Source organism: Oncorhynchus tshawytscha, linkage group LG13 (assembly GCF_018296145.1).
Source record: "Oncorhynchus tshawytscha isolate Ot180627B linkage group LG13, Otsh_v2.0, whole genome shotgun sequence".
NCBI lineage: Eukaryota > Metazoa > Chordata > Actinopteri > Salmoniformes > Salmonidae > Oncorhynchus > Oncorhynchus tshawytscha.
The window spans coordinates 71,870,596-72,013,075 of record NC_056441.1 but is presented as its reverse complement, the minus strand read 5'-3'; the positions used below and the strand labels follow the sequence as shown (position 1 = coordinate 72,013,075).

Below are 142,480 nucleotides of genomic sequence, written 5' to 3'. Positions count from 1 at the left end.
CTCACCTCCTGGCTACACTAGTGACCATATCCCCCTTGCATCCCGCAAAGGCGGAGGTGTTGCTAACATTTACGATAGCAAATGTCAATTTACCCCCAAAAAAAATGACGTTTTCGTCTTTTGAGCTTCTAGTCATGAAATCTATGCAGCCTACTCAATCACTTTTTATAGCTACTGTTTACAGGCCTCCTGGGCCATATACAGCGTTCCTCATTGAGTTCCCTGAATTCCTATCGGACCTTGTAGTCATAGCTGATAATATTCTAATCTTTGGTGACTTTAATATTCACATGGAAAAGTCCACAGACCCACTCCAAAAGGCGTTCGGAGCCATCATCGACTCAGTGGGTTTTGTCCAACATGTCTCTGGACCCACTCACTGTCACAGTCATACTCTGGACCTAGTTTTGTCCCATGGAATAAATGTTGTGGATCTTAATGTTTTTCCTCATAATCCTGGACTATCGGACCACCATTTTATTACGTTTGCAATTGCAACAAATAATCTGCTCAGACCCCAACCAAGGAACATCCAAAGTCGTGCTATAAATTCACAGACAACACAAAGATTCCTTGATGTCCTTCCAGATTCCCTCTGTCTACCCAAGGACGCCAGAGGACAAAAATCAGTTAATCACCTAACTGAGGAACTCAATTTAACCTTGTGCAATACCCTAGATGCAGTTGCACCCCTAAAAACTAAAAACATTTCTCATAAGAAACTAGCTCCCTGGTACACAGAAAATACCCGAGCTCTGAAGCAAGCTTCCAGAAAATTGGAACGGAAATGGCGCCACACCAAACTGGAAGTCTTCGGACTAGCTTGGAAAGACAGTACCGTGCAGTACCGAAGAGCCCTTACTGCTGCTCGATCATCCTATTTTTCTAACTTAATTGAGGAAAATAAGAACAATCCGAAATTCCTTTTTGATACTGTCGCAAAGCTAACTAAAAAGCAGCATTCCCCAAGAGAGGATGGCTTTCACTTTAGCAGTGATAAATTCATGAACTTCTTTGAGGAAAAGATTATTAGAAAGCAAATTACGGACTCCTCTTTAAATCTGCCTATTCCTTCAAAGCTCAGTTGTCCTGAGTCTGCACAACTCTGCCAGGACCTAGGATCAAGAGAGACTCTCAAGTGTTTTAGTACTATATCTCTTGACACAATGATGAAAATAATCATGGCCTCTAAACCTTCAAGCTGCATACTGGACCCTATTCCAACTAAACTACTGAAAGAGCTGCTTCCTGTGCTTGGCCCTCCTATGTTGAACATAATAAATGGCTCTCTATCCGCCGGATGTGTACCAAACTCACTAAAAGTGGCAGTAATAAAGCCTCTCTTGAAAAAGCCAAACCTTGACCCAGAAAATATAAAAAACTATCGGCCTATATCGAATCTTCCATTCCTCTCAAAATTTTTAGAAAAGGCTGTGCATCTGTCCTCGTGCTCCTAGACCTTAGTGCTGCTTTTGATACCATCGATCACCACATTCTTTTGGAGAGATTGGAAACCCAAATTGGTCTACACGGACAAGTTCTGGCCTGGTTTAGATCTTATCTGTCGGAAAGATATCAGTTTGTGAATGGTTTGTCCTCTGACAAATCAACTGTACATTTCGGTGTTCCATTTTAGGACCACTATTGTTTTCACTATATATTTTACCTCTTGGGGATGTCATTCGAAAACATAATGTTAACTTTCACTGCTATGCGGATGACACACAGCTGTACATTTCAATGAAACATGGTGAAGCCCCAAAATTGCCCTTGCTAGAAGCATGTGTTTCAGACATAAGGAAGTGGATGGCTGCAAACTTTCTACTTTTAAATTCGGACAAAACAGAGATGCTTGTTCTAGGTCCCAAGAAACAAAGAGATCTTCTGTTGAATCTGACAATTAATCTTAATGGTTGTAAAGTTGTCTTCAAATAAAACTGTGAAGGACCTTGGCGTTACTCTGGACCCTGATCTCTCTTTTGAAGAACATATCAAGACCATTTCAAGGACAGCTTTTTTCCATCTACGTAACATTGCAAAAATCAGAAACTTTCTGTCCAAAAATGATGCAGAAAAATTAATCCATGCTTTTGTCACTTCTAGGTTAGACTACTGCAATGCTCTACTTTCCGGCTACCCGGATAAAGCACTAAATAAACTTCAGTTAGTGCTAAATACGGCTGCTAGAATCCTGACTAGAACCAAAAAATGTGATCATATTACTCCAGTGCTAGCCTCCCTACACTGGCTTCCTGTCAAAGCAAGGGCTGATTTCAAGGTTTTACTGCTAACCTACAAAGCATTACATGGGCTTGCTCCTACCTATCTCTCTGATTTGGTCCTGCCGTACATACCTACACGTACGCTACGGTCACAAGACGCAGGCCTCCTAATTGTCCCTAGAATTTCTAAGCAAACAGCTGGATGCAGGGCTTTCTCCTATAGAGCTCCATTTTTATGGAATGGTCTGCCTACCCATGTCAGAGACGCAAACTCGGTCACAACCTTTAAGTCTTTACTGAAGACTTATCTCTTCAGCGGGTCATATGATTGAGTGTAGTCTGGCCCAGGAGTGTGAAGGTGAACGGAAAGGCTCTGGAGCAACGAACCGCCCTTGCTGTCTCTGCCTGGCCGGTTCCCCTCTTTCCACCGGGATTCTCTGCCTCTAACCCTATTACAGGGGCTGAGTCACTGGCTTACTGGGGCTCTCTCATGCTGTCCCTGGAAGGGGTGCGTCACCTGAGTGCGTTGATTCACTGATGTGGTCATCCTGTCTGGGTTGGCGCCCCCCCTTGGGTTGTGCCATGGCGGAGATCTTTGTGAGCTATACTCAGCCTTGTCTCAGGATGGTAAGTTGGTGGTTGAAGATATCCCTCTAGTGGTGTGGGGGCTGTGCTTTGGCAAAGTGGGTGGGGTTACATCCTTCCTGTTTGGCCCTGTCCGGGGGTGTCCTCGGATGGGGCCACAGTGTCTCCTGACCCCTCCTGTCTCAGCCTCCAGTATTTATGCTGCAGTAGTTTATGGGTCGGGGGGCTAGGGTCAGTTTTTTATATCTGGAGTACCTCTCCTGTCCTATTCGGTGTCCTGTGTGAATTTAAGTGTGCTTTCTCTAATTCTCTCTCTTTCTTTCTCTCTCTCGGAGGACCTGAGCCCTAGGACCATGCCCCAGGACTACCTGACATGATGACTCCTTGCTGTCCCCAGTCCACCTGGCCGTGCTGCTGCTCCAGTTTCAACTGTTCTGCCTTATTATTATTCGACCGTGCTGGTCATTTATGAACATTTGAACATGTTCTGTTATAATCTCCACCCGGCACAGCCAGAAGAGGACTGGCCACCCCACATAGCCTGGTTCCTCTCTAGGTTTCTTCCTAGGTTTTGGCCTTTCTAGGGAGTTTTTCCTAGCCACCGTGCTTCTACACCTGCATTGCTTGCTGTTTGGGGTTTTAGGCTGGGTTTCTGTACAGCACTTTGAGATATCAGCTGATGTACGAAGGGCTATATAAATAAATTTGATTTGATTTAGTCTACAACGCTGACAGGCAACACCGTGTCATTTCATTAACTCACTAGAATTACCTTGTCTTCTTCATTCATTTCGATTGCACTTCCTTTCGTGGTGAAATTAGTTTTGATTACTATTAACTTTAATCCACAGAGTTTAAGTGTTTATGTTGCCCACGTCATCATGTGATGCTGTGAGCAAACAATTTATGCCCAGCCTTCCTAGATAGGCCTGGGCTGCATAACACTATGAATCTGGGAAAACATAACACTTAAAAAAAAGTTTTACAGTGCAAAAATAGCGTAGGCCTACTTGTGTACTATTCAAATCCACACTAAAGCCACACCTCTTCACACAGACTTACCCAGATTCTTTTGTTTTAGCTTTAACCTCTGTTAAATTCACTTCCCTGGTTAATCTGTCATCATGTTTAGTGTTCTCCATGGTTAGTCTGTCTCTATGTTTAGTGCACTTTAATATAGCCTGTTTACTTATTTGAATGTTTGATTATATTGCTTTTTATCCTGCAGATTTTGTTGTGGATTTAAATTGACTTTGGGTGTCTTGAAAATCACTTAAAATAGCACTGTTGTTCTAATCGTCAGATCGCAGGTATTCTGATCTTCACTGTCCATGGTGCTGAATCTGGCTGGGTAGATTAGTTTGAATGCTGAAAACTTGTTTGCCTACATTTAAAGGCCCTGTGAAGTCAAAATAATTGTATTTCATATTGTACAACAGCTGATGAAACTAACACTGTAAATGTGTTTTACAAAAATGTGATCGGGGTTGCTTCGAGATAGTTCTGGTTGAAAATACCGAGCATGTTCCTCTGCCCAGGCCTTGCTGACACTTGCCAGATCTTACACTGCCCGGATAGGTATTTTGTGTGTCAGCTAACCACATCATATGTTATAGCAATCTGTCAGTCGATGACACAATGGATGACTTGGCACACAACCATTGGTTGATGCATGCTACTCCTGAGCTGGGACACATTCTTTTCACAGCACTTCAATGCAAAGTAATTTTCGTAGAAGGTTTGGAGAGCATTTTCACTAACCCTAACCCTTTTCCTAACCTTAACCTCAGTTTCCTAACCTGCTACGAAAAATTCACTCCTATATTGAAGTGCCATGAAAAGAGAGTTTCCCACATCTATACAGCACCTTCTAATCAGCAGGTTTGCATGGGAGAGAGTTTTGGCTTTCCATGGTGACATCACCATGTGTAAATTGGTTTATAGACCAACGACAAAGAGAGTGCCAATAACAGCTAGTTTTAATTTCCCCTACACACTGACCACTCCCAGACAGTCCGAGCAAAATTCTTGCTTGAGAAAGTTTTTTTTGCAAAAATACATTTTTGACCATTTTCATTGTAATCTATTACAGTAAGGTACTTAATTGTTACCCAGAAATGATTTGATATTGATATAAAAACGTCTGCTTTGGGCCTTAAAAAGATATGTGCACTACATACTCAGAAATCACATATATTTACATTTTACAATGTATTTTATCAAGGAAGTAAGTTATAAACATGTCTTTTTTAATCTTACTCTTAGTTGCAAATAATTAATTTGGCTGTGGTTCATTTGATTTTCAGCACAACCCTGTTTGATAACGTATAGTATTATAGTGACTTCTTGTGGTAAAATGTCAAACTCACAACTAAACTCATTAAAATGGAGGTTTTCTTTACCCTGTCTTATCAAACAGTGCAACATTTGACTGATGAAATAGCATTCTTCTAAAATTCTTACACTTCTAGATGTAGATGTTACACTTCTAGCTCAAGTACTCTGTCGAGCTCAAGTTACCAGCTATGTATGGTTTCAACACTTACATTTATTGAGTTATTGAAAAGTATCCTACAAACATTGTTCGAATGTGAAAGTGATCAGGTTTTCTGAAACAGGTGTGTTTGTATTGAAGAACCCTGAGATTGTGGACAGTAGGACTTGTGTGAACAGGTGTGAACAGCCTGAAGATAAGGATGTTTTCCTTTCTCTGTCTTTCGAAACTCAGGAACAGTTTGAATGTTTTTTTTATTGTAATTTAAACAATGGTATGGATGATTAAGCTGGATCTTTCTCTCTGAATCAGGAGTGCACTTTCATTCTCCCAATTTTTCCAAAAGCCCAATCTGAGCAACCTTTGCTATAAACCCTGTCTTTCCCATTGTTGTTTCAAAAGTGGAAAATTATAAATTTGATAATCACACATAATGGGCATTTCACAGCCAAGACTTTTTGATCCTTCCCATCAAGGCCATGTTGGCCAGTTTAACCTTCACCCGGTCCCTCTCTTCCGGAGTCCTCTTGGAGGTGCACTCCACAGTAGAGTCGGTCTCAAAGGAGATGGCTGGGACGTGAGTGAGCAGGTGGCCCCCAGCCTTCTCCTGGGCTATGGGCGTGGGAGTCTGCAGGACCAGCCCGTGCGTCGCTTGTTGATGTCGAAGGTAAAAGCTAAGAGGATACACACAAACATTGACCATATAATATAATGTTGTTACATGTAACTAACTAGCTTGACTTGCCACCGTGTGAAACATGTATGCTACCATATGTTACTAAAAAGAGCTAACAATATTATAAAATGTAATCCTGGAGTTTATGTTTGAATTCTGGTTCTCTCACAACACAAGTCACTCAGAAAAGCATATGTAGGCAGAAGCATGCTACATGTACATTTGGCATTTGAAAAAACTACAGCTGTGCTATGCTACCGAATGCAAAATGTATCTGTATCATAAAAGTGTAGTGCAATATTCCCTTTTTTTGCCACACACACACACACTCTCTCACTAGGGACAAATGTTTCGGCCACTTGTCCAGAGAGGTTTGAGCTTTAGAAGTGGATCTGCAGCAAAAGTAGACCTTTACTGCCATCTACAGGTCAAAGGTCAGACTAGCATTCAGTAAAATGTAAACATGGGCGATCCACAGAAAATGGAAATGTGTGTGTTTCTGTTTGAGAAGTTAAACCAGTTAATTCCCTTATAACTGAGTGTCCTGCATCATGTATTATTTTATTGGTTGTAAATTAAATACGGTTTATTTTACAGTACATGTATTTTACACTGAATCATTGATATCTGGTTGAATGTTGGTTGTGGGACATATCTGAAGTACTATGTGTGTGTGGTGGGGGGGGGTGCATGTTCTATACATTATTCAGGACAACATTACTTTGTTTAGCCTACACCGTGACTATGACTGCATAATAAACTAAACTAAATATACCATGTATTTTCTAATCAAATGTGTTAACAGGGCAACACAAAAGAAGACAAAGGCCATCAATTCAATGCAAATATTACTGTATTAAAGGAAATTGTTGTATTAAGCTTGCTTTGAAAACCGTTTGAATGGCTTGGATAGGCCTATGGAGATGGTGGAAAACATCCTGATTAGAAGGGGACGTTTGCGAGGCTTCTCCTGTTGAGAGGTGGAGGGAAGACCCTCTGGGAGTCCAGGATGTGCCACTATGTTGGGCGACAGAAGAGAGAGAGTTGACATGCACTTTCATTTAGAAATGATGTTATATTGTATTCTTAGTTTCAACTCATTATTACTTTCACAAATAAATGAGAACCAGAATCTTGAGATTTGGAAACTATAAATAATTTTACATAAGAGATTACTATACGATAATATATATATAATGTATGTATATAGGGTTTAATATTTTTGCAATAGCAGCTTTGTACACCAATATCTCAAACAGTAAATGTCCTGCTGTATGGACTTACACATGATATCTTCAGCAGTAGTCTGGTCTTTGGATTCAGAATGGCGCAAATTCTTCTTGGAATCCTTCTTGTTTCCCATCATGAATGGCTAAAACAAAAACATGTCAAAACAACTGTCACAGCAGAACAATCTCACGGTAATAACGATCACATCTTACACACCAGCACAACAAGATTTATAAATGGTTTTGGAATTAATGGATGGTTTTACATTTTCTCTAAATAACATTGTTTACTCACATTGACACAATTGTTAACTTAAATAAGTGTGATGTACCTTTAAGTTGAATTTCAGTCTGGCAAGCCTTTGTAGGAAAGACAGCTTCCCTCTGGTAGCCTTCACATCTTTAGCCATGAGAAGAGCTTCTGGCCTGGTGGCTTCGAAAGATGTTCTTGAGGCTGCTCTTGATGCCTCGTACAACTGTGGAGAAGCTCCTTTCTCAATGACTTCACAAGAATCCTATTGAATGTGGAGTCCTGAGTCGACACGGCCAGTTGGAGTATTTTCTCTGAGCCAAACTCCTTCAACAGATGGTTGTAGACGGTGCTGTATACTTTGTGACTCTTCAGGTTCTTGGGATAAGCTTGGGTCTCAGAGCAGCCTGACCATGCACAGAAGGCAGCTATAACTTTTGGAATCAGGTCTTGTGACGTGCGTGTGACGTCAGTTGGGTACAGATCAGTTTGGGTTTGGATTTTTGACAGAAGTCTCACCACTAACATGCTGATGAGGCCGGTGAAGTCATCATCACCGACTAAGTTGTCAGTGGATGGGGTTGAAAGCCAGGCAACATCCGGGCTGGTTGAATTCTGATCACAAACAATGCTCTGAGGTACACCGAAACAACTGATGGTATCCCTTTCCTCAGCATCTATGTTGGCCTCAAAGCCTCGTGCAGCATTGGAGGTCCCACTTGTTGTCATGCTGATGGCGGAGAAAGATGGCAGAGGGTAGGACTTACCACTCAGTAGACTGCCTATATCAGTTACAGTTCCGGTTGGAGATGACCCTCTGCTTTGTGCATCAGAAACCACAGAGTCCATGACCTGGCTTACCATTACTTTGGTAAACAGGCTGACTGTGTCACTAAATGCTGATGTAGAAAAAGAACATGAAATCCTATCTTCAGATACGCTAGCCGGCACACTAACTCCCTGAGCCAAACTCATTGAAGCTGTAGAGGGCACAAGGCTAGGAAGCAAGAGGCGCTTCACAGACTCCTCTGCAAAAAGCTGAACCAGCTTGTAAGCTGTGGGCTTCCCCACCGTCTTGTCATTCCTCTTCAGCTCAGTAAGGACTGTATCGGATGCACTCTTTCCAGCCGCCACTGTCAGAACCAGAGGGGTCAAGTTGCTCTCAGAAATGATGCGGTTGACTTGGTGAGTAAGATCACGTGAGAGAGCACCAATCCTACCCTGAGATATGAGCTCCTCCAGTCTTGCTATTGCAGCTGTTAGATCAGGGTGGAATGCAACCTCCCCTTCTTCCTCTGGATGTACCTCCTTTATGATGGTATCCACTATTGCAGACATGCTTTCCCTGGCATCACACACCAATGTTTTTGGCTTAGTAGATTTGCCCATGTCGATGACTGAGCACCTCACAATGGGCTGAGTAATACTCTCTGGTAAATCAGAAGAGATGGGAGTGCCAGGGAGTGAAAATTCCCACTCTGACTTCTTTGATCTGGCAGATGAGGATGACAACGAGGAGGAAGAACGCTGTGGCGCTTGATAGATCAGTTCCTCACCACATTCACTGCTTACCCGTTCAACATCCTTCAGCATCATTCCAACCACATTCTCTATTTGTGAAAGCGCAGTCACCGTTTGGTCAGATTTTGACAGCTCTTTCTGAATTGAAACCAGAATATGGCTGAGGGTCTTTTTGGCTTGAGCCGTTGTTGCTTTGACTTGATTTTGCAATGTAAAATAATTCCTCATCTTTGTCTTCACATTGTGGTAAATAGTCTTTGCAGTTGTCCAGATCTTCTTCTCAGATACTTCCAAACCAGACTGTGAGCCTTTGGGTGTGGCCTCAGTGTACTCTGAGGTTTTCTCATCACTCTGTTGAAGCATAGAGTCTGCCTGCCATAGAGTAGTAGAAGATTCTGTGGGTGGGAAAAGGCTCTTCATGTCATTTGTAATTGATCCAACGATTTCAAAAGCAGTTATATCTGTATGCCTTAAGGAAATTGTTGATTTTGCTGGCAACATCTGAGAATCTGTCTGGCTGGAACTGACTTTGCTCGGAAAGCTACTGACTGATTTGATCAGTATTTTTCGCACTTCGTTGGTAGCGTTCATCTGGAACTCCTCACTGGAGAGTTTCTCAATGACTGAGGCTGGAGTATCTCTTAATCCTTCCAACCATGAAGAACCAGACACAGGCATGTCTTCTAGATAAGACATGACACTGTCCAAAAAGCCACAGACTTCAAGGGAGTTGGAAGAGGAACCCTCTGCAACAGATGATGTGCATTCCAAATCTGCCACCTCTGACCTATACATGGTCACAATCTGGGACAAGACCTCTTTGGTGCAGGGCACCATGTTGGAATCACAGAGAGACAGTAATGGTTGAGAGTTCTCACTTTGGCATTTACGGAGAGAACCAAGTCCTGTTGAGTTGACCACTTGCAGTATTGCCTCACTCTTACTGGTTTCAGGTTGCTCTGGTGTTTTCTCTCCTACAGAGTCAGTTGAATCACATCCATGAGATAAAGAAGATGAACTACGTTCTGATATAGGGGATTCACTCCTACATGGGGAAGGCAATCTCAGGTTTGAAACAGGCAGATCACTGGAGTCAGTATGCTCCAGAAGCACAGCACTGGAGTCAGCTTTTTCCATAAGTTCTTCCCCTTGGACTGGAGCTCCACCCATTCTGAGGAACAATGTCTCCAGCTTTGCCTGAAGTCTCTCGCAGAGTCTACGAGCTGCATGGAAGGGTTTCCGCTTTGTCGTACAGTGTCCCACTTGGGTATCTCTCTGGGTGCTTGTTGGCTGATCTAATTCAGCATACTGCACAATGTCCTTGACATCTTCAACAAAGTTATCAATTATTTTTGATGCCTCAGATTCTACTTTGGTCTGCATGAGCTCAGTGGCCGCAGAATCAAGGATCCTGTCAGATGGGCTAGATGCATTCATCAAGCTTGGAGTGGTACTAAACGAATGAGAAGGTTGAACCATACCAGAGATATCGCTCATTAACCTTCTCACAAGAATTTCACTCACAGCCTTTGAGGCTTTGGTCTTGAACTTCACACTAAACAGAGTGCCAAGATGTTGCATCATTGCTTTGCAAGATGTACATATTATGTTCAGCTCCTCTGGAACAGGAGAGTCTTCAACATCCAGGTGCTCCACTACAAGGTCACTGCCAGATGCCAACATTTTAACTTTCACAGCCACTTCTCGAAAAACCTTAGCCAATTCCGGATCTTCTTTTTCCAATTCACCCACCATCTCTGCAATAACAGTCATCACCTCTTCTGTTGCAGGTGGAATGCATGACTCTAATACAGAGGTAGAGCTCTGGTCCTCTGGGGTGGTGTGATCATCAAAACATTTCTGGACCATGTTGACCATTTGTTCAGCGGCCTGGGTACCAGAAGAAATAGGGGAGGACCGCCCTGAAATGGCTCTGCTGATGGTCGCAGAGAGGGCAGAGTTAAGCTGTTCGACCACCACCTTGATAAGACCAACAGTCAGCTCAGGTGGGCAAGAGGACAGGATATTATGATCAGACAGTTGCTCCTGGACACTTTTGATGATTCTGTCCTCTGTCGTTCCCAGGTGGACTTTCACTGAGGTCTGGGAACTTTAAAACGAACAAGCAAAGCATGATAATTCCTGATTTAACTTGGCAAATCGGTCAAGCGTTGTAATTTTAGTATTCTAAATATCTACATGTCCTTTTGATCGCTTTACATGCTCATTAATTTGAATATGCTCAAATGCTGATACATTACATTTTGTACTACATCAGATAGAGTAAATTGCATTGGCTAACACTGGGATAGATGATCTTGGTGAAATCCATACATGACAACCTTGAGGGGAACATACCTCTTAGAAGAGGGTGTTAGGGACCTGAGATGTTGAGCCCCTGTGCCGCCCTTATACATTTTCTTCGCCAGATATCTAACTTCCTGGATGAGCTCCAGTCTTTCCTGATCAAAGGCAGCAAAGGATCTTGCACTGCCACCCCTCTTGGGTGAGTCAGTGTCGTCGTCAGCAAAGTCCTTTACCCCAAGTACGCGGGCCAGGGCTGGCAGCAGGATCTGCAGGGTGGTCTGTGCGATGAAGGTTACAATTGTCTTGCACAATTTGGCAAGCTGTTCCTTCGTCATCTGTTTTGAACAAACAGAACAAAAACAGTCTTTTCAATGGAACTGTGATGTAAAGTATTCTAGATCAAACAGAATGCATTTGATCAACATTGTTATTCTTGTCTGTGACTGAATTCAACGTTTGATGAAGTCTGACAGAGAAATGAACATGAATAACAGAATATGACTTGATGGCTAATCTCTGAATTCAACAGATCATTGACACATCAAAGGTCAAAGGCAGGTAGGGAAACTTACAGGGTTTTTTAGTCCTTTGTAGATCACTTGCCACTGCCTAGAAAATGTAAAATAAGTGTTTTAGTTAGTGTTTAGTTCCCACTGCACAATATTTCATAAATGTTGAACATTACAGAAAAACCTTTAACATACTCATCAGTAAGATTGCGCAGGAATGAGATGAGGATTGGGTAGGAGTATTCCATCTCATCCTTGTTGCCTGGGCCGAATGCAGCCTTAACAGCTTTCTTCTCCAGGAGCTCAATTACAGATCCTCTATCCAGGTGTTTATTCCTGGAGACTAAAGATGTGATTGCCGTAGAGGAAGTAGAAACAAAATTAAAGAGAAATCAGACGTTTTATCTCTTAATACTCTGATTTCATTGTTTTAGGGTTTTAGAATAGGCCTATTTGAATAAAGCTATCTATGTGACCTTTCTTACTGATTACAGTAGACTACAGTTTCATTGAACATGGATAGCACAACCTGCACATCACAGACAGAATAGAGAAACAATGTAGTACTACAGAGGTAAATCTCTGACCTGCATCGTTGTCAGTGCCCAGCTTCCTTGACTTCTTGCCACTCCTCTTCCTTTTTGCCTAGGATAGAACAGAACAGATTCCAGATCTCAAATGATGGCAGACATGTAACACCAGGGCCCGTATACATAAAGTACATCAGATAAGGTGTGGGCTCAACCTTGCCCAAATAATCGTATTCATTATGATCTCAAATGCAAAACTGATCCTAGATAAGCACTCCTACTCTGAGACAATTTCTGAATAGGCTATGGGCCAGGTCAAAGCAGCTCTTAAAACACGTTTTGAAAACAGCTACTACGTATGTTGTTATCAAAGATATATAGATATCTATGGTATGGCTGCTATCAGGTACAGAGTGTAACCCAGTAGGCCTATTATGTGCTCTGTCACTCCTGCTATCTTACCTTCCTTCCCTTCTTGGCCTCCTCTTTGGGCGTGGCCACCGGTTCTTCCTCAACAACTTCCTTTCCTTCCCTCTGAGGATCACCATCCTCCCTCTGTGCTACCTGAAGGACAGACATTCCAATAAGTAATAATATGTCAATGTCAGAGTAGATCTGTGCAGAGGACATCATAAATAGAGCTACAGCCCTATCAGAGCTAAGCTGGTGACTTTATAAAGAATGGTCCATTTGCTTTACAATATGTTATAGCTTTTTACAAGAAATATCCGCTTAGATTGCTTGACCCTTTTTTACTTTCCCCCAATATTGTATGAAGTCATTTAACTTACCTTTTCTTCATCCATTCAAGCTATTTTATATCTCAAAAGCATGTCCTTGTCTGTGTTGGTTACATTCAAGTTGAGTTCAGGTCGAGAGTGAGGACAATATTGCAGGCAGGGACTGTAATTTAGGGCTACATGCTACGTCATGGAACGTTAGACCTTTATGACATCACAAATAGTATTTTTAGGAAGAGCGCGGGAAAGGTTACTTGCCCACTCAGTAGGACTAGCTAATATTGACAGAAATTTCCCCGTCAAACGTTTTCGATTGGCTACCCCTACGCCTTCCATCGAACATGGTCCTGCCTTTGCAATATTGTCTCTCTTGTGGGTTTACTTAAGTATGACATGTAGGCTTACTGTGTCGGATCAAGTTGATTGATCTGTCCTAGTCAGCCTTAGGTTGAACCCAAAATCTTCTGGGAAATATTTGTTAATAATATTCATTTCAATATCGTTTTATTCTTTGATTTAGTCCCAATCCAATCCTATTGTTGGCTGCCAATCCCCACCAAATATGTCATTGTAGGACATACTGTAGCGGGAGAAAGTGAGAGCTGCAACGCGGACGCGTTCGGTGGCCCCTTCAGTGCAGAGGCAAGCGCGTATGCCAGTGCCACTAAAGCCCGGGCTTGTGAGGCAGTAGTCTACAACGCTGACAGGCAACACCTTGTCATTTTATTAACTCACTAGAATTACCGTGTCTTCTTCATTCATTTCGATTGCACTTCCTTTCGTGGTGAAATTAGTTTTGATTACTATTAACTTTAATCCACAGAGATTAAGTGTTTATGTTGCCCACGTCATCATGTGATGCTGTGAGCAAACAATTTATGCCCAGCCTTCCTAGATAGGCCTGGGCTGCATAACACTATGAATCTGGGAAAACATAACACTTTAAAAAAAGTTTTACAGTGCAAAAATAGCGTAGGCCTACTTGTGTACTATTCAAATCCACACTAAAGCCACACCTCTTCACACAGACGTACCCAGATTCTGTTGTTTTAGCTTTAAACTCTGTTAAATTCACTTCCCTGGTTAATCTGTCATCATGTTTAGTGTTCTCCATGGTGAATCTGTCTCTATGTATAGTGCACTTTAATATAGCCTGTTTACTTATTTGAATGTTTGATTATATTGCTTTTTATCCTGCAGATTTTGTTGTGGATTTAAATTGACTTTGGGTGTCTTGAAAATCACTTAAAATAGCACTGTTGTTCTAATCGTCAGATCGCAGGTATTCTGATCTTCACTGTCCATGGTGCTGAATCTGGCTGGGTAGATTAGTTTGAATGCTGAAAACTTGTTTGCCTACATTTAAAGGCCCTGTGAAGTCAAAATAATTGGATTTCATATTCTACAACAGCTGATGAAACTAACACTGTAAATGTGTTTTACAAAAATGTGATCGGGGTTGCTTCCTGATAGTTCTGGTTGAAAATACGGAGCATGTTCCTCTGCCCAGGCCTTGCTGACACTTGCCAGATCTTACACTGCCCGGATAGGTATTTTGTGTGTCAGCTAACCACATATGTTATAGCAATCTGTCAGTCGATGACACAATGGATGACTTGGCACACAACCATTGGTTGATGCATGCAACACCTGAGCAGGGACACATTCTTTTCACAGCACTTCAATGCAAAGTAATTTTCGTAGAAGGTTTGGAGAGCATTTTCACTAACCCTAACCCTTTTCCTAACCTTAACCTCAGTTTCCTAACCTGCTACGAAAAATTCACTTCTATATTGAAGTGCCATGAAAAGAGAGTTTCCCACATCTATACAGCACCTTCTAATCAGCAGGTTTGCATGGGAGAGAGTTTTGGCTTTCCATGGTGACATCACCATGTGTAAATTGGTTTATAGACCAACGACAAAGAGAGTGCCAATAACAGCTAGTTTTAATTTCCCCTACACACTGACCACTCCCAGACAGTCCGAGCAAAATTCTTGCTTGAGAAAGTTTTTTTTGCAAAAATACATTTTTGACCATTTTCATTGTAATCTATTACAGTAAGGTACTTAATTGTTACCCAGAAATGATTTGATATTGATATAAAAACGTCTGCTTTGGGCCTTAAAAAGATATGTGCACTACATACTCAGAAATCACATATATTTACATTTTACAATGTATTTTATCAAGGAAGTAAGTTATAAACATGTCTTTTTTAATCTTACTCTTAGTTGCAAATAATTAATTTGGCTGTGGTTCATTTGATTTTCAGCACAACCCTGTTTGATAACGTATAGTATTATAGTGACTTCTGTGGTAAAATGTCAAACTCACAACTAAACTCATTAAAATGGAGGTTTTCTTTACCCTGTCTTATCAAACAGTGCAACATTTGACTGATGAAATAGCATTCTTCTAAAATTTTACACTTCTAGATGCAAAATGTCTTATCAAACTGTTTGAGTGCAATACTTTTACAAATGATGAAATAAATGTCTGAATCAACATTTCAGTTAAAAACATAGCATTGCTATCTAAAATGACTACCTACCATTCAATTAAATTAGATTTACACTTCTAGATGTAGATGTTACACTCTGCCGAGCTCAAGTACTCTGTCGAGCTCAAGTTACCAGCTATGTATGGTTTCAACACTTACATTTATTGAGTTATTGAAAAGTATCCTACAAACATTGTTCGAATGTGAAAGTGATCAGGTTTTCTGAAACAGGTGTGTTTGTATTGAAGAACCCTGAGATTGTGGACAGTAGGACTTGTGTGAACAGGTGTGAACAGCCTGAAGATAAGGATGTTTTCCTTTCTCTGTCTTTCGAAACTCAGGAACAGTTTGAATGTTTTTTTTTATTGTAATTTAAACAATGGTATGGATGATTAAGCTGGATCTTTCTCTCTGAATCAGGAGTGCACTTTCATTCTCCCAATTTTTCCAAAAGCCCAATCTGAGCAACCTTTGCTATAAACCCTGTCTTTCCCATTGTTGTTTCAAAAGTGGAAAATTATAAATTCGATAATCACACATAATGGGCATTTCACAGCCAAGACTTTTTGATCCTTCCCATCAAGGCCATGTTGGCCAGTTTAACCTTCACCCGGTCCCTCTCTTCCGGAGTCCTCTTGGAGGTGCACTCCACAGTAGAGTCGGTCTCAAAGGAGATGGCTGGGACGTGAGTGAGCAGGTGGCCCCCAGCCTTCTCCTGGGCTATGGGCGTGGGAGTCTGCAGGACCAGCGAGCACAAAGCAGCCCACGCTAATGCTGAACATGAAGTTGAGAAAGATAGTCTTCTCGGTGGCTCGTGACACAAAGCAGTCTGTGCGGGTGGGGCAGGGGTAGGTCTCACAGTGGTACAGTTGGGGCACCTCGAAGCCAAACAGGTAGTACTGCCCCACCAGGAAGGTGATCTCCATGACGGAGCGCAGCAGCACTTGCAGGATGTATATTAGCAGCACCTGGCTGGACAGCTGAGTTGGGTCCTCCCCTACATCTCCACAGTCCTCCTCTAGCAGGCTCTGCTCCACCCCCTCCCCTTCCTGACCACCCCACTCCTCTCTGTATCCAGGGCAGTAGGTGGACATACCAGTCTCCGTGTTCTCCAGCCCTTTCCTCACCAGCTGCCCAAACACCTTCTTGGAGGTCCGCTCAGCCATCACCTGCCCCCTCTGGACCTCCGGCTTCTTATCCTTGGCGATCTTGTGCAGGACGTAAACGATGTAGAAGATGGACGGCGTGGAGACCAAGACGATCTGGAAGACCCAGAAGCGCAGGTGTGAGATGGGGGCGAAGGTGTCGTAGCAGACGGTGTTGCAGCCGGGCTGCAGGGTGTTGCAGGTGAACTTGGACTGCTCATCGCTGTACACCGTGTCCCCCACCAGGGTCACCAGCAGGATGCGGAAGATCAGCAGCATGGTCAGCCAGATCTTGCCGATCACTGTGGAGTGGTTCTGCACCTCAGACAGGAAGCGTCCGAGAATGGACCAGTCTCCCATGGTTTAACCTGGGGGGATCACAACCTCTCAGTCCACTACTACCTAAAACAGTACAGTAGGAATCATTTAGACACCAATGTTAATTCTATGTAAAGGAACATTTTCTAATGTTTTGCAAACAGTGAGAGCAAATGGCTTCTCATCTGATCTAAGATGGTTGTATTGCAACTCACAATACAGAAAACCTTTTTATTCTGTTGAATAAATAAATGTTCCAAAAATGTCACTCATTATCTCATAACTTCTCAGACAGCTGTTGATACACGAGACGTATAGAGTATGCACATATCAATGAGGGGAATACATTGCAAATTGTAATAGCAGAAAATACTGTTTCCCATTTTTTTCCTTTATCATAACAATTGAAAATGCAAACAGAGAAGAACAATCCTAACAAAACAGTTAGAAATCCACTCACCCCTGGATAGTTAGTGTCTTTCCAATGCAAATCTAAAAAAAATGCTTTGCCATGCAGTCCGCATTGGCTATAATTAATATGAGTGCTGTTTAATGGACGATTTGAACGGTGTTGAGCCTCGTATGGGAGAATAGGCATATTCAGACATATTCAGCCACTCTATCTGAAACTCTCATTGTACTTTGGGGATACAAAGGCAGCCAATGTACAGTTTAACAAAGATTTAAAATACAATGGGAGGCACCTTTTCTGAACAGCCGGGAATAGTCAAACAATAACAGCAGGGAAAAAACTGGAAAAGGAAAACAATGCCAATTTATGCAAAGCTTCTGCTCTAAGCCTGTTTCAAAAATACAATTTAGAGAAATGGAAGATTTAATATTTCTCACTTTTCCAGACTATGCTCAATCTTTGAATGAAATGTGATGACAAAGTAGAGGAATCATCCAGCAGTTTTAGGCTTATAGTCACCAGTTATGACGACAGCATTTGTCCACTAGCCTTAGTGCTGTGCCCCATCCACTTATAGGCCTGACCTAAAACAGAGATACAAATCTCACAATACATACAGTTCACTAAAATTGTCTTCCAGGAACTGTCTGGACTAAACAGGACTGTGGTATCCCTTCAAATTGTATACTGAAGTCCCTTTAAGCAGCTAACTTCAATAACAATCCAATCTAAGTCCACAGCTGAAACACACAGAACAGGTTGTATCTCCATTAAAATAAGTATGTTTAGAGTCTATCCATCCACTTGAATGTCTATCATGGGATCAAATGTAAAGACCAAGCCTCAGTATCCTCCGCAGCATCCGTGTCTCTGCTTCATCATGGTGTGGTCCATACACTGGGGCTCTGGGACAGAGGACATCAGGACCATTACCCTGCAGTTTGTGAGGGCTGGAATTCAATTGTTACTTTGTGTTGTTGGGCTGAAAGGCTGGATTTGGTGTGGTCCGTGTGTGTCATATGTAAACTACAGGGCAGCCAGTGCCAGTGGGCCAAATATGATCATTAACTGAATTATTGATCGAGTTCATCTAAATTCAAATATTGAGGAAGCATCTGGCTTTCTGAAAACATCAATCTGTCAAAGACAGAAATTGCTAACGAAGTACTAAGGATTGTCATGCCTAGAGCTGTAGACCCATTGATAATTTTTATAATTTAACCTTCATTTAACTAGGCAAGTCAGTTAAGAACAAATTCTTATTTACAATGACAATCTACCCAGGACGACGCTGGGCCAATTGTGTGCAGCCCTATGGGACGCCCAATCACAGCTGTTTGTGATACAGCCCAGGATCGAACCAGGGTCTGTAGTGACACCTCTAGCACTGAGGTGCAGTGCCTTAGACCGCTGTGCCCCCATCAGATAATGGACAAATGGTAGGTCCTGAGCACATTTTTTTTAAATCTGTAAAATCATATAAATGCATGTTATGCATATGTTGTATCCTAATTGTGTTATGCAATTGTGTGTTGATGTAAATATTTTCCAATCCCAGCAAATCTTGAAAGGATTTCTTAAAATGTTATTTGAAGAGGTTGACAAATAGTAGCTAAACTGTATAGAAACAACATATTGCTTTTTACCTAGTGTTTGTGTTGAAGCATAATGTAATGATATATATGGGCACAATCAGTAACCATCTTTGACGATTTCATACTGAAAATTATTTAATTTTATGTTATCTCTTGAAGGCGCTCTAATGGACTAGTTAAGCTCGACAAATGGGGGGCCACGTTCCATATAGTACATATTTTACTGTTTGACACGCCATATCATATGCCATTCAGTAATTTTGTAATACATATATATATAGTAATACATATATATTAGAAACATGTTTTATATTAATACTATGTTAATACAAGGCAATTTACAATATCTTGATTTCTGAAAAATCTCTAACGTCCCATAAAAGTAAACTGGAAATGGTTCAGCCCGGAGCGTTACAGGAAGTTGTAGGAGCTGCCATGTTTAGCTGCTTTGTTATAGATTCCTTCTAGGTTTCCTGCAGATTTTAAGTGTTGCAATGGAACCGAGCTGGAGTACATTTTTATTCCAGGTAAGTGTCACGTATGAGTGGTAAATTTGATTCACTACATCTAAATGTTACTACATACCTAATGCATCGTTGCCCCTAGGGAATTTAAACGTTGATTTCTAATAGTTATTCAAGCAAAACAACGGTAGCTAGCTAGCTAATATTGGCTAGCCCAATCCGCTAAACGAGCTAACGTTAGCGAGCTAGCTCGCGACATCAAGCCTAGACTTCCAGCTGTGAAGTATGGATGACGCTCGAGAGGGGGGAAATCTGGTCGGTCTCCCCCATTTTTTTTTGGTGGAAAATTTGTGTTTCGACAGATGTTTGTTCAAGTCCGCCAGTGCATGTTTATAAATCGGATTGGCCCCCAATTAGCTAAATATAAAAAGCAAGCAAAGTGACCATGGCCGCGCGTTGGTTAGTTAGAAAGCTAGCCCGCTGTAAGCTAGCCTCGTAAAGAACGAGAACAATCCCCACCTTCACTCAAGCGGCGAGCCATGCTAACCAACGAATACATTTTCGCAATCAGTGGTTTTTTGTTTACTAGTTTTGATGCAATTTGAATAAATGTCTACCGTTAGCAAATCGCATTCCTTTACATTCTGGGCACGAGGATGGAGAGGAGGGACCCCTCACTTCTGATTCTTAACTTTCCCCCGTTTTCCTCGTCCCAAAATATGTAACCGCGGGTTGGAGAAAGAATTCAGACTATGCAGTAAGCTGCTAGCTAATTCTTGCACTACTGATCATTTGAAACCCCGCTGCCGTATGTCTGAGATTTCTATTTGGCAGCTTGCAGAGGATATTCACGTCTTGGGTTGTTTGACTTTAGTGCGATGTAAATTGCAAATCTAGGGATGGTCATCAATTGCCATTGTATTTGGAAATATTGAAATCCAAACTTCTTCTTTTTACCCTTTTTAATAAGTAAGCACATGATCACGGTTATTCAGGAGTTTTTAGTATTTACTGATGTGTGCTTGTAACGATGTAAAACGTCCAATAACTTAATTGGTCACTTGCACATATTTAGCAGATGTTATCCCAGGTGCAGTGAAATGCTTGTTTCTATCTCCAACAGTGCAGTAATGCCTAACAATAAACACAAAAATAAAGCAATTAAGGAATATCAGGAAGAGATGTCAGAGTCTGGAATATAATATATGATGGTCTGTGTATGGACAGTATATGAATAGAAAAGGTGTACAGCAGTAGTTGTATAGGATGAGCCTTGACTAGAATACACTATATGCATATGAAGTGGGTAAAACAGTATGTAAACATTTATTCATGTGCCCAGTGTTTCCCAAACTCTGTCCTCATCTTGGTTTTTGCTCTAATTCTACACAGATGATTCAAATGATCAAAGCTTGATGATTATTTGAATCAACTGTGTTTTGCTAGAGCAAAAACCAAAACGTATACCCCTTGGGGTCCTGAGGACCGAGTTTGGGAAACCCTGAACTAGGTAAATAAGGCAGCAGTCAAAAATATATACATTTTTTAAAAATACTTAAGGTAGTAAACGCGAAAGCCGTCAACTTGGCAGGTACACTACATTCATAGATTGTAGACATTATGTAACCATTGAGAATTCATCCACCAGCAGTCACGTGTCTGCTAGAGCTTAAAAATAGATGTCTTTCCATCACACCTGAGGGATTGCATTTGAGAATCCAGAGTATCTACACCCTCTGTCTGGGTATGGGAAAGCACATCAGTCATAATTTAAGACCCTTTTCTGTTTTCCTTGAATGTGTTATTAGCATAGGGGGAACCGGCTATTTCTCCTAGTGGACATGTACCTTTTTTACTGTCCTATGTGACAACCTAAGATGCATAACAAAATGCAGTGTCGGTTAAATTATTAAATGAATTGGACACTTGACCCTTAAGCTTCACACATCCTCTCAAATGGCTTACTATGTAGTGTTCTACTCCCCATCCCAGGTCAAATGTGAACACCAGTGTTGATAATGAATGTTTTCAAACCAAGTTTCCACCCCCCCCTCCCCTCCCCCCACCTACTCCACATAATCATATTGCAGCCATAGTGGTAGGCCTATTTAGTTCTGTTCCCTCAGCTCTTGAGAGTTGCAGCTGTTGCCAGTTAATTGCCGCGAGCCAGGGACCCATGATAATGGTTTTATTTTGTGTCTAAGGCACAAATACCTGAAGCTGGTGTGATGGAGCAGTGGAGGAAAATGGAAACTAAGTAGTTGTTATTTGGAGGCTCCGTTTGATTTGATGAAGCGTCTAATGAGGCTGTGCGTCACTTGTTATTGTTCTGTAGGCATCAGAGGTTATGCGTGCAAGTGTGTGGGGGGGTCAAGCTATGCAGCTCTCAATAGTATTCTCGTAATCCTGAATCAGATGAAAATGAGTCATTTCTTTTCTCCCAATTTTTAGGACAAACCTACCTTTTTATGATTCCTTTAAGATGATACGTAACAGGGTTTTGTTTTACTGTTAATGTTAACATTTTATTAACAAGCCCAGTATTTTCCTTTTCTTTTGTATTAGTCTTCTGTAGGTCCCATGGTTCCAGGGAATCCACGTAGGGACTACTACACAGGGATCAGAGTAAGTTCATGTTCTCCACAGTAAAATGTCCCTGTAAATTCCCCAACTTCCTTTTTCACAGGTTTTCTGCACATGACATGACCCCCCACCCAGCCCTCGAAACATAGATAGAGCATAGTGTGAAGTCAGGATCTTAGTCCTGGTTTCAGGGTTAACACTCGGATCTTGTTGCTTCCCTCATGCAGGTTGGTGCCAGACATTGAGTGTGTTTATCAAGTTTTGTGAGAACAAAAGCAATACCAATATATTTGAACTATTACTGTTGTTTTTGGGAACATAAAATAATTTGGGCACTTATCTGAGCAAATGGCAAGCTGCTGCCTTGGGGCCTCGTTGTCTGATATCTGAACAGATTAACATTGTGGTGAATGAGATTCTGCTCCATTGTAAAGCCCTGCCTCCACATCCCTGACTGACTGAACAACAGAACAGGCTGATTTTTATTTGTTGTAGTTTTGTTATTTTCCACGCCCCACTCCGTTTCAACACTATTTATCTGGGAATGACCTCAGCCTTCAGAGTGAATTTGTATCAAAATCATCAGAGCAGCGTGAAGGCACAGCGGGCTGCAGCTCCCTATGCGTCTGTGTGTCTTGGTCTGAGCACTTTGCTGTCTCTCTCACTCACACACACACAGCTAGAAGAAATGCTAATGGTGGTAAGAATTCCAGTCTGGATCCAACTAAAGTGTGGACAGAGGACAAAAAGGGACATAACACCCTGTGACTGAACCATGTTTTTCTCCCATTCCCCAAAGCACTGCTTCCTATGGTAACTCACTAAGCAGTCTGCAGCGTCCGCCAGCTGAACAGAATCCCCAAATCAGGCAGGACTGGTGTTACAAAGGCCCCCCTGAGGGCCGTAAGTGCATCACTGCTCGGATTTGTGTCTTCTACGGCTCCACAAAAGAGCATAAAGAAAAAGGAACACAATTTGGGATTTTTTTCAGACTCCCCCAGCCCAGACCCCATCCCCTGCCTGCCTGGCTGACCGTATTGGGATGCTTGGCTGAACCTGAAAGCCCAGGGGTCAGCTCTTTAACCCTGCCCTATGGTGATTACGGAAAATAACAAGATCGTCTCAATCGGGGTGTCTTTGGTCGGCCCGTTGTAAGGTTGCTGGTTACAATGTGAAACTCTATTCACACACCAACCAAAAATATTCATAAACCCCCTGCCCCCCCACCCATTCTTTGGGGCCTGCCGTGACCAATTGGACAATGCCAGCAGCTGCAGCTGTCCTCTGTACACTGCTCTATTAGCTACCAGTGTTGGGTCATTTTTTTGCTACCTTATCAGTTTTTGTTACACTGCTACACATTTTTTTCAACCACTGCAAAACAATAGACAATCAGCAGCATTTTGTATGATTATTAGGAGGTCATAATGGAATAATTGACTAATTTAGTGTGTTTAAAGGAAATATTTAAAATGTTAGGTTTTAATGACTGGTTGTAGTAGGTTATATGAGCCTGTGTGATGAATGTGATTCGGGGGGGGTGTAGTTTGAGAGTATGACGCCTCAACCAGCCTGCGCCCACAGAGCCACTTGAAAGTGGTGTGAAATTGCTCCAAAAGGGATATTTATAGCAGATGTGTAAGCAGCTATTACAACTTGTACTGAGACACGACAGAAGTTGCATTTCAAACAATTAGCATTGATACGTTCTGTTACCACCATTCAAAACGACACTGAATAGTGAAGGGACCAGTTGCTCATCGTTGCAGATGGATACCGTGTTCAGGAGGCAGACATGGGAGGAAATGTAGATGAGAAACTACCTGAACTTTGACCAATTGGTCAAAGCAACCATTCTGGACAATATTTGTTTACCGAGGGCACCATTTTTGTCTATATAATGTAGTTTTGTGAGTATCCAAAGGTTCCTTGTGGTGCCAAGTCCGGCTCCTCAGTCTTGCATCATATTCAGTTGTGTTGGGGTTAGGTATTGTTGACTAACATACAGGTTGTCCCATGCTAGATGTTCTGCCAGTAGAGAGAACTAATCGGCTCAATCACCACAGGAGATCACCTTACATGCAACAGATTTAGATTGAGTGGCAGGGAGCTCTGTGTGTTCATCTCTGAAGGACTCATTTGAGCAGATCTCGAGTTGCGGCACTTGAATACTTTGGGTGTACAATGCCATATTTAGTCATCATAGTTCAAGAAACTGAAGAGTTTGTGGAAAAGGTCAAGAGACTTAAGTCTACAAAGTGAAATTAACATGTTGATTCATTGTATGTGTACTGTATATTGTTATATTGTTCATGTTCTGGCATGACACAACTGACTTCACCCTCAGTGCTCAAATCGCAGTTTCCGTTTCTTTATTATACTGAACAAAAATATAAACACAACATGTAAAGTGTTGGTCCCATGTTTCATGAGCTGAAATGAAAGATCCCAGAAATGTTCCATATGCACAAAAAAAACAAATTTCTTTTAAATTTTGTGCACAATTGTTTTCATCGCTGTTAGTATTTTTTCTTTGCCAAGATAATCGAAACTCCTGAAAGGTTTGACATATCAAGAAGCTGATTAAACGGCATGATCATTACACACGTGCACCTTGTGCTGGGGACAATAAAAGGCCACAGTAAAATGTGCAGTTTTATCACATTAATGCAACAGATGTCTCAAGTTGAGGGAGTGTGCAATTGGCATGCTGACTGCAGGACTGTACACCAGAGCTGTAGCCAGATACTTGAATGTTAATTTCTCCAACATAAACCGCCTCCATTGTTTTAGAAAATTTGGCAGTATGTCCAAACGGCCTCACAACCGCAGACCACATGTTACCACGCCAGCCCAGCACCTCCACATCCGGCTTCTTCACCTGCGGGATCGTCTGAAACGATTACAACTCATCCAGGCCCACCTATGGCAGCGCCCCTGGCCAGTCGTGAAATCCATAGATTAGGGCCTAATGAATTTTATTTCAATTGACTGATTCCCTTTATATGAACTGTAACTCAGTAAAATCGTTGAAATTGTTGCTTTTTTATCTTTTTGTTCTTTATAGTTTATATGGAACCTGCAACAGCTGCCTCTTAACCCTTCTCTCCCGTAATCCTTGTCTCCTGACCCTCGTCCCCTTGTCTCTTGCCACATTCATCAAGGCTGCGCTCTTGTTTTTTCTGAGGTGCTCAGATGCCTGGGCTGGAAATGACTCCCTTTCTATTTCTGAGAAATTAATGGTTGTTACTCTGTTTTAATCAATCAAATGTATTTATAAAGCCCTTTTTTTACATCCGCAGATGTCACAAAGTGCTGTACAGAAACCCAGTCTAAAACCCCAAACGGCAAGCAATGCAGATGTAGAAGCACGGTGACTAGAAAGAAAACCTAGATAGGAACCAGGCTCTGAGGGGTGGCCAGTCCTTGTGTGGCGGGTGGAGTTTATAAGCGTACATGGCCATATAAGGCCAGATTGTTCTTCAATATGTTCAAACATTCATAGATGACCAGCAAGGTCTAATAATCATCATCATCATCATCAGTGGTTGTAGAGGGTGCAACAAGTCAGCACCTCGGGAGTTAATGTCAGTTTGCTTTTCATAGCCCAGCATTCAGTTAGACAGCAGGTCCGGGACAAGGTAGCAGGTAGCCGCAGGCAGAACAGTTGAAACTGGCGCAGCAGCATGACCAGGTGGACTGGGGACAGCAAGGAAGACCGGGTACTCCTGAGGCAAGGTCCTAGAGCTCAGAGAGCGAATTAGAGGGCGCATACTTAAAATCACACAGGACACAGGATAAGACAGGAGAAATACTCCACATATAACAGACAGACCCTAGCCCCCCCCCGAAACAGACTTGCATCATAAATACTGGAGGCTGGGCCTGCCGAGTGGCACAGTGGCCTAAGGCACTGCATCGCAGTGAGTAGCTGTGCCACTAGAGATCCAGGTTCGATTCCAGGCTCTGTCGCAGCCGGCCGTGACCGGGAGACCCATGGGGCGGCACACAATTAGCCCAGCGTCGTCCGGGTTAAGGGAGGGTTTGGCCTGCAGGGATGTTCTTGTCCCATCGCGCTCTAGCACATGCACGCTGACACGGTCGCCAGGTGTACGGTGTTTCCTCCGACACATTGGTGTGGCTGGCTTCTGGTTTAAGCGGGCATTGTGTCAAGAAGCAGTGCGGCTTGGTTGGGCTGTGTTTCGGAGGACGCACAGCTCTCGACCTTCACCTCTCCTCTCCTGAGTCCATACGGGAGTTGCTACCAATTGGATACCACAAATTGAAGAGAAAAGGCGGTAAAATAAAGGAGGCTGAGACGGAAGGGGTCTGGGTACACTGTGGCCCTGTTAGACGATACCCCCGGACAGGGCCAATCAGGCAGGATGTAACCCCACCCACTTTCTGTTAAAGCCTGTCCTTCCTTTTTGAATGCTGCATTCATGCTGACAGGGTTGGGGTTGTAGTAACTGGGCTGGCTGAATGGCACTGGGGAAGACTTACAATAATGGTATAAATTGAACATCTTTTTGAGCTTCAATGTCACCCACAAGGCTACCCTTAGATAGTATAGCTTAGTTCATGGAATTCGGCAACTGAATCTGGAAATAGAAACTGACATTCAAATGGACTCTTCAAAGAAGAAAAGGGGATGAAGTTGTCATACTCTGCTCAGTCCTTTTGGAGAAATGGGAAGTCCTGTTGCTTTCTGTTTTTACTTTCATCCCCATCACTAATTACAATTGTAATCACATCTTGGAAACAGTGGTAGTTCTGCTGACAAGGCAGTCCGTTTCAGCTCTCGAGCAGTCAAACAGGTGTCTCTCCTTCTCTTCCCCCCTGCTGTAGTAGCTTTGAGGGTGTGGGACTGTATAGACTGTGTACTGATGTGCTTCTGCATGGCTGTCTTTGTGTTGTCCTTCCAGCAGGCCAATGAAGCCCTGCATCACCAGCACCAGGTGGCCCAGAACAGCTTGCTGCCTCTCCTCCAGTCAGGAGGACCAGAGCCTGTGGACCAGAAGCCTGTGATGCCCATCCTCCTGGATCAGAAGCCCCCGGTCAGTGTCGCTGAGCTCCTCAAGGACAATGTAGCCAGCGGGACGGGGGGAGGAGGTGGCGGTGGTCCCATTGCAGTGGTGAAGAAAGAGCCCAAGTCCAAAACACCGTTCATCTGCGGCTACTGCAACAAAGCCTTCCGGGACAGTTACCATCTCCGACGGCACGAGTCCTGCCACACTGGCGTCAAGATGGTGTCCCGTCCCAAGAAGACACAGACTGCACCCACCATGGTGCCCATGATCTCCACAGTGCCGCAGCGCGAGAACAGCGGCGGCCAGCCCTCTTACATATCCACCATCGCTGGCATCCTCACCACAGCAACCACCTCGGCCTCCACGGGCTCCAGCATCATGTCTCCCACCATGGTGCCCCAGCAGCATCAACATCAGCAGCAGCAGCAGCATCAGCAGCAGAGCCAGCCCAAGAAGCCTGCCAAGCCAGTGAAGAAGAACCACGGCTGTGAGATGTGTGGCAAGGCCTTCCGTGACGTCTACCACCTGAATCGTCACAAGCTGTCCCACTCAGACGAGAAGCCCTTCGAGTGCCCCATTTGCCAGCAGCGCTTCAAGAGGAAGGACCGGATGACCTACCACGTGCGCTCACACGACGGGGGTGTTCACAAACCTTACATCTGCTCTGTCTGTGGGAAGGGCTTCTCCAGGTGCGTGGCACAGTTCAACTTACTCAAGTTTCCCTTTTCTTGTCCACTTACAAAATGCTGAGTATAAACTCCATAATGTTATTGTCCAGAGCACATGATGTTGTAATTGTCAATGCATTCTGAGAGTGAATTTATTATGTGTGAGGTTAGTTGGAATTTCACACACTTCTTACCATTACCACTGCACTGTGAAGGTGATTCCCCTCTCCACCTCTAATATATTTCCTTATTGTGGGGTTGAAAAGCAAGAGGGCAATATTACAATTTCCAAAAGTCATCTTTATTCAGAATCTGATACATTTATGTATAGGATACGACTATGTAAAGAAATAAAGGCATAACGGGCTACAATTGGGCAGATTGTTTTGTGGGTCTGCACCTGCTGAAGTCTAACTATGTTAGATGCAGCCCTAGACGAATATGATATGGATGATGGCATACAAGTACATGGTGGGCTTGGTTGGGTAAAAACATTCCACTTAATTGATATTCAGTTGTCAGTAGCCAAATCATTTTAAGGTGTGATGACTTGTAATGTTGGAAATCCCCACGCGTTGGAATGTAATTGAGTTGAATTGGGCTGGTTAATCACTCTCAATTGATAGGCTGTTAGGACCAGTGCTTTGCATACTGATGTTTCCGCTATGATGCTTTAATACACCTTCTGGCTATGTGCATTATGTACAATTTCCACTTTGAATGAAATTCCCCACGCAAAGAACAATAAATGTAGTATAATTTCAATGCCTAAAATCACATACCGGAAGGCCTATTTATATGGTATCTCTGAGACCTTGTCCTTTAATTGTTGTTCTGGACCACTTCTTGTTTGTGTGTAGCTTTAGGAAGCTTGGCCATTATTACTGATGCCCCACGCAGCTTCCGTTTAGACCCTAGTACTGGCTCATGACATACATGGTGGGGCACTGCGTGCATTTAAACAGTATCTGGAGCTTTACGAGCGTCACAGCAGTCCCTCGTGTCCCCCCTCTCAGGGATGTCAGCACGGGACAGGGAGACTACTGCAGGGGCCAGACGGCACCAGAAGAGATGGTCCTGGGTCTCCAGTGTCACTCCTGCAGCTCCCAAGGCCAATGGTAGTGTTCTGACTCATTGACGGGTCTGATTTCTAATCACCAATTTAGCACCTCTCCTTTTTGCTATTTCCAATATTGGAGAGCACATGTCTCTTCACCCCAACCCCTTCAGACATCCATTAAGTTGTCTGTCAACATGGTGGTGTGTTTCTGAGCTAAATTATTAGCAACTAGGGAAGTGAAGGATATTGTATCATATCTAATGACTTGCGAAGTAACATCTTACTCTTGTGCGGCGAGAGGTGCATGTTCATTTTCACATTTGGCAGTCCTGAAAAAGGCTATTCCCCTCTTAAACGAAGGAGCGTTGTGTTGGAGGGGAGATATGAGCTTTTCAGCTCCACTGCACTCCTGAGGAGATGGGATTGGACTCCTGCTAGCCATCACAAAAAGCCTGCTAGTGAGAAACCGCCTCCTTCGAGACTTTTTCAAGCCACACTCTCCTCTTTTGTTAGAGGGGAATTCTCTGGCTGCGTTTGTCCAGTAGCAACATTTCACTAGTGCGGCTTAGTTGGGGCAGAGGAGGAGAACTAAGAGACACAGCTGTGGTTGCCACATCATTGTCTTCTTCGGGGGTATATTGTAGAACAGGTATGATTTTCTGTCATGTTGGATAGAGTTCTAGCTAGATTTTGAAGTGACAAAATTCCATCCTTCTCTGGTAATTTATTTTTGGTGGGGCTCAACTGAATAACTCTGGTTTTGTTGCAAGAACAGATTATTACTTTGGGAGAAGGAATGCTTGTGTCCCATGGGTCAAATATGGGCCGCCATGAGACACACTCTCCATTCATTACATAAAACATCCGCAGTAATAGCCTTCGATACAATTTACATAATTTAATTTATTAAGAAATGGCAGTGGGTTCAAAGAATTTGTCATTTGCCTGCCACCTTTTGTTGGCCCATTTGTTAATTTAATCACGTGTCAACGGTGTAGTAGTGTGTGCAGCTACTGTCAATGTATGGAGTGAGTTATAAAGCTGTTACCTGTATTGTAGCTACTATACCAGGTTTTAAAGTGCCTGTGCTCTTCTGTGTCCTCTCTCCTCCTGCAGGCCTGACCATCTAAGCTGTCATGTGAAGCATGTTCATTCCTCAGAGAGACCCTTCAAATGCCAAGTAACGGTAAGGAGCCAGGCATCCTCCTCCGGACGCACCCTTCCCTGTTTATGGTCACGCTCATATTCACTCCTGGTTTGTTGGATTAAGGATATGATTAGTATGCCATCTCTCAATTGTAAATGAGTATACAATATTGAATCTCCCCTGAGTCTTCAGGATGCAGACTGTGTACACAGACAGATTGAGATGGTCTCTTCTAATATCCCCCTCAATGTCCCTGTATACCTCCCCAGGCCTGCACCTCTGCTTTCGCCACCAAAGACCGCCTGCGCTCCCACATGATCCGACACGAGGGCAAGGTGACCTGCAACATCTGTGGCAAGATGCTGAGTGCTGCCTACATTACCAGCCACCTCAAGACCCACGGCCAGGCCAGCTTCAACAATCCCTGTAATAAAGGTATGCCAGGCAGCCTCCACCACTCCCTCCCCTAAGCCACACCTAGCCTGGGGTCCTCCAGACCTAGGTATTAAATCGTATTTGTATTCTTAAAAATAGAGGTACTTATTCAGTCTCCATCTTTATGCTGAAAGCACCCCAGGCCTTGTTGTTCAGTGCTGTACTATACACAATAGGAAAGCACAAAGCACTTTGTCAGGTTTGTCATGCGGGGTGTAATCATTCCGATTCTGTAGCTACACTTTTCCTAAATGGAAGCAAGCGGAATGAAACATGGAGGGACCTACCTGAATTTGTCCAATAGAAACTCTTGTTTTTATCTGTTCTTAAAAGGTTTCCGTAATGAATACACCCCAGGTTTCTGAAGTTGTCGTCAGATTTTTTTCCAGTCACAAAATCATAAGAGTGGGATGTGACTCATGTCCGGCTGTATTTGATTCCAATATATATTTGGGTCAGGATAAAGAATGTTTAGGAAAATTGCATATTTATCTTGGCTGTTTTCATGGACATTCATCTCCTTCAGAGCAGCACCACAACAAATTGACTTACAGATTAAAATGTACTGCACAACAGTCCACAACTGACAAGGACTGTGTCATTACCACTCATTCATAAATTGATATCATGATCATGTCAGTGTGCTGGGGCTCACCTTCAGGCCAGCCCAGTCTGGTTTGTTTGTTGTTTGCACATGTGTGGTGGTGTTGACAAGTATCTCTGCTGACAGAAATGGATAGCCTGTAGCAAGAAATCTTTTAGGAGACGGTCTAAATTTAAAGGGCTTTGCACGTTCAATTCATTTGACGCACACAGGAAACTAGTGCAGCAATACAAGTAATTCAAATGCGATATGCGATCCGTCCAAACAAATAATTTAATATCCTCTCATTAAGTGTTGATGGGTCTGTGTGTGCGGTTTTCAAACTCAGTGGGTATCTTGTTTCTGTCAGCTCTTGAAATTGAGGTTCATGACGTCTGCTCTGTCATTGGTTTGTCAAAGGTCCAGTTTGGAAGAATAAGATCGCTCTGACGCATTTTTCATGGGATTGATCACTCTAAAATAGCAAGGGCTATTGTTCAGCAAACCCTTGTCATTTTATACAATGGGTATGCATATGATACAACAAATCACATTTTTGTTCCCACCAGCTACGACTATAGCTATAAACATTTTAGTACTTGGTAGAAGACCATTTGATTGACCGTTCGTGTATCTAACCCAATGACCTGCAAACCCCTATGCCCTGCTGCCACCCAGGCCCAAATGATGCCCTGTCCCAATCAGTCCTGTCAATAAATGTAACCCCTATCTGTCTGTATCTCTGAATAGGGCTAAGTGACTGGCAGTGGAACCACCACTCAGGGATACGAAAAGGTAATCTAGTAACTAAAGCTGAAACCCATCCCGATCCCAACCCCTCCAAATTTGTAGCTGTATATTCTTACTTATGCATTGAAGTGGCCCATTTTCCACTACAGATCTGTTTTCTAGCCTAGCGTGTGTAGCTGTAGTGGTTTTCCAACCAAGTCGTTGCAGATGCTTGTGTGTTTTTGTGTGTTATGGTTATTCAGGTATCAGGGTTTTATTTCATTAAGCTGGATCAATAAGTTAGCTAGCCAAATAACTTTGATAAACCTTAAATTACAACTCAGAAGGTTTAAGTGGAATATGGGTTGTTGAAGGTATTGAGTTAATTATACCATACCATTTCAAGTTGACTATATTATGAAATAAAGTGTTTCTGAATATTCGCTGAAAGTTAGCTGGCTAGCACATTGATCCTGCTTTTTGAATTGCCCCCTCAGGTGAGTTGACGGTAGGAGAGATCTTAAATAACTCGTTCCAAGTCCTTATGGACATCTCTCGTTTTCAAGGTAGGTTCATAAGAATCCTACCATTTTTGTTTTTTCATGTCTAATCATTTTAGTGTGTGTGACTGCTGCAGTGACTCCAACCACAGCCCCTCTAACCCTGTGGAGCTTGGGGTTATCCTAAATGGTTTGTAAGGACCGATCATCCAGCTCATTCTGTCTTTATTTCGCTCCTTCCCGCCCTCTTGTCTTTCCTCAGACTCCAACACCGTGCACAACTCTGGCTCGGCGACACCTGTCACCAACTCTGCCGCCATCACCTCGGCGATGAACCGCAGCAACGCCAGCAACCCGGTGACCATCGCTGCCCAGATGAACATCACAACCAGCACGGTCAACATCACCTCTCCAATCAACTTGCAGCACCCAGTGACCATCACCGGGCCCATGAATATAGCCCACCCTGTGGCCATCACCTCTGGGATGCCCATGAATATAACCGGGCCGCTTAACATCGCCATGCGGCCCATGGATAGCATGCCTTTTCTCTCCCAGGTCCTGCCTTCCTCCCCTCCCTGGTAGTAACCCCTTCCCTGAACCCTGGTTAGCATCTCTTTATCAACCCCTCCCATCTCTCTCCTTCTACCCCCAAACCACCACCTCTTCCTCCCTTGCTTTAGCAGACCTTCCTCCTTACCAGGAGTACTATAGATGATGTTGTAGTATGGGGGGCTAGCTGGACGCTGTACCCGTCTCTCTGGCTGCAGTTGCTGCAGCAGTGAATGCAGCATGATGAAAGGTGGACTGGCCAGCCCCTGTAGATGCGGGTGCATTTTATTTCATTTAACTGCCGGTAGGAGGACAGTCCTGGAAGGCATGTGAAGTCTCAAAAGGAGAAATGGAGCTTTTGAATGATGCACCAAGTGGAAGCCTGACGTAAACAAACGGGTTATGCCTCGCCTCTTGCGTCAGAACATACCTGCACATTTGGCATTGGAATGAAACTGTAACACAAATGTATTGCTGGTATTAATGTCTTTTAAATGCTCTCTTACAGAGCAGATGGTTTTTATATTTGTTTTCCTTTGTTATTATAGCCTGCTAATCAGTATTTAATAGTTGTAATAATTGTAAGGAGTTCAGTACAACAAAAGGGACAAAGGCTACCATTTTGCAGGAGGGTGATTTTTCTGGATAATTTTTAAGGCACCACAGTTATATCTTAGGCCAATGCCTTTGACTACATAATGTGATCCCTCCCAGGTCCTGAACATCTCTGGAAAATGGTCACTTCTCACTGCTGGATACTGTAAACCTATACATTTTTTTTTTTTTTTTTGATGAAGTTGTGTGTTAAATGAATTCACAAAGTAGCCGGAGGACATTAGTGGTAATGTTACAGGAACACAAGGAGGAAATGTCTGGCACTGAAAGCATATCCCCAAGTTAATGTCCTGAAAACAGCAGTATTATCAAGGATCAAAAGGTTTAGTGTTGGCTGAGAGCCCTGTTAATGTAGAGGCTACCAGAGCCACCTAGTGGCACAGTAGACACTGCTGAAAAAGTGGTCCCAAAGTTCACCTTTTAACATTTTTGTGAATATAGTTATGTTGGGAGAGGTTTTGATAGGGCCATTTTATCCCCCTCTCTTTTTGATTGCTAGTTTAGGATCCTGTGTGTTTACTTCTACTCAAGAACCTTACTGAGAGTTACCCAATCTTTTGATGAGTAAAAGGATCAAATCAAGTTTAACAAACAACCTTGACCTTTTACCCTTTCATTGTAAATATTAAAACACACAATTATTTTGTCTTTGCCTGTCAGAAAAGAAAGAAAAAAGTAGATATCTTTCAACACAGGTCAGAGCTGCAAGTACTTTATCGTTGTCGATATGGCCGTCCATTGGACTACTTTTGCAAAGTTTACTTCCAAGGTTAGTTTAAGGTTTTTCTGTCTCCTGAGGTCCTTTTGTTATATTACTGTAGAACCAAAACTGCCATCTGGAGCCTGAGGTGCCCTCAAAGAGAGTGGAAGCAGAGACTAGAGGCTGTATCCACTACATGTTCTAGAAGGATCAAAGGTTATAGGTCAAGGGTCACAGGGCTGCTTCCTTGCCGTACCTACTGGCTCTGCCTAGGCCTATGTTCAGTACACAGGCCTCTCACTCAATTGGCAGGTACTCTTAAAGAGCATGTGTAGCTGACATGACACATTGCCCAAAAATCAGGCTGTATGGGTTTGGTAGGAACAGGCGGTGCATTCAAACGTTACACTGGTGGATACTCTTCAGAGACTTGTGGCCTCGCCTTCCTTGTGTCGGTCTTGGGGGCGGCAAGGTGTTTGAGGCCTTTGATAGTATTGTATGCATGCCAACACAGTGCCCCAAGGGAATTGCTGGAATGGAATGGCGGGTAGTCTTGTTGCCATTTGGATTCCCTTTCCATCGATGTTGCATGTGGACGTCTGAGCTCGTCCAAGTTTGGATTTAGTTTTTTTAAACTCAATAGAAGGCTAGTGACTTTTTTTACTGAAAGAAAACACTACAAAAAAAAATAGTTTTGAAGTATGTGTGTTGTCCTTCCGCAGTAGCTGTAACTAGTGTGCCTGACCTGCTTTGCAACAACACTATTCCACACTTCTGCTTCCTCTTCTAGATGTGATGGACATAGACTTAGACGACACTAGTGGCCAAAAGCCCATTTTAGCATGGGCAGCACCAATGAGGACTTTTTGAAGTAGTCAACTACTTGGGACTTCCAATGGGTTAAGGAAGGAACACATCACATAATTCCATCCAGGTCATCAGGAGGGATCAGCCAATGAATTAAACTTGTGAGGAAACATTCCTTAACTGCAGTTGGCAGTAAATCGCCAACCCTGGATTTAAACCTGTTCAAACAACACTCTTCGTGACAGTATGCGCCCTTTCAGTTTGTTGGCCAAGTCATGGAAGTAATAGAATATTGACTATTTCAAAATGGAGATGGCCTCAATGGCGCTGCCTGCGCTTTCGCAGATGTCATGTCTATGGTGATGGACTTGTTTTGTGAAGGAAGCCTTAACTGTTCAGATGGCTAAGAGCTAGACAGCCCCCTCAACCAAATTGAAATGTGATTTTTATTTTATTTGAAGTATGATGAACACTGAATAAAGTGTTTTGTAAGTAACATTCTGTTAACATATTTGAGAACATGGTCTGTGTTTTTTTTTAAAGGGCCATTACTCTTATGCATCATCAGTTTATTTTTAACCAAATGCTTTTAATTTGTTTGCAATGACACTACATTTTGTTAAATGCAATGATTTGTTTTGGTCTTAACCTTTTGATTTTGGAAGAGTGAAGTTGGTCTGATCAAATCTTTCTCTGAATTGGGAGATCTTGGAGTCCTGTGAAGGCTGCTGAATGTATATCTTTGTACAAAACCATTTAGTTCAGAGGACATGTTAGTTATGATAGACACATGCAAGGGAAAAAAACTAGAACCTTTTTTATAAATCTTTTTGTATTAGAACATTAACAATGGTAATTTTGTATATACAAAGACTAGGCTTTCTGATTAGCAGAAAGGTAACATTCCTACATTTTTAAATGTCTGTCAAGAATAATTGTAAACATATGCGCAATGTTTTTATGTGCCTTTTATTTGGGTTGTCTAAATAAAATAATTCTAAAACATGATTGTGGATTGTCCATACTGAGTCTGCAGGGAGGACAGAGTTAACATTTGGCTCCCCCAACACTTCCTAAAAGGTCTCTCGCTTTCTCTCTAACTCTATTTCTCTTTCCCCCTCCCCCTCAGGTGTCTATACTGCCTGGCTCACAGTTGGCATGCTATTGGAGTATGGTGTACTGATAAGTGCCTCTGTGACTGTTTGCGTATTGAGAGGATTTTTAGGTGTATTGTGCCAAACCATGCGCTGTGCATGAAAACATTTTTTTTTTTTCTTTACACATTTTATTTTTATCAATTAAACTTGGAAACTTGAATGGTGTGTCAGCCTGTTTTTATTTTTAACTGTACACAATATTCTATTTTCTCACATCTTCACACCTGTTGGTGCCTTTTTTTAGTCCTGACTTTCGTTCTTACTATGAGTGTCCATGTTATCTGGTTCCGTGCATGAGGAGTCGGCTCCCAAGTCATTTAGAAGGCAAGGATAAACATGACTGAAGAGGACGGAGTGAGGACTTCACACACACACACTCACCGGACAGTTTTAGGTACACCACCGCATTAATGAAAATGGATCGCTGTGAATGGGAGTCTGGTTTTATATAACCACAAACTCAGCAAAAAAAGGAATGTCCTCTCACTGTCAACGGTTTATTTTCAGCAAATGAATGTGTAAATATTTGTATGAACATAAGATTCAACAACTGAGGCATGAACTAAACCAGTTCCACAGACATGTTCCTAACAGAAATTGAATGATGTGTCCCTGAACAGAGGGGGGGGTCACCAGCGGCATTAAGTACTGCAGTGCATATCCTCATGGATTCCACCAAGTTGCCAGTTCTTGCTGTGAGATGTTACCACACTCTTCCACCAAGGCACCTGCAAGTTCCCGGACATTTCTGGGGGGAATGGCCCTATCCCTCCGATCCAACAGGTCCCAGACGTGCTCAATGGGATTGAGATCCGGGCTCTTTGCTGGCAGAACACTGACATTCCTGTCTTGCAGGAAGTCACGCACAGAATGAGCAGTATGGCTGGTGGCATTGCCATACTGGAGGGTCATGTCAGGATGAGCCTGCAGGAAGGGTACCACATGAGGGAGGAGGATGTCTTCCCTGTAACGCACAGCGTTGAGATTGCCTGCAATGACAACAAGCTCAGCCCAATGATGCTGTGACTCACCGCCCCAGACCATGACGGTACCTCCTCCAAATCGATCCCACTCCAGAGTACAGGCCAATGGTGTAACGCTCTTGCAACAAAACCGCCACTCTTCAGTGAAGAGCACTTTTTGCCAGTCCTGTCTGGTCCAGTGATGGTGGGTTTGTGCCCATAGGCGACATTGTTGCCGGTGATGTCTGATAAGGACCTGCTTTACAATAGGCCTACAAGCCCTCAGTCCAGCCTCTCTCAGCCTATTGCGGACAGTCTGAGCACTGATGGAGGAATTGTGTGTTCCTGGTGTAACTCGGACAGTTGTTGCCATTGTGTAACTCGGGCAGTTGTTGCCTGTACCTGTCTCGCAGGTGATGTTCGGATGTACCGATCCTGTGCAGGTGTTGTTACACGTGGTCTGCCACTGCGAGAACGACCAGCTGTCCGTCCTGTCTCTCTGTAGCACTGTTTTAGGCGTCTCACAGTACGGACATTGCAATTTATTGCCCTGACCACATCTGCAGTCCTCATACCTCCTTGCAGCATGCCTAAGGCATGTTCACGCAGATGAGCAGGGACCCTGGGCATTTTTATTTTGGTGTTTTTCAGTGTCAGTAGAAAGGCCTCTTTAGTGTCCTATGTTTTCATAAACGTGACCTTAATTGCCTACCAACTGTAAGCTGTTCGTGTCTTAACGACCGTTCCACAGATGCATGAAAATTAATTGTTTATGGTTCATTGAACAAGCATGGGAAACCATGTTTAAAATCTTTACAATGAAGATCTGTGAAGTTATTTGGATTTTTATAAATTTTCTTTGAAAGACAGGGTCCTGAAAAAGGGACGTTTCTTTTTTTATTTTAAGGCAGGCATTGAGGCATTGTTACACTCAAGTTCTTGTTGGAGCGAGTGACTCTTTGAACTTACAATGGCTAGCACCATATCATTTTATTTTTTTCTTGTGCTTTATGCTATTTGTCCCATGACTCCTGCATGCTTTGTTGACTATGAACTTACTTGTTTACCCGGCCGTGGGACAGACAATGTTTATTCCCACACTCGCGGCTCTGTCTCTGTTAGTTACTCAGACTTTTGGTCTCCCATCCTATTCTAACCACCTCTCGCCGGCATTGTATTCATGTTACCTGATGAAATTGCTGTACAATATGATCTTGTTACCATCTGATGCACATTCAAATGTCATTAAAAAATCAATGCTGCAGAGCTCTCCCTGTCCTCTGCCGTGCCCTGATTGTATTATTGCTGATAATATCTGGAAATGTGCACTTACACCCTGGCCCATCTACTGTTGCTAGCCCCAATTCTGACTTGTGCTCTGATTTCTGCTTCACTGATTTCTGCTCTCGTAAAAGTCTAGGTTTTCTGCATGTTAACACTAGAAGTTTATAACCTAAAATGTATCATTTGAAAGTGTGGGTTCACAGCTCCAATCCAGATCTGTTGGTCATTACTGAGACGTGGTTAAGGAAGAGTGTGTTGAACACTGATGTTAACCTTTCTGGGCAAGATAGCTCTCCCGAAGGTGGTGGAGTGGCAATCTTCACCAAGGAACACCTTCAGTGCTCTGTTGTCTCTACCAAGTCTGTTCCCAAACAATTTGATCAGCTGGTTTTAAGAATTGAGCTTTCAAATAGCTCTGTGTTAACTGTTGCTGGGTGTTATCGTCCACCATCAGTACCAGCCTGTACCCTACCTGTACCCTACCTGCCCCAAGTGCTCTCCTAGCCCATTACACTAAGGCTGAATTTGTCTTGCTAGGTGACCTATACTGGGACATGCTTAAACCACCTGATTAAATCCTAAAGCAATGGGACTCCCTAAATCTTTCTCAGATTATTACCAATCCTACAAGGTATGACTCCAAACACCCAGAAAAGGCTGATGTTATCCTCACAAATAATCCTGATAGGTTACTGAGCTCTTTCATCACCACTTCATTAAGTTAGGATACCTATTTGACTCAGCCATGCTTCCTTGCCCAGCCAACATTTCCTCATCTCCCAGCCCTTCTAATTTTACTAGCCTCGATGCTCCTCCTTCTTTTTCCCCAGCCCTGCTACAAAGTTTCTCCCTGCATGCAGTCACTGTGTCTGAGGTGCTAAAGGAGCTCCTTAAACTTGACCTCAAAAAAACATCTGTATCAGATGGCTTAGACCCTTTCTTTAAGGTTGCAGCCCCTATCATCGCCAAGCCTAGCTCTGACCTTTTTAACCTGTCTCTCCTCTCTGGGGATGTTCCCATTGCTTGGAAGGCAGCCACGGTGCATCCTTTATTTAAACGGGGAGATCAAGCTGATCCTAAATATTATAGGCCAATTTCTATTTTTCCCTGTTTATCAAAAGTGTTGGTAAAACTTGTCAATAATCAACTGACTGGCTTTCTTGATGTCTATAGAATTTTCTATGGTATGAAATCAGGTTTCCGCTCAGGTTATGGATGTGTCACCGCAACCTTAAATGTCCTAAATTATGTCAACATTGCCCTTGATTCTAAGCAATGTTGGTCTGCTATTTTTATAATTTTTATAAACCATTCCATTCTTGTGGACCGGCTAAGTAGCATTGGTGTCTCTGAGGGGTCTTTGACCTCGTTTGCTAACTACCTCTCTCAAAGAGTGCAGTGTATAAAGTCAGAACATCTGCTGTCTCAGCCACTGCCTGTCACCAAGGGAGTACACTAAGGCTCGGTCCTAGGCCCCACGCTCTTTTCAACTTACATCAACAACATAGCTCAGGCAGTAGGAAGCTCTCTCATCCATTTATATGCAGATGATACAGTCTTATCCTCAGTTGGCCCCTCCCTGGATTTTGTGTTAAGTGCTCTACAACAAAGCTTTCTCTGGCCTTAACCTTGTTTTGAACATCTCCAAAACAAATGTAATGTGGTTCGGTAAGAAAAATGCCCTTCTCCCCACCTGTGTGATTACTACCTCTGAGGGTTTAGAGCTTGAGGTAGTCACCTCATACAAGTACTTGGGAGTATGGCTAGACGATACACTGTCCATTGCTCCACACTGCAAGCTAAGGTCAAATGTATACTTGGTTTCCTCTATTGTAATCGCTCCTCTTTCACCCCAGCTGCCAAACAAACCCTGATTCAGAAAGCCATCCTACCCATGCTAGATTACGGAGACGTAATTTATAGATCAGCAGGTAAGGGTGATCTCGAACGGCTAGATGTTCTTTACCATTCGGCCATCAGATTTGCCACCAATGCTCCTTATAGGACACATCACTGCACTCTATACTCCTCTGTAAACTGGCCATCTCTATATACCCGTCGCAAGAGCCCCTGGTTGATGCTTATTTATAAAGACCTCTTAGGCCTCACCCCCCCTATCTGAGATACCTACTGCAACCCTTATCCTCCACATACAACACCTGTTCTGCCAGTCACATTCTGTTAAAGGTCCCCAAAGCACACACATCCCTGGGTCGCTAATCTTTTCAGTTCGCTGCAGCTAGCGACTGGAACGAGCTGCAAAAAAAACACTCAAACTGGACCGGTTTATCTCCATCTCAAATCAAACACGTGTTTAGCAGATGTTATTGCGGGTGTAGTGAAATACTTGTGCTTCTAGCTCCAACAGTGCAGTAATATCTAACAATACACACAATCTAAAGTAAAGGAATAGAATTAAGAATATATAAATATTTGGATGAACAATGTCAGAGTGGCATAAACTAAGATACAGCAGAATAGGATAGAATACAGTATATACATATGAGATGAGTAATGCAAAATATGTCAACATTATTAAAGTGACTAGTGTTCCATTATTAAAGTGGCCAGTGATTTCAAGTCTATGTATATAAGGCAGCAGCCTATAATGTGCTGGTGATGGCTATTTAACAGTCTGATGGTCTTAATATAGAAGCCGTTTTTCAGTCTCTAGGTCCCAGCTTTGATGCATCTGTACTGACCTCGCCTTCTGGATGATAGCGGGGTGAACAGGCAGTGGCTCTGGTAGTTGTTGTCATTGATGATCTTTCTGTGACATCGGGTGCTGTAGGTGTCCTGGAGGCCAGGTAGCTTGCCCAGGTAGCTGATGCGTAGGGCAGACCGCAACACGGTATGGAGAGCCCTGCAGTTGCGAGTGGTGCAGTTACTGTACCAGGCAGTGATACAGCCCGACAGGATGCTCTCAATTCAAATCAAATCAAACTTTATTTGTCACATGCGCCGAATACAACAGGTCTAGACCTTACCGTGACATGCTTACTTACACGTCCTTAACCAACAATGCAGTTTAAGAAAGAGTTAAGAAAATATTTACCAAATAAACTTAAGTAAAAAATTATCAAAGTAACACAATAAAATAACAATAACGAGGCTATATACAGGGGCTACTGGTACTGAGTCAATATGCGGGGGTACAGGTTAGTCGAGGTAGTTTGTACATGTAGATAGGGGTAAAATGACTATGCATAGATAATAAACAGTGAGTAGCAGCAGTATGAAAACAAATGGGGGGGTGTCAATGTAAATAGTCCGGGTGGCCATTTGATTAATTGTCGGGCAGCATGGCTTGGGGGTAGAAGCTGTAAAGGAGCCTTTTGGTCCTAGACTTGGCGCTCTGGTACCGCTTGCCGTGTGCTAGCAGAGAGAACAGTCTATAACTTGGGTGACTTGAGTCTTTGACAATTTTTTGTGCTTTCCTCTGACACCGCCTAGTATATAGGTCCTGGATGGCTGGAAGCTTGGCCCCAATGATGTACTGGGCCATACGCACTCCCCTCTGTAGCGCCTTACAGAGGGGAGTGCCGAGTAGTTACCATTCCAGGCGGTGATGCAACGGGTCAGTATGTTCTCGATGGTGCCGCTGTATAACGTTTTGAGGATCTGAGGACCCATGCCAAATCTTTTCAGTTTCCTGGGGGGGAAAAGGTGTTGTCGTGCCCTCTTCATGGCTGTCTTGGTGTGTGGACCGTGATAGTTTTTGGATGATGTGGACACTGTTGTGGCTTTGGCTATGCCGGATTAAGTGATATGACATGTTATTCTATAAAATCCTTTCTCCGTAATTAATATTATCTGATTGAGCTAATCATGTAAATGTAATTAACTAGAGAGTCGGGGAACCACAAAATAATATTTATCGAGCTGTTATCTTCTGAATAAACTCTTAAAGACCTAGTAATATTTTACATCAATAGCAGTCAATATTAATCGTCACCTTAATTCAGTCTCATCTGAAAGTTGTAAATTCTTGGTTATCTTCACAAACCCTGGCTAACAAGTTGAATCAGCAATACAAAATTGGGTTTAATTATTTATTTACTAAATACCTAACTAATCACACAGAATTACATATACAAAGAATGAATCATACCTTGATTACAAATGACGTCATAAAGGAAAACTTCCCTAGCGGGCGGAACAGATATGACAGCTGGTTACACAAAAGAAAAGGGGCTGGGTTTGAGTGAAAGAGCGGGAAGACTGAGGGACAAAGGGAGAAACTGTGCTATCGTAAATACAGTATCTTATGCATTCTAAATTACCGCCCGTTTGGAAAAGGAAAATGCAATAAATATTTATTCTAAGCTACGCTTCGGAAGGTTGGTGGTAGATGGAAGGCCATGTTGCCAAACCAAGTCCTTTGTCCTTTGAAGAATGTCTCTGGTGGTCAATTGGATACGTTGTAGTAACGTCGTTGTGTGGTAGATGGGATACTCTGTCTGTTCTTTCCTAGCCCGCGTTTGCAGCTGCTCTTTCTAACTCAACGGCTAGGAGGTATCACTTCTGTAGTGAATAAGAGTTCAAAGTTCATACCATTCGCAACCAAAGCTCACGCTGAGGTTGGCTTAGTTCTGTAGTTGACATGATAGTCATTTTAACGCAGAGGCTGCAGACCTCACGTACTTAGAACAGGAGGTTATATTGTAATCAAGGCTTTATATAGGAAGGGAGAGGAGGGCGTGTTTGAAAAGTTTTATAACCCATGTCAGGGGCGGGCCACTGATTGAGCAGAGCCCCAACCTTATGAAAACCCAAATCTCTCATTTAGAAGCTAAAATTACATTTAATCTCTACACCAATAATTTTATATTCAAACATTGAAATTGAACAACAATTCCATGTGAATCTGATAACTCTGATGTGTAGACTTTCCACTGTAGAGTTTATGTCACCCTATCATTGAGGAGAATGTCTCAGATGACAACCGAACTGACATCATATTCATTAAGTACCACCGCATATGATCAATTGGTCGGATTACCAGAATATAGTTCATTTCCCCCCACCTTCTGATGTTCCCAGAATCTCTAAATTAACCAAGGGGTTTTCAAATTTCACATTAGTAGGGTACAGAGAGGAAAAAGGGGGGAAGAGGTATTTATGACGGTCATAAACCTACCCCAGGCCAAAGTCACGACAACACCAAGGAACTTGAAACTCTCTACCCGCTCCACTACATCCCCATCGACATTAATGAGGGCCTGTTCAGCCAGCCTTTTCCTATAGTCCACGATCAGCTCCTTTGTCTTGCTCACTGGCACCACACTGCCAGGTCTCTGACCTCCTCCCTATAGGCTGTCTCATCGTTGTCGTTGATCAAGCCTACCACTGTTGTGTCATCAGTAAATTTAATGATGGCGTTCGAGTCGTGTTTGGCCGTGCAGTTGTGGGTGAACAGGGAGTACAGGAGGGGACTAAGCACGCACCCCTGAGGGGCCCCAGTGTTGAGGATCAGCGTGGCGGATGTGTTGTTACCTACCCTTACCACCTGGGGGCGGCCTGTCAGGAAGTCCAGGACCCAGTTGCAGAGGGCGGGGCTCAGACCCAGGGCCTCAAGCTAAATGATGAGCTTCGAGGGTACTATGGTGTTGAATGCTGAGCTATAGTCAAGCTATATTGGGGCGGTAAGCAAATTGAAGTGGGTCTAGTGTGTCAGGTGGCGTAGCAGAGAAGACGTGTTTGTTTTGTCCTCTCGTGTACTTTTGTATTTTTCATATTTTTTGTATACATATTTCAATTTATCTCTTTTCGATTTTTTATTCGATTATACCTTCCAGTAACCTGCCTCACCCAATGTGATACGGAATCGCTATTATTTTCAAGTTTCGAACACATTCAAGAATCTCCAGAAGCTAACCAGCTAATTAGCTACAAGCTATTTAGTCATTGTGAGCAACTGCTAGCGGCTTTTACCTTCTGCACAGATACCAGCCCTGTTTTTAGCCTGGATAATGCTCGCTTGTCTACCAATTTCGGACTGTCTCTCCACAACAATGCCGGATTCCTGCCGTAATCCCTGGACCACTAATTCTGATCTTCACAGCTAGCTTGCAGCTAGCTAGCTAGCTCACAGCTTGCAGCTAGCTAGCTCACAGCTAGTTTTCACTCACCGTGGCACCCAGTACCGAAGCTATCCCTGAGGCCCACCTCCCGGCCTACTCAGCTGTTCACCCAAACCCCACTCATACACGGCTAGAGCCCCAAACTCTACCGGATGCTTGCTGTAAACTCTGGACCTTGGCACCGGATCACCGCTGCTACTGATTGGATATAGTGGCCAACGCCATTGCCACGAAGCTAGCACCAGTTAGCCGTGAGCCAGGCACATCTCCCGACTAGCAAACTAAATTCCACAATACCCCTTTCGCCATCTGGCTTGGATTCTCTGTCGACACACACGGCGCCCCGCCGCACCACCACGACTGGTCTGCCGACGAATACTCCATCCGCTGTAGCTTCATCCGGCCTCCGTCGGAGCAGACGCTCCTACTAGCCCAGGGCTACTAACTTTAAACGCTGTGTCGCTAGTGTAGTGGCGGCTCCCCTGTTCCATCTACTGCTGCCCCCTGGACACTATGATCACTTGGCTACATAGCTGATGCCTGCTGGACCGCCCATTAATCATGGTATACCAATTCTGTTTATTTATTTTTTCGGCCCCAGCCGCGAACTCAGGCTCTGTGTGTAGTTAATCCGACCCTCTCTGCCTAGTCATCGCCATTTTACCTGCTGTTGTTGTGTTAGCTGATTAGCTGGTGTTGTGTTAGCTGATTAGCTGCGATTACTTTATTACTTTATGCCTCGTTGTATGTCTCTCTCAAATGTCAATATGCCTTGTATACTGTTGTTCAGGTTAGTTATCATTGTTTTAGTTTACAATGGACCCCCTAGTTCCACTCTTCATACCTCTGATACCTCCTTTGTCCCACCTCCCACACATGCGGTGACCTCACCCATTACAACCAGCATGTCCAGAGACACAACCTCTCTTATCATCACCCAGTGCCTGGGCTTACCTCCGCTGTACCCGTACCCCACCATACCCCTGTCTGCGCATTATGCCCTGAATATATTCTACCACGCCCAGAAATCAGCTCCTTTTATTCTTTGTCCCCAACGCTCGAGGAGACCAGTTTTGATAGTCTTTAGCCGTACCCTCATCCTACTCCTCCTCTGTTCCGCGGGTGATGTGGAGGTAAACCCAGGCCCTGTATGTCCCCAGGCACCCTCATTTGTTGACTTCTGTGATCGAAAAAGCCTTGGTTTCATGCATGTCAACATCAGAAGCCTCCTCCCTAAGTTTGTTTTACTCACTGCTTTAGCACACTCTGCCAACTCTGATGTCCTTGCTGTGTCTGAATCCTGGCTTAGGAAGGCCACCAAAAATTCTGAGATTTCCATACCCAACTATAACATTTTCTGTCAAGATAGAACTGCCAAAGGGGGAGGAGTTGCAGACTACTGCAGAGATAGCCTGCAAAGTAATGTCATACTTTCCAAGTCCATACCCAAACAGTTTGAACTTCTAATTTAAAAAATGAATCTCTCCAGAAATAAGTCTCTCACTGTTGCCGCCTGCTACCGACCCCCCCTCAGCTCCCAGCTGTGCCATGGACACCATTTGTGAATTGATCGCCCCCCATCTAGCTTCAGAGTTTGTTCTGTTAGGTGACCTAAACTGGGATATGCTTAACACCCCAGCAGTCCTACAATCTAAGCTAGATGCCCTCAATCTCACACAAATCATCAAGGAACCCACCAGGTACAACCCTAAATCTGTAAACAAGGGCACCCTCATAGACGTTATCCTGACCAACTGGCCCCCCAAATACACCTCCGCTGTCTTCAATCTCCTGACCCCTCCTGTCTCAGCCTCCAGTATTTATGCTGCAGTAGTTTATGTGTCGGGGGGCTGGGGTCAGTTTGTTATATCTGGAGTACTTCTCCTGTCCTATTCGGTGTCCTGTGTGAATCTAAGTGTGCGTTCTCTAATTCTCTCCTTCTCTCTTTCTTTCTCTCTCTCGGAGGACCTGAGCCCTAGGACCATGCCCCAGGACTACCTGACATGATGACTCCTTGCTGTCCCCAGTCCACCTGGCCATGCTGCTGTTCCAGTTTCAACTGACCTGAGCCCTAGGACCATGCCCCAGGACTACCTGACATGATGACTCCTTGCTGTCCCCAGTCCACCTGGCCATGCTGCTGCTCCAGTTTCAACTTCCACCTGACTGTGCTGCTGCTCCAGTTTCAACTGTTCTGCCTTATTATTATTCGACCATGCTGGTCATTTATGAACATTTGAACATCTTGGCCATGTTCTGTTATAATCTCCACCCGGCACAGCCAGAAGAGGACTGGCCACCCCACATAGCCTGGTTCCTCTCTAGGTTTCTTCCTAGGTTTTGGCCTTTCTAGGGAGTTTTTCCTAGCCACCGTGCTTCTACACCTGCATTGCTTGCTGTTTGGGGTTTTAGGCTGGGTTTCTGTACAGCACTTTGAGATATCAGCTGATGTACGAAGGGCTATATAAATAAATTTGATTTGATTTGATTTGATTCAATCAGGATCTCAGCGATCACTGCCTCATTGCCTGTATCCGCTACGGGTCCGCAGTCAAACGACCACCCCTAATCACTGTCAAACGCTCCCTAAAACACTTCTGCGAGCAGGCCTTTCTAATCGACCTGGCCCGGGTATCCTGGAAGGATATTGACCTCATCCCGTCAGTTGAGGATGCCTGGTCATTCTTTAAAAGTAACTTCCTCACCATTTTAGATAAGCATGCTCCGTTCAAAAATGCAGAACTAAGAACAGATATAGCCCCTGGTTCACTCCAGACCTGACTGCCCTTGACCAGCACAAAAAAATTCTGTGGCGGACTGCAATAGCATTGAATAGTCCCCGCGATATGCTCAGGGAAGTCAGGAACCAATACACGCAGTCAGTCAGGAAAGCAAAGGCTAGCTTTTCCAAGCAGAAATTTGCATCCTGTAGATCTAACTCCAAAAAGTTATGAGACACTGTTAAGTCCATGGAGAACAAGAGCACCTCCTCCCAGCTGCCCACTGCACTGAGGCTAATCGAAAACTTCAACAAGCATTTCTCAACGACTGGCCATGCCTTCCTCCTGGCTACTCCAACCTCGGCCAACAGCTCCACCCCCCTACACACACATCTACTCGCCCAAGCCTCCCCAGCTTCTCCTTTACCCAAATCCAGATAGCAGATGTTCTGAAAGAGCTGCAAAACCTGGACCCGTACAAATCAGCTGGGCATGACAATCTGGACCCTCTATTTCTGAAACTATCCGCCGCCATTGTCAGAACCCCTATTACCAGCCCGTTCAACCTCTCTTTCATATCGCCCGAGATCTCCAAGGACTGGAAAGCAGCCGAGAGACACCCTGGACCCAAACTGTTACAGACCTATATCCATCCTGCCCTGCCTATCTAAGGTCTTCGAAAGCCAAGTCAACAAACAGATCACTGACCATCTCGAATCCCACCGTGCCTTCTCCGCTGTGCAATTTGGTTTCCGAGCCGGTCACGGGTGCACCTCAGCTACGCTCAAGGTCCTAAACGATATCATAACCGCCATCGATAAAAGACAGTACTGTGCAGCCGTCTTCATCGACCTGGCCAAGGCTTTCGACTCTGTCAATCACCATATTCTTATCGGCAGATTCAGTAGCCTCGGTTTTTCTAATGACTGCCTTGCCTGGTTCACCAACTACTTTGCAGACAGAGTTCAGTGTGTCAAATCGGAGGGCATGTTGTCCGGTCCTCTGGCCGTCTCTATGGGGGTGCCACAGGGTTCAATTCTCAGGCCGACTCTTTTCTCTGTATATATCAATGATGTTGCTCTTGCTGCGGGCGATTCCCTGATCCACCTCTATGCAGACGACACCATTCTGTATACTTCTGGCCCTTCCTTGGACACTGTGCTATCTAACCTCCAACAATAACCTCCAGCAAATGCTTTTCAACCTTTTGCTGCCTGCACCCGCACGCCCGACTAGCATCACCACATCATCATATGTGGACATCTATAAGTACCTAGGTGTCTGGCTAGACTGTAAACTCTCCTTCCAGAATCATATCAAACATCTCCAATCCAAAATCAAATCTAGAATCGGCTTTCTATTTCGCAACAAAGGTTCCTTCACTCTCGCCGCCAAACTTACCCTCGTAAAATTGACTATCCTACCGATCCTCGACTTCGGCGATGTCATCTACAAAATGGCTTCCAATACTCTACTCAGCAAACTTGATGCAGTTTATCACAGTGCCATCCGCTTTGTTACTAAAGCACCTTATACCACCCACCACTGCGACCTGTATGCTCTAGTCGGCTGGCCCTCGCTACATATTCGTCGCCAGACCCACTGGCTCCAGGTCATCTACAAGTCCATGCTAGGTAAAGCTCCACCTTATCTCAGTTCACTGGTCACGATGGCAACACCCACCCGTAGCACGCGCTCCAGCAGGTGTATCTCACTGATCATCCCTAAAGCCAACACCTCATTTGGCCGCCTTTCCTTCCAGTTCTCTGCTGCCTGTGACTGGAACGAATTGCAAAAATTGTTGAAGTTGGAGACCTTTATCTCCCTCACCAACTTTAAACATCTGCTATCTGAGCAGCTAACCGATCGCTGCAGCTGTACATAGTCCATAGGTAAATAGCCCATCTGAGCATTTATCACTCCAGTGTTAATCTGCTAAAATTTTAATTATTCGCCTACCTCATCATGCCTTTTGCACACAATGTATATAGACTCTCTCTTTTCTTTTTTCTACTGTGTTATTGACTTGTTTATTGTTTACTCCATGTGTAACTCTGTGTTGCTGTCTGTTCACACTGCTATGCTTTATCTTGGCCAGGTCACAGTTGTAAATGAGAACTTGTTCTCAACTAGCCTACCTGGTTAAATAAAGGTAAAATAAAAAAAATAAAAGGTAGAGGTGATATGATCCTGACTAGTCTCTAAAAGCACTTCATGATGACAGAAGTGAGTGCTACGGGCAATATTTAGTTCAGTTACATTTTCTTTCTTGGTTACAGGAGCAATGGTGGACATCTTGAAGCATGTGGGGACAACAGACTGGATAGCGAGAGATTGAATATGTCCGTAAACACTCCAGCCAACTGGTCTTCGCATGCTCTGAGGCCGTCTGGGCTGGCACTTTGAAATTACCTGGATTTCTACATAAATTTGTAATCAAATTTGATCTTCATCTAAGTCATAACAATAGACAGTGTGCTTAAACTAATAACACACAAATTATTGTATTTTTCTTGTCTATATTGAATACATAATTTAAACATTCACAGTGTAGGTTGGAAAAAGTATGTGAACCCCTAGGCTAATGACTTCTCCAAAAACTAATTGGAGTCAGGAGTCAGCTAACCTGGAGTCCAATCAATGAGATGAGATTGGAGATGTTGGTTAGAGCTGCCTTGCCCTATGAAAAACATTCACAAAATTTGAGTTTGCTATTCACAAGAAGCATTGCCTGATGTGAACCACGCCTCAAACAAAAGAGATCTCAGAAGACCTAAGATTAAGAATTGTTGACTTGCATAAAGCTGGAAAGGGTTACAAAAGTATCTCTAAAAGCCTTTATGTTCATTAGTCCACGGTAAGACAAATTGCCTATAAATGGAGAAAGTTCAGCACTGTTGCTACTCTCCCTAGGAGTAGCCGTCCTGCAAAGATGACTGCAAGAGCACAGCACAGAATGCTCATTGAGGTTCAGAACAATCCTAAAGTTTTAGCTAAAGACCTGCAGAAATCTCTGGAACATGCTAAAATCTCTGTTGACAAGTCTACGATACGTAAAACACTAAACAAGAAATGTTGTTCATGGGAAGACACCACGGAAGAAGCCACTGCTGTTAAAAAAACATTGCTGCATGTCTGAAGTTTGCAAAAGTGCACCTGGATGTTCCACAGCGCTACTGGCAAAATATTCTGTAGACAGATGGAACTAGAGTTGAGTTGTTTGGAAGGAAGGAACACACAACATTATGTGTGGAGAAAAAGGCACAGCACACCAACCTCAAAACCTCATCCCAACTGTAAAGTATGGTGGAGGGAGCATCATGGTTTGGGGCTGTTTTGCTACCTCAGGGCCTGAACAGCTTGCTATCATCAATGGAAAAATTAATTTGCTAGTTTATCAAGACATTTTGCAGGAGAATGTTAGGCTATCTGTCCGCCAATTGAAGCTCAACAGAAGTTAGGTGATACAAATGGACAACGACCCAAAACACAGAAGTAAATCAACAACAGAATGGCTTCAACACAAGAAAATAAGATTTCTAGAGTGGCCCAGTCAGAGTCCTGACCTCGACTTGATTGAGATGCTGTGGCATGACCTCGAGAGCAGTTCACACCAGGCATCCCAAGAATATTGCTGAACTGAAACAGTTTTGTAAAGAGGAATGGTCCAAAATTCTTCCAGACCATTGTCTTTCGTCATTCTAATTAAATTAAATTAAAAATATTGTTCGACTGAATGTTTAAGTGGGCAAAACGAGTGACCTAAGTGACTTTGAGCGTGGTATGATCGTTGGTGCCAGGCAGGCCAGATCCAGTATTTCAGAAACGTCTGCACCTCCTGGGCTTATCGTTGGTGCCAGGCAGGCCAGATCCAGTATTTCAGAAACGTCTGCACCTCCTGGGCTTATCGTTGGTGCCAGGCAGGCCAGATCCAGTATTTCAGAAACGTCTGCACCTCCTGGGCTTATCGTTGGTGCCAGGCAGGCCAGATCCAGTATTTCAGAAACGTCTGCACCTCCTGGGCTTATCGTTGGTGCCAGGCAGGCCAGATCCAGTATTTCAGAAACGTCTGCACCTCCTGGGCTTATCGTTGGTGCCAGGCAGGCCAGATCCAGTATTTCAGAAACGTCTGCACCTCCTGGGCTTTTCACGCATTCACTACAGTGTCTAGGGTTTACCGTAAGTGGTGCGACAAAATAATAATAATAAATGCAGTCAGCGGCAGTCCTGTGGACGAAAATAGCTTGTTGATGAGAGTCGGAAGGAGAGTGGCAAGAATTGTGCAAGCTAACAGGTGGGCCAAAACAGACAAATAACTGCACAGTACAACAGTGGCGTGCAGAACGCACAACTCATTGATCCTTGTCACGGATGGGCTATTGAATCAGAAGACCACACCGGGTTTAATTTGTATCAGCTAAAAACAAAAAGAAGCAGCTCCAGTGGGTACGCGATCCATTGACACATCCTGTCTGGTATCAATAGTACAGGCTGGTGGCAGTGGTGTACAGCTGTCCAATCTGCATCAACTGCGTGATGCAGTCATGTCAGCATGGACCAACATCCCTGTGGAATGTTTTTGACTTGTTGAATCCATGCCCAGACGAATTCAGGCTGTTCTGGGGGCAAAGAGGGGTTCGACCCGGTACTAGATGGTTGTACCTAACACTGGCCGGTGAGTGTTCATTTGCACTCTCATTCCACTCCGCCATCACCACACATACATCATCTGTGCTATCACTGGGATTCTGCTCCTGGGCATGTGGCAGCCTGGCAGCTGCTGTGTGTCTGTCCTTCTGCAGCCTGTGTTGTGGCCCTGGCATGTGGCAGTATAATGGATCCATTCATTACCATTCAAGTCCTAAGAAACACATCGCATTTGTCACTTACTTCTCATTCAGAAACACATTTACACTTGACAGTTTCCCCAGATATTTTCATAATTCTGTATTGTGTATTATGGTTACATATTGGTTGAACTTAGATATTGATAGTGATTTAAGCAATAATGCCCGAGGAGGTGTGGTATATGGCAAATATACCACGACTAAGGGCTGTTCCTAATCTTGACGCAACGCGGAGAGCCTGGACACAGCCCTTAGCCGTGGTATATTGTCCATATATCACAAACCCCCGAGGTGCCTTATTGCTATTATAAACTGTTTATCAACGTAATTACGACAATAAAAATAAACGTTTTGTCATAACCGTGGTAAACAGTATTATAAAATGTTGTTTAAAAAGTTGGTTGTTCAAGCCCTGAATGCTGATTGGCTGACAGTCGTGGTATATTTACGCAATAATGCCCGAAGGGGTATGGTAGATGGCCAATATACCACTGTTAAGAGCTGTTCTTAAGCACTACGCAACGTGGTATATTGGCCATATATCACACCTCCTCGGGCCATGTTCTATATTTTAGTTACTTTTGAAAGCAAAAGTTCCCCCATATTATTGGCATTGTTTAATTCAATTTTCGTGATAGCAAGTTAGGCCTGATGGTTTGGTTAGCTGAACTAGCAAGTATGTTTGATTACCAAGGCCACTACTGTAGCTAAACAGTAGCTAAATGTCCTAACTACATTATAGGTATCACCAAAGAGAGGAATTAGGTCAGTCAAACATATTGCTGACCTAAAAAAGGACCATATAGGATATCTGAAGGAAAGGGTAGGCCTATGTGTTTTTTTTGTCTCATAATGAAGTGCAGTACATTTCTGTCATTATGTCTTCAGACATGCATCAAATATACATGCTTTCCACTGAAGCGCAAGAGTGTAAATTCTGATCGTGAGTCTCTATAACAGTAATAGGCTACCCTTTCTCATGCGCTCACTGCTGTATTTCTCCCATTTCTCCGCTAGGAAGCTGTGTTGTTCTTTGTTTCTGGGACAACACGATGCAGGCTCTGTGCCCCAGACTGACAGACATTTTTTCTCTCCATTGCTCTGGTTTACTACTATTATCAACCAACATAAGGATAGTTTTGTGGACAGTTCTCTGTTGCAATAATTCGGACTATCAAAACACGGGCACTGAAGGGAGTCACCCACAATCTGTTTTTGTCAATAAAAAAAAACATTCACAGGAGAAATCACCGTCGTAGTTCCCCTTCGGAAACCATTTGTCTGCTTTTCAATTAGTAAGTAACATTAGCTACATTTGTTGTTTTCCAGCTAGCTAGCAAGTTATGCTATCAGGAATAACCACATTAGCTAACGCCAGCTAGATGCCAATTTGTTTTACTTGCTAAGTGATTTAAAACAGCCAACGAATGAACGTTTTAAGTGTTCTCAGTTTACGAAGATTATGAATATCTAAAGGACACTGGGTAAGGTGAACATTGATGGATTTTTCCATGTTTTCATTGTAGAATTGGGAGTCAGCGAGGCCCTAAGAACAGAAGCGTCCCAGGATTGCACCATGGCACATTTGTCACAGATAGAACAAGGGTTAGTTATAAACATATTTTGTTGTTACCCGCAGTTATCTAGCTAGTGAACAGAGATGTGCCTGCTTGTCTTAACTAAATGCTATCGTATTTGCATCATACTATTTATATGCACTACAGTATTTCAGCCAGCCAAATTATTGCAATGCCTACATCTCCAGTTTCCATTCCTTTCACACAATCCACTTAATTAAGCCAACGTTAGTTTGCATTCACTGATTTAGCAGACTAACGTTAGCTGTCCTCATGAGCAGTAAATGTTAGAGAATGTTTTAATATCATAAACTCAAATCCTAAACAAGCATATAAAGGTAACTGCCAAAATAAAGGAAACACTTGGGTAAAGGAGTGATACAAGGTATTATGAAAGTATTTGCTTTTAATTAAGCATTTAACATCCCATCATGCTTATGGTCAAGTATAACAATGCCCAGATTACCATTTTTTGGGGGCTATCATGGCTAGAAGAAGAGATCTCAGTGACTTTGAAAGAGGGGTCTCAAAGGAGCATAGGGGGTTTAAAGTGTGTCAGTCAGTCACCTGATCTCAACCCAATTGAACACTTATTTAGATTATGGAGCTGTGTCTGTTTTCCACCACTAACAACAAAATACCAAATTATGGAATTTCTTGTGGAAGAAGGGTAGAGTTCCAGACACTTGTAGAATCAATGCCAAGTCGCATTGAAGTTGTTCTGGCGGCTCGATGAAAATTACAGGCCTCTCTTATCTTTTTAAGTGGGAGAACTTGCATAATTGGTGGCTGACTAAATACTTTTTTGCCCCACTGTATGTAACCAAATGACGAAGATTAACGGTACATTTACTACTGATGACATATAATTGGAAAGTGCTAAAAAAAAATCAAAGAGCGAACAATTCACACAGGGAAACAATGAATGCGCATGAATTGGCGGGAGACAGTTGAGCCTGGGCTACTCAAAAAAAGAGACTCATCTTCGCCACACACCACTCCCCGTCTCAACTTTATTTACAGTGCCTTGCGAAAGTATTCGGCCCCCTTGAACTTTGCAACCTTTTGCAACATTTCAGACTTCAAACATAAAAATATAAAACTGTATTTTTTTGCGAAGAATCAACAACAAGTGGGACACAATCATGAAGTGGAACGACATTTATTGGATATTTCAAACTTTTTTAACAAATCAAAAACTGAAAAATTGGGCGTGCAAAATTATTCAGCCCCCTTAAGTTAATACTTTGTAGCGCCACCTTTTGCTGCGATTACAGCTGTAAGTCGCTTGGGGTATGTCTCTATCAGTTTTGCACATCGAGAGACTGAAATGTTTTCCCATTCCTCCTTGCAAAACAGCTCGAGCTCAGTGAGGTTGGATGGAGAGCATTTGTGAACAGCAGTTTTCAGTTCTTTCCACAGATTCTCGATTGGATTCAGGTCTGGACTTTGACTTGGCCCTTCTAACACCTGGATATGTTTATTTTTGAACCATTCCATTGTAGATTTTGCTTTATGTTTTGGATCATTGTCTTGTTGGAAGACAAATCTTCATCCCAGTCTCAGGTCTTTTGCAGACTCCATCAGGTTTTCTTCCAGAATGGTCCTGTATTTGGCTCCATCTATCTTCCCATCATTTTTAACCATCTTCCCTGTCCCTGCTGAAGAAAAGCAGGCCCAAACCATGATGCTGCCACCACCATGTTTGACAGTGGGGATGGTGTGGTCAGGGTGATGAGCTGTGTTGCTTTTACGCCAAACATAATGTTTTGCATTGTTGCCAAAAAGTTCAATTTTGGTTTCATCTGACCAGAGCACCTTCTTCCACATGTTTGGTGTGTCTCCCAGGTGGCTTGTGGCAAACTTTAAACAACACTTTTTATGGATATCTTTAAGAAATGGCTTTCTTCTTGCCACTCTTCCATAAAGGCCAGATTTGTGCAATATACGACTGATTGTTGTCCTATGGACAGAGTCTCCCACCTCAGCTGTAGATCTCTGCAGTTCATCCAGAGTGATCATGGGCCTCTTGGCTGCATCTCTGATCAGTCTTCTCCTTGTATGAGCTGAAAGTTTAGAGGAACGGCCAGGTCTTGGTAGATTTGCAGTGGTCTGATACTCCTTCCATTTCAATATTATCGCTTGCACAGTGCTCCTTGGGATGTTTAAAGCTTGGGAAATCTTTTTGTATCGAAATCCGGTTTTAAACTTCTTCACAACAGTATCTCGGACCTGCCTGGTGTGTTCCTTGTTCTTCATGATGCTCTCTGCGCTTTTAATGGACCTCTGAGACTATCACGGTGCAGGTGCATTTATACGGAGACTTGATGACACACAGGTGGATTGTATTTATCATCATTAGTCATTTAGGTCAACATTGGATCATTCAGAGATCCTCACTGAACGTCTGGAGAGAGTTTGCTGCACTGAAAGTAAAGGGGCTGAATAATTTTGCACGCCCAATTTTTCAGTTTTTGATTTGTTAAAAAGTTTGAAATATCAAAACCTAGGAAGAAACCTAGAGAGGAACCAGGCTATGTGGGGTGGCCAGTCCTCTTCTGGCTGTGCCGGGTGGAGATTATAACAGAACATGGCCAAGATGTTCAAATGTTCATAAATGACCAGCACGGTCGAATAATAATAAGGCAGAACAGTTGAAACTGGAGCAGCAGCACGGTCAGATGGACTGTGGACAGCAAGGAGTCATCATGTCAGGTAGTCCTGGGGCATGGTCCTAGGGCACAGGTCCTCCGAGAGAGAGAAAGAAAGAGAGAATTAGAGAGAGCATATGTGGGGTGGCCAGTCCTCTTCTGGCTGTGCCGGGTGGAGATTTTAACAGAACATGGCCAAGATGTTCAAATGTTCATAAATGAACAGCATGGTCGAATAATAATAAGGCAGAACAGATGAAACTGGAGCAGCAGCACGGCCAGGTGGACTGGGGACAGCAAGGAGTCATCATGTCAGGTAGTCCTGGGGCATGGTCCTAGGGCTCAGGTCCTCCGAGAGAGAGAAAGAAGGAGGGAATTAGAGAACGCACACTTAGATTCACACAGGACACCAAATACGACAGGAGAAGTACTCCAGATATAACAAACTGACCCTAGCCCCCCGACACAAACTACTGCAGCATAAATACTGGAGGCTGAGACAGGAGGGGTCAGGAGACACTGTGGCCCCATCCGAGGACACCCCCGGTCAGGGCCAAACAGGAAGGATATAACCCCACCCACTTTGCCAAAGCACAGCCCCCACACCACTAGAGGGATATCTTCAACCACCAGCTTACCATCCTGAGACAAGGCTGAGTATAGCCCACAAAGATCTCTGCCATGGCACAACCCAAGGGGGCGCCAACCCAGACAGGATGACCACATCAGTGAATCAACCCACTCAGGTGACGCACCCCTTCCAGGGACGGCATGAGAGAGCCCCAGTAAGCCAGTGACTCAGCCCCTGTAATAGGGTTAGAGGCAGAGAATCCCAGTGGAAAGAGGGGAACCGGCCAGGCAGAGACAGCAAGGGCGGTTCGTTGCTCCAGAGCCTTTCCGTTCACCTTCCCACTCCTGGGCCAGACTACACTCAATCATATGACCCACTGAAGAGATGAGTCTTCAGTAAAGACTTAAAGGTTTGAGACCGAGTTTGCGTCTCTGACATGGGTAGGCAGACCGTTCCATAAAAATGGAGCTCTATAGGAGAAAGCCCTGCCTCCAGCTGTTTGCTTAGAAATTCTAGGGACAATTAGGAGGCCTGCGTCTTGTGACCGTAGCGTACGTGTAGGTATGTACGGCAGGACCAAATCAGAGAGATAGGTAGGAGCAAGCCCATGTAATGCTTTGTAGGTTAGCAGTAAAACCTTGAAATCAGCCCTTGCTTTGACAGGAAGCCAGTGTAGAGAGGCTAGCACTGGAGTAATATGATCACATTTTTTGGTTCTAGTCAGGATTCTAGCAGCCGTATTTAGCACTAACTGAAGTTTATTTAGTGCTTTATCCAGGTAGCCGGAAAGTAGAGCATTGCAGTAGTCTAACCTAGAAGTGACAAAAGCATGGATTCATTTTTCTGCATCATTTTTGGACGGAATGTTTCTGATTTTTGCAATGTTACGTAGATGGAAAAAGCTGTCCTTGAAATTGTCTTGATATGTTCTTCAAAAGAGAGATCAGGGTCCAGAGTAACGCCGAGGTCCTTTACAGTTTTATTTGAGACGACTCTACAACCATTAAGATTAATTGTCAGATTCAACAGAAGATCTCTTTGTTTCTTGGGACCTAGAACAAGCATCTCTGTTTTGTCTGAGTTTAAAAGTAGAAAGTTTACAGCCATCCACTTCCTTATGTCTGAAACACATGCTTCTTAGCAAGGGCAATTTTGGGGCTTCACCATGTTTCATTGAAATGTACAGCTGTGTGTCATCCGCATAGCAGTGAAAGTTAACATTTTGTTTTCGAATAACATCCCCAAGAGGTAAAATATATAGTGAAAACAATAGTGGTCCTAAAACGGAACCTTGAGGAACACCAAAATTTACAGTTGATTTGTCAGAGGACAAACCATTCACAGAGACAAACTGATATCTTTCCGACAGATAAGATCTAAACCAGGCCAGAACTTATCTGTGTAGACCAATTTGGGTTTCCAATCTCTCCAAAAGAATGTGGTGATCGATGGTATCAAAAACAGCACTAAGGTCTAGGAGCACGAGGACAGATGCAGAGCCTCGGTCCGATGCCATTAAAATGTCATTTACCACCTTCACAAGTGCCGTCTCAGTGCTATGATGGGGTCTAAAACCAGACTGAAGCATTTCGTATACATTGTTTGTCTTCAGGAAGATGTAAGTTGCTGCGCAACAGCCTTTTCTAAAAATTTTGAGAGGAATGGAAGATTCGATATAGGCCGATAGTTTTTTATATTTTCTGGGTCTAGGTTTGGCTTTTTCAAGAGAGGCTTTATTACTGCCACTTTTAGTAATTTGGTACACATCCGGTGGATAGAGAGCCGTTTATTATGTTCAACATAGGAGGGCCAAGCACAGGTAGCAGCTCTTTCAGTAGTTTAGTTGGAATAGGGTCCAGTATGCAGCTTGAAGGTTTAGATGCCATGATTATTTTCATCATTGTGTCAAGAGATATAGTACTAAAACAATTGAGCGTCTCGCTTGATCCTAGGTCCTGGGAGAGTTGTGCAGACTCAGGACAACTGAGCTTTGAAGGAATACGCAGATTTAAAGAGGAGTCCGTAATTTGCTTTCTAATAATCATAATCTTTTCCTCAAAGAAGTTCATGAATTTATCACTGCTAAAGTGAAAGTCATCCTCTCTTGGGGAATGCTGCTTTTTAGTTAGCTTTGCGACAGTATCAAAAAGGAATTTCGGATTGTTCTTATTTTCCTCAATTAAGTTAGAAAAATAGGATGATCGAGCAGCAGTAAGGGCTCTTCGGTACTGCACGGTACTGTCTTTCCAAGCTAGTCGGAAGACTTCCAGTTTGGTGTGGCGCCATTTCCGTTCCAATTTTCTGGAAGCTTGCTTCAGAGCTCGGGTATTTTCTGTGTACCAGGGAGCTAGTTTCTTATGAGAAATGATTTTAGTTTTTAGGGGTGCAGCTGCATCTAGGGTATTGCGCAAGGTTAAATTGAGTTCCTCAGTTAGGTGGTTAACTGATTTTTGTCCTCTGGCGTCCTTGGGTAGACAGAGGGAATCTGGAAGGACATCAAGGAATCTTTGTGTTGTCTGTGAATTTATAGCACAACTTTTGATGTTCCTTGGTTGGGGTCTGAGCAGATTATTTGTTGCAATTGCAAACGTAATAAAATGGTGGTCCGATAGTCCAGGATTATGAGGAAAAACATTAAGATCCACAACATTTATTCCATGGGACAAAACTAGGTCCAGCGTATGACTGTGACAGTGAGTGGGTCCAGAGACATGTTGGACAAAACCCACTGAGTCGATGATGGCTCCGAAAGCCTTTTGGAGTGGGTCTGTGGACTTTTCCATGTGAATATTAAAGTCACCAAAGATTAGAATATTATCTGCTATGACTACAAGGTCCGATAGGAATTCAGGGAACTCAGTGAGGACCGCTGTATATGGCCCAGGAGGCCTGTAAACAGTAGCTATAAAAAGTGATTGAGTAGGCTGCATAGATTTCATGACTAGAAGCTCAAAAGACGAAAACGTCTTTTTTTTTTTTGTAAATTGAAATTTGCTATCGTAAATGTTAGCAACACCTCCGCCTTTGCGGGATGCACGGGGGATATGGTCACTAGTGTAGCCAGGAGGTGAGACCTCATTTAATACAGTAAATTCATCAGGCTTAAGCCATGTTTCAGTCAGGCCAATCACATCAAGATTATGATCAGTGATTATTACATTGCTATATAGTGCTTTAGTAATTACATTGTTATTACATTGCTATATAGTGCTTTAGTAATTACATTGTTATTACATTGCTATATAGTGCTTTAGTAATTACATTGTTATTACATTGCTATATAGTACTTTAGTAATTACACCGTTATTACATTGCTATATAGTGCTTTAGTAATTACATTGTTATTACATTGCTATATAGTGCTTTAGTAATTACATTGTTATTACATTGCTATAGAGTACTTTAGTATTACATTGTTATTACATTGCTATATAGTGCTTTAGTAATTACATTGTTATTACATTGCTATAGAGTACTTTAGTATTACATTGTTATTACATTGCTATATAGTGCTTTAGTATTACATTGCTATATAGTGCTTTAGTAATTACACCGTTATTACATTGCTATATAGTGCTTTAGTAATTACACCGTTATTACATTGCTATATACTACTTTAGTAATTACACTGTTATTACATTGCTATATAGTACTTTAGTAATTGCACTGTTATTGCATACTAATGAAGTTGAGTGGTGTCAGTTATTTAAATGTTTATTTCTATCTCCATTGAAACCCCCATAACCTCTGGGTCTCTGTCTCCCACAAGGCCAATGGTCTGTTCATCCATGGGATGATCAGAGTTAAATACTGATGGAGGAGGAGGCATGTTAAAAAACCTGACCCCATCTTCTCCTTTACGTCTGCTTGTTCCAGACAGCTGCTACCACACCCTTCCCCCTTCACAGTGTCCCCAGTTTGCAAATGGCTCCTGAGTCCTGACCCTCTGTTTGGCCCTCCCTGGGGATGCTGGGAAAGGCAGTCAGACGGGCCCTTCTCCCTTGTTGTCCTCCTCCTATGTCACCCCACGGTAATCGTCAGTGGTCATGTGATGCCACATGGGAACGTTCTCCTCTATCCCAGAGTTCTGTGTGGATAAGGGGATGAAAGGGTTGGGCGGGGACCCATTGACAAGTATGGTCGGTCTATGGGCTGTTACTACCTGCTGTAGCCCTACATCGATTTAATCTCTCTGCTTTATCATGAAATCTTTCAGTAAGTCTTAGTAGCCATGGTATTAGCATGCAACTTTTGACTGTGGAAAGTTTTCTATCACTTTCTTCTGTGTTTAAAACAACTTAATATAAAGGTGCTTTCTGCTTCGACAGTAAAAAATAAACATGCCATTTATTTGCCATTTCATTAAAGGGTATCTCAAGCGCACTCTTCCCTGGGTTGTGTTGGGTGAAATTAGATCCATGAATCATCTCAGTGAGTTGTTCAACTCCTTCCCTGGGGTAGTAGGAGGTAAAAACTGACAGATGGCCCAGAAAGGGCCTGCTATTACCATTATTGTCATTAGTTTTATAACGTGTGTTCAGATGCAGCAGGCACACACATTTAAGGCTTCCAAGAAGACAGGAAGAGGAGGACGACAAATGGGAGAGGGAGGGTTGGTTGAAATTGCCAATAACACTTTTACTGACACCGATGTGCCCTCCACTCACTCACTCACTCACTCACTCACTCACTCACTCACTCACTCACTCACTCACTCACTCACTCACTCACTCACTCACTCACTCAGTCAAGCACTCTCTAACATTATATCTCTCGCTCTGCTCCCTCATTCACTCACTCTCTTCCTCCTCTGTTCCCAGAACCAGGTCATTGAACAGGAGGATTATGGGTTGTCACTGTCACAGTAGTCACTATGCTTTGGTTCAGTGCCCCGTTGTCTCTGATTTGTCTGTCCCACTCCCATCATGCTTATGGGTCACAAATGATTACTGTAATTGGTTCAGGAAGGCAGGCAGCGCTTTTTCTTCTTTTCCTATGTTTTTATTTTTTACCTCTAGAAGTTGAAAGAATTCACCAATCCTACGCTGCTGTTCAAAACATTTTATTGGTTGTGTACATGTATTTTGCAGGTGCAGTGAAATCCTTATGTTTCTAGCTCCAACAGGGCAGTATACACTGAGTGTACAAAACCTTAGGAACACCTTCCTAATATTGAGATGCATCCCCTTTTGCCTTCAGAACAGCTTCAATTGGTCAGGGCATGGACCATACAAGGTGTTAAAAAGCGTTCCACAGGGATGCTGGCCCATGTTGACTCCATTGCTTCCAACAGTTGTGTGAAGTTGGCTGGATGTCCTTTGGGTGGTGGACCATTCTTGATACACGGGACACTGTTGAGCATGAAAAACCCGGCAGCGTTGCAGTTCTTGACACGCTCAAATTATTGTGCCTGGCGCCTATTACCATACCCCGTTCAAAGGCACCTACGTCTTTTGTCTTTCCTATCCACCCTCTGAATGGCACACATACATAATCCATTTCTCAAGCCTTAAAATTCCTTCTTTAACTTAACCTCTCCTCCCCTTCATCTACAACGGGTATTCCCAAACTGAGGTACAATGCCATCGGGGGTACGCCAAATAAAAATGTGATTCACATTTAAAAAAATATTTATACATATTTTTTTATTCATTTCTTCACATTTTCAAACAGTACATTTATATTTTGCAACAGGGCTATACATTTGGGCGAGTTTTTTTTCTCACCTGAGTAGCCTCGTTTCACTGCCAAAAGTAAAATTAAACCATCTAGTATTCAGCGAAACAACAACACAATGTCAAATACTGGTAGCCTCGTCAAATAATTAACATCCAATCACATTAACCGTTACTCTCTCACAGGAAACCTTCACTCTTGCGCAGATATTTCGAATCTAAACATGACAATTTGAAAAATAAGCCACAGGAGTTTTTTGAGCGAGAATAAAGACGACTTTCGAGTAGTAAGACGTATAAAAGCATCAGATACCATTAATAAGAAGGGGCTAGAAGCATCTTATATGGTGAGCTACTGAGTGGCTAGGACAGGCAACCGCATACTATTGTGGAGGATTTAATTCTTCCTGCTGCCATGGATATGGCTGGGGCAATGCTGGGGGGAAAGGCCCAAAAAACTATACAGACAATATCTTCATCAAACTACACTGTTTCACGACGCATCAGTGACATGGCAGGAGATGTTTTGAAACAATTACTGCTTCGCATACAAGCCAGTGAATTATATGCGTTACAGCTGGATGAGTCAACAGATGTGGCAGGCCTGGCACAGCTCTTGGTATATGTCCGTTATGTTTATGGGGGGTCAATTAAGGAAGACATCCTCTTCTGCAAACCACTGGAAACCAGGACAACATGAGGATATTTTTTAAAGTACTGGGCAGCTTTGTGGCATCAAATGGACTTTGGTGGTCAAGATGTGTTGGTATCTGTACTAATGGCGCAAAAGCCATGACAGGGAGTCATAGTGGAGTGGTAACGTGCGGGCAAGCAGTTGCTCCCGATTGCACTTGGGTACATCCACCGAGAGGCTCTTGCTGCCAAGGGAATGGTTAACTTTGTTAATATACTCTTGTGTATTTTCTGCACAATGCAATGATATGGGTAGCGACCATGTAACGCTTTTACAACATACAGAAGTGCGCTGGTCATCAAGGGGCAAAGTATTGACACATTTTTTTGAATTGAGAGACGAGCTTAAAGTTTTCTTTACTGACCATCATTTTCACCTGTCTGACAGCTTGCATGTTGAGTTTCTCACACGACTGGCCTATCTGGGTGATGTTTTTTCTTGCCTGAATGATCTGAATCTAGGATTACAGGGACTCTCTGCAATATAGTCAATGTGCAGGACAAAATTGAGGCTATGATTAAGAAGTTGGAGCTCTTCTCTGTCTGCATTAACAAGTACAACACACAGGTCTTTCCATCATTGTATGATTTTTTTGTGTGCAAATGAATTCAAACTTACGGACAATGTCAATTGTGATATAGCGAAGCACCCGAGTGAGCTGGGTGCGCAATAACACAAGTACTTTCCCAAAATGGACGACACAAACAACTGGATTCGTTATTCTTTTCATGCCCTGCCTCCAGTCCACTTACCAATATCTGAACAAGAGAGCCTCATCAAAATTACAACAAGCTGTTCTGTGAAAATTGAGTTGAATCAGAAGCCACTGCCAGATTTCTGGATTGGGCTGCACTCAAGAGTTTCTTGCCTTGGAAAATCGCGCTGTTAAGACACTGATGCCCTTTGCAACCGCGTACCTATGTGAAAGTGGATTCTCGACCCTCACTAGCATGAAAACTAAATACAGTCACAGACTGTGTGTGGAAAATTATTTAAGACTGAGACTCTCTCCAATACAACCCAACATTGCACAGTTACAGTGGGGAGAACAAGTATTTAATACACTGCCGATTTCGCAGGTTTTCCTACTTACAAAGCATGTAGAGGTCTGTAATTTTTATCATAGGTACACTTCAACTGTGAGAGATGGAATCTAAAACAAAAATCCAGAAAATCACATTGTATGATTTTGAAGTAATTAATTTGCGTTTTATTGCATGACATAAGTATTTGATCACCTACCAACCAGTAAGAATTCCGGCTCTCACAGACCTGTTAGTTTTTCTTTAATAAGCCTTCCTGTTCTCCACTCATTACCTGTATTAACTGCACATGTTTGAACTCATTACCTGAATAAAAGACACCTGTCCACACACTCAATCAAACAGACTCCAAACTCTCCACAATGGCCAAGACCAGAGAGCTGTGTAAGGACATCAGGGATAAAATTGTAGACCTGCACAAGGCTAGGATGGGCTACAGGACAATAGGCAAGCAGCTTGGTGAGAAGGGAACAGCTGTTGGCGCAATTATTAGAAAATGGAAAACGTTCAAGATGACGGTCAATCACCCTCGGTCTGGGGCTCCATGCAGGATATCACCTCGTGGGGCATCAATGATCATGAGGAAGGTGAGGGATCAGCCCAGAATCTGGTCAAGCAGAACCTGGTCAATGACCTGAAGAGAGCTGGGACCACAGTCTCAAAGAAAACCATTAGTAACACACTACGCCATCATGGATTAAAATCCTGCAGTGCACGCAAGGTCCCCCTGCTCAAGCCAGCACATGTCCAGGCCCGTCTGACGTTTGCCAATGACCATCTGAATGATCCAGAGGAGGAATGGAAGAATGTCGTGTGGTCTGATGAGACAAAAATAGAGCTTTTTGGTCTAAACTCCACTCGCCGTGTTTGGAGGAAGAAGAAGGATGAGTACAACCCCAAGAACACCATCCCAACCGTGAAGCATGGAGGTGGAAACATCATTCTTTGGGGATGCTTTTCTGCAAAGGGGAGAGGACGACTGCACCGTTTTGTGGGGAGGATGGATGGGGCCATGTATCGCGAGATCTTGGCCAACAACCTCCTTCCCTCAGTAAGAGCATTGAAGATGGGTCGTGGCTGGGTCTTCCAGCATGACAACGACACAAAACACACAGCCAGGGCAACGAAGGAGTGGCTCCGTAAGAAGCATCTCAAGGTCTTGGAGTGGCCTAGCCAGTCTCCAGACCTGAACCCAATAGAAAATCTTTGGAGGGAGCTGAAAGTCCGTATTGCCCAGCGACAGCCCCGAAACCTGAAGCATCTGGAGAAGGTCTGTATGGAGGACTGGGCCAAAATTCCTGCTGCAGTGTGTGCAAACCTGGTCAAGAACTACAGGAAACGTATGATCTCTGTAATTGCAAACAAAGGTTTCTGTACCAAATATTAATTTTGCTTTTCTGATGTATCAAATACTTATGTCATGCAATAAAATGCAAATTAATTACTTAAAAATAATACAATGTGATTCTCTGGATTTTTGTTTTAGATTCCGTCTCACAGTTGAAGTGTACTTATGATAAAAATTACAGAACTCTACATGCTTTGTAAGTAGGAAAACCCGCAAAATCGGCAGTGTATCAAATACTTGTTCTCCCCACTGTATGTGCATCCTTTCAAGCACACCCTTCTCATTAACCTGAGTTATTCACAATTTTTTATGAACAAATAAGGTTTTATATGTAAGATGGCTAAGTAAAGAGCAGAATTATTGTATTATCTTATTATTTGTGCCCTTGTCCTATAAGAGCTCTTTGTCACTTTCCACGAGCTGGGTTGTGACAAAACCTCACACTCATTCTTATGTTTAATAAATGTATCATATAGTGTGTGTGGCAGGCTTACAATGATGGCAAAAAAACATTTGAGAGTGCGCTGACCCTGGTGCTAGAGGGGGTACGCAGCTGGAGGTTGAATGTTTGAAGGGGTACGGGACTATAAAAAGTTTGGGAACCACTGATCTACACTGATTGAAGTGGATTTAGCAAGTGACTTCAATAATGGATTCACCTGGATTCACAGGGTCAATCTGTCATGGAAAGAACAGGTGTTACTAATGTTTTGAAACATACAGGAACTCAAATCCTTCTGTTCACCTGATTTAGAATTCCTCACAATCAAATGTAGACCGCATTATCTACCAAGAGAATTCTCTTCGATTATAATCACAGCCGTATATATCCCCCCCCCAAGCAGACACATCGATGGCTCTGAACGAACTTTATTTAACTCTCTGCAAACTGGAAACGATTTATCCGGAGGCTGCATTCATTGTAGCTGGGGATTTTAACAAGGCTAATCTGAAAACAAGACTCCCTAAATTTTATCAGCATATCGATTGCGCAACCAGGGGTGGAAAGACCCTGGATCATTGTTACTCTAACTTCCGCAACGCATATAAGGCCCTGCCCCGCCCCCTTTCGGAAAAGCTGACCACGACTCCATTTTGTTGATCCCTGCCTACAGACAGAAACTAAAACAAGAAGCTCCCACGCTGAGGTCTGTCCAACGCTGGTCCGACCAAGCTGACTCCACACTCCAAGACTGCTTCCATCACGTGGACTGGGAGATGTTTCGTATTGCGTCAGACAACAACATTGACGAATACGCTGATTCGGTGTGCGAGTTCATTAGAACGTGCGTTGAAGATGTCGTTCCCATAGCAACGATTAAAACATTCCCTAACCAGAAACCGTGGATTGATGGCAGCATTCGTGTGAAACTGAAGGCACGAACCACTGCTTTTAATCAGGGCAAGGTGTCTGGTAACCTGGCTGAATACAAACAGTGCAGCTATTCCCTCCGCAAGGCTATCAAACAAGCTAAGCGCCAGTACAGAGACATACAGAGAATCTCAATTCAACGGCTCAGACACAAGAGGCATGTGGCAGGGTCTACAGTCAATCACGGACTACAGGAAGAAACCCAGCCCAGTCACGGACCAGGATGTCTTGCTCCCAGGCAGACTAAATAACTTTTTGCCCGCTTTGAGGACAATACAGTGCCACTGACACGGCCTGCAACGGAAACATGCGGTCTCTCCTTCACTGCAGCCGAAGTGAGTAAGACATTTAAACGTGTTAACCCTCGCAAGGCTGCAGGCCCAGACGGCATCCCCAGCCGCGCCCTCAGAGCATGCGCAGACCAGCTGGCCGGTGTGTTTACGGACATATTCAATCAATCCCTATACCAGTCTGCTGTTCCCACATGCTTCAAGAGGGCCACCATTGTTCCTGTTCCCAAGAAAGCTAAGGTAACTGAGCTAAACGACTACCGCCCCGTAGCACTCACATCCGTCATCATGAAGTGCTTTGAGAGACTAGTCAAGGACCATATCACCTCCACCCTACCTGACACCCTTGACCCACTCCAATTTGCTTACCGCCCAAATAGGTCCACAGACGATGCAATCTCAACCACACTGCACACTGCCCTAACCCATCTGGACAAGAGGAATACCTATGTGAGAATGCTGTTCATCGACTACAGCTCGGCATTCAACACCATAGTACCCTCCAAGCTCGTCATCAAGCTCGAGACCCTGGGTCTCGACCCCGCCCTGTGCAACTGGGTACTGGACTTCCTGACGGGCCGCCCCCAGGTGGTGAGGGTAGGCAACAACATCTCCTCCCCGCTGATCGTCAACACTGGGGCCCCACAAGGGTGCGTTCTGAGCCCTCTCCTGTACTCCCTGTTCACCCACGACTGCGTGGCCATGCACGCCTCCAACTCAATCATCAAGTTTGCGGACGACACAACAGTGGTAGGCTTGATTACCAACAACGACGAGACGGCCTACAGGGAGGAGGTGAGGGCCCTCGGAGTGTGGTGTCAGGAAAATAACCTCACACTCAACGTCAACAAAACTAAGGAGATGATTGTGGACTTCAGGAAACAGCAGAGGGAACACCCCCATCCACATCGATGGAACAGTAGTGGAGAGGGTAGCAAGTTTTAAGTTCCTCGGCATACACATCACAGACAAACTGAATTGGTCCACTCACACAGACAGCATCGTGAGGAAGGCGCAGCAGCGCCTCTTCAACCTCAGGAGGCTGAAGAAATTCGGCTTGTCACCAAAAGCACTCACAAACTTCTACAGATGCACAATCGAGAGCATCCTGGCGGGCTGTATCACCGCCTGGTATGGCAACTGCACCGCCCTCAACCGTAAGGCTCTCCAGAGGGTAGTGAGGTCTGCACAACGCATCACCGGGGGCAAACTACCTGCCCTCCAGGACACCTACACCACCCGATGCTACAGGAAGGCCATAAAGATCATCAAGGACATCAACCACCCGAGCCACTGCCTGTTCACCCCGCTGCCATCCAGAAGGCGAGGTCAGTACAGGTGCATCAAAGCTGGGACCGAGAGACTGAAAAACAGCTTCTATCTCAAGGCCATCAGACTGTTAAACAGCCACCACTAACATTGAGTGGCTACTGCCAACACACTGTCAATGACACTGACTCTACTCCAGCCACTTTAATCATGGGAATTGATGGGAAATGATGTAAATATATCACTAGCCACTTTAAACAATGCTACCTTATATAATGTTACTTACCCTACATTGTTCATCTCATATGCATACGTTGATACTGTACTCTATATCATCGACTGCATCCTTATGTAATACATGTATCACTAGCCACTTTAACTATGCCACTTGGTTTACATACTTATCTCATATGTATATACTGTACTCGATATCATCTACTGTATCTTGCCTATGCTGCTCTGTACCATCACTCATTCATATATCCTTATGTACATATTCTTTATCCCCTTACACTGTGTATGACAGTTTTTTTTTTTGGAATTGTTAGTTAGATTACTTGCTCGTTATTACTGCATTGTCGGAACTAGAAGCACAAGCATTTCGCTACACTCGCATTAACATCTGCTAACCATGTGTATGTGACAAATAAAATTTGATTTGATTTGATTTGATTTTTGTACGAATCAAATTTTATTTGTCACATGCGCCGAATACAACAGGTGTAGACTTTACCGTGAAATTCTAACTTACAAGCCCATAACCAACAATGCAGTTTAAGAAATAGGGTAAAATATTATTTACTAAATTAACAAAAGTAAAAAAAATTATAAAAATAATCAAAGTAACACAAGAAAATTACATAACAATAACAAGAAAATATACAGGTGGTACCGGTACTAAGTCAATGTGCGTGGATACAGGTTAGTCTAGGTAATTTGTAAAGTGACTATGCATAGATAATAAACAGCGAATAGCAGCAGTGTAAAAACAATGGGGGGGGGGTGTTAATTTAAATAGTCCGGGTGGCCATTTGATGAATTGTTCAGCAGTCTTATAGCTTGGAGGTAGAAGCTGTTAAGAAGCCTTTTGGTCTATATGGTTCCTGGATGTCAGAGAGCTTGGCCCCAGTGATGTACTGGGTCTTATGCACTACTCTCTGCAGCGACTTATGGTCAAATGCAGAGCAGTTGCCATACCAGGCAGTGATGCAACTGATCAGGATACTCTCGATGGTACAGCTGTAGAACTGTTTGAGGATCTGGGGACCCATGTCAAATCTTTTCAGTCTCCTGGAAAAGGTGTTGTCGTGCCCTCTTCACAACTGTCTTGGTGTGTTTGGACCATGATAGTTTGTTGGTGATGTGGACACCAAGGAACTTGAAACTCTCGACCCGCTCCACTTCAGCCTCGTCAATGTTAATGCGGGCCTGTTCGGCACTTCTTCTTTTCCAGTAGTCCACAATCAGCTCCTTTGTCTTGCTCACATTGAGGGAGAGGTTGTTGTCCTGGCACCACACCGCCAGGTCTCTGACCTCCTCCTTATAGGCTGTCTCATCGTTGTCGTTGATCAGGCCTACCACTGTTGTGCCGTCAGCAAACTTAATGATGGTGTTGGAGTCGTGTTTGGCCACACAGTTGTGGGTGAATAGGGAGTACAGGAGGGGGACTAAGCATGCACCCCTGAGGGGCCCCAGTGTTGAGGATCAGCGTGGCAGGTGTTGTTGCCAACCCTTATCACCTGGGGGTGGCCTGTCAGGAAGTCCAGGATCCAGTTGGAGAGGGAGGAGTTTAGTCCCAGGATCCTAAGATGATTTTTGTGGGAACTATGATGTTGAATGCTAAGCTGTAGTCAATGAACAGCATTCTCACATTGGTGTTCCTTTTGTCCAGGTGGGAAAGGGCAGAGTGGAGTGCGATTGAGATTGCGTCGTCTGTGGATTTGTTGGGGTGGTATGCGAATTGGAGTAGGTCTAGGGTTTCCGGCATGATGGTGTTGATTTGAGCCATGACCAGTCTTTCATGGCTACTAACCTGAGTGCTACAGGGCGGTAATCATTTAGGCAGGTTACCTTTGCTTTCTTGGGCACAGGGACTATGGTGGTCTGTTTGAAACATGTAGGTATTACAGACTCGGTTAGGGAGAGGTTGAAAATGACAGTGAAGTTGTTTAAAAAAAAAAAATCCAATAATGTTTTTACTGACACTGATGTGTCTCGAAGCGAGCATAAAAGGCATTTAGATTCGTCGGGTAGGCTCGCGTCACTGGACAGCTCGCGGCTGGGTTTCCTTTTGTAGTATGTAATATTTTTCAAGCCCTGACACATCCAACGAGCGCTAGAGTAGTAGTAGGATTCAATCTTAGTCCTGTATTGATGCTTTGCTTGTTTGATGGTTTGTCTGAGGGCTTTGCAGGATTTCTTATAAGCGTCCGGATTAGTGTCCCACTCCTTGAAAGCAGCAGCCCCAGCCTTTAGCTCAGTGCGGATGTTGCCTGTAATCCATGACTTCTGGTTGGGATATGTACGTACGTGTGGGGACAACGTTGTCGATGCACTTACTGATGAAGCCAATGACTGAGGTGGTATACTCCTCAATGCCATTGGATGAATCCCGGAACATATTCCAGTGTGTGCTAGCAAAACAGTCCTGTAGCGTAGCATCCGCATCATCTGACCACTTCCGTATTAAGCAAGTCACTGGTACTTCCTGCTTTAGTTTTTGCTTGTAAGCAGGAATCAGGAGGATAGAATTATGGTCAGATTTGCCAAATGGAGGGAGAGGGAAAGCTTTGTATGTCTCTGTGTGTGGAGTAAAGGTGGTCTAGAGTTTTTTTCCCACTGGTTGCACATGTGACATGCTGGTAGAAATGAGGTAAAATGGATTTAAGTTTGCCTGCATTAAAGTCCCCGACCACTAGGAGTGCCGCTTCTGGATGAGCATTTTCTTGTTTGCTTATGCCCTTACACAGCTATTTGAGTGCGGTCTTTGTGTCAGCATCAGTTTGTGGTGGTAAATAGACGGCTACGAATAATATAGATGAGAACCCTCTTGGTAGATAGTGTGGTCTAGCTTATCATGAGGTATTCTACCATGCTTATAGGGAAGGACACTCAACAAGCACAGCACTTACTTACACAAATGACTGATGATTGGCTGAGAGAAATTGATGATAAAAGGATTGTGGGGGCTGTCTTGTTAGACTTCAGTGCAGCTTTTGACATTATTGATCATAGTCTGCTGCTGGAAAAATGTATGTGTTATGGATTTACACCCCCAGCTATAATGTGGATAAAGAGTTACTTGTCTAACAGAACACAGAGGGTGTTCTTTAATGGACGTCTTTCAAATATAATCCAGTTAGAATCAGGAATTCCCCAGGGTAGCTGTTTAGGCCCCTTAATTTTTTACATTTTTACTAACGACATGCCACTGACTTTGAGTAAAGCCAGAGTTTCTATGTATGCGGATGACTCAACACTATACACGTCAGCTACTACAGCGACTGAAATGACTGCAACACTCAATAAAGAGCTGCAGTTAGTTTGAGTGGGTGGCAAGGAATAAGTTAGCCCTAAATATTTCTAAAACTAAAAGCATTGTATTTGTAATTAAACACTCACTAAACCCTAAACCTCACCTTAATATTGTAATAAATAATGTGGAAATTGAGCAAGCTGAGATGACTAAACTGCTTGGAGTAACACTAGATTGTAAACTGTTATGGTCCAAAAATATTGACGCAGTAGTAGCTAAGATGGGGAGAAGTCTGTCTATAATAAAGTGATGCTCTGCCTTCTTAACAACACTATCAACAACGCAGGTCCTGCAGGCCCTAGTTTTGTCGCACCTTGACTACTGTTCAGTCGTGTGGCAGGTGCCACAAAAAAGGACATAGGAAAATTGCAATTGGCTCAGAACAGGGCAGCACGACTAGCCCTTGGATGTACACAGAGAACTAATAATAATAATATTCATGTCAATCTCTTCTGGCTGAAAGTGGAGGAGAGATTGACTTCATCACTCCTTTTATTTATGAGAGGTATTGACATGTTGAATGCACCGAGCTGTCTGTTTAAACTACTGGCACATAGCTCTGACACCCATGCATACTCCACAAGACATGCCACAAGAGGTCTCTTCACAGTCCCCAAGTCCAGAACAGACTATGGGAGGCACACAGTACGACATAGAGCCATGACTACTTGGAACTTCAAGTAGTAACTGACGCAAGCGAAAAAATTTGATTTAAAAAGAACTCCTTATGGAACAGCTGGGACTGTGAAGCAACACAAACATTGGCACAGACACATGCACACGAACACACACACACTAACATGCACAATACATACACATGATTTAATAATGTAGATAGTGTGTTGTGAAATCTGTGAATGTATTGTAATGTTTTAAAATTGTATGAACTGCCTTAATTTTGTTGTACCCCAGGAAGAGTAGCTGCTGCTTTGGCAGCAGCTAATGGGGTGTCACGACTTCCGCTGAAGTGGGTCCTCTCCTTGTTTGGGTGGCGCTCGGCGTCGCCGGTCTTCTAGTCATCGTCAATCCACTTTTCATTCTACATTTGTCTTGTCTTGTTTTTCCACACACCTGGTTTCAATTCCCTCATTTTCGTGTTGTGTATTTAACCCTCTGTTCCCCCCATGTCTTTGTGTGGGATTGTTTATTGTAGTGCTTGTGCACGTTCCACGTGAGCGCACGACAGGTTATTTTTGTGCTTATTTATCTTGTTGTTCTGGGTGCCATTGGTTTTGCTTAATAGATCTCCGGTTATTACCCAGTTCTGCTCTCCTGCGCCTGACTTCTCTGCCGCCAATTACGCACCCCGCTACATGAGGATCCATAATAAATACAAATACAAAACAGTACTCATTAAAGAAAAAATCTTTGTCCAGTTCGAGGTGAGTAATCGCTGTTCTGATGTCCATCAACTTTTTTTCGGTTACAAGAGACATTATGTGCAAAATGAGTTACAAACAATGTAGAAAAATTAACAAAATAACACTGTTGGTTAGAAGCCCGTAAAATGGCAGGCATCCCCTCCGGCGCCATTACTATATGTACAGTTGTCATGGGAATGTAATAATTTCTATATGTGTTCATTAACCAATTCAATTAAAATCACTCTGTTTCTAAGAATTTGCATAAAATAGACAGAGACCAGTCTTATCAAAATTAGACAATAGTATTTATTCTCGGAGCGCGCTGCCCATAGAACCATGTACAACAGTTTATATATAAAATATGACGTCAGGTTATAAAATGAATCTCCTCTCGACCAAGACAAAGCAGGTTCAAATATTTATTCCAAACCACTAGCGCACACTCTTGACACACACACTATATCAAGATTAACTTCTGAAGTCTCACCATTATCTATCATTACTTAGCAGACAGTTCCAGATACGGAAAACCTGGAGAGGCTCTCGCTGGCTTATTTAATCGCCACAGAGTTATAGCTGAGTGGGTTCAAACATAGGTTAATGATCCTCTTTGCTTACTTCAAACACACACAACACATTCCTCTCCAACCTAGTTGGAATGGTGTTTATTATGTTTAATTACTCCTTGTTCATGCTACATAATCTCTTCCTTATGAACTAACATTATTAATCAGATATAATAAAACAGGGTAGAGTTTAATTAGTTATAGTTCTATTTAAATGTAGATATTGTTTAGTCATTATTCATAAAATTCCAAACAACAATTGAAGTCGGAAGTTTGCATACACTTAGGTCTTTAAAGTCTTTAAAACTCGTTTTTCAACCACTCCACAAATTTCTTGTTAACAAACTATAGTTTTGGCAATCAGTTAGGACATCTACTTTGTGCATAACACAAGTCATTTTTCCAACAATTGTTTACAGACAGATTATTTCACTTATAATTCACTGTATCACATTTCCAGTGGGTCAGAACTTTACATATACTAAGTTGACTGTGCCTTTTATACAGCTTGGAAAATTCCAGAAAATTATGTCATGGCTTTAGAAGCTTCTGATGGGCTAATTGACATCATTTGAGTCAATTGGAGGTGTACCTGTGGATGTATTTCAAGGCCTACCTTCAAACTCAGTGTCTCTTTGCTTGACATCATGGGAAAATCAAAAGAAATCAGCCAAGACCTCAGAAAAAATATTGTAGACCTCCACAAGTCTGGTTAATCCTTGGGAGCAATTTCCAAATGCCTGAAGGTACCACGTTCATCTGTACAAACAATAGTACGCAAATATAAACACCATGGGACCACGCACCCGTCATACCACTCAGGAAGGAGTCGCTTTCTGTCTCCTAGAGATGAACGTACTTTGGTGCGAAAAGTGCAAATCAATCATAGAACAACAGCAAAGGACCTTGTGAAGATGCTGGAGGAAACGGGTACAAAAATATGTAGTCCTATATCGACATAACCGGAAAGGCCACTCAGCAAGGAAGAAGCCACTGCTCCAAAACCGCCATTAAAAAAGCCAGACTACGGTTTGCAGCTGCACATGGGAACAAAGATCGCACTTTTTGGAGAAATGTTCTCTGGTCTGATGAAACAAAAATAGAACTGTTTGGCCATAATGACTATCGTTATGTTTGGAGGAAAAAGGGGCATGCTTGCAAGCCGAAGAACACCATCCCAACTGTGAAGCACGGGGGTGGCAGCATCATGTTGTGGGGGTGCTTTGCTGCAGGAGGGACTGGTGCACTTCACAAATTAGATGGCATCATGAGGAGGAAAATTATGTGGATATATTGATGCAACATCTCAATACATCAGTCAGGAAGTTAAAGCTTGGTCACAAATGGGTCTTCCAAATGGACAATGACTCCAAGCATACTTCCAAAGTTGTGGCAAAATGGCTTAAGGACATCAAAGTCAATGTATTGGAGTGGCCGTCATAACGCCCTGACCTCAATCCCATAGACAATTTGTGGGCAGAACTGAAAAGGCGTGGGCGGGCAAGCAAGGAGGCCTATAAACCTGACTCAGTTACACCAGCTCTGTCAGGAGGAATGGGCCAAAATTCACCTAACTTATTGTGGGAAGCTTGTGGAAGGCTACTCAAAATGTTTGACCCAAGGTAAACAATTTCAAGGCAACGCTACCAAATACTAATTGAGTGTATGTAAACTTCTGAACCACTGGGAATGTGATGAAATAAATAAAAGCTGAAATAAATAATTCTCAAAAATCAAGTGGTGATCCTAACTGACCTAGGACATGGAATTTTTACTCTGATTAAATGTCAGGAATTGTGAAAAACTGAGTTTAAATGTACTTGGCTAAAGTGTATATGAACTTCCGACTTCAACTGTAACTAACAATACACATAAAAATGAAGTTGAATTTATATTAGAATGTTGTTATTGTACCCTCGAAGTGGCCTAGGCCTACACTCTGGCCTATCAAATGACATGTTAATGGAACGTGTGTATGTGGTATGTAAATTATGGATCAGCAGTGTATGCCAAAGGCAAGAGTTGGGAAAGTGAACTGGGGCCTGATAGGGGTTCAACTCCACAGGAGCTGCACTTCATTCAAAATAAATGTGTCATCAAAGACATTTGCCGTTCTGGTTCCTCGTCCATTAAAACTCCATATTTCTCAGGTCCCACTGCTTACTGTGACTGCTGAAAGCCATTGTGCTTCTGATGTGGAGGAGGCAGTTGGAGCCAGACATGTCAGACTGTGTGATTTATTACACACCACCTCGCTATCACTTGGTCTTGGCTCCTCTTCACTATCACTTCTGTCATCCTGTCGCCAAGATGTTGTGGTTGGCCAGGGCTGCAGGAGCAATGTGCAAATTATGTGGCGTTGTTGAATGGAACATTTCCTTTTTATTCCGCAAACCTCTTTTTAGGTCCTCTGAATAATGACAAAATGTCAAAAAAATCTTTAGAATCCTGTTAAATGAACTCTGTCTGATACTTCTACGGAATTTAGAGTTATGTGTTATGGTGTGCATGAGTGAAATTTTGGCAAACGGGACAACGTGTCTAGAAGTCTCTTGTGAATGTCTCACTCAATAATGTATCGACTGAATGTCTGTGGCATACTGTCCATACTGTCTATACACACCATTATATACATACATATTTATATTCTGCACCCTGACATGGCTCGTTCTGATATTTCCTTCTTTTTTATGTCAGGATTTGTGTGTATTGTTAGGTATTACTGTACCATTAGAGCTAGAGCTAAAAACATAAGCAATTCACTGCACCTGCGATGACATCTGCAAAATATGTGTATGCGACCAGTAACATTTGATTTGATCCCATATCAAGACCCCAGGTGATTGTCTCAGAGTGTTAAGCAATGACCTTTCTCTCGACAGCATTTCGCCCCCTCCTCGCTAAAGGCGTATCTGTCTTCTGCTTCTGTTGTGGAAGCGTTATCTCATCTGACAACTTCCTGTTTCCCATTTCCTCACAGTGATTGAGGCCCTCTCTCTGTGGCACTAAAGCCTCACCAAATCAATGGTGGCCAATTGTTTCCAAAAAAATGTTGTTAGGTTTCACAATAGATAACAGGCCTTATATTGTTTTTTTAATTGATTGTATCACATGCAATGACTTGTAGCTTTTACCCTTTTAAGGGATGGATGAGATTTGATTTAGACTACTATGCCATATAAGAGTTATTGAAAAATAATAATGCTACAAACCTAATAGCCAGGTAAATAGATGAATGCAGGGATGGTGTGCATAACAGATCACAGTGAAAATATGATTACACTGAAAGGCCTGAAACTTGTACTTCAAAGCCACATGACTGAATACATGTTATGTTTATGGATTAGTCTTCAGTACAGTCAGGCCATGGCCGGATGCACCTATTGTAATGCTACACGATGCTCTGTTGTGCTAATGTAGATAGGGATAATGTCTGGGTCAGGCTCTGTTGAAATAGACCCTTTCTGGTTGCTTTTGGGCTCCTTTGTCAGCTGTGAAAACAAGATGAGATGGGAAGAGGTCTTTTTTTCAGAGGGGCACAGAGTCCACTCCCTGTCCCATGGAATCACCCCTATTGGAAGTCTGGGGGCCACTGGGCTTGGCGCCACTGAGTTCATTGTGTGAGGCTAAGTTAATACACAAACTAAACGTAGACTTGGACGGATTTGAGAGTGAGGGCCACCATATTGTTTTACTTGGTACTTGGATGTATTCCCTGTGGTCCTCATGCTTCTTTAATATCTACAGATGTTTTGAATGATCAATTAATTATTTGAATCAGACTTCACTCTTATTAGTACATTATTCTATACCATTGATCTTCTGCTTCTTTATAAGCCGCTTTAGTGAGTGAGTCGGCAATGACGCTACTGCCCCAAGCACTGGATTCAAGGCCTGCTTTTCAAAATGTTGTTTTTAAGAGTTGCAGCATCTGGCTGTCGTGCTTGGCCCGCAGGCAGAATATGATCCCTTTTTTAATTCACATCATGTGCACAATCTGAGAACACTTGTTTTACCTTAGACACAGTAAAGATAAACTAATGTGTGCATGCCATGTGTATGTTTTTACATTCTCAAAATAGCAATGTACAGTGCCTTGCGAAAGTATTCGGCCCCCTTGAACTTTGCGACCTTTTGCCACATTTCAGGCTTCAAACATAAAGATATAAAACTGTATTTTTTTGTGAAGAATCAACAACAAGTGGGACACAATCATGAAGTGGAATGACATTTATTGGATATTTCAAACTTTTTTAACAAATCAAAAACTGAAAAATTGGGCGTGCAAAATTATTCAGCCCCTTTACTTTCAGTGCAGCAAACTCTGTCCAGAAGTTCAGTGAGGATCTCTGAATGATCCAATGTTGACCTAAATGACTAATGATGATAAATACAATCCACCTGTGTGTAATCAAGTCTCCGTATAAATGCACCTGCACTGTGATAGTCTCAGAGGTCCGTTAAAAGCGTAGAGAGCATCATGAAGAACAAGGAACACACCAGGCAGGTCCGAGATACTGTTGTGAAGAAGTTTAAAGCCGGATTTGGATACAAAAAGATTTCCCAAGCTTTAAACATCCCAAGGAGCACTGTGCAAGCGATAATATTGAAATGGAAGGAGTATCAGACCACTGCAAATCTACCAAGACCTGGCCGTCCCTCTAAACTTTCAGCTCATACAAGGAGAAGACTGATCAGAGATGCAGCCAAGAGGCCCATTGCTTTTCTTCAGCAGGGACAGGGAAGATGGTTCAAATTGATGGGAAGATGGATGGAGCCAAATACAGGACCATTCTGGAAGAAAAAATACCTGATGGAGTCTGCAAAGACCTGAGACTGGGACGGAGATTTGTCTTCCAACAAGACAATGATCCAAAACATAAAGCAAATTCTACAATGGAATGGTTCAAAAATAAACATATCCAGGTGTTAGAATGGCCAAGTCAAAGTCCAGACCTGAATCCAATCGAGAATCTGTGGAAAGAACTGAAAACTGCTGTTCACAAATGCTCTCCATCCAACCTCACTGAGCTCGAGCTGTTTTGCAAGGAGGAATGAGAAAAATTTCAGTCTCTCGATGTGCAAAACTGATAGAGACATACCCCAAGCGACTTACAGCTGTAATCGCAGCAAAAGGTGGTGCTACAAAGTATTAACTTAAGGGGCTGAATAATTTTGCACGCCCAATTTTTCAGTTTTTGATTTATTAAAAAAGTTTGAAATATCCAATAAATGTCATTCCACTTCATGATTGTGTCCCACTTGTTGTTGATTCTTCACAAAAAAATACAGTTTTATATCTTTATGTTTGAAGCCTGAAATGTGGCAAAAGGTCGCAAAGTTCAAGGGGGCCGAATACTTTCGCAAGGCACTGTATGTGTGCCTGTGTGCAGCTTTGCCCTCTCACATGGCTGTAGCTAGGGCTGGGTAATGTATAACTGTGTAGCCTAACTGGTGGTTCTGGGTGAAGACTGTCATGAAAATGAAACTACCCATTATAACAATTTTATTTTTTGTGGGACGAACAGCTTACTGAAGACGGAACCGCCAGGCATTCGTGTGGATGAGTTTGTTTCTGCTGTTACATGGACACTACACGGTGATGAAACTTTGTTGCTCCTTTTTGAAGCAAGCAATGTGTTGTAACAAACACATCTTTGGTTACTTAGACAACACCACCCTCCCTGCAGCAGCAGAACAGTCAGGAGTGGAGGAGAGGAGAAAATGTGTTTTTTATAGTGACCTCGGTCATTCGGCTGACCATTAACCGTCATCCAAAATTCCATGACCGTCACAACCCTAGCCAGAGACGGCTCTAAGGGATGGCAAAGCTGGGCATGGACCCCCCGATAGAATTTGTGCCCCCCACACACAGTTTTGTTCCCTCATGAACATAACAAATGATATATGAATTACGGTTTTGCCAATGTAGAGAACATTGTCAGGCCTGACAGTAGCGCAGACCGGGACAGAGGCTATGCTGGGTGTGCGCTCATGATCTGAGGAGGCGGGATGTAATAATGTCATATTTAGTCGTTAAAAATTAAGGGGTTTTTTTTCTCAGAGGGAAAAAGTGATTCACTTTTCCAGACAGCTACAGCTAATAATAGGCTAGCTAGTAGCTACTAGCTTCGTTAAGTGTTGGTAGAGGCGAGCTGAATAATTATAGCTGGTTAATCAACATGGATATCCAAAAATGTCTGGGCACTGCCAAGAGCAACAGAGGACCACCATGTCGAGTGCGATTCCGAGCTCACATAGCAGCCCGCTGGCCCGACCACTGAGGTTGAGGATCGTAGCAGCCCACGCTACCTGTTGACCAACAAGATCTAGACGAGCCAGGGCCTACCACCAACAGTACGAGGGTAACATCACAACAAGCACCTGCACCTCCGTTACCCCCAACCACTAGTACCTGACGACATGTTGGATATAAACAAAACTTAACCAGGGGAAGCAGAGTTTGTTGGTTCTTGCAAAGTGAATTCGAACCACAGCTAGCAACAACAAATGGACTTCGCTCAGTGTTCTTCAAAGATACGGCAGGTCTTTGTCAGCAATGCCAACTGTGCTGTTGGCACTGAAACATGGATTTGTGCGTAAAGATTTGGACTTGTGCGAAAAATTCCTTCACTCTGAAGAACGTATAGCAGTGAAGACAGATGCAGCATGTTACATAAACGAAAAGCCCAGCTTGTCCAGCTGGCATTTGAGAGCAACCTAACGAGTACATTTCGTCAGGAAGGAGAATGGAATCGAACTTCTCATGAGGAGGAGGCTGCAACTCGTCTAAATAGTAAGCTACAACCTTTATGACCCTGGTCGCCATGCCAGAATTATACATTTATTGGTTTTCCCTCACTGGTTGTATAGCTGATTTTTAAATGTAATTATAGTTTAGGCATTTTGCTTTTTACTTCAATGCATCTTTTAGATTTATCTGTGATTCTTAATGTAATTTCTTGCTTTTGCGGATCTAATTGCTTTTGATAGATATAGAGCTTGGCATTATTTGACAGGTATAGGGACAACGACCATTAGTTGTTGTGCTCTAAAATTGACAGAGCATCTAACGTTATCTTTTCATTGTGCTGACTCGTTCTGTCCATGGTTCTGAATCAATGATTACGGTGTGTGCTGTTTTAATGTGCATATCTTGGGCTACCAGTCTTCCTGGGGCTTCTTTTCAACATTAGATGTGTATATTGCTGCATTTCCGTTTGACCTCCATTTTGTATGTATGACCAATTCTGTGTGTAGCCTACTAAAACAAGTAGGCAAACTTTCCCTCTTTCACCCATTTGCATTACACAGTCATTGTACGATGGGCTACTGTAAAAGTGATGTCATTGTGCCCAATAATTAGCTTTTATGAAAATATTGCGCACCTGGAGGAGTGGCGGCTTGGTTATGCTCATTGCGTAGTGTCACAAATTCGACAGAAATGTAAGAATCCTGTCGGGCTGATCTGTGCGTGTTTGGTAGGCGCAAATTAAGGCAGCATTTTGGATACACATGCAGTAGTGGGGCTCATATCTTGTGTAAAGCGACAGTTGTTTGATATGTACGGCTACATTTCAGGATATTTTTGTACTTTTGAACAGTAGTAGGACCAATCTATCTTTGTGTTATTCGGGCTCTGTATCAATTTTAGGCATGTCTTCCTGGAGCTGGGTCTGGCACTAGCTGGGTCTGGCACTAGCTGTAGTCTAAGTGGGTGTCTTGGATCTATCTGGCTCTCTTGCAGATGGCTAGCATAACAGCTGTTGCATCCTGAGAGCTAATAAGGGTGAGTTTATTGTTGTTATTGTTGGGCCTTGAGAGTGGGGGTGGGGGATTGCCATCTCTGCCTAAGTCTGCCTGCCCCTCTGAAGAAAAGTGGGCCTCACTCTCTTCAAATGGCTGTTGAACACATGTGAAAGGCACAGGGCAGGACTGTGAACTAGCTGGTCTTGTAGTTAGACTAGCCAAGACTCAAAGGACTTTCAGTCACGTGTCTGTGAAGATGTAGGCCTATAGAGTATTGACACAGTCTTACCATTTCTGTGGGAGATTTAGTAAGGGACTACAGAGATGATTTTCATTGTGGTGTTTTACTGCCACTTATTGAGTGTGGATTTATCATAGCTGAAATTATATTTTCTCCCGTAAATTAGAGATGTATAAATGGAGCTTTCTGGCCCTAAATAATGTGATAGTCTAGCAGCAGTGGTCAACACAGGATGTCCCACCTACACTAGGATGGCCCCAGATAGAATGCAGGGGTCTGGTTGTCATGGGGACAGACAAGCCTGGGACTCGTAATCGTGTTGGGAGATGGAGCCTACCATCTGAGAAGACTGTAACACTTGAGTAATGAGACTGTTCTCCACTACATAGATAGGAGATTCATTTTTTAATGTATTTTTCTGTTGTCACCGTGTTCCTACATATTGAAACCAGATTAATTCATGATCATCCCCTCCTCCATTTTCTGCTTAACTGTGTTAATGTAGGCCAGTTTAAAGGGCTCCAGCATCAAAGTGAATGACTGGCTGCATTTAGTCATTCAGAGTCTGTTGCTCCACATAGTTACTTTAGATGAGTGTAATCCATCAGATGGTGACTTCTTAGTACTCTATCGAAGGGTCGTGTATTTTTTTATTTTTACCTGCTCTAGCACAATGACCAGGGCTGCGCTGCTGTTTCCTTTTTGTTCACTTTCTGTTGGGAGACAGCCACACATACAGGCCCTGGAGGACAAAGAACAATGGATTCCCTGCTAAATATAGCAGGTTCTTAGGTGCAGATGAATATGGTCTTGTTGATGTGAAGAGGTCTGTGTGTGAAGGAGAGAGGAGTCTATGGCTGGGCCTGGGTTCTTTGCTGAGATGCGCACGCTGAGGCCTTAATATACATAATCAACCTTCTGAAAAGAAATATGCAGTTTTCCATAATCTTGGGCTGCTGGTACAAAAATAGGGATGTTGAGCCCAAAAGAAGGAAGCTATAATATGTATTTACGATAGGGAAGTGTTTACAAGTAGGGGGTGATTCTGGTCCCATAATACTGACAGTTATTCTACATGTCTTTTTATAGCCCGGAGATGGATCAGATGCATAATTTATAATATTATCAGCATTCTTTACTGGAAAGTTGGGGGATTGATCCTTTGTAGTCATCCCTGAATGTATCCGAGCATTTAGTAGTCATAAGGAAGAATTATGATGTTTCTGGCATGATAATGTGAAGACATGACAGGGTGTTCTATCATAAAGCACTTTATCATATTGTCTGATATCCTGTTTCCTGGCTGGCCAGTGACGTCCTTGCCTGGGGAGCCCAGTGTCCCAAGCTGCTGGCGGGAAGGTAACTCGCCCTTTCAACAGCACATACTCTGTACGTTCGAATGTGACCTCAACAGACCAGACCACACAAGCTACAGAGGGTAACATGGTAGAAACAACTATGGGCAGAAACACACTTTAATAAGTTCTGCTTAACTGGTATTATGACTGACATCTCCCATTGACATGTACAGGCTTAAAGAGTTGATGGATAATGTAGGTCAAAGTGAAACACTTTCTAATTTCCTAGCTAGCTAGCTAGCTAACAAGCTTGTGTGTGCAGAGCAGCACTAGTTAAAAAGATGTCTTACCTTTTTGTAGTTAATAAATCCTGTAGTGTCCTTAACTTAACTAGTATTAAAAAAGGTGATACATTCTTCTCTAATTAAACATCTCTCTCTTTAATTTCTGAATCACGCTTGTAAGCTATGTTTCAGAGGGGGAGGGGCAGGTAAGGGGGATACCTAGTCAGTTGTACAAAATGCGTTCATCTGAAATGTGTCTTCCGCATTTAACCCAACCCCTCTGAATCAGAGAGGTGCAGGAGGCTGCCATAATCGACATCCACGTCTTCAGCGCCCGGGGAACAGTGGGATAACTGCCTTGCTCAGGGGCAGAAAGACTGATTTTTTACCTTGTCAGCTCTGGGTTTCGATCATGCGACTTTTCAGTTACTGGCCCAGTACTCTAACCACTAGGCTACCTAGGAAGTTTACACAACCACGCACACACACACTGCCAAAGATTTTCAGCTGGCAGGCAGACACTGCAATACGTTTCTGAGTGACAGATGAGGGCTTTGCATATGCACTTTGTTGCCATTTTTGTGGGACAAGAAAAAAATGCCTGGAACATAAAATAACGTTATTAACCGGTTCCCATGCTCTTCAAATAAAGGTTATCTTCTGGAACAGTGTAGATCGCTTTCCTTTCCTTTCTGATTCAGATTATTGAATCATTTTCTGTTTTTTGGTTCTGTTCCCTGAACCGGTTCCAACCCCTGGCTCCTATAAACTTGACGTAGGTGCCCATGGGTCCTGTTACAGACTTTGGATTTACCATTTATGTTTTGAGCTCGGACTTTAGCAAGTATAGCTTGTTAGCACGTAGGACACACCAATTTGTGTCACCTCGTTGGTCAGTATGTGTTACATCTGTGCTGTTTGCCATCTCCTTGTGGGAAGGTGTTTTACCCGTCGTGGCCCAGGTGCTATTTAAGAGTGGCTGGCTTAGTGCTCCAGTTGTCTTGAGATAAGTAGAGGGTCAACACCTTTAGTTGACTCTCCCTATTTGATTTCTAGAAAAACATTCCTTTGTCTGATTTCCCAGATTTTTGTTTTGCTCCACCTTTTTGGTTTGCTTCCTGTCTTCAAGTTTGGTGTGGGTGTTTCTTTTGTTTGCCTCTTCTTGATCAAATGTACTGGGCAGTCATGGTGGGTGTCTTTTTACAGTGCCTTGCGAAAGTATTCGGCCCCCTTTGAAATTTGCAACCTTTTGCCACCTTTCAGCCTTCAAACATAAAGATATAAAACGGTATTTTTTTGTGAAGAATCAACAACAAGTGGGACACAATCATGAAGTGGAACGACATTTATTGGATATTTCAAACTTTTTTAATAAATCAAAAACTGAAAAATTGGACGTGCAAAATTATTCAGCCCCCTTAAGTTAATACTTTGTAGCGCCACCTTTTGCTGCGATTACAGCTGTAAGTCGCTTGGGGTATGTCTCTATCAGTTTTGCACATCGAGAGACTGAAATGTTTTCCCATTCCTCCTTGCAAAACAGCTCGAGCTCAGTGAGGTTGGATGGAGAGCATTTGTGAACAGCAGTTTTCAGTTCTTTCCACAGATTCTCGATTGGATTCAGGTCTGGACTTTGACTTGGCCCTTCTAACACCTGGATATGTTTATTTTTGAACCATTCCATTGTAGATTTTGCTTTATGTTTTGGATCATTGTCTTGTTGGAAGACAAATCTCCGTCCCAGTCTCAGGTCTTTTGCAGACTCCATCAGGTTTTCTTCCAGAATGGTCCTGTATTTGGCTCCATCCATCTTCCCATCAATTTTAACCATCTTCCCTGTCCCTGCTGAAGAAAAGCAGGGCCAAACCATGATGCTGCCACCACCATGTTTGACAGTGGGGATGGTGTGTTCAGGGTGATGAGCTGTGTTGCTTTTACGCCAAACATAACGTTTTGCATTGTTGCCAAAAAGTTCAATTTTGGTTTCATCTGACCAGAGCACCTTCTTCCACATGTTTGGTGTGTCTCCCAGGTGGCTGGTGGGAAACTTTAAACGACACTTTTTATGGATATCTTTAAGAAATGGCTTTCTTCTTGCCACTCTTCCATAAAGGCCAGATTTGTGCAATATACGACTGATTGTTGTCCTATGGACAGAGTCTCCCACCTCAGCTGTAGATCTCTGCAGTTCATCCAGAGTGATCATGGGCCTCTTGGCTGCATCTCTGATCAGTCTTCTCCTTGTATGAGCTGAAAGTTTAGAGGGATGGCCAGGTCTTGGTAGATTTGCAGTGGTCTGATATTCCTTCCATTTCAATATTATCGCTTGCACAGTGCTCCTTGGGATGTTTAAAGCTTGGGAAATCTTTTTGTATCGAAATCCGGTTTTCAACTTCTTCACAACAGTATCTCGGACCTGCCTGGTGTGTTCCTTGTTCTTCATGATGCTCTCTGCGCTTTTAACGGACCTCTGAGACTATCACAGTGCAGGTGCATTTATACGGAGACTTGATTACACACAGGTGGATTGTATTTATCATCATTAGTCATTTAGGTCAACATTGGATCATTCAGAGATCCTCACTGAACTTCTGGAGAGAGTTTGCTGCACTGAAAGTAAAGGGGCTGAATAATTTTGCACGCCCAATTTTTCAGTTTTTGATTTGTTAAAAAGTTTGAAATATCCAATAAATTTTGTTCCACTTCATGATTGTGTCCCACTTGTTGTTGATTCTTCACAAAAAAATACAGTTTTATATCTTTATGTTTGAAGCCTGAAATGTGGCAAAAGGTCGCAAAGTTCAAAGGGGCCGAATACTTTCGCAAGGCACTGTAGTTTCCAGTTGTTGTTGCTAGTCAACTTTCAGTGGACACTCCCATGAGTGTCTTTCAGAACCCCCTCCTAAAACCCACCTGTTTTGTTGGGTTGTTGTCAGTGACTCTTTGTTAGTTCCCCTTTCTGTATGAGCAACATTTTTTGGTTTTCTTGCTGGGGAATGTAACAGTCCTTTTACATGAAAATGGCCTGCCTTCCCTCTGACTGTCTACTGCAGAGAGGAAGCACAGGACACCAGGTGAAACATAGTCATGTGCAGCACTGGTTTCAATAGTCCACTTGAACAATGCCTTTTGAGATTAGGTGCCTTCCTTGGGATAATCCACTTTACAGCTAAGTTTCCACAACCGTGAGAAGACCCGCTGTCTCAGTCTCACACGCACACACTATCATCAGTGCCAAGGCGAGATGACCCTGTTTACATCAGAGCCCGTCTCCATGTAAAAGAGAGCGAAGTGGGAGAAGTGACGGACTCTGTCTGTGCTGCTGGACGGGGCCTGGCACTACCATGTGGGTTGGGCTGGCACTGGATGCATTGTTCCCCCATCGTAGCCAGGGATTTCTCTTCCCAGCACTACAGGGACAGAGAAGAGGGAGGGAGGGCGAGGGGGAGAGTAGTGATAGCTATTAACCAGAGCATCGAAAGGACACTCCAGTTCCTCTCAGAGGACCCTTACATTTTTGGAATTCTGTTTTTTTTCCTCTTCCCCCTTGGCCTCTTTCTTGTAATGGAAACCAGGATGAGGAAAATCCAGGTACTTGGACCCAGAGATGACTCCTAGCTATAGTCCTAGTCAGGGATTCTGGAACTTGTCAGGGATTCTGTGAACTAAACTGTCACTGCAACTCTGCTCTCTGTTTCAGCTGTGGAGAGGTAACCTGAAGGTAAAGGATCTTGTTTCCTATTCTAGTGTTTACTCTACGTAGCATAAACTTTTATAACTAGCAATGTAAATACACTACATGGCTGCTCGTTGAACATCTCATTCCAAAATCACAGGCATTAATATGGAGTTAGTCCCCCCTTTGCTTCTATAACAACCACCACCTCTCCTGGGAATGCTTTCCACTAGATGTTGGATCATTGCTGCGGCGACTTGCTTCCATTCAGCCACAAGCGTATTAGTGAGGACGGGCACTGATGTTGGGCGATTAGTCCTGGCTCGCGGTTGGCATTCCAATTCATCCCAAAGGTGTTCTATGGGACGTTAGGGCTCTGTGCAGCCTAGTCAAGTTCTTCCACACCGATCTCAACAAACCATTTCTGTATGGATCTCGCTTTGTGCACTGGGGCATTGTCATACTGAAACAGGAAAGGGCCTTCCCCAAACTGTTGCCACAAAGTTGGGAGCACAGAATCGTCTAAAATGTCATTGTAAGCTGTAGAGTTAAGATTTCCCTTCACTAGAACAAAGGGGCCTAGCCCGAACCATGAAAAACAGCCCCAGACCATTATTCCTTCTCCACCAAACTTTACAGTCGGCACTATGCATTGGGGCAGGTAGTGTTCTCCTGGCATCCGCCAAACCCACATTCGGCCGTTGGAATGCCAGATGGTGAAGCGTGATTCATCACTCCAGAGAATGTGTTTCCACTGCCCCAGAGTCCAATGGCTGTGAGCTTTACACCACTCCAGCCAATGCTTGACATTGCGCATAGTGATCTTAGTCTTGTGTACGGCTGCTTGGCCATGGAAAGCCATTTCATGAAACTCTAGACGAACAGTTCTTGTGCTGACTTTGCTTCCAGAGTCAGTTTGGAACTTGGTTTTGAGTGTTGCAACCGAGGACAGGCGATTTTTATGAGCTGAACCGAGGACAGACAATTTTTACGGGCTACATGCTTCAGCACTCGGTGGTCCCGTTCTGTGAGCTTAAAGTTGACCAGGGCAGCTCTAGCAGGGCAGAAATGTTATGACCTGACTTGTTGGATAGGTGGCATCTATGACAGTTCCACATTGAAAGTCACTGAGCTCTTCAGTATGGGCCATTCTACTGTCAATGGTTGTCTATGGAGATTGCGTGGCTGTGTGCTCAACTTTATACCCTGTCAGCAACAGGTGTGGCTGAACTAGCTGAATCCACTAATTTGAAGGGGTGCCCACATACTTTTGGCCATGGAGTGTATGTATCAAGTTCGACTCCAGGCAACAACCAGATGTTTGGTTACTGAGAACCCATGTTAACGTGTAGCCTAGGTGTGAGTTCCCATAACACCTCAAAGGTTCAGAATTTGACATTACCCTTAGCCAAAGGGTTTTAAACATGTGTCCAGCTTGCTAATAATTACCTAAATGAAAGCTTGACAGTTAGGGAGCAAAAATGATAGAGGACAATTTGTTTGCAAATTTTTTGCTGATGTTGATGGCAAGAAAATATAACCAGTTTTCAGTGCGGCCCTACAGACCTCGTTGAAGGTCGAAGGCAGCCCCCGGGGAAAAATGAATTTGAAATCCCTGCCTAGCCTCTGAGAATCTGACGGAAGGTCTGCAACTGAATGTAGGCTTATACCAGGCTAACAGTTGTGGAATGGGGCATTTTTGTAAGCTCCATCAAGCATGACAGACCATGGAGTGCATGACAGACCTTGGAGTGTATGTCAGCCAATGCTCAACATCCAGAGAGCTGGTAGATGTCCAGTCGGAAGGTAAATAGGTCACAGACTAGTATGTTACATGATACTTCATTTTCAAGCCATTGGTTTAGAATGGGTCTAAGCTCAAAACATTTTGAAACGGACTGTTTGGAGTTTCCCTTGATATTCATCTGACACATTTCTGTGGTTTTTGAAAAACTGTCCGCCTTCGCTTTAGTGGTGGATTAATGGTTAAATGAAAATAATTTCACAGTGGTTTGAATGCCATGAAAGGAATATCTGTTTGTGTCAATGTCAAGTGAATCCCCAGTAAAAATCCATTCACTTATATCCATGTATTGTTTGCTGGTTATGAAAAACCAGTCCATCAGTTGAGTAGTCCAAGGTCATCCAGACACATTGACCCTCTTTGTCTCTATCAGGCTTAATTCTTGCAAGGTCCTTCAATTGTGTCAGAGAGAAAAAAAGGGACAGCTAAGCAAGCCCATGCTAAATGCATCACAGATCTTCATGTGGATAATCCTCATTGACCAATGGTACCTTTCTTTGCTCTTGCTGCATGTTTTTGTTTTACTGCTCTTGAGTGCTTGTCCTGGTTTGTGGTGGCTGACTGGTTCTGGTTGATTTTCTGCTGCAGCTGTCACTCCCTCCATGTCCATACCCAACCGTTCCAGTAGAGCATCTCAGTCAGTCAGTCAGTGGTCTAGTTGGTCTCATACTTTCTCTGGACTGGCTGTGTGTAGGCCAATGTTTGGGTTCCTCCTTCAGTCCTAGTTGGCAGAACGTTTGTTCCTCTATGGCTCTTATTTGGCCCTGGGAGAAAGAAACAGGCTTTGTTTTAGAAACTGGAAAGTGAGACTGCAACTGTATATCCTAGCCTTGTTGGTGAGTCGGATTATAGGCGTATAACGTGATTCAAAATATGATATTCTCCTACAGTGCTGGCCATGTAAAGTTTCACCTTTTCATTCAAATGCCAACTGTTTAGTCTGTAGACGTTGTCTGGGTTGCCATGGTAATGCCTGGCAAGGTTGAGCAGAAAGGCGGAGTGGGGACGCAGTCCATCTTTCCCCATGAGACACCCTCTTGGACAAGGCCATGTCAAATCTTGTGGAACCATGTCAGTTTTCCCTATTCTATTTCAATGGCTCTGGGGCTGTAGCCTTTTAGCCCGTAGTTGTATTGAGCCTAGGTGCTTTATTGGGATTGGAGCCTAGGTGATTTCTTCTCAGTAGAGCCTAGGTGATTTCTTCTCAGTAGAGCCTAGGTGACTGCTTCTGTGTAGAGCCTAGGTGCCTGTTAATTAAAGGAGAAATTAACTGTGCGTATTACATTAACATGGTAGCTTTGCTAACCCGTTCACCCCCCCTCCTTATCTCCCTCTTAGGTGCCGACTGTTTTAGACCAGAGATGCAGGTCCCCCAATTTGGCGCTCCCGGACCTGAAACTGGTGACGGGACTGAGGAGTGGACACAAACCAAAGACCCCCTTCTCTACAGCCAGCCGTGCTGGATGTAGCTGAATAACAAGCTGAGGAAGAGAAAAAGAAAGAGCATTTGATTCTTCCGCTATATTCAGAGGACTGCCATCCATGTGGTGGTATGATGAGACTGTGAGTCAGGAGAAACACAATCAGACGGGAGCGTAGTGATAAAGGGAGAGAAAGAAAGAAAGGCAAGAAAGGTAGAGGATTAAGGGTGCGAGGTGAGTGTCTAGGTGCCCTCCTAACCCCTAGGTGGTAGCACCAGTCAGGGCAGCAAGATGACCAGCCTGTTCAGGCGCAGCAGCAGTAATGGAGGCTCCAGGGGAGGTGGAGGAGGAGGGGGAGGCAGTGGTGGTTCCACCCCAGGAGATCTCAACAACAGCCGGCCTAACCGACAAGTCCGGCGCCTGGAGTTCAACCAGGCCATGGAGGACTTCAAGATCATGTTCCCCACCATGGATTACGAGGTCATCGAGTGCGTCCTGCGTTCCAACAACGGGGCGGTGGACGCCACCATCGACCAGCTCCTCCAGATGAGTATCGACGGAGAGGGATCAGATGACAGCTCTGACTCCGATGACAGCATCCCACCAGAGGTCAGTCAGTGCAGGGTCACTGACTCTCTTCACTTAAAAAATAAAAATGGCAATAGTACTGTTTGTCCATCTTGAGACGCCATAGTGAAGATCCTTGCCAGCTGGTCAGCACATGCTCCGAGTATGCATCCTGTTTAAAGGTCTTCCTCACATCGGCTACAGAGAGCGAGATCACACAGTCGTCCAGAACAGCTGGTGTTCTTATGCATGGCTCAATGTTGCTTGCCTCGAAGCGAGCGTAAAAGACATTTACCTTGTCTGTTAGGCATGTCGCTGGGAAGCTCGTGGCTGGGTTTTCCTGTGTAATCTAAGATAGTTTGCACGCCCTGACACATCAGTCGCGCATCAGAGCCAGCATAGTAAGATTCGATCTAAGTCCTGTATTGATGCTTTGCCTGTTTTGAATACTTGTCGGAGGTCGTAGCGCGATTTCTTATATGTCCAGGTTAGTGTCACGCTCCTTGAAAGCGACAGCTCTAGCCTTTAACTCAGTGCGGATGTTGACTGTAATCCATAGCTTCTAGTTGGGGTGTGTACGTACGGCCACTGTGGGGACAAGGTCGTCAATGCACTTATTAATGAAGTCGGTGACTGATGTGGTAAACTCATCAATGTTATCTGATGAATCCCGGAACATATTCCAATCTGTGCTAGCAAAACAGTCCTGTAGCATAGAATCTGCTTCATCGGACCACTTCCATATTGAATGAGTCACTGGCACTTCCTGTTTGAGTTTTTGCTAGGAAGCAGAAGGATAGTGTTATGGTCTAATTTGCCAAAGGGAAGGCAAAGAAGGGCCTTGTATGCATTTCTGTTTGTGGAATAAAGATGATCTAGAGTTTTGTTACCTCTAGTTGCACAGGTGACATGCTGGTAAAAATTGTTAAACGGATTTAAGTTTCCCTGCAGTAAAATCACTGGCTATGAGAAATGCTGCCTCTGAATGTGCATTTTCTTGTTTGCTTATGGCCCTAAGCAGATCGTTGTGAGTGAGGTCTTTATGCCAGCATTGGTTTGTGGTGGTAAATAGACAGCTACGAAAAATATGGATGAGAACACTTTTGGTAAATAGTATGGTCTGCAGTTTAGCAGGTATTCTAACTTAGCCAAGCAAACCTTGAGACTTCCTTAACATTAGAGCTCACCCACCAGCTGTTGTTAACAAAGCGACACACTCATCATCCCTTCGTCTTACCCGAGTTTGCAGTCCTGTCTTGATGATGCATAGAAAAGCCAGAAAGATGTGTATTCATGTCCTCATTCAGCCACAACTCTCGGAAATGTAGGATTTTACAGTTTTTCAGGTCCTGTTGATAGGATAGACTCGAACGGATCTCACCCAGTTTGTTCTCCAGTGTTGCACGTTTGCCAGTTGAATAGAGAGCAGTAGTTGTCTATTTGCTCGCCGACCTAGTCACGTCAGGGTTCTGGCCTGCCTGCCTCTCTTTCGCCACAGCTTCCTTTCGAGTCCCGGGGATTAGGGTCTGGTCCGGAGTAAGCAGAACATAGAAATGTTTGTCCAAATTGAGGTTAGTGATTGCTGTTCTGATGTTCCAAAGTTTTCTTTCATAGGAATTGATGGTAGAGACCTTATGTACAAAAAAAGTTAAGATCAGCTTAAAAAACACATGAAATAGCAGAATTGTCCAGGAGCACGTAAGACGGATGCTATGCACTGCATTGTTATCATGTTGGATGTAAAATACTGTCAAATCACCAGGAAAAGAGTAAGGTTGGACGGGATCCACATTTTCATACTGTCATACCCTTTTTGTACCATAATGTCATACCCTTTCTGTACCATACCATACTGTACCATACCGTCATACCCTTTCTGTACCATACTGTCTGTACCATACCATACTGCACCATACTGTCATACCCTTTCTGTACCATACCATACTGTCATACACTTTCTGTACCATACTGTCTGTACCATACCATACTGCACCATACTGTCATACCCTGTCTGTACCATACTGTCTGTAGCATACCATACTGTCATACCCTTTCTGTACCATACCATACTGCACCATACTGTCATACCCTCTCTGTACCATACTGTCTGTACCGTACCATACTGTCTGTACCATACCATACTGCACCATACTGTCATACCCTGTCTGTACCATACTGTCTGTAGCATACCATAATGTCATACCCTTTCTGTACCATACCATACTGTACCATACTGTCTGTACTGTACCATACTGTCATACCTTTCTGTACCATACTGTCTGTACTGTACCATACTGTCATACCTTACTGTCATACCATGTATGTACCGTACTGTCTCTACCATACTGTCATACCCTTTATGTACCATAGTGTCTTAACCATACCATACTGTCATACCCTGTTTGTACCATACCATACTGTCATACCCTTCTGTACCATACTGTCTGTACCATACTGTCATACCCTTTCTGTACTGTAACATACTGTCATACCCTTTATGTACCATACTGTCTGTACCATACCATACTGTCTATACCATACTGCCATATCCTTCCTGTACCTTTCTGTACCACACCATACTGTCATACCCTTTCTGTACCACACCATACTGTACCATACTGTCGGTACCATACCATCATACCCTTTCTGTACCATACTGTCATACCATTTATGTACCATACCATACTGTCTATACCATATCATACTGTCATACCCTTTCTGTGCCATACTGTCTGTACCATACCATACTGTCATACCATGTTTGTACCATACTGTCATACCCTTTCTGTACCATAACATACCATACTGTCATACCCTTTCTGTACCATACTGTCATACCCTTTCTGTGCTGTACCATACTGTCATACCCGTTCTGTGCCGTACCATACTGTCATACCCTTTCTGTACCATACCATACTGTCATACGCTTTCTGTACTGTACCATACTATCTGTACCATACCATACTGTCATACCACACTGTACCATACTGTCATATTATTTCTATACCATACTGTATCATACTGTCCTACCATTTCTGTAGCATACTGTCTTAACCATACCATAGTAATGACAATTACAACAATACTGAATTAACACTTATTTTAACTTAATATAATACATCAATAATAATCCATTTAGCCTCAAATAAATAATGAAACATGTTCAATTTGGTTTAAATAATGCATTAACAAAGTGTTGGAGAAGAATGTAAAAGTGCAATATGTGCCATGTAAAAAAGCTAACGTTTAAGTTCCTTGCTCAGAACATGAGAACATATGAAAGCTGGTGGTTCCTTTTAACATGAGACTTCAATATTCCAAGTTAAAAGGTTTTAGGTTATATAGTTTTTATAGGACTATTTCTCTCTATACCATTTGTATTTCATATACCTTTGACTATTGGATGTTCATATAGGCACTTTAGTATTGCCAGTGAAACAGTATAGCTTCCGTCCCTCTCCTCGTCCCTACCTGGGCTCGAACCAGGGACACATCGACAACAGCCACCCTCGAAGCATCGTTACCCATCACTCCTCAAAAGCCGCGGCCCTTGCAGAGCAAGGGGAACAACTACTCCAAGTCTCAGAGCGAGTGACGTTTGAAACGCTAATAGCGCGCACCCTGCTAACTAGCTAGCCATTTCACATCAGTTACACCAGCCTAATCTCAGGAGTTGATAGGCTTGAAGTCATAAACAGCGCAATGCTTGAAGCATAGCAAAGAGCTGCTGGCAAAACGCACTAAAGTGCTGTTTGAATGAATGCTTACGAGCCTGCTCTATCAAATATCAAAACATAGACTTAATTATAACAATAACAAACAGAAATATGAGCCTTTGGTCATTAATATGGTCGATTCCGGAAACTGTCATTTCGAAAACAAAATGTTTATTATTTCAGTGAAATACGGAACCGTTCCGTATTTTATCTTAACGGCTGGCATCCATAAGTCTAAATATTGCTGTTACATTGTACAACCTTCAATGTTATGTCATAATTACGTAAAATTCTGGCAAATTAGTTCGCCAGGCGGCTCAAACTGTTGCATATACCCTGACTCTGCGTGCAATGAACTCAAGAGAAGTGACACAATTTCACCTGGTTAATATTGTCTGCTAACCTGGATTTCTTTTAGCTAAATATGCAGGTTTAAAAATATATACTTATATGTATTGATTTTAAGTAAGGCATTGATGTTTATGGTTAGGTACAGTCGTGCAACGACTTTTTTCGCAAATGCGCTTTTGTTAAATCATCCCCCGTTAGGAAGAAATAGTCTTCACGCTGTTCGCAACGAGCCAGGCGGCCCAAACCTGCTGCATATACCCTGACTCTGTTGCAAGAGAGGTGACACAATTTACCTAGTTAAAATAAATTCATGTTAGCAGGCAATATTAACTAAATATGCAGGTTTAAAAATATGGTACACGTTGGAGCAACGACAGTCTTTTTTCGCGAAATAGCATCGATTATATGCAGGACACGCTAGATAAACTAGTAATATCATCAACCATGTGTAGTTAACTAGTGATTAGGATTGATTGATTGTTTTTATAAGATAAGTTTAATGCTAGCTAGCAACTTACCTTCTTTCTGCATTCGCGTAACAGGCAGGCTCCCCGTGGGGTGCAATGAGAGGCAGGTGGTTAGAGCATTAGACTAGTTAACTGTAAGGTTGCAAGATTGAATCCCTGAGCTGACAAGGTAAAAAATCTGTCATTCTGCCCCTGAACAAGGCAGTTAACGAGGTTAAGTTAAATAAGAATGTTAACCCACTGTTCCTAGGCCGTCATTGAAAATAAGAATGTGTTCTTAACTGAAATACCATACTGTCTGTACCATAACTTATCCTTTCTGGAACATACTGAAGTATACGGTATTTATTAATTTATTTGGCACATCTATGATAGTTAACTTATAGTTAGTTATAAGCAGTGGTGTAGCACGTGCTGACGGTATGATTTACGGTATTGAAAATCATACCAACTGTATGTCTAAATGCCCCAGTATACGGTATATCACTGAAGTTTAGCGCAAATATTTTCTTTATTTAGGAAATATGTTCACAAGTATTCCCACGAATATATAGAAAGGCATATGTGATCATATCCCAACTGTAATAAAGGTTTGAAATTATTATGTTTTTGTAAAATACAATATCTGTTTGGGATTCTTGCGGTTAATTTGCAGTCTACAAATTATTTATAGCTATGTTCTGACCATCTGCTCAAGGAAAAATGGGCCCACTGCTGGCCTCCCTCCCCTCCTGTTATTGTTGTAGTCTAGGTATTAATCAATAATAAATAATACATTATGTACCACTACCACACACAGAAAAGAAAGGAACTGCAACCCATCTCATCTCACTAGAATATAAATAGTAAAGGCAGCACTAATGCCTAAAAGTAATGCTGTTTGTGTGCTGAAGTTACTGTATCAGACACTAACCTAACCAGCTTCTTTCTTAAAACTGAAACTATTTATCTTACTGACATGAGTGATTTTAAATGGATAAATGTGTATGGATGTTATTGATCAGGGACATGCTCTATCTTTCTCTTGCTCTCCTCCATTCCCCGGGCCAGGTTCTGGAGAGGACATTAGAACCGGACAGTTCTGACGAGGAACCGCCTCCTGTCTACTCACCGCCCACTTATGACATGCACATCTATGACAGGAAGTACCCAGAGGCCCCGCCCACTCCTCCACCAAGGTAAATTGTCATACTATCAGAGGAGGCTGGAGGGAAAGTGCTATAGGACAAGCTCATACAAGCTCATTGTAATGACTGGAATGGAAAGAATTGTGTCAAGCACATTGTTTCCATGTGTTTGATGTGTTTGGTACCATTCCATTTATTCCATTCCAGCCAATACAATGAGCCTGTCCTTCTATATACCAGCCTCCCACTAGCCTTCTCTGTACTATACTATACAGTTCAACAGATCTAAGAATTGCCCGGAGTGGTAATCTTTTAATCCTGTATAGAATATGTGCATCTCAAACATGAATACTGATTAGTTTATGAAAGGGAGGAAGGAAGGATACGTGTTTTAAAAAACCCAACAGGACATTTTGTTCACATGCAATCCCCTAGCCTGTACTGTTTTTAAAGCCCAGAGGAAGTGGTCCTATGAGGCTCTGGGATTTACATGCTCTGAATTAGGAGCAGAGGTCTGTTGATGTCACAGTTGACCACATGCTCTTATTGTTAGTCAATGCTCCACCTGGTGGCCGTTTTAAGGTGTGTTTTATTTTATTTTACCTTTATTTAACTAGGCAAGTCAGTTAAGAACAAATTCTTATTTTCAATGACGGCCTAGGAACAGTGGGTTAACAGTGGGGCCGAACGACAGATTTGTACCTTGTCAGCTCAGAGGTTTGAACTTGCAACCTTCCGGTTACTAGTCCAACTCTCTAACCACTAGGCTACCCTGCCGTGTGTGTGTGTGTGTGTGTGTGTGTGTGTGTGTGTGTGTGTGTGTGTGTGTGTGTGTGTGTGTGTGTGTGTGTGTGTGTGTGTGTGTGTGTGTGTGTGTGTGTGTGTGTGTGTGTGTGTGTGTGTGTGTGTGTGTGTGTGTGTGTGTGTGTGTGTGTGTGTGTGTGTGTGTGTGTGTGTGTGTGTGTGTGTGTGTGTGTCTCTCTCTCTCGCGACCAGTTATTAACAAACCTCCATGTATTTGAATTTTCTTCAAGTCCAAGATCATGTCCCCATTTCTTCTGCCTCACACCACCAGCTAAGAGATTCAGTTATCAAATTTTATTTGTCACATGCAGATGTTAATGCGAGTGTAGCGAAATGCTTGTGCTTCTAGTTCTGACAGTGCAGTAATATCTAACAAGTAATCCAACAATTCCTCAACAACAACCTAATACACACACATCTAAAGGGGTGAATGAGAATATGTACATATAAGTATATGGATGAGCGATGGCCGAGCGGCATAGGCAAGGTGCAATAGATGGTATAAAATACAGTATAATAAAGTGGTATTATTTAGAAGTCAGTTATTGATTTCTTGGACTGTACAAAGTAAAATGTTAAATGTGTTAAATGTGGTGACTGCTGCTCAAAGATGAATTTATTGTAAAGACAAACAGACATTCATTATTATTTGTGTTTTCATGCATTGCTTACTTTTCACAGCATCAGTACGCAATGTATGACGTGTGCATTTAGTTTAATTATAGTATGACATGGCATATGAATATCTAGTCTGACCGTAACCTTTTTTTGACTCTTGTCTGACCTAGGTTCGAGGCTCAGCCACCTCCAGGTCACCGGCAGGTCCGCAGCTTCAGGAACTGGAATCCGCCATTGCTTGGCAACCTTCCAGATGATTTTCTGCGGATCCTGCCACAGCAACTGGACAGTATACAGGTACACAGTAGATGTGAAGAAAAAACCACACACAAAAAAACATTAGCACTATGACATTTTACATTTTTTTACCTATTTTTCTCCCCAACTTCATGGTATCCAATTAGTAGTTAGTCTTGTCTCATTGCTGCAACTCCCGGTACAGACTCGGGAGAGGCGAAGGTCGAGAGCCGTGCGTCCTCCAAAACCCAACCCAACCAAGCCGCACTGCTTCTTGACACAATGCCCACTTAACCCTGAAGCCAGCTGCACCAATGTGTCGGAGGAAACACCGTAGACCTGGTGACCGTGTCAGCATGCACTGCGCCCGGCCCACCACAGGAGTTGCTGTTGCGCAATGGGACAAGGCCAAACCCTCCCCTAACCCGGACGACGCTGGGCCAATTGTGCTCTGCCCCATGGGTCTCCCGGTTGTGGCCGGCTGCGACAGAGCCTGGACTCGAACCCAGAGTGGCTCAGCCTTAGAGCTCTGCGCCACTCGGGAGGCCCCTATTTATTTTTATTTTACCTTTATTTAACAAGGCAAGTCAGTTAAGAACAAACTCTTATTTTCAATGACGGCCTAGAAACTGCCTTGTTCAGGGGCAGAACAACAGATTTTTACCTTGTCAGCTCGGGAATTCGATCTTGCAACCTTCCGGTTACTAGTCCAACGCTCTAACCACTAGGCTACCTGCCGCCCCATAATGACATCATCATTAACAGCAGAGTGACATCCTGCTTACAGAAATCAATAGTAACCTGTTAAACCTCTCTTTCTCCATCTCTCCTCCTCTAGGGCTCACAGAGCAGTCTGTCCCAGCCTTCTTCCTCCTCTCTGTCCTCCATCGCCCAGCAGACGGCCCAGGGAGGTATCTCCAGGCCAGGGGCTGGTGGAGCCCTAGGGGCCCCTGGAGGGCCAGGCGGTGCCGAGGGCGTGGAGGGGGCAGGCACGGAGCAAGAGCGTAAACTGAAACAGTACCTGGATGATGAGCGCATCGCCCTGTTCCTCCAGAACGAGGAGTTCATGAGGGAGCTGCAGCGCAACCGCGAGTTCCTCGTCGCCCTAGAGAGAGGTGTGCTTGCGTGTGTGTGTGTGTCACCTACAGATATATGCATACATGGTCACCTGCATGATATACTTTAACACACTCAATACAAGTTCAGGACATAGTAGGCTAGTACAGTAGTCAAGTTTATGCTTTCTCCGGAGCAAGTCAGCCACTGTTGAAAATGCTCCTCTTTCTTTCATGATATGCTAGTTGCAAAGTCCCTTTTGTATCTTATGATGCTTCATCCTACAATAGTATACATTTGGGAACCATGTCCCACTTCATAAATGTTTCTTAGTGTCCCGTATTGCATCATAACATCCAGCTTTCTCTGTTTTAGATCGCTTGAAGTATGAATCAAAGAAATCCAAGTCCAATCATTCATCCACTCACATGGAGAATTCCATAGCAGGTAGATATCATTCATAAGCTTCACCAGTAAATGTGTGTGTGGGTGCTCATTCTTATTGAAACACACAATAGGCCTACACATTTCAATGACTTGGTTTGTTTTGATAACTTCACTTTATCACATCCCACATCTAACCACCTATCTTTATCACTTGCTAAGACTAGGTTTGGTGAAATCTTCTCCAAGTAGTTGTTGACACAATAAATAGCTTTCTCTGGAGTGATTAATTTAGTATTTTATTAGGATCCCCAATTAGCCACTGCCAGGAAACAGTGATTTACATAACATTACATAATAATACAAAATAGATTTTTTTAAATGTCTGTCTTTTCACAGTCCCCGTCGTTCCGTAAGGTTTTCTTTTATCTGTTTTTTATTTGGGTTGAGGTCGGATGATTGTGGAGCCCAGGTCATCTGATGCAGCACTCCACCACCCTCCTTCTTGGTCAAATAGCTCTTACACAGCCTGGAGGTGTGTTGGGTCATTGGCCTGTTGAAAAACAAATGACAGTTCCACTAAGCACAAACCAGATGGGATGGCGTATCGCTGCAGAATCCTGTGGTAGCCATGCTGGTTAAGTGTGCCTTGAATTCTAAATAAATCACCAACAGTGTCACCAGCAAAGCACCCCCACACCTCCTCCATGCTTCACGGTGGGAACCACACCTGATCATCCATTCACCTACTCTGCGTCTCCCAAAGACACGGTGGTTGGAATCAAAAATCTCAAATTTGGACTCATCGGACCAAAGGACAGATTTCTACCGGTCTAATCTCCATTGTTCGTGTTTCTTGGGCCAAGCAAGTCTCTTCTTCTTATTGGTGTCCTTTAGTAGTGTTTACTTTGCAGCAATTTGACCATGAAGGCCTGATTCACGCAGTCTCCTCTGAACAGTTGATGTTGAGATTAGTTGTCGACCGATTAATCGGAATGGCCGATTAATTAGGGCCGATTTCAAGTTTTTCATAACAATCGGAAATTTGTATTTTTGGACGCCGATTTTTGCCGATTTATTGTTATAATTTTTTTACAAATGTATTTAATGAGGCAAGTCAATTAAGAACACATTCTTATTCTCAATGACGACCTATGAACGGTGGGTTAACTGCCTTGTTCGGGGGCAGAACGACAGATTTTCACCTTGTCAGCTCGGGGATTCAGTCTTGCAACCTTACAGTTAACTAGTCCAACACTCTAACCACCTGCCTCACGAGAAGCCTGCCTGTTACGCGAATGCAGTAAGAAGCCAAGGTAAGTTGCTAGCTGGCATTAAACTTATCTTATAAAAAAGAATCAATCAATCATAATCACTAGTTATAACTACACATGGTTGATGATATTACTAGTTTATCTAGCGTGTCCTGCGTTGCATATAATCGATGCGGTGCGCATTCGCGAAAAAGGACTGTCGTTGCTCCAACGTGTACCTAACCATAAACATTAATGCCTTTCTTCAAATCAATACACATAAGTATATATTTTGAAACCTGCATATTTAGCTAAAAGAAAGGTTAGCAGGCAATATTAACCAGGTGAAATTGTGTCACTTCTCTTGCGTTCATTGCACGCAGAGTCAGGGTATATGCAACAGTTTGGGCCGCCTGGCTCATTGCGAACTAATTTGCCAGAATTTTACGTAATTATGACATAACATTGAAGATTGTGCAATGTAACAGCAATATTTAGACTTAGGGATGCCACCCGTTAGATAAAATACTGAACGGTTCCGTATTTCACTGATTTCACTGATTCGAAGTGATAGTTTCCGGATTCGACCATATTATTTCTGTGTGTATTATTATTTCTGTGTGTTATTATGTCATAATTAAGTCTGTGATTTGATTGAGCAGTCTGACTGAGCGATGGTGGGTAGCAGCAGGCTCATAAGCGTTCATTCAAACAGCACTTTCGTGCGTTTTGCCAGCATCTCTTCGCAGTGCTTCAAGCATTGCGCTGTTTATGACTTCAAGCCTATCAACTCCCGAGATTAGGCTGGTGTAACTGATGTGAAATGGCTAGCTAGTTAGCAGGGTGCGCGCTAATAGCGTTTCAAAAGTCACTCGCTCTGAGACTTAAAGTAGTTGTTCCCCTTGCTCTGCATGGGTAATGCTGCTTCGAGGGTGGCTGTTGTCGATGTGTTCCTGGTTCGAGCCCAGGTAGGGGCGAGGAGAGGGATGGAAGCTATACTGTTACACTGGCAATACTAAAGTGCCTATAAGAACATCCAATAGTCAAAGGTATATGAAATACAAATCTTATAGAGAGAAATAGTTCTATAATTCCTATAATAACTACAACCTAAAACATCTTACCTGGGAATATTGAAGACTCATGTTAAAAGGAACCACCAGCTTTCATATGTTCTCATGTTCTGAGCAAGGAACTTAAACGTTAGCTTTCTTACATGGCACATATTGCACTTTAACTTGCTTTGTTTTTGCATTATTTAAACCAAATTGAACATATTTCATTATTTATTTGGGGCTAAATTGATTTTATTGATGTATTATATTAAGTTAAAATAAGTGTTCATTCAATATTGTTGTAATTGTCATTATTACAAATAAATAAATAAAAATCGTCCGACTAATCGGTATCGGCTTTTTTTGGTCCTCCAATAATCGGTATCAGTATTGGCGTTGAAAAAACATATTCGGTCGACCTCTAGTTGAGATGTTTCTGTTACTTGAACTCTGAAGCATTTATTTGGACTGCAATTTCTGAGGCTGGTAACTCTAATGAACTTATCCTCTGCAGCAGAAGTAATTCTAGGTCTTCCTTTCCTGTGGTGGTCCTCAAGAGAGCCAGTTTCGTCATAGCGCTTGATGGTTTTTGCAACTGCACTTGAAGAAACTTTCAAAGTTCTTGAAGATTTCCGCATTGACTGATCTTCATGTCTTAAAGTAATGATGGACTGTCGTTTCTCTTTGCTTATTTGAGCTGTTATTGCCATAATATCGACTTGGTCTTTTACCAAATAGGGCTATCTTCTGTATACCACCCCTACTTTGTCACAACACAACTGATTGGCTCAAACACATTAAGAAGGAAATTCCACAAATTAACTTTAACAAGGCACACCTGTTAATTGAAATGCATTCCAGGTGACTACCTCATGAAGCTGGTTGAGAGAATGCCAAGGCAAAGTGTGGCTACTTTGAATAATTACAAATATAACAAATCAAATCAAATCAAATTTTATTTGTCACATACACATGGTTAGCAGATGTTAATGCGAGTGTAGCGAAATGCTTGTGCTTCTAGTTCCGACAATGCAGTAATAACGAGCAAGTAATCTAACTAACAATTCCAAAAAAAACTACTGTCTTATACACAGTGTAAGGGGATAAAGAATATGTACATAAGGATATATGAATGAGTGATGGTACAGAGCAGCATAGGCAAGATACAGTAGATGATATCGAGTACAGTATATACATATGAGATAAGTATGTAAGCCAAGTGGCATAGTTAAAGTGGCTAGTGATACATGTATTACATAAGGATGCAGTCGATGATATAGAGTACAGTATCAACGTATGCATATGAGATGAACAATGTAGGGTAAGTAACATTATATAAGGTAGCATTGTTTAAAGTGGCTAGTGGTATATTTACATCATTTCCCATCAATTCCCATGATTAAAGTGGCTGGAGTAGAGTCAGTGTCATTGACAGTGTGTTGGCAGTAGCCACTCAATGTTAGTGGTGGCTGTTTAACAGTCTGATGGCCTTGAGATAGAAGCTGTTTTTCAGTCTCTCGGTCCCAGCTTTGATGCACCTGTACTGACCTCGCCTTCTGGATGACAGCGGGGTGAACAGGCAGTGGCTCGGGTGGTTGATGTCCTTGATGATCTTTATGGCCTTCCTGTAGCATCGGGTGGTGTAGGTGTCCTGGAGGGCAGGTAGTTTGCCCCCGGTGATGCGTTGCGCAGACCTCACTACCCTCTGGAGAGCCTTACGGTTGAGGGCGGTGCAGTTGCCATACCAGGCGGTGATACAGCCCGCCAGGATGCTCTCGATTGTGCATCTGTAGAAGTTTGTGAGTGCTTTTGGTGACAAGCCGAATTTCTTCAGCCTCCTGAGGTTGAAGAGGCGCTGCTGCGCCTTCCTCACGATGCTGTCTGTGTGAGTGGACCAATTCAGTTTGTCTGTGATGTGTATGCCGAGGAACTTAAAACTTGCTACCCTCTCCACTACTGTTCCATCGATGTGGATGGGGGTGTTCCCTCTGCTGTTTCCTGAAGTCCACAATCATCTCCTTAGTTTTGTTGACGTTGAGTGTGAGGTTATTTTCCTGACACCACACTCCGAGGGCCCTCACCTCCTCCCTGTAGGCCGTCTCGTCGTTGTTGGTAATCAAGCCTACCACTGTTGTGTCGTCTGCAAACTTGATGATTGAGTTGGAGGCGTGCATGGCCACGCAGTCGTGGGTGAACAGGGAGTACAGGAGAGGGCTCAGAACGCACCCTTGTGGGGCCCCAGTGTTGAGGATCAGCGGGGAGGAGATGTTGTTGCCTACCCTCACCACCTGGGGGCGGCCCGTCAGGAAGTCCAGTACCCAGTTGCACAGGGCGGGGTCGAGACCCAGGGTCTCGAGCTTGATGACGAGCTTGGAGGGTACTATGGTGTTGAATGCCGAGCTGTAGTCGATGAACAGCATTCTCACATAGGTATTCCTCTTGTCCAGATGGGTTAGGGCAGTGTGCAGTGTGGTTGAGATTGCATCGTCTGTGGACCTATTTGGGCGGTAAGCAAATTGGAGTGGGTCAAGGGTGTCAGGTAGGGTGGAGGTGATATGGTCCTTGACTAGTCTCTCAAAGCACTTCATGATGACGGATGTGAGTGCTACGGGCGGTAGTCGTTTAGCTCAGTTACCTTAGCTTTCTTGGGAACAGGAACAATGGTGGCCCTCTTGAAGCATGTGGGAACAGCAGACTGGTATAGGGATTGATTGAATATGTCCGTAAACACACCGGCCAGCTGGTCTTCGCATGCTCTGAGGGCGCGGCTGGGGATGCCGTCTGGGCCTGCAGCCTTGCGAGGGTTAACACGTTTAAATGTCTTACTCACTTCGGCTGCAGTGAAGGAGAGACCGCATGTTTCCGTTGCAGGCCGTGTCAGTGGCACTGTATTGTCCTCAAAGCGGGCAAAAAGTTATTTAGTCTGCCTGGGAGCAAGACATCCTGGTCCGTGACTGGGCTGGGTTTCTTCCTGTAGTCCGTGATTGACTGTAGACCCTGCCACATACCTCTTGTGTCTGAGCTGTTGAATTGAGATTCTACTTTGTCTCTGTACTGGCGCTTAGCTTGTTTGATAGCCTTGCGGAGGGAATAGCTGCACTGTTTGTATTCAGTCATGTTACCAGACACCTTGCCCTGATTAAAAGCAGTGGTTCGTGCCTTCAGTTTCACACGAATGCTGCCATCAATCCACGGTTTCTGGTTAGGGAATGTTTTAATCGTTGCTATGGGAACGACATCTTCAACGCACGTTCTAATGAACTCGCACACCGTATCAGCGTATTCGTCAATGTTGTTGTCTGACGCAATACGAAACATCTCCCAGTCCACGTGATGGAAGCAGTCTTGGAGTGTGGAGTCAGCTTGGTCGGACCAGCGTTGGACAGACCTCAGCGTGGGAGCTTCTTGTTTTAGTTTCTGTCTGTAGGCAGGGATCAACAAAATGGAGTCGTGGTCAGCTTTTCCGAAAGGGGGCGGGGCAGGGCCTTATATGCGTCGCGGAAGTTAGAGTAACAATGATCCAGGGTCTTTCCACCCCTGGTTGCGCAATCGATATGCTGATAAAATTTAGGGAGTCTTGTTTTCAGATTAGCCTTGTTAAAATCCCCAGCTACAATGAATGCAGCCTCCGGATAAATCGTTTCCAGTTTGCAGAGAGTTAAATAAAGTTCGTTCAGAGCCATCGATGTGTCTGCTTGGGGGGATAATATACGGCTGTGATTATAATCGAAGAGAATTCTCTTGGTAGATAATGCGGTCTACATTTGATTGTGAGGAATTCTAAATCAGGTGAACAGAAGGATTTGAGTTCCTGTATGTTTCTTTCATCACACCATGTCACGTTGGCCATAAGACATACGCCCCCGCCCGTCTTCTTACCAGAAAGATGTTTGTTTCTGTCAGCGCGATGCGTGGAGAAACCCGTTGGCTGCACCGCTCGGATTGCGTCTCTCCAGTTAGCCATGTTTCCGTGAAGCAAAGAACGTTACAGTCTCTGATGTCCCTCTGGAATGCTACCCTTGCTCGGATTTCATCAACCTTGTTGTCAAGAGACTGGACATTGGCAAGAAGAATGCTAGGGAGTGGTGCACGATGTGCCCGTCTCCGGAGTCTGACCAGAAGACCGCTTCGTTTCCCTCTTTTTCTGAGTCGTTTTTTTTTTTGGTCGCTGCATGTGATCCACTCGGTTACACTGGTTGTAAGGCAGAACACAGGATCCGCATCGCGAAAAACATATTCTTGGTCGAACTGATGGTGAGTTGACGCTGATCTTATATTCAGTATATTTTGACTTGTACAACACTTTTTTTTTCATTCCATATGTGTTATTTCATAGTTATGATGTCTTCACTATTATTCTACAGTGTAGAAAATAGTCAAAACAAGGAAAACCCTTGAATGAGTAGGTGTGTCCAAACTTTTGACTGGTACTGTATATCCTTCTTTGCCGCACATGACCACACAACTGGGCAGTAGTTCAGGTGTGACAAAACATTGACAGACCTCTTCCCATTTTAGAAACCATTGAGTCTAATTGTTTTGACCATGACAACTTGCTGTCTAGGGTTACACCGAGCAGTTTAGTCTCCTCAACTTGCTCAGTCGCCACATTATTCAATAATAGATCCTAGATAAGGTTGAGTGGGTGATTTGTCCAAAAAACTATGCTTTTTAGTTTGAGATTGCTAATCTTGGCCAACGGAATTACATTTGCCTTCCTTCAGGCCTGAGGGCACACACTGTCTTCTGGGCTTAAATTGAAGATGTGGCAGAAAGGTGCAAACATGTATTCCTTTATCAACTTCAGCAATTTACCATCTATGTTGTCGGTACCGGGGGTCTTGTCCTTATTTATAGAGTGCAACAAGTTTTTCACCTTTTCCACACCAACTTTGCAGAACTCAAAACTACAGTGCTTGACTTTCATTATTTGGTCCGTTATGCATGAATATGAAGGCTCAGCGTTTGTTGTTTGCATGTCATGCCTAAGTTAGCAAATCTTGTCAACAAAAATGGTTGGCAATATCCAAGGGTTTTGTTATGAACAAGCCATCCTTTTCAATGAAGGTTGGTGCTGAGTTAGTTTTTTTTGCCAGGAATTTCATTTAAAGTACTCCAGAGATTTTTACTATCATTCTTTATATAATTTATCTTTGTTCAATAGTAAAAACATTTTTTTTTAAACTACAAGTTTTGTTTAGATTCCATTAAAGTCTTAAAGTTCCCAGATAGTAAATAATTAAGACTTTACATGGTCAAATCAAAAATGGTTGAAATAAATAAATTGTTGGTTGACTACTCAGGTTCATTATTTTTGCATGTGTGTTCTTGTGTTCGTACAGTATGTGTGAGCACATGTTGTTTTTGTGTGTGTGTGTGTGTGTGTGTGTGTGTGTGTGTGTGTGTGTGTGTGTGTGTGTGTGTGTGTGTGTGTGTGTGTGTGTGCATAATATGTTTGTCCTTTACAACTTCTTTCTTTGTTTCCAGGAGAGCACTGTGCATCAGGGTCGATGGAGGCTTGTACTGCTGTGTCAGATGACGCCATGTTTAGAGACAAACTCAAACACATGGGCAAATGTAAGACAACCTCTACACATTATTACCATCCCATGTCTTTCTGGCAATGGCTTGTTAACTAACTCAATCAAGAGAACAGCATACTTAGGCAAACCCTTTTTACAATCCTTTGTTCTGGTCATTTATTTTGTGATGATACTGTTGTCTCTCCCACCTAGCAACAAGAAAGAAGCTGTTTGAAATCGCCAGATCATTCTCTGACAAGACAAAGAGAAGAAAGTTAAAAAGAAGAACGCTCCTGAAGCACCAGTCGTATCCTTCATTGCCAGTCGATTCTAATTTCCAATCAGAAACATTAGATGGGTTCCATTTTGCAGTGTTTTATAGAACTCAATGATCACGTACCACATACTGTATAATACAGATGTCCAGTGCCTTTGGTAATTTTCAGACCCCTTTTGTTAGCTTTCCACCTTTTGTTAGGTTACAGCCTTATTCTAAAATGTATTTAATAGTTTTTTCCCCTTATCATTTTCTAATTTATCAAAAATAAACATCAGAAATATCACATTTACGTAGGTATTCAGACGCTTTACTCAGTACTGTGTTGAAGCACCTTTGGCAGCGATTACAGCCTCGAGTCTTCTTGGGTATGACTCTACAAGCTTGGCACACCTGTATTTGGGGAGTTTCTCCCAGTCTTCTCTGCAGACCTCAAGCTCTGTCAGGTTGGAGTGTTTTCAGGTCTCTCCAAAGATGTTGGATCGGGTTTAAGTCTGGGCTCTGGCTGGGCCACACATGGACATTCAGAGACTTGTCCCGAAGCCACACCTGCATTGTCTTGGGTGTGTGCTTAGTGTTGTTGTCCTGTTGGAAGGTGAACCTTCGCCCCAGTCTGAGGTCCTGGGCGCTCTGGAGCAGGTTTTCATCAAAGATCTCACCGTACTTTGCTCTGTTCATCTTTGCCTCGATTCTGACTAGTCTCCCAGTCCATGTCGCTGAAAAACATCCCCACAGCATGATGCTGCCACCACCATGCTTCACCGTAGGGATGGTGCCAGGTTTCCTCCAGACGTGACGCTTGGCATTCAGGCCAAAGAGTTCAATCTTGGTTTCATCAGACCAGAGAATCTTGTTTCTCATGGTCTGAGAATCTTTAGGTGCATTTTGGCAAACTCTAAGCAGGCTGTCGTGTGCTTTTTACTGAGGAGTGGCTTCTGTCTGGCCTAATTGGTGGAGTTCCAAACTTATTCCATTTAAAATGATGACTTTCCTAGTTAAATAAAGGTTACACAATGATTGAGGCCACTGGGTTCTCAGGGCCCTTCAATGCTGCAGAAATAATCAAGTTGTAGAAGCATCTCAAGGATGATCAATGGAAACAGGATGCACCTCAGCTTCATTCCCTCAGCTTCATTACTTTTGTACATAAGGTATTTCTGTTTATTTTTGTTTTATATATATATATATATACATACACACACAGTGGGGAGAACAAGTATTTGATACACTGCCGATTTTGCAGGTTTTCCTACTTACAAAGCATGTAGAGGTCTGTAATTTTTATCATAGGTACACTTCAACTGTGAGAGACGGAATCTAAAACAAAAATCCAGAAAATCACATTGTAGGATTTTTAAGTAATTAATTTGCATTTATTGCATGACATAAGTATTCGATATATCAGAAAAGCAGAACTTAATATTTGGTACAGAAACCTTTGTTTGCAATTACAGAGATCATACGTTTCCTGTAGTTCTTGACCAGGTTTGCACACACTGCAGCAGGGATTTTGGCCCACTCCTCCATACAGACCTTCTCCAGATGCTTCAGGTTTTCGGGGCTGTCGCTGGGCAATACGGACTTTCAGCTCCCTCCAAAGATTTTCTATTGGGTTCAGGTCTGGAGACTGGCTAGGCCACTCCAGGACCTTGAGATGCTTCTTACGGAGCCACTCCTTAGTTGCCCTGGCTGTGTGTTTCGGGTCGTTGTCATGCTGGAAGACCCAGCCACGACCCATCTTCAATGCGCTTACTGAGGGAAGGAGGTTGTTGCCCAAGATCTTGCGATACATGGCCCCATCCATCCTCCCCTCAATATGGTGCAGTCGTCCTGTCCCCTTTGCAGAAAAGCATCCCCAAAGAATGATGTTTCCACCTCCATGCTTCACGGTTGGGATGGTGTTCTTGTGGTTGTACTCATCCTTCTTCTTCCTCCAAACATGGCGAGTGGAGTTTAGACCAAAAAGCTCTATTTTTGTCTCATCAGACCACATGACTTTCTCCCATTCCTCCTCTGGATCCTCCAGATGGTCATTGGCAAACTTCAGACAGGCCTGGACATGCGCTGGCTTGAGCAGGGGGACCTTGCGTGCGCTGCAGGATTTTAATCCATGACGGCGTAGTGTGTTACTAATGGTTTTCTTTGAGACTGTGGTCCCAGCTCTCTTCAGGTCATTGACCAGGTCCTGCCGTGTAGTTCTGGGCTGATCCCTTACCTTCCTCATGATCATTGATGCCCCACGAGGTGAGATCTTACATGGAGCTCCAGAACGAGGGTGACTGACCGTCAACTTGAACTTCTTCCATTTTCTATTAATTGCGCCAACAGTTGTTTCCTTCTCACCAAGCTGCTTGCCTATTGTCCTGTAGCCCATCCCAGCCTTGTGCAGGTCTACAATTTTATCCCTGATGTCCTTACACAGCTCTCTGGTCTTGGCCATTGTGGAGCGGTTGGAGTCTGTTTAATTGAGTCTTTTATACAGGTAACGAGTTCAAACAGATGCAGTTAATACAGGTAATGAGTGAAGAATAGGAGGGATTCTTAAAGAAAAGCTAACTGGTCTGTGAGAGCCGGAATTCTAACTGGTTGGTAGTTGATCAAATACAGTGCCTTGCGAAAGTATTCGGCCCCCTTGAACTTTGCGACCTTTTGCCACATTTCAGGCTTCAAACATAAAGATATAAAACTGTATTTTTTTGTGAAGAATTAACAACAAGTGGGACACAATCATGAAGTGGAACGACATTTATTGGATATTTCAAACTTTTTTAACAAATCAAAAACTGAAAAATTGGGCGTGCAAAATTATTCAGCCCTGTACTTATGTCATGCAATAAAATGCAAATGAATTACTTAAAAATCATACAATGTGATTTTCCGGATTTTTGTTTTAGATTCCGTCTCTCACAGTTGAAGTCTACCTATAATCAAAATGACAGACCTCTACATGCTTTGTAAGTAGGAAAACCTGCAAAATCGGCAGTGTATCAAATACTTGTTCTCCCCACTGTATGTATATGACCATATATAAATGTTCTTAAAAAATCTAAACCCTTTGTCATTATGGGGTATTGTGTGTAGATTGCTGAGGAAATTGTTTTATTTAATCCGTTTTAGAACAGGGCTGTAACGTAACAAAATGTGGAAAAAGGTTGAGGGGTCTGAATACTTTACGGATGCACTGTATGTATCATATCCAGCCCTTTAGGTGTTTTCCTCGACCATATCCCCACTAAGACTGGGCATAGCCAACTCTACAGCCAACCTCCTGGAGGATGTGGAGGGAAGCCCAGAAGATGGCCAGCCCAGAAGATCAGACACTCAAGAAGATGATGTGCCACACAAGGAGCTGTTGTCATGGTGAAAACCTGTGTTCTTCCCTGTTGGGAATTGTATGGCTTTACTCTGTGTAACTACTATAACTGCTCTAATCAAACAACTTTGGTTTTAGAAGTGGGTGGGACATAAGTTTTCATATTTTTGTATACATTTTTTGCAGTCGTATAAATGTTCCACACAGCCTACCCGACCGCTCGGAGGCATCCGCATGATCCTAAAGCACACTGTAGCATTGCTTTGTATCACATTCCAAGTTATAAAACTGGGGGGGACAAAAATGCCATTTCAGAATGTGCAAATTTCCCATTTGAAAGTTGGTTGAAATAAATCCTTTGTTTATAGATCAACTTTTGGCTGTAATCTGACAAACATGTCACCTCCTCCATTTCAGATCATCCAAGGCTGTACCACATCAGTGTTTCCATGGTGACAGCAGAATGACCCATGGCTGGTGGCCAAGCAATACTTCGGCTCCTCCCTCCCCTAACACAGACCAGCTAATCCCAGGCCAAGAAGTGACATGGGAACACCCACTCGCCCAGGGGGAGAAGAAGCAAACTGCTATCCACACACCACCTCTCCTTAACTCTGACTGTTCATAACCGCATTGGATTACCATTATAATCTCTGTATTATAACTCTTAGTTAATATATGATTTAATATGTAAAGGACAGATGCATTAGTCTTTTGACTGTTCTGTATTTTTTTTAAGTATCCGCTCCCTTTAATTCCCATTGCAGAAGTCATGGCAGCCTTGGTGAGGATGACCATATGGACTCATCTAGTGTTACCAGTCTAATCTATTTTATATGGCTGGGATAGGTCACTCCTGAGCCAAAGTGTGCACCTCTGAAATGTCCCATAATAAACCATGTTCACTCCCAGTAGCCATGTGTTGCTACGTCCATTTGGTCATAGTTTTAAACAGACAGTAACCAGTGATGACGTGGCACGTTTTTAAACATCTCAACTAGAATCACAGCTCAATCCAAGTTCAATCCCATTTTTCCTGAAAGTTCAGGAAACAGAAAAGACTTGTAAACAGAGACCCTAACATTACAGTCAACATTATAGTCGACCCCCCCCTGTAAATCTAGAGTTTCCTCTGAGCAATTTGACACCCTTCTGCTGCACCCTATATACAAGAGGCATTCCAACCTATCAAAATAGTCACTTGTCCCTAGCAGGTCATATTTCATCCCATATTGTTATGTCCATGTGTAACTAAATGCCAAGCTTTCCCTTTAATCCAATTTCAGGAATTCTGACAATAAACATAAGCTTTCATGTGAACTGAAATATTCCTCAAGCTACACTGACTGCCATATCTCAGTATTCTCATGTCTTTTTCAATACAGCATTTATATCTTGTTGAGAGGAAGGAGGGGTGCATATTGCCGAATTCCAGTATTATTGAGTACACAATATAACTAGTTGAAAAATTTGATAAACATATATACCAGTCATCTGTGCACATTGATGATAAACATGTGTTTTGTTTTGTGGTGTATTGGGAAATGAACCACTTGTAATGGGAAGTGTTGGGTATGGAGAGAGCAGAGCAGGATATAGATGATGCCTCTGTGAGGACTGGCATTGTTCTTGATTAAATATGCTGTTGGATGTATCAGTAGAAAAGAGAAGGCTGATGATGACCCAGTGCTGTGATATGAGCTTCAACAGACAGTCGAGGTAGATTTGAAATCAACCCTTTGAGCAACTAGCTGATTTGCAAGGCTTCACATTGATCTGTCAATTTCCCAACTATTGGACATTATTACCAGCTTCAATCTTATTCTGAAGCCTTCTCCCCAAAGTGTGCTCTTTGCTCACAATCATTAAAAAGGAAGGGAATGACTGGTGTAGGAAATATATTTTAATGTTTTAAAATGTATTCGTAGGAGTGAGCAGGCCAAGTGCACTTTGGGGAGAAGGGTGGGGAATTGGAACACACCACTCTTCCTTCTAAAACGGATTTACATGTAAATGGTTGATTTGCTACCTCTCAAATTATGACGTATCCACGATTGAAAATTAATATTTTTACGATTGAAATTTAAGATTGTTCAAATCACCCATTTACCATTTTTTCCTTGATTCAGGAATGAGACATGTTTTAACCCCTTCTCTGTCAGGGATGTTGATAGAAGATCTCATTGGTGAAAGGTCATGTGTTGTACATAAGGAGAAATGTCTGTTTGTTGTACATACAGAGAAAATTCAAGTATTGATTGTGTGAAGGGAGGCTGAAACTGACCCTTTTGGTGTTCCTTTTGAAGTCTGTTGATGTTATGGATTGGGTTTGGAATTTTGCCCCTTTAGAAAATTTCTATGTGTTGTCAATTTCTTGTTTGTTAGTTTTGCTCTCAGCATTTCTCATACAGGTCTTCACAAACTCTCAAAAATTGATGCCAATAAAATGAGTTTATTGCCCTTGCCATAATGAAAACAATTTGCCAGACTGCTATAATGTAACCCAATCATTTGTACTGTTATTGAACAACAGATCACTCAGCTTACTCAAACTGCCATCAGACTATCCATTTACCTTCATTATTACTGTCATGCTATTCACACATTCATATCTATATAGGTGTTTAAAATGGGCTTTTATAAAAAAATATATAGCTTTTACTGTACCAGACTTTCAAATGTCACCCTATGATAGTGGAGTGCTTTCATTTATTTCCATAGAAGACATTCTAACTCATATCTGCAGCAACCGAGGGAGCATCAGTGACAAGAAGCAGGTTATGTTTGTTTACAATATCCTGTGACCTTTCACCCACTGACCAGTCAGCAGGTTTATGTCTGTTTATTCCAACATTGCATGATATCAGTTAGTCACCAAGTGCTTGCACACCATTGGTCTTTTGCTTAGTTTTGTTCTTTTCAGAAAATTCTTTTGAGAAATTAAATGTTTTGTATCTTCAGTTCCAGGCTTTTGATTGACATCTGTACATGAGTGCAGTTTTGTTATTGTACTGTCAAGGGCAACACTCGTCTGCATGGTTTTGTGATGTGATTTCAAAATGGATTGATGTTTGATGACTGCTCATAGAAACTTGTAGATACGTTATCGTCTCAGGGAAGTTTCCATCTTCTTTCTACTGTTCTTCCATTTCCAATTGGTCCGACTTGGTAAACGCACAATTAAGAATCTAGGCCAGGAAGTTTATTCCATCAGAAGCTTCAAATATGATTTTGGTGGCCAGACATGATTTCAAATGCTGGACCTGCATATAGGCCTAGTTGTTGTATGGAGAAGAGCATACTCAAAGTCATTTCTCACTCTAACGTTTGAACCTTTTCTGACCAATAGACATACAGCACCACAAATGCTTGGTCAGTGATTTTTGTTGTTGTTGAGATGTTGAGACGTACAAATTATTTTATTGTACTGTATGTGTGCCAGACAGTGATATGCTTCATGATGAATGTACATGAATAGAGATGAGGCCAGTACTAGCAGACAACATGCTTGTTTACAATGCACTCATGAGCCTGCAATCTTCTATGGCTCATAACCCTATCATAAGAATGTATGCTATATTTACTTTGAATAACTACCACCACAGAGCTGATGGTTTTCAGCCTCTTTTGTATTGAACTCGATGAGATCTGTGTGGTCTGTCCAGAAACAACCCCTATAGCCCCTAAACCATTTTTGTAGATCGGTTTCTGTTTCTGGGCTGTAACCAATCCTACCAGTCAATGTAGGTCAAACATATGAAAAGGGTTGCTCATTATCAAAACTGAAATACATTTAAAGAACTTCAGAATTTGTATGATTCAAAATGTATTTGTTTATGTCATATTTTGGAAGGACAAGGTCAGAAGCCAGTTTCTCCCCACAAAATATGTTTAAGGTTCTTTAGGTGATTGTTTTACTCAAAATTGATTTCCGGATCAGATTTTTCTTACACTTTAAGAAAGTTTCTTATAGCTATTGAAGTAATCAAGTTGTGTTGTACCCTGTCTGATGTGATTGTGTTACATTTGTAAAGATTTATTAACATCCCTTTTCATTAAAGTTGTTTCAAATCAAATCAAATTGTATTTGTCACATGCACCATGTAGGTATAGTTATTAAAGTGACTATGCATTTCTATAAATCCCTTACACAAGATTGTCACAACTGACTCGTGAAAATTACTGTTATCGCTCAACGTCAGGCTCCTGGTGAGGCCTATCTTTTTGAAGAAAGAGAAAGACCTAGGACTTTTGTGTGCTAGATTTGAAGTGAAATGTTTCTAGCTAAGACAAAACACGTTGGGAATAGATACTATAATGCACCGGTTGCACACATCTTTCTTGTTACAGTCAGAAAGGAATATAGGTGCAGTGTAAACTATCTTTGGTATTGTGACATTCTTGTTTATGAATGGTAAAGGTCACGTGACCATTGACACAAACGTGCAAACGTGTGTCATGTCGTGATGTGTCCCATCCCCCAATGTAAATTATGCAAAATTGACTTTGTTGTCCCCCTCCCCACAGCTTTAAGCTTCAACAGAAAAAATAGTTCTAGTTGGAAATATAATATATTTGTGATATATACTATTTGCCGTTGCAAAAGAACAGTGCACAATAAGAGTGAAATACTGTATATCAATGGTGATAAATGAGAGGGAAAACTTAAACGCTTACAAATGAAGGGGTGGTGCCATTTTATCACCTTGGTAACTGTGATGACGTTTGACGGAAACGTCCCAATCAGAGAGACCTCCCCTATAGAATGAAAAGATGCCATCTAGTCTACGCCTCAGCCATTGTATTTCGCCGTTGTTTCTATTCAGTGGTGTGCTGTAACAGTAATTTCGTCGATTTTAATGAACGCAGATTTTAGCCATCCAGCTGAATTTATCAAAACCTAGTCTGCACACGGATTGCAAAGAAGATATTTACAAAAATATTTTTTGGGGCTCACGCGATATTAAAATTAGCAGCTAGCTACCTTTTTGGTTTATTTCCCCCAAAAAACCTTTGTTATTAAACCAATAGGCATTTCTCCACGGATCCGGTTTCTATTTAGATGGCAAGCTTCCCAGATTCTGTAAATGAAAATGAAATAGGTAAGTTGAGATTCTTTTCACTATCTTGCTCTGTTGTGTTTGGGGGAGCGGTTGACTATGTTTGAATATTCAGCTAGCTAGTTAATATGTATTAGCTAGCTACTATTTTACACCTTTTATCTGTCGATGACGCCATAACTTGTCTTACTTTATGTATTTAATGGGTCAAGTCGTTTCTTCCATAACCTATATCCTTTTAACTAGAGACTCGCACACTAACCGCCTGTCCCATATTCACCATGCCCCCACCGATTATGCTCCGTGGCCCCACACCAAAGACTGTATGGTAGAAACTTTGTGGCCACCCACAGCGCGAGCAGTCGGCACACTTTGTTTTCCATGTCCTTCTGTGGTGGTGATAACTACGTTTCTTCAGTAGGACTCATTCCTCACTAATCGGGGGAACGCACTGATATCTTACGCATGCTAGATGTTTTATACAACGGGTGTTTTGATGCAACACTGTTGCGTAAAAACCCGTGATATAAATATATGTATGTATGTATGTATGTATGTATGTATGTATGTATATATATATGTTGTCTCATTTACTTGGCCAACCATATGTTTTCGGTACCCAGTTAAAATGCGTTTCTTGGACCAATAATATGTTGTGTATTATAGCCAACTTCATTCTCATTCGTTTACATTTCTAATGACGTCAAATAACAGTCTTGACTCTCAATCTCTCAGTAAAAATAATTTAAAGCATCTGTTCTGACATTGAACATTCATATCCAGCTACATCAGAGGTCAGCTGAGCCTGGTGGAACCAGCCTGATCCGTGTTCATTTTATTTCACTATGAAGTGAAATAGATTGATGAATGCAGCAACCAGGCTTGTGTAATATAATGATAAATGCAGCATTCAGGCTGGTTCCAACAGGCTATGGTCAGTTGGGCCTGAAGCATCTTTTCTACACGGTTATTCAGATGTTGCTCACAAGCACCATGTCATTATGTTATTTCTGCTTTCAATCCTAGACTGGTCTCTTGTTTCTGTTTCAAGGTAAGGCTAAGTTCATCGGTGAACTCTTAGTGCCTGTTGCTCCCTTTGACCAGAAGTCTGGGCGAGAGACCTGGACTGTAGCCTTTGCACCTGATGGTTCTTACTTCGCTTGGTCTCAAGGGCATCGCATCGTGAGGCTCGTTCCCTGGTCAAAATGCCTGAAGAATTTGTAAGTACCTGTACTAGGTCTATCCACATAAAACAAATGGTTAGGCCCTACTTTAAAGGTCTGTTTACATTTTGAGGGAGGCCTATAGAGGCCACAATTCCTTTGAGTTTTGAAATTCAACAATGATGTTTCTGAATATCCTGTGCAATGAATGCACTGATTGATGTGGAGTCCTATTTGGCAGAGACAGCAGCAGAGGGCAGGGGAGCAAGAGAGACGGTGAATGTGGCTGGTGCCCACTGGGTATTCGTTTGGCGGCTGCCTTGCCTGTTACATTATCTGGCGGTTTTAAGGCCCTTTCAGCGCTCCTCCACTCCACAGGTCGCACTGATACATCTCACCTTACTGCACACGTACCAAGGCCACTGCAGGGTGAAACAGGGTTTGGAAAAGTCCCATTGTAGCCCAAACAACCGTGTTCATGCCCCTCAATAGACTGGTCCTTTATTGAGATTTCTCTTCAGAATTACATATTTTTAGTTATTGTTGCTTCCTGTGATTCTTACAATATGTACTTTTGTTTTGCTTGAATATCTTAATGTTCTATACTAGAGTCTACTTTTTTTTAAGCAACAGCTGATTGTTGATAACGTAGAGTGGACTTTCATTATTGGGGAGTTTTGGGTAAACCAAGTTAGAGGAAAGAACACTGCTTCTTGCTTTTCAGGAGTGGACATATACTCAAGGGCCTTGCGTTGTCATTTTGGCCCGGTACAAAAGCTGCTTTAAAATGCAGTCAAACTTGTACAACGGCGGTCTTGTCTTTGGCAAGAGAAAGCAAAACATAGCAGCTGAGGGTTTTATTACTATGTCCTTATGTTGTAAAATAATGTACGGTTTACTGCCATGAAGTCAACTTCTACATTTCTGCCTGTAAAACCCTTCTGTAAACAATGACACGTCAAATCAATACTAAAACCATGTTGAGGGCTGTAAATGCACTTTGACATTATTTCATGGCTACATCCTATTTTCTTTTTAAGTGGAGTCATAGGCCTTGGTAGCCTTGCTGACGTGGCTCACATGGTCAGGGATGTAGCGCTGACATACTGGTGTGGAGAGGATGCTGTTGCGAATGCATTATTTGCGCAGCGTTGTGCTTAATTCTTGCTGAATTTTGATTGGTTCTGACTTTTTGTTTGGGGGTTGATACCTCATTGTTTGGGTTTGAAAATCTAACAGTTGTATTAGAAGGGGGTGGATGCTCAGGGACTGTAGGCGGCTGTTTGAGTGAGAAAGACAGAGGAGAACAAATCATTTAAAAAGCACGTTGTCAGCACGATGCGTCAATATCAACATAGCTTTTACAGACTCTGAAGTCAGGAGGACTTTGAGTTAGGTGTCAGCCAGACTAAATCATAGGTGCATCCAATCTGATTTCTAATATCCACAACATTCTATAACACCACAAAACTTGAAATTCATTCTAGATTCTGATAGTCCAAATTGTTGTTTACAGTTCTAGTTGTTATTGGTCTCTTTCGAGAATATTCTAGTAGTTCATTATGTGCTATCCCTCCCTATGAGGAGATAACCGAGGTCAGTGTGCTGTGGAGTGTATTATCAGTTGCCTTTCTGCAGAGCTGGCTCTTTTTCCACACAATAATGTCATGCGATGCCCCCAGAACCTTTTCAGCTTGTAGACATGTTGTACACCGTTTTGTCTTACCTATTGGGTGTTGTGTTAACCAGGCCAGAATGGTTTAGGCAAGTCCTGTCTAATAGAGATATTGTTAGAAATTGAAAACTGGTCAAGGTGTGCAAAATATAAGGCCAACAACTTCTATATTTAAAGGTTTAATAGACAAAGATATGCATATGAGAGAAACAGACCCGCTCCTCTGACAGCCTTTCTCGGACTTTCGGACCAGCAAGGCATGGCCTTCTTCCCCTGGTGACCGCTTTGGTAAAAAAATAATTAACCGTTCCTTTTTCTTTATAAAAACGCATTGTATTTAATTTATTTTTTACTTTACACTAAATTGAATGAATTACATATTTACTTGACTTTCTTCATAGTTTGTCTGTGTCTCTCTCTCTCTTGGTTTTCTTCAGGGGCTGCCTGTCTATAATTGACGAAACAATAAAAATATAATATAATTTAGTCATTACACGATCACATTACCTGCGCTGTCAATAAAAACGATGTAACAACTGAATCTTTATAAACAAATCTTTCATTCTATTGGTATACATGCATACAATATAATATTAATCCATGACCTGTTATTCTGAACGAATAGGCCTACATAAAGTATTTCACCTGCAGCTGTATTCTGAGGCAACTCTTTGCAACAAATAAATTCATAATTCATTTGGAAAGTATTCAGGCCCCATGACATTTTCCATGTTTTGTTATGTTACAGCCTTCTTCTAAAATTAGGGATGCACAATATATCGGTGAACATATCGGAATCGGACGATATTGGCTAAAAATGGCAACATCGGTATCGGCCCGATGTGAAAATAAATAAATAAAACGATGTCAAAGCTACCGTGCATACCTATATAACGTTGGTACACGACGTAATGGCGCCACATAAAATGTTGCGCTACACGTGCAACACAGCATTCCTGACCTAGCCCACAATGTCTGCTGTGGGGATCGAGCAGTCAACAAGTCATTTTGAAAGAGTAAAACAATTTCAGCGAGACATTGTGAAACCCATTAAAGCCAAGACCATGTGTTGGCTTTCACTGACTGGTTGGGCACCGGTACACACTAACAAGTGTGCTTTTTTTTAGATGTTGCCCTACCGGGGTTACACAGTAATACCGTCACTGCTATTAGCTTCACCACATACGTACTATGGAACTCCGTTTGGGTCTTTGCGTGTCAAAAAATGTACACTAAGCTGTACAAAAAAGTCTGCAAACACCGGTCACAAATAATGTGTTTACAATGCCGCGTTGGTAGTAAAGCATAATTTGTTTGACCGCAACTTCTAGGATAGCTAGCTTTAGCTTGGTGCCTAGCTAGTACCAATACAACCAGCCTGAAAACAATGACCAGTAGAAACTGCAGTCATTTTCCTTATTAGCAATGATTTCGGGACATTGAACTTCAGTTAATGAAAATAAATAGCTAGCAAGCTGCTTAACCCTGTTGCCCAAAGCTAACGTTTATAAGCAGCCGGCTAGCTTCATCTGGCTAGTGAAGCTCGAACGGACCGGGTTGTGTTGTGAAGTTAGCCACAATAAGGATTAGGCACAATAGTGGAATTTGCGGTTTGCATTCAAAATAAAATTGTCATTGACAGTGATGCAAATTAATACAAATAGCAGAATTATGCCTTTTATTTTGAAGGCTAACCGCAAATTCTACTATTGTGGCTAATCCTTATTGTGGCTAGCTTCACATAGATGGGTCCAACCACCATTTCATAAAATTTGAACTGTCTTATACATTAGGGTTATTTTAGATGACACCTAGCTATATAGCTACTGAAACAGATGTCGTTTTGCTATGTTTTTGGGGAAGAACATTGTTTGCATCCATGAGCTAGCTAGCTTTTTTTTTTTTAAATGACCAGCACTGTAGGTGCGTGAGACAACTTTACCAGCATCGTAGCATTTGTATCGATGAATCGTTGATACATATGAAATACGAGTGATAGTGTAGTCAATGTGTATTAACTGCAAAAAAATGTATGAACGAGTTAAATTATTATGTGATGTGCAGTCATATTCAGGTTCTGCTTGGTCAATGAGATTATTTGACGTGTATCTTTTTGGACACACAAAGACCCATACGGCATTCCATAAATCCTGGTTCAGAATGAAACGATTGAACAAATGAACCACGAAACAGCACAAAGTAAGTGAAAGAAATAGGTTTTGATGATGTTTTACTGGTATTGGGGACATGTGACAATGCCAACAAAATAACTTTTGGGTCAGTGTGTGTATGTGTGTAACCTTTTATTTAACTAGCCAAGTCAGTTAAGAACAAATGGTTATTTACGGTGACGGCCTGATGACGCTGGGCCGATTGTGCCCTGCCCTATGGCACTCCCAATCATGGCCGGATGTGATACAGCCTGGATTCGAACCAGGGACTGTAGTGGCAGCTCTTGCAGTGAGATGCAGTGCCTTAGACCGCTGCGTCCATGTGTGTGAACTATTTAACTGTACAAGAATGCTTAAGGCCGCAAAAATGTTGAATATTAGTATCATTTTTTTTTTGCAAGGATAATATAAGTATCGGACAAAAATGTAATGTCTGTGCATCACTATCTAAAATGAATTAAAATATTCCCTCATCAATCTCCTGTAATGACAAAGCAAAAACAGCTTCCTAGAATTTTAGCAAATGTATTCAAAATAAAAAAGTTACCTTGTTCACGTAGGTATTTAGAACCTTTGCTATGAGACTCAAAATCGAGCTGAGGTGAATCCTGTTTCCATGGATCATTCTTGATGTTTCTACAACTTGATTGGTCGAAGGAATTGTCTGTAGAGCTCCAAGACAGGATTATGTCGATGCACAGATCTGGGGAAGGGTACCCAAACATTTCTGCAGCATTGAATGTCCCCAAAAACACAGTGGCCTCCATCATTCTTAAATGGAACAAGTTTGGAACCACCAAGTCTCTTCCTCGAGCTGGCCGCCCAGCCAAACTAAGCAAACAGGTGAGAAGGGCATTTTTCAGGGAGGTGACCAAGAACCAGATGGCCACTGACAGAGTTCTAGAGTTCCTCTGCAGAGATGGGAGACTAATGCTTTAACTTAACAATGTGAAAAAAGTCAAGGTGTCTGAATACTTTCTGAATGCGCTGTATCCTGTCTTCAACCTAGACTGCAGTATGCATAGTTCAGCCCATTGTGCAAATAGGCCTATGGCAAGTATTTATTTAATTCAATTATTCTGCTTCCCGGCAAGCATTCCTCCACAGACCGGCACCGGTCCACGGACCAGGGTTTGAGAAAGGCTGCTCTAAGAAGTCAGCAGCAAATCTCTCTCCCTCCAGGGCAGACCTAAATACTCATCTGTTCATTGTCTCATCCTGCCCTGGGTCACACCATTATATAAAGGCTGAGACCGAGTGGTTCAATAGACTATACATTTGACACCAATGGTGGATTCTTATGGCTCAAGGGCCCAGATATCAGTTACTAAGACCTGCTTTATGGTGACCTCTGCACTTTGAGAGGGTACCTGGAGGCCAAATTCCAATTGGGAATAATCATCATAATATCGTTCTTAACAATATGATGAAGCTTATGGAACATGTTAGCCAACCGTCTCACCACTTAGTCTGCATGTATCACTCAGTGCTCTCCTCCTGAATGTGCATTGTTTGTTTTTTTAGCTGTTTGGCACCTAGATCAATTTAATTCAGGTTTGTTACATAAAATATTTATGTGACAATCGCACTGTAGGCCTACCTGAAACTCATCTTTCTCCCTCTCCTTTCCCTGTGTTCTATTTCTGTTCCCTTTCTTTCTCTGAACTCCATCTTGCTCCCCATCTTTCCACATTACCCCTCTCCTTCTATCCCACTCTCCAGCGGTGGGGAAGGCTCCAACAGAGCAGGCACTCGGCGTTTGTCGCGGCAGAACAGCGAGGGTGGAACAGTGGTGCCAGTGGGCGAGCCCAGGGAGCACACCATCGACTGCGGTGACATTGTGTGGGGCCTGGCCTTCGGCTCGTCAGTGCCAGAGAAGCAGAGTCGCTGCGTCAACATCGAGTGGCACCGTTTCAAGTTCGGTCAGGACCAGCTGCTGCTTGCCACGGGCCTCAACAACGGACGCATCAAGATCTGGGACGTCTATACTGGTGAGAACCTGATTAAACATAAACATCACAACCAGCTGTACTCTTCTGTTTTCACAGTGCATCATTCCTAGTTCCATGTACCAATGCAAGTTATAGAATCAGCATGCCTGTTCTCAGTAGAGAGGAAGTTGAAGCCTCATAGGTGGGTTTATCGGACCAACTTTCTTCACACAAATCCTGGACTACGTTTTCATTTTTGAAAGTCCACCTCGTCCTTCTGCCTTTGTTCACTTTCTCACAGATCTTATATTTGAAAGCAGCACGGCCAAAATTTGGTGTGGCTGTTTACACCTATGTGAAGGGGAGAGGACAATATTATCTCTTGCCTGGAGCTCAACTGGTGCTAGCTCGCCAGTTGTGTCCTAAATGGAATTAAGGCTGTGCTGTGTTTCCCCTAGTATTCTTTACAGCAGCAGTGTTGGGGGAGTCGAGCACTCCTGTGATATTTTTTTCCTGTAGAATGACTGAGGTCACTGCTGGTGACTTTTTAAAATTACATTGTACTCCAAAATGAAAAATTAATTATGTTGTCAGGATCTGAAATATAATTTCCCCTTCAAAAGCATTAGAACCTACAGTGTGGCAAAAAAGTATTTAGTCAGCCACCAATTGTGCAAGTTCTCACATTAAAAAGATGAGGCCTGTAATTTTCATCATAGGTACACTTCAACTATGACAGACAAAAGGAGAGAAAAAAATCCAGAAAATCACATTGTAGGATTTTTAACAAATTTATTTGCAAATTATGGTGGAAAATAAGTATTTGGTCAATAACAAAAGTTTATCTCAATACTTTGTTATATGCCCTTTTGTTGGCAATGACAGAGGTCAAACGTTTTCTGTCTTCACAGGGTTTTCACACACTGTTGCTGGTATTTTGGCCCATTCCTCCATGCAGATCTCCTCTAGAGCAGTGATGTTTTGGGACTGTTGCTGGGCAACACGGACTTCCAACTCCCTCCAAAGATTTATGGGTTTGAGATCTGGAGACTGGCTAGGCCATTCCAGGACCTTGAAATGCTTCTTGCGAAGCCACTCCTCCATTGCCCGGGCGGTGTGTTTGGGATCATTGTCATGCTGAAAGACCCAGCCACGTTTCATCTTCAATGCCCTTGCTGATGGAAGGAGGTTTTCACTCAATCTCACAATACATGGCCCCACTTTACACGGATCAGTCGTCCTGGTCCCTTTGCAGAAAAACAGCACCAAAGCATGTTTCCACTCCCATGCGTCACAGTAGGTATGGTGTTCTTTGGATGCAACTCAGCATTCTTTGTCCTCCAAACACGACGAGTTGAGTTTTTACCAAAAAGTTATATTTTGGTTTCATCTGACCATATGACATTCTCCCGATCTTCTTCTGGATCATCCAAATGCTCTCTAGCAAACTTCAGACGGGCCTGGACATGTACTGGCTTAAGCAGGGGGACACGTCTGGCACTGCAGGATTTGAGTCCCTGGCGGCGTAGTGTGTTACTGATGGTAGGCTTTGTTACTTTGGTCCCAGCTCTCTGCAGGTCATTCACTAGGTCCTGTGTTTTTCTGGGATTTTTGCCCACCGTTCTTGTGATCATTTTGACCCCACGGGGTGAGATCTTGCGTGGAGCCCCAGATCGAGGTAGATGATCAGTGGTCTTGTATGTCTTCCATTTCCTAATAATTGCTCCCACAGGTGATTTCTTCAAACCAAGCTGCTTACCTATTGCAGATTCAGTCTTCCCAGCCTGTTGCAGGTCTACAATTTAGTTTCTGGTGTCCTTTGACAGCTCTTTGGTCTTGGCCATAGTGGAGTTTGGAGTGTGACTGTTTGAGGTTGTGGACAGGTGTCTTTTATATTGATAACAAGTTCTAACAGGTGCCATTAATACAGGTAATGAGTGGAGGACCGAGGAGTCTCTTAAAGAAGTTACAGGTCTGTGAGAGCCAGAAATCTTGCTTATTTGTAGGTTACCAAATACTTATTTTTCCACCATAATTTACAAATAAATTCATTAAAAATGATACAATGTGATTTTCTGGATTTTGTTTTCTTATTTTGTCTGTCATAGTTGAAGTGTACCTATGATGAAAATTACAGGCCTCATCTTTTTAAGTGGGAGAAATTGCGCAATTGGTGGCTGACTAAATACTTTTTTGCCCCACTGTATTTGTGCAACTGAGCGGCGTGGTGGCTTTAAATAAATATTTACCTAATTGGAATACCCCCAAAAGACTTTGAATGCATTAAATGCTACAAATATACTTTGTAATTTGTCACTCCGGGGTTTTTTCTTTATCAAAATTGGGCTTATTATTTAGAGGCCCCCTTCTTGGCCACATATGTTTTTGCTGTTTTTAAGGGCATTTCATGCAATTATACACATTTTTGTCAAGTGGTCGGCAACAATTTAAATGAATATGGGGGAACCGCTGGGGATCATACGCATGATTGCTGTTACATCGACCCGTTGCACAGATGCAGGATTTTTGGTAATCTTTTAAGCAGCATGTCATTAAAGAGAGTAGATGTAACCCTATCCCAGGAGGGTTACCTAAGCCTTCCTGATGCACACAGGGCTATAAAATGAGTTTTATTCTAATAGAACAGCCAAGAGAATGCTCATTGTTCTGTTCCAGATGGGAAACCAGGTTGCCATTGCCTTCTACCTGTCATCTACACACCCACTTCTAGCTGGCATCCTGTTTTATGGTCTGTGTGTTGCAGACAGTCAGTGGGTTATATAACGTGTTGACGTTTGTTTTAGCCCTGCTGGTTGTTTGCTTGCGCCTCCTGTCCTGCTCCCTTTTTAATTTTTTTTTTACTGACAAACCTGATTGATGATGTTTGACCACGGACTCTCTCTTGCTGCTGCCAACACAGTGCTGACGTCCCAACCCTGCCAGGCTCCCTGCTCTCCTAGTTCTCTCTCTCACACACCTACATACAGGGCCCTTTAAACCTGCCTTTTTAAATGTATCTACCAGAAACACTATGTTAATGCTTACGTATGTACAAAAGACAAATAGAATGCCCTAGTCAAAAGTATTTGGCCAACTTCTGTGTGGATAAATAGTCATCTCCACAGAGTATGACTTGATTGGTGTGTACTGGGATACCACCATGACAGCCAATGATTTACAGTTAACCGCTAGCTGTGCTGTGTTGCAATTGGGTGGAGATATAGTTGTCAGGGGCCGGTCCCAGAGCCATGTTGCCATTTTCTGCTGTGCTGATGAGCGTCTGTATCTGGGCTACTGTGGTCTGGTGTGAGTCATGACTATAAAAGATGGACAGACAACGGTAGCCCAGGATTTAATAGTTCGTGGTTTCCCCTCTGGCCCACTATGGAGGACAGGAAACGAAGCCTAGAGACCATAGACAGTCAGGGGATAAAGTGAACTGGAGATCTTGATTGATGTCAGAATGTCACACTTACAAAGGTTTTTCTTTGATGAAAAAAATCTCTCTCCAAACCCCACCACCCCTCCCCATTGGAGTAAACTAATCAAAACAATTAGGGTGTTATTGTGATAACTATTATAATAGATTATTATACCCCAATTCGGAATCTGTCGACTGTTGGCAGACTATTTGAGAATAACTACTGTAATTGAGTCCCATCCTCCCCTCAATGTAACCAGTGTTGGGACTGCGTATCAGGAAGCAACAAATTGCCGGGATTAAGTCTGGATTACTTTGATTGCACTTATTCTATGTCAGTCTACCCAGAGGGTATTCCATGCCACTCTGACTGTCAACACCAGGCCCAGCCTTTGAAATTGAGCTCTCCAAGGCTCTACTTCATCAGATTGAGAGAAGAAAGCCCAGTCGGTGGATCCAGTAGTTACATGGAGATTTAATTTGTGACTGCCCTCTTTCTTTCCCCCTCTTAAATTCTGTCTTTTCTCTACTCAATCTCTTTTTTTAAATGTGTATATATAAATTCTGTGCCTCTATATAAACTGACAGCGCCCTCGTTACTTTGCACATGGGTGAGGAACCCACACTCTTATCTAATTTAGTTTTATTATTAACTCTGGGGTTGTTTGCCTTTTACAGGAAAGCTGTTGCTCAATCTCATGGACCATACAGATATAGTACGAGACCTGACATTCGCCCCTGACGGCAGCCTCATGCTGGTATCGGCATCCAGAGACAAAACCCTGAGGGTCTGGGACCTGAAAGATGACGGTAAGAACACGGAGTCCTGAGGAACGGCTTTTGATTTAGCTTGACTCAGTTTTATTATCTTGGAACTGAAACAGTTTTTCAGGGTTATTTACATAGCTTTGTACAGCTGTGCCAGCAAGCCACACTGATACATGCAAATGTCGTTTTTGAGTGTTGAGCTAATACACATCCACAAACATTAAGCTAAAGAAGTAGGTAGCATGTGATGAGTTGCCTTTGTTCCAGTGGAATTTGCTACTGCTGCTGGCGGTTCCACCTTGAAAGGCCCCACACCCCCTGCTTGCATTCTAAGCTCACATGAACAGAGAATAATGATACATTTGGCCCAGGTCCAAGAGTAGGCTATTCTTTTCTTCTGATATAGACTACATTTTCTTATGTTTCTTTACACTTGTCTAATATAATGTATTTATTGTGATGTAGGCTATATTACATGGATTTATTAGACTTTTTAAAATGTAGATGTTCCAAAGGTCTGCATCAGTGGCTTGCTTGTAGGCTATGCATGGAAGCCAGGAGATTCTAAATGTGTGTTTTAATTAATGGTCAACTACCGCAAGACCGGCAGTTATATGTTTGACATTCTCCATCTGACAGAATTTCATGACCATCACAGCCCTAGTTAAGCCCATTAATTAAAAAAGCCAAATTATCCCTAAAGAAAATCCTTTTGCAGAAAATCCTGTAAACTTTGGAAACATAATCAGCAGAGTTTTGTTACTGTTACTTCATCACAATAATTTCTTAAGCAAATCATTTGTGTATTTTTTCCATAATGTACATGTCATAACCAGCTGTGATTCTGTGTTGTAGGTAACATGGTGAAAGTGTTGCGGAGTCATCAGAACTGGGTCTATTGCAGTGCATTCTCACCAGACTCTTCAGTCCTCTGCTCTGTTGGAGCCGGTAAAACGGTACGTACACCTGTTCCCCTTTCTCTCCTTTTTGAGAACTGCTACTCTGTGTGCTATTGCTTGTGTCTAGTTATGCTCAATGACCTACCAATGAAACACTCCCACCTTCCCCCGTCCCATCAACTGAGTCTTGACCGTTATGCTTGGTGTCATAGTTCAACAACCCTGGCTGGAGTTCGGTATGGCTTTGTTTTGAAGTTGAAACATATTTGATATTCTAATATATGCATGTAGACTAAACAAATGATCACACATTTGTAATAGGTCCAGTATTTCTTCTCGATCTACAATCTAAACAGTTCACTTGATGTTTTAGAGTGGGGGATACAGATTGCTATGCTTTATTTAATGACCCAAATGCAGACTCAAATCATTGAAAGAAATGTTCTATAAAAAAAATTGGCTTCCCTTTTTGATATTTTCTACATAAGGAGAAAATGAGATGGTTAAGTAGTGTTGTCCCCAAGATGGCTGCCCAGCCAGTGAGGGATCGGACCTCTATGGCTTCAGTCACAGATACACTTTGCAACAACCACATCAACATGCTAGTAGTTAGTTACTGTAGCCAGATCCATCCTCCTTGTGCAGGGTGCAGCTAGATTGTTAGGCTGTGTGTCCATAAGTGTCTTGCTTTCCCTGTCACAGGTGGCAGGTGTGAGTGTTTTTGAAGGGAGGGAGCGCCGCGCTGACATAAAGCAGCCGGTGCAGGCCGCTGGCTGGTGGCACCAGTGCCACTACTACTGCCGGGCTGGGACGCACTGTGCCCCTGCCCAGGGGGCAGCCTTGCACCTACCTGACCGCAAGGTCTCCCATACGTAGGTGCTGCTGTCTCCATGTTTGTCTACCTCCGCTGTTGCAGTACCTCCTTTTATATCAGTTATGAAACTTTGATTGTAAATGGCAGTAAAGTAAAACCTTTCCCACCCACACAGTCCCTTACCCCTCTCCTTCACCTCCTACTGTTCCTCTCTACCCCTCCCCCAACACACACACATACTTAATTAGAAACCCTACCTATTATAGCACACCTTAACTGACATTTTGTTAGGTTTGTAGTTTTTTGTCAGTCTCGCCGCCTGCCCACAGTCTAACTTGTATGAATTACATTGTTTATTTGTCTCTCCATAATGAGGCTCTTAGCATCAGTTATTGTAGTTTAATAGCCTTAGTTCTCCCTCGTCCTTCTGACTTCTCTCCTGTGGCCCACATTTAAGGGCCAGTCAGCACACCAGTCTGTGTTGTGGCCGCACCGTTCCTTTTGTAATGGAGTTAGTGTGCAGGGGTCAGGTCATTGTTGGCGTAAATGAGAATTGAAAGGACTCTTTGTGGCTCCGCAGACTGCCTTCATCCCCATAAATGTCCGCCTTTGTCCCAAAATTAACATGGACAATGTTGGAGTCAAAAACAAATGATGTTAGTTATTGAATTCCCTGTTGCCTCATAATTGGCCAAAGGGCAGTATTTTCCTCTTTCGGCTCCCCCACGGATATGTCCCTATGTTTGATTAGCATTCACATGTTTTTCTGTTAAAACAGAGGGAGAGAACCATAGTGGGAGAGGAAGAACAGGCTCTCATAGTGTGACTGAACTTACACACACTCGCCTTAGCACTGAACCAATCCTCATCCAAAATACATTCGAACTGTACTCTGAATTGCTCGAACAGAAATGTATAAAAAGAACTGAGCCTCACTAAAAAGATTACAGAAAACAAAAGAGGCAACTGTAACTGTCTGCCATTTCGGAGCAGATTTTCCCCATCCAGTCACTGGCAACTGTCTTCTAAACTGTAGAGTGGTGCAGCTTGCCTAAAATGCAGGCAGTAGCCTCATGACTTGGATTCCTTTCATTTCACACTAACGCTAGAGGAGGGCGTAGGAGAATATGAACTGAAGTAGCCCCCAGAAACCATTGACTTGATTGTGGAATGGCATTCATCTACTTTAACGGACATTTTGCTCAAGTGCAATGTTTGCAGAACTCCTTATGTTTTGAATAGGCCTATACAATCTGGTTTTGGTTCTAAAAGTTACAAATAAATTCAACATCACTGTTAAAGCGTCCTGTAGAATTGAAATTGAATTAGATCTGTTCTGATGAATTGAAAGTTAATAAATGACAAGGCATGTTGCTCTTGAGCATGCACTACATTTCGCTGGAGCAAACGATCGTTCAAACCATGTGGCTGACTGTTGAAAACTGTGTGCAGATGTTGCAAATATGTGTCCAAAGGCGTCAACCTTTTGGCCATCAAATGTTTTTTTTTCTCTTGCAGTATGTCTCTTCGTAGGCTTCCGCCGGAGGTGCAAGTCATTTGTAATCACAGTGAACTAAAACTCAAAGGGGAAACCAGTGGAGTAACATTATGTTACCTAAAGTTACTACTTGTTTTATTTTCTCATTTTTCTGACCTAAATGTTAGTATTAAGAAAACATTAATTAGATATTAATATGTTTAAATGCTAGCCTAGGTCATAGAAATTACAATTTATATGGAGCACAATTTTAGCAGCTATGTTAAGAAACCAGATGTGCAGTGACATGCATTTTGTAACATAACATGGAATTGCTGCTTGAGTAGCATGAGATTTATTTTGTGCATCGTTTGGTCTGTAGTTCAAGACATAAGCCATAAAATGACACTGAGCATACAATGATTTTTCTGTTTATTTCTTGCTTTATTTTTTCTTGGCTTAATTTAATTACTTGTAATATAGATTCTGTCTGTTTTTACATTTTATGCTAGTAGCTTTTAAATGCTTGTCCCTGCATAGTGTTATTCTGTGGGCTCTAACATGGACCTCTTCCTTCTGTAGGTGTTCCTTTGGGATATGGATAAATATTCCCTGATCCGGAAGCTGGAGGGTCACCATAACGACGTGGTGTCCTGTGAGTTCTCTCCCGACGGAGCCTTGCTCGCCACCGCCTCCTACGACACCCGTGTCATCATCTGGGACCCCCACATGGGCACTGTGCTGATTGAGCTAGCGTAAGTCAGACACACCAGGAACTAAGGCAAAGCTAAGACACGATGTTAAGACTTTTTTATATCTTTTTTTCTCTCATTCAGGCACCTCTTCCCCCCCCCCTCGCCCATCTTTGCTGGAGGGGCCAACGATCGCTGGGTACGCTCTGTAGCGTTCTGTCACGACGGGCGTCACATTGCCAGCATCACTGACGACCGGTAAAGAACAAAGCCTGAGGCCCGTGTCTGGCGCCTCTCTAAGGCGTTCTCTTCTACCTCAGGTGTAGAGCATATGCTGGTGTATATTTGTGTTGACCATAGCTGCTTCACCACCCCCTTTTGCGCTGTCACACTTCAGTGTAAACTGCATGCTCTCTGTCTCTGCTGATGAAAAAGTGTTTGCTGCAGTAGCAGAGCGCTGTGAAGCAGAGAGAGAGCGAGAGAGTCAAGTCTTAATGGGGCCTGAGTGGGAGCATATCTGTTGCAGCCAGGCAGGGCCCCCTTTGCGAATTGGTCACATGACCCTCACATGACAGCCATTAATCAACCGCTGATGCCTTTTCTCCTTAGCCCCGCCCTTCCCTTCATTGGTTAGGCTGCTAAGTGTTTACCATTGAGAAGGCAGTGCTAGAGGGAGAAGAGGGAGAGGAGGAACGAGCCTGACAAAATGGCGGACACAATTTTGTTGCTCCCAAGATGAGATTTTCAGATAGGATGAGGAGAAAACATTTGACATTTTATTGAATAGCGAAAATACATGGCTTCTTTGATTTAGAATTGACTTCACCCTTTTTTACTTTGAAAATACAAAACCACTAAAGTGGAACAATCTGAATCAATCCTACAGTTCAGTGTTCACATGGTTGTCGTGTGTTTTTATGCTGTATTTCAGCCAGCTTGTTTAGGCCCTAGTGCAGTTCCCATGTGTTCTGTCTGACCAGCGCCCCTCTTTATTTTCTCCTCTCTCTCTCCCACACACACCCGCTAACCCCCCATTTCTGTCCCTCCCTCTCTCCCCTCCCGTACACACCCACTAACTCGGTCTGTCCCTCCCTCTCTCCCCAGAATGGTGCGTTTCTGGACAATTGATGAGACGTCTCCCCAGGCCATCGCACCCCTCACTAACGGCCTCTGCTGTGCGTTCTCTACTGACGGGAGTTTCCTAGCAGCTGGGTGAGGCACACACACTCCTACACACTTACCTATACTTCCCTGCCACACACACACACACCTCTCCACACACACCCATACCTCAGTCCGTTTACATACTGGGGGGGGATTAATCCTGTTTGAATCGCACAAACCCTAGTCTTTAGGCAAGTGGCAGGTGATCAATCAAGACTTTATGTACTGCCAAAAACGGGTCTTCCAGCTTTTTATTTGCATGATGTAGGAAGCGCAGCGGCCCCTATATGTTGGTGGTTACACCCAGGCACAACATTGCTTCAACCAGTTGTGTAAGGTAGACTACAGCTACCTAGTACCTAGCTTTTCAGTGCTGTTGTGAGGGATAGATCGGCTTGGAAATAACTCTCTCTCTCTCTCAGGTCTCGAGACGGCAGCGTGCATTTCTGGGCATGCCCAAAGAGCATTGCCAGCCTGCAGCACCTGTGTCGCATGGCACTACGACGGGTCATGTCCACCCAGCAGGTGCAGATGCTGCCCATCCCGCCCCGCATACGCTCCTACCTGTCTTACCAAGATCTCTAGCCCTCCACATTCACCCTCACTGCCCAACACCGCATGCTGGAAACCAATGAATATTACCTTCCTAGAAAAAACACCCAGGAAAAATACCCAAAAAATAACCGAAGAGGAAAAACTTGCTTGACTAACTGTTCTGCGACAAGACACATTTTTGGGTATTTATTTTTGTAGGTTTACTTCCGTGTGTGTGTGCCATGGCCCCCCCCAGGGAGCGTGGTTGAATGGTTAAGTTATTTCAGTGGCCTGTCCCTCAGCGTAAGATGGCCTTTACCATATGTCACCTCTGGATAATTCTACATTATTACTCCAATAGACTTTTTTGCTGCTGATAATTGGCCTGGTGGTGGTGGAATCAATATTGATGTGCTGTCTCTCAACCTGTCTCAAACCATGCAACTCCACTGACTTTACTGTAAGGACTACTAAGGTTGCAAAATTCTGGGAACTTTCAATAAATTCCCTGGTTATCCCAAAATCCAGTTTGGAGGAACTCTGGAATCTGGAGGGAATAAGGAGGAAATCCGGAATCCTCCAACCAGGATTTTGCAACTCTACTAACGACTGAGTGAGAGGATGGAGGGTTCGTCCCAACGCTGTGCATTATTTTCAGTGCTTCAGAGACTGGCATGAAGGGTCGAGAACTGTGTATGGCCACATGTACAAGTGTGTGTGTGTGTAAGCCAGGGGAGTCAAACTAATTTTGCCACATGGGTCTTCGCCGAGGTCCGGAGGGCTGCAAGTACAATTGATTATATTTCCTCTGTGAGAATGTGTTAAGTCCTCTTTCCATCGCTTTTGGAATTTTCGATTCTCCTTGACTGTCTAGCTTTCATTTCGATTGCCTTTTAGAAAGCTGGACAGAGTGCGGTTACACCGTTTTGATTTGGTTTTGGTAATTTCAATATCAATTGAGATTGTTTTCTATTTAAAGCAAAAAAATTAATATAAAAGTTAATTTGAAAATGGTGTAAGTGAATGACTGTGCTGATAAGATTTGACCTTCTGCTGCAATGGGCTGCTGGATCCCTCCCTCAGTTTTCTGCTACCCTAGATCTCCTCAGGTCTTAACCCTTACTCCCTCGCTTGCCCAGGTGCTCAACGTGCTTTCCTTTCCACACATCCTGCCTCACTCACGCCCAGGAGGGCAAAGACTGCCTGTAGCCTACACTGTCTCATCTCCGTCTCCAAAACAATAGCAACCCATGGTCTGACCTGTTTGGTTCTCATTTTTTTACCTGGGGGGGAAAAAAATCTGTATAGACAATTGATTGTGTGTGTGTGTACAGTGGCTTGTGAAAGTATTCGCCCCCTTGGCATTTTTCCTATTTTGTTGCCTTACAACCTTGAATTAAAATGTATTTTTGGGGGCTTTATCATTTGATTTACACAACATGCCTACCACTTTGAAGATGCTAAATGTGTTTTATTGTGAAACAAACCAGCAATAAGACAAACAGAACTTGAGCGTGCATTACGCCCCCAAAGTCAATACTTTGTAGAGTCACCTTTTGCTGCAATTACAGCTGCAAGTCTCTTTGGGTAGGTCTCTATAAGCGTGGCACATCTAGCCACTGGGAGTTTTGCCCATTTTCAAGGCAAAACTGCTCAAGCTCCTTCAAGTTGGATGGGTTCCACTGGTGTACAGAAACCTTTAAGTCATACCACCAATTCTCAATTAGATTGAGGTCTGGGCTTTGACAAGGCCATTCCAAGACATTTAAATGTTTCCTCTTAAACCACTGAAGTGTTGCTTAAGCCGTATGCTTAGGGTCATTGTTCTCCTGGAAGGTGAACCTCCGTCCCAGTCTCAAATCTCTTGAAGACTGAAACCGGTTTCCCTCAAGAATTCCCCTGTATTTAGCGCCATCTGTCATTCCTTCGATTCTGACCAGTTTCCCAGTCCCTGCCGATGGAAAAACATCCCCACAGCATGATGCTGCCACTACCATGCTTCACTGTGGGGATAGGGTTCTCGGGGTGATGAGAGGTGTTGGGTTTGCGCCAGACATAGCATTTTCCTTGGTGGCCAAAAAGCTCAATTTTAGTCTCGTCTGACCAGAGTTCCTTCTTCCATTTATGTTTAGGGAGTCTCCCCATGCCTTTTGGCGAACACCAAATGTGTTTGCTTATTTTTTTTCTTCAAGCAATGGCTTTTTTGTCTGGACACTCTTCCGTAAAGCCCAGCTCGGTGGAGTGTTTGGCTTAAAGTGGTCCTAATGGACAGATACTCCAATCTCCGCTGTGGCGCTTTGCAGGGTCATCTTTGGTTTCCTTGTTGCATTTCTAATTAATGCTCTCCTTGCCTGGTCTGTGAGTTTGAGGACGGCCCTCTCTTGGCATGTTTGTTGTGGTGCCATATTCTTTCCATTTAAAAAAAAAAAAAAGGATTTAATGGTGCTCCGTGGGATGTTCAAAGTTTCTGATATTTTTTTATAGCCCAACCCTGATCTGTACTTCTCCAACTTTTGTCCCTGACCTGTTTGGAGAGTTCCTTGGTCTTCATGGGGCCACTTGCTTAGTGGTGTTGCAGACTGGGGCCTTTCAGAACAGGTGTGTGTATATGCATGCATACATGCATCCATCCATCTGTTCTGAAAGGCCCCAGAGTCTGCAACACCACTTAGATTGCACACAGGTGGACTTTATTGAACTAATTGTGACTTCTGAAGGTAATTGGTTGCACCAGATCTTATTTAGGGGCTTCATAGCAAAGTGGGTGAATACATATTACACCACTTTCCTGTTTTTGATTCTTTAGAATTTTTTTGAAGTAATTTTTTTTTTTAACTTCACCAATTTCGACTATTTTGTATGTCCATTACATGACATTCAAATTACAGGTTTTTATGCAACAAAATAGGAAAAAAGCCAAGGGGGATGAATACTTTTTGCAAGGCACTCTATATGCAGTACTAGTCAAGTTTGGACACCTCATTCACGGTTTTTCTTTAATTTTAATATTTTATATATTGTAGAATAATAGTGAAGACATCAACTATGAAATAACACACATGGAATCATGTAGTAACAAAATAAGTGTTAAACAAATCAAACTATAGTTAATATGAGATTCTTCAAATATAGCTTTGCACAATTGGCATTCTCTCAACCAGATTCACCTGGAATGCTTTTCCAACAGTCTTGAAGGAGTTCCCACATGCTGAGCAGTTGTTGGCTGCTTTTCCTTCACTCTGCGGTCCAACTCATGCCAAACCATCTCAATTGGGTTGAGGTCGGGTGATTGTGGTGGCCAGGTCATCTGATGCAGCACTCCATCACTCTTGGTCAAATTGCCCTTACACAGCCTGGAGGTGTGTTGGGTCATTGTCCTGTTGAAAAACAAATGACAATCCCACTAAGTGCATACAAGATGGGATGGCGTATCGCTGCAGAATGCTGTGGTAGCCATGCTGGTTAAGTGTGCCTTGAATTCTAAATAAATCACTGACCGTGTCAACAGACCATCCCACCTCCTCCATGCTTTATGGTGGGAACTACATATGCGGAGATCATCCTTTCATCTACTCTGTGTCTCACAAAGACACCGGTTGGAACCAAAAAGCTCAAATTTGGACTCATCAGACCAAAGGATAGATTTCCACCGGTCTAATGTCCATTGCTCATATTTCTTGGCCCAAGCAAGTCTCTTCTTATCGGTGTCCCTTTAGTGGTTTCTTTGCAGCAATTTGACCATAAAGGCCTGATTCACGCAATCTCCTCTGAACAGTTGATGTTGAGATGTGTCTGTTACCTGAACTCGGTGAGGCATTTCTTTGGGCTACCATTTCTGTGGCTGGTAACTCTAATGAACTTATCCTCTGCAGCAGAGGTAACTCTGGGTCTTCCTTTCCTGTGGCGCTCCTCATGAGAGCCAGTTTCATCATAGCTCTTGATGGTTTTTGCTACTGCACTTGAAGAAACTTTCAAGGTTCTTTTAATTTTCCTGGATTGACTGACCTTCATGTCTTAAAGTAATGATGGACTGTCGTTTCTCTTTGCTTATTTGAGCTGTTATTGCCATAATATGGACTTGGTCTTTTACCAAATAGGGCCGTCTTCTGTATACCACCCCTACCTTGTCACAACACAACTGATTGGCTCAAACACATTAAGAAGGAAATTCCACAAATGACCTTTTAACAAGGCACACCTGTTAATTGAAAAGGTGACTACCTCATGAAGCTGGTGGAGAGAATGCCAAGCTGTTTTCAAGGGTGGCTACATTGAAGAATGTCAAACACTTATTTGGTTGCTACATGATTCCATGTGTGTTATTTCATAGTTTTGATGTCTTCACTATTATTGTACAATGTAGAAAATAGTACAAATAAATGAAAACCCTTGAATGAGTAGGTGTATCCAAACTTTTGACTGGCACTGTGTGTGTGTATATATTTCAGTATATGAACATATCAGAGGATGTAGTATGCTTTTTACTTATGTTTATTTTTTATTCTTATAACGTTACTGTTGTAAACATTTTTTCCCTCTGTACATTGTTTTCTCTCATTTTAATGTGAAGACCTGTATATGAATTAATGACAGTCTCTTATTGTAGAGACCAGGGTGTAGTCTGCTCCTTCAGAAGTGGTCAAATGGAGACGGTGAATTTATAGTGTGCCCTAGGACTTACAGAAAAAGCCTTAAAGGCGGTTGCCATCTATATTAATGACTGTCTGAAACCCATGTTCAGTACAAACCTCTCTTTTCTCCTGTGCTATGCTGCACAACTCTAAAGTGGCGTTCCTAAATGTAAGAAATAACCTAATAGGGGGGAGCAATACAAGATAATCTTCTGAAAATAAGTCATCTTCACAGTTGCCATCTGTAGCATGGGATCTTTATTGATTGTGACAAGCCTTTGAAGCCTTACTGTTATATGCAGGCATTTGATAGTAAATATTAAACTGGGTAAAAAAATAATTATTTTCAGACAATGTTGAGAAGGGCCAAATGAAAAAGTATTAATGTTCTACTTTTGGTATTTTGTCTATGTTGACCTAGATAGTGGATACAGGCCTGCCGTTAATCAATCTTGGCAATACGTTTTCTAAAGTCGATGGTGATGCCAAAGGTCTCTTTCTCGTTTTGTTGTCGTGTTCTTGTCAGTCTGACTTTTCTCTCACATGGCTAAAACTTGAAACTCTTGTGCATCTGTGAATTTTATTTAATGTATTCTGATTTTATTTCTCCTCTTAGTAAAGCTGTTGTCTTCAGTAACCGGTTGGGTTTGTGTGTTTTAAGCCTTTGCTGATAGAGCTAGAGGAGGTGAATGAATCAAAAGCTCTGGGTTCTCACCAGTGTTGGGGAGTAGTAAACTAGATGTAGTTCAACTAGTAATTTAACTACATTTTGTAGTAGCTCGGCGCTAATATAATTCAAATCTAGGCAGTGTTTTCACTCGTGAATAAATGTTTTACCATGTGGTGGTGTAGCTAACTACTGGAACTACACACTACTTTTTTTGCAAAAAGAAAATATGGATGTGGTCTTTTTTTCGGCATCAGACCTGCCTAATTCTCACTTCAAATAATTGTTTTTAATAGGCTGTTAACCCCAAAGGGATCTGTCTTGCAATTTATAGTCTTGACATTTCAGATTTACATATGTTTTTATCAAAGTAGTTTGATGTCGTGAACTACTTTTTCAAAGTAACTAGTTAAGTAAACCTATATTTTTTTTCGAAGAGTGACTTTAGTGTAGCTTAACTTGTTTCAGTGTGAAGTAAGTTTACCAAGCTACCTATCTTTTCAGAGTAGTGTCCCCAACACTAGTTCTATTCCACTTTGGGAACACACTATTCGACAAGTGTGTTCCCAAAATGATTGAAAGGGTTTTGGTATCCTCCAACCATTGCAATGTTAAAGAAGCTCCAATCAATGTTGAATATATTGAAATGAATGTAGACTCTTTTTTTTCTGGTCTGTTTCATGTATGTAATTTTTGCATTTATAGTTTGAATAAAATATATTTTTGAAAAACAGAATAAGTCATCCAAGTCTTCTGTTTTAAGTTGTCATTTTATTTAAATCACCAGGCACATTATCCTGGAACCCACAAGGCGAAAAGGAAAAAGGGCACCTGAGATGCACTTAGAGGCAGGAGCACCAAGTAAAAACTAAATCTATACATTCAACGACTTGTTCAGCTACAAATGTGTCTATTTACTGAGGCTACCAGACCGTCCTTTTCATTATTTTGTCTACAACATATCAGCCTATGTCATTGTAAAATAGGGACCTTGTAGCAGTCATAAGGGCAGAAATCAGAAGAAGGAAATGCAGGTTGGCTGCTCAGTGTAGATTTATATACAGGTCTTGGTGGTCCAATGGTGGAAGCGCCATATCATACAAAACATACACCGGCAATAGCCCAAAAGAACAGGTTAACCCTGATCCAATCTGAACAGACACTGGTAGAGGGCAAAACTGTACACCCCCTATTATGTAGGCCTACATAATATAAGGGCTTGGCCCCCTGGACCATACAATTACCCAGTTGGCAATTCAAACCAATAAACTGGTTCTACTGCATAAAATGCCATTCACACGTCTATTGTCCGTCTTAACCAGACTTAATGATTATTCATGACGTTTCAACACCATGCATACGTCGATTAAGAGAAAATGATTGTTCAAACTCCACGTAGTTTATTGCTATGCGGATTGAGGCGTGCGCTCTCCCTATTACGCACAACAAAAATGACCGACACTTAAGGTTTATGCCGCGTTCAAACAACTGGGAACAAGGAAGAATACGAGGTCAGATTTTGCATTCACTGATCTGCAAGCCGAAAAAGTCGGAGCTCTAGAAAGAGGCCCGAGATGAAATTCGGAGTTCAAATCGATTTTCCACAGTCTGTTTTTTCCCCGAGTTCCCGGTTGTTTTGAACGCTTGGAAGTCAGATATTTCCGAGTTCTAAGTTGTCTTGAACGCGGTAATTAAAAAAACGGAACTTCTACCTTCTTCTTTCTACCTTCAGAACTTCTACGAACGTTCATGCGCACAATAAACATCGCGCCCACTCAGAGCAGGGTAATAAATGGCTGGCTATCAAATAAAAATGTATCGTAGGCCTATCAAACATGAAACAAAAATGTCTACATGTTGCAATAAACAGTACGGGGATGGATTGATGAAACACCAATTATCGAAGTATTAGATGGAATTTAGATTTACCACATAGGGCCTATCCATTTAAACGTGCGAAAGCAACAGCAAACAATTCATCCGACCTGTGTTGATTGACAGTTTGCTGGTCCAATCAGAGTGCCGAGTGTGCGTGTTTTGCAAGGGCCATACTGCGGCTACTGTCTCTGGCTGTGTGTAGAGTATTCCACGTTGACTCTGTGACAAAACATTACAAAACCTGGTCAGATAATTTCAAGTCACCAGTCTCAAGTCAAAGTCAAATCCCGAGACTTGAGGCTCCAAGTCAAGTGCTAAGTTTTTTTTATTTTCTGTCAAGTCAGACTCTAGTCCAAGTCATGTGACTGGAGTCCACAACTTTGCACCCCAGTCATGGGGATAGTGACCCAGCCCCCTTAGAGCTGTAAGACCACAAACCCCCTGTTTAAGCTTTCTCAGCTGTGGTAATTGCCCCCACAGGACTCCAGAACCTCCAGAAGATTCTAGTATTCTGGGAGAAGGGGGAGTGAGGAGTTACTGTAGTTCTCCAGATGTCCTGCTTTGTCAACAATGTCAGCTATGACACAAATTACCAGCACACTCCTGAAACTCCAGTTTGGTTTACAACTTTTTTTTTTTTTTTCACCTTTATTTAACCAGGTAGGCTAGTTGAGAACAAGTTCTCATTTGCAACTGCGACCTGGCCAAGATAAAGCATAGCAGTGTGAACAGACAACACAGAGTTACACATGGAGTAAACAATTAACAAGTCAGTAACACAGTAGAAAAAAAAGGGGAGTCTATATACATTGTGTGCAAAAAGCATGAGGAGGTAGGCGAATAATTACAATTTTGCAGATTAACACTGGAGTGATAAATGATCAGATGGTCATGTACAGGTAGAGATATTGGTGTGCAAAAGAGCAGAAAAGTAAATAAATAAAACAGTATGGGGATGAGGTAGGTAAAAATGGGTGGGCTATTTACCGATAGACTATGTACAGCTGCAGCGATCGGTTAGCTGCTCAGATAGCAGATGTTTGAAGTTGGTGAGGGAGATAAAATTCTCCAACTTCAGCGATTTTTGCAATTCGTTCCAGTCACAGGCAGCAGAGAACTGGAACGAAAGGCGGCCAAATGAGGTGTTGGCTTTAGGGATGATCAGTGAGATACACCTGCTGGAGCGTGTGCTACAACAGACCAGTATCGGGTGTGAAGTACTGAAGCCCAGTTTATTTTACACCAAATCCATGTCACATTGACACATGCCACATAGTACTGAAGATCCAGTTTAAAACAAACCACAATCATCAGTCCTAGATAGCGTTCCTGACACAGGTAGAAAACATGTTATATAGATTAAGTGTGACTGCAGATCCATCAAACATGTGGCATAATATTATGATGAACTTTGAAGCTTGGTGCAGAATTGTTTGTGAAATGTGTCATAAAATGTGTTGAAACCAAAGCCAATGACTAATTCTCATTGATCCAAACTGCATTATTTATGACACATTCATGAATGATTCAATTTTTAAATTTAATATCTTTACAATACGTGGTATTAAAAACATGTTGGAGTGTGTGTTCTGATAATATCATGTTTACTGACACTGCACACTTAGCTACCTGATATTGGATAATATTTAAATCGTGGAAATATACCAGCCAGCACACATGGTGTTGTCTGGTGTGGTGTAAAAAAAAAAGCTGGGATCACCGACTTGCTGGTTTATCATTGACTTGAACCCTTAATACTCAGGTTAAACATTAAAGGCTTTGACCGATTAGGACATGAGCACGCTGGATAGATGGAGAGCAAGAGGCTGTTGGCTTCACAGAGAGCAGAGCAGGAGGCTGTTGGCTTCACAGAGAGCAGAGCAGGAGGCTGTTGACTTCACAGAGAGCAGAGCAGGAGGCTGTTGACTTCACAGAGAGCAGAGCAGGAGGCTGTTGGCTTCACAGAGATGGATAGCTGCAGGCTGTTGGCTTCACAGAGATGGATAGCTGCAGGCTGTTAGCTTCACAGAGAGCAGAGCAGGAGGCTGTTGGCTTCACTGAGAGCAGAGCAGGAGGCTGTTGGCTTCACAGAGATGGATAGCTGCAGGCTGTTGGCTTCACAGAGATGGAGAGCAGGAGGCTGTTGGCTTCACAGAGATGGATAGCTGCAGGCTGTTGGCTTCACAGAGATGGATTGCTGCAGGCTGTTGGCTTCACAGAGAACAGAGCAGGAGGCTGTTGGCTTCACTGAGAGCAGAGCAGGAGGCTGTTGGCTTCACAGAGATGGATAGCTGCAGGCTGTTGGCTTCACAGAGATGGAGAGCAGGAGGCTGTTGGCTTCACAGAGATGGAGCGGAGGAGGCTGTTGGCTTCACAGAGATGAGAGCAGGAGGCTGTT

The 142,480-nt window shown here is 42.9% G+C and overlaps 5 protein-coding genes across 13 annotated transcripts; 3 read left to right on the top strand and 2 right to left on the bottom strand.

The window, feature by feature from the left end:
* Positions 1-5,335: 5,335 nt before the first annotated feature.
* Positions 5,336-17,071, bottom strand: LOC112265977. Its single transcript, XM_042294956.1, has 7 exons — positions 16,334-17,071; positions 16,171-16,302; positions 12,786-12,887; positions 11,416-11,619; positions 7,262-7,349; positions 6,871-6,994; positions 5,336-5,975 (listed from the first exon to the last, which is right to left on the bottom strand). The coding sequence occupies exons 1-7, from the start codon at positions 17,069-17,071 to the stop codon at positions 5,744-5,746; spliced, it is 1,620 nt and encodes a 539-aa protein (XP_042150890.1). The 3' UTR covers positions 5,336-5,743.
* On the bottom strand, positions 10,772-14,633 carry LOC112265646. Its single transcript, XM_042296311.1, has 5 exons — positions 12,786-14,633; positions 12,381-12,438; positions 11,989-12,136; positions 11,857-11,893; positions 10,772-11,619 (listed from the first exon to the last, which is right to left on the bottom strand). The coding sequence occupies exons 1-5, from the start codon at positions 12,954-12,956 to the stop codon at positions 11,275-11,277; spliced, it is 759 nt and encodes a 252-aa protein (XP_042152245.1). The 5' UTR covers positions 12,957-14,633; the 3' UTR covers positions 10,772-11,274.
* Positions 17,072-19,458: 2,387 nt separating the features above from the next.
* Positions 19,459-35,917, top strand: LOC112265645 (vascular endothelial zinc finger 1). Of its 5 annotated transcripts, XM_024443164.2 has the most exons (8): positions 19,459-19,563; positions 22,066-22,125; positions 27,009-27,802; positions 29,958-30,027; positions 30,258-30,423; positions 31,757-31,801; positions 32,233-32,301; positions 32,498-35,917. In XM_024443164.2, the coding sequence occupies exons 1-8, from the start codon at positions 19,531-19,533 to the stop codon at positions 32,818-32,820; spliced, it is 1,560 nt and encodes a 519-aa protein (XP_024298932.1). In that variant the 5' UTR covers positions 19,459-19,530; the 3' UTR covers positions 32,821-35,917. The 5 variants fall into 5 exon arrangements, with proteins under 5 accessions (XP_024298932.1, XP_024298934.1, XP_024298935.1 ...); XM_024443166.2 differs by lacking the exon at positions 22,066-22,125; XM_024443167.2 differs by lacking the exon at positions 32,233-32,301.
* Positions 35,918-53,002: 17,085 nt separating this feature from the next.
* LOC112265644 (CUE domain-containing protein 1) lies at positions 53,003-115,209 on the top strand. Of its 4 annotated transcripts, XM_024443160.2 has the most exons (11): positions 53,003-53,257; positions 53,489-53,567; positions 90,308-90,999; positions 96,542-96,669; positions 98,211-98,337; positions 99,116-99,392; positions 99,709-99,780; positions 107,513-107,602; positions 107,761-107,854; positions 111,062-111,184; positions 111,555-115,209. In XM_024443160.2, coding segments are annotated over exons 3-11 (1,230 nt in total). In that variant the 5' UTR covers positions 53,003-53,257; positions 53,489-53,567; positions 90,308-90,681; the 3' UTR covers positions 111,556-115,209. The 4 variants fall into 4 exon arrangements, with proteins under 4 accessions (XP_024298928.1, XP_024298929.1, XP_024298930.1 ...); XM_024443161.2 differs by lacking the exon at positions 53,489-53,567; XM_024443162.2 differs by lacking the exons at positions 53,003-53,257; positions 53,489-53,567 and adding an exon at positions 53,318-53,446.
* A 687-nt stretch (positions 115,210-115,896) lies between these two features.
* wsb1 (WD repeat and SOCS box containing 1) lies at positions 115,897-134,310 on the top strand. Of its 2 annotated transcripts, XM_024443159.2 has the most exons (9): positions 115,900-116,239; positions 117,249-117,417; positions 122,929-123,197; positions 127,237-127,368; positions 128,182-128,282; positions 131,099-131,271; positions 131,353-131,466; positions 132,313-132,420; positions 132,795-134,310. In XM_024443159.2, the coding sequence occupies exons 1-9, from the start codon at positions 116,200-116,202 to the stop codon at positions 132,955-132,957; spliced, it is 1,269 nt and encodes a 422-aa protein (XP_024298927.1). In that variant the 5' UTR covers positions 115,900-116,199; the 3' UTR covers positions 132,958-134,310. The 2 variants fall into 2 exon arrangements, with proteins under 2 accessions (XP_042152244.1, XP_024298927.1); XM_042296310.1 differs by lacking the exons at positions 131,353-131,466; positions 132,313-132,420; positions 132,795-134,310 and adding an exon at positions 128,928-129,097 and having other exon boundaries at positions 115,897-116,239; positions 130,558-131,108.
* Positions 134,311-142,480: the final 8,170 nt, after the last annotated feature.

Excerpts from the sequence above, each read along its gene's own strand:
- LOC112265646 (XM_042296311.1), bottom strand. The coding sequence starts at position 12,956 with ATGATGTCCTCTGCACAGATCTACTCTGACATTGACATATTATTACTT. Across the intron at positions 12,439-12,785 it reads AGGCCAAGAAGGGAAGGAAG|GCAAAAAGGAAGAGGAGTGG; the intron begins GTAAGATAGCAG and ends GTTCTATCCTAG. Across the intron at positions 11,620-11,856 it reads ACAAAGGACTAAAAAACCCT|ATGACGAAGGAACAGCTTGC; the intron begins GTAAGTTTCCCT and ends TGTTCAAAACAG.
- LOC112265977 (XM_042294956.1), bottom strand. The coding sequence starts at position 17,071 with ATGGGAGACTGGTCCATTCTCGGACGCTTCCTGTCTGAGGTGCAGAAC. Across the intron at positions 7,350-11,415 it reads GACTGGAGCTCATCCAGGAA|CCATTCATGATGGGAAACAA; the intron begins GTTAGATATCTG and ends TTTTTGTTTTAG. Across the intron at positions 5,976-6,870 it reads CTATCCAAGCCATTCAAACG|CTTTTACCTTCGACATCAAC; the intron begins GTTTTCAAAGCA and ends GTATCCTCTTAG.
- LOC112265645 (XM_024443164.2), top strand. The coding sequence starts at position 19,531 with ATGGAACCGAGCTGGAGTACATTTTTATTCCAG. Across the intron at positions 22,126-27,008 it reads ACTACTACACAGGGATCAGA|CAGGCCAATGAAGCCCTGCA; the intron begins GTAAGTTCATGT and ends TTGTCCTTCCAG. Across the intron at positions 31,802-32,232 it reads CCACTCAGGGATACGAAAAG|GTGAGTTGACGGTAGGAGAG; the intron begins GTAATCTAGTAA and ends TTGCCCCCTCAG.
- LOC112265644 (XM_024443161.2), top strand. The coding sequence starts at position 90,682 with ATGACCAGCCTGTTCAGGCGCAGCAGCAGTAATGGAGGCTCCAGGGGA. Across the intron at positions 99,781-107,512 it reads CATGGAGAATTCCATAGCAG|GAGAGCACTGTGCATCAGGG; the intron begins GTAGATATCATT and ends CTTTGTTTCCAG. Across the intron at positions 107,603-107,760 it reads ACTCAAACACATGGGCAAAT|CAACAAGAAAGAAGCTGTTT; the intron begins GTAAGACAACCT and ends TCTCCCACCTAG.
- wsb1 (XM_024443159.2), top strand. The coding sequence starts at position 116,200 with ATGGCAAGCTTCCCAGATTCTGTAAATGAAAATGAAATAG. Across the intron at positions 116,240-117,248 it reads TGTAAATGAAAATGAAATAG|GTAAGGCTAAGTTCATCGGT; the intron begins GTAAGTTGAGAT and ends TTCTGTTTCAAG. Across the intron at positions 123,198-127,236 it reads GATCTGGGACGTCTATACTG|GAAAGCTGTTGCTCAATCTC; the intron begins GTGAGAACCTGA and ends TGCCTTTTACAG.